At 41.7% G+C, this 144,179-nt stretch overlaps 3 protein-coding genes and 1 pseudogene across 5 annotated transcripts; all 4 read left to right on the forward strand.

The window, feature by feature from the left end:
* The first annotated feature begins 9,584 nt into the window (after nt 1-9,584).
* On the forward strand, nt 9,585-10,936 carry LOC103877223 (annotated as a pseudogene).
* A 9,522-nt stretch (nt 10,937-20,458) lies between these two features.
* MTLN (mitoregulin) lies at nt 20,459-27,686 on the forward strand. The gene is given in 4 exon segments (XM_031655374.1): nt 20,459-21,505; nt 26,344-26,593; nt 26,596-27,029; nt 27,587-27,686. Coding segments are annotated over 2 exon segments (441 nt in total). The 5' UTR covers nt 20,459-21,505; nt 26,344-26,446; the 3' UTR covers nt 26,890-27,029; nt 27,587-27,686.
* Nucleotides 27,687-34,477: 6,791 nt separating this feature from the next.
* Nucleotides 34,478-103,523, forward strand: NPHP1 (nephrocystin 1). 3 transcript variants are annotated; one of them, XM_003909113.5, is made up of 20 exons: nt 34,478-34,639; nt 38,033-38,109; nt 50,817-50,877; nt 51,957-52,081; nt 60,602-60,794; nt 62,031-62,132; nt 65,408-65,514; nt 65,836-65,878; nt 67,430-67,517; nt 68,872-68,966; nt 70,301-70,429; nt 80,393-80,467; nt 82,620-82,730; nt 83,823-83,905; nt 86,054-86,130; nt 86,981-87,080; nt 95,086-95,198; nt 97,617-97,690; nt 101,185-101,229; nt 102,796-103,523. In XM_003909113.5, exons 1-20 carry the CDS (start codon nt 34,571-34,573, stop codon nt 103,066-103,068), a joined length of 2,040 nt encoding a protein of 679 aa, XP_003909162.3. In that variant the 5' UTR covers nt 34,478-34,570; the 3' UTR covers nt 103,069-103,523. The 3 variants fall into 3 exon arrangements, with proteins under 3 accessions (XP_003909162.3, XP_009183202.3, XP_031511235.1); XM_009184938.4 differs by having other exon boundaries at nt 67,433-67,517; nt 102,796-103,384; XM_031655375.1 differs by lacking the exon at nt 102,796-103,523 and adding an exon at nt 101,559-101,672.
* Nucleotides 103,524-110,136: 6,613 nt separating this feature from the next.
* MALL (mal, T cell differentiation protein like) lies at nt 110,137-143,693 on the forward strand. The gene is made up of 4 exons (XM_017947847.3): nt 110,137-111,013; nt 135,764-135,931; nt 139,820-139,942; nt 141,812-143,693. The coding sequence occupies exons 1-4, from the start codon at nt 110,909-110,911 to the stop codon at nt 141,872-141,874; spliced, it is 459 nt and encodes a 152-aa protein (XP_017803336.1). The 5' UTR covers nt 110,137-110,908; the 3' UTR covers nt 141,875-143,693.
* The last annotated feature ends 486 nt before the right edge of the window (nt 143,694-144,179 follow it).

Here is a 144,179-nt window from a genome sequence, read left to right on the forward strand (position 1 = left end):
CTAGAGCTGGAGCACTAGCTACTCTGTGCAGTACTAGCTACTCTGTGCAGTACCACTTAATAACTTTACTCCTATGCATGAGGTAAATCCGTAACAAGAAGACATTAGAAAAAACCATGAGGTTTTTCTCCTAAGTAATTTCCAAATGGGTGGAGAATTGGCATTTTGCAAGCAAGGTGGCAATTACTGTTGGGAAAAACTGAGTGTTGGGAGAAGCTGAGGCAGGGCTTGCATGTCTGACATAATGTAAGAGTCTTGGAACATGTCTGGGGTCCACAGTCTAAAACCCCTTGTGGCCTTTGGAACACCAAGCTCTGTGCTAAAGTGTGGAAGGCTATCCTGATGTACCATAATCTAAGCCCAGGTTATAAAATCCCTCATGGCTTGGATAGAATCCATGACTCGAGGCTCTGGAATGTGTCTAGACTTACTGGCTTCTTGCTCCTTGCTCTCCCAGGATCGATTGTAACTTGAGTTAAAAGAACCTGCTCTCCATTATCTCAAGTAGCAGAGCAGATGCTAAACCATCACAGCTGTAAATCATGTGCTTAATGCAATGTGCCCTTTTGACCTCCACATTCTCACCACCTGTTTCTTTGTTGGATTACCAATAAATAGTGTGGGCTCTCAGAGCTCAGAGCCTTCAAATCCTCCACAATCGCAATGGCCCCCTGGTCCCACTTTCTCAAACTGTCTTTTCTCAATCCTTTGACTCCACAGGACTTTGTCACCCCCACGACATGGTGTTGGGTCTGATCACCCCAACATTCGTGACTGCTCAATGTGGGGTGACAAAGACCCTGGTAAAGGAACGCTAGAGCGTGTGAAAGTGGAGGACGCATTGTCAAAGGACACCCAAGGACATCTAAAAGAAGCTCAGTGAGAAAGCTGAGTGCTCAGAAGAACCAGGGTAACAATGGGACAAAGTGAAATCAGACATTCTGCTTATTAAAATTTCTTAATGCATGTATTACAAAGAAGAGGCATGAAACTTAGTACTCAGAATTTGTTATCACTCTTTAGTGCAGTAAAGCAGTTTTTCCCTTGATTCCTGGAACAAGGGACTATGGAGTTGGATGAATGGGAGAGAATTGGCAGAGATTTTTAAAAAGCACATAAAGATGAAGCAAAAATTCCAGTCTTGGTTTGGTCAGTGTGGGCTCTAATAAAAGCAGCTCTTGAGCCATTTCAAACAGATGATGAGGCAGATTCAGATGAGGAAGAGGAGGATGAGTGTAAAATACTAACTTCAGATTCTGAATGTGAGGAACAGAAACCAGAGGAAATGAAAGAAAAGAGAGGGAAACTGAAAAACCTGTTTTACTAATCTGTTGGCTCCACCTGCTGAATTAAGTGCATGGCCACCTCCTCGCTCTCCCCTTTATGGGCGAGAAAACGAATTAGCTACAAAACTCACCGCTCCTGTAGTTGCAACATTAAAATCTGGAGCAATTGGTAGTAGTAAGACCCAGTGGAATTTGAGGCTTATTTATTCAGAGAGCACCTCAATAAACCAAGGCATATCCGGCACAGCCAGTGCCTTTACAAACAGCAACAACTGTCTCCTGCCACAGCAGGCAGTGTTGCCATAGACCTCTGCAGCACAATTCCTATCTCCTTACTTTCTGGGGAGCCACCAAAGAAGGTCCCCATGAGAGTTAGGGGCCCTTGCCCTCAGGAACCGTCGGTCTATTACTTGAAAGATCTAGAGGTGTCACTGTGCATACGGGAATGATTGGTTCTGATTATACTGGAGAAATTCAATTTGTTATTAGTTCCTTAACTCCGTGGTCTGCTTCCCTAGGAGAGAGAATCGCTCAGTTGTTGACATAAAGCTGGGAAGCAGCACAGTGAAAAGAACCAGGAGGCTTTGGTAGTACTAATCCAACAGGAAAGGCTGTATATTGGGTTAATCAAGTGTCTGACAAAAGACCTGTTTGTACAGTAGACCTGCTGTTGGATGCTTACAAATTGACACACAGGCCTGGTGGGCAGTAGTCTCTGGAAAAAATAAATCACGGGCTGCTTTGCATAGGGCAAGTAAAGTCATCCTGAAGCTTCAGTTTCATGGTTAACCTGCCTCTGCTAGAGAAAAACAGATTTAAAGAGCACACAGGCATGATATGGGCTGAATGTGTTCATTGTGGTGTTTGTGGCCTTTACGATGGGAATGTTCAACCACTACTCCCACTACATTGGTGCAAAACAAAATGAAGCCTTCACAACAGAGTTTTAAGACAGTGTTCTGGGCTATATTTGGACTTTGTGAAGTGAAATCAGTAGTCATCAACTATAACCACAAATTCATTGAAAACATTGGTTATATTCTTTATGGAGTCTATAATGTTACAATGGTCATTGTTTTGCTAAATATGTTAATTGCCATGATCAACAATTCATTCCAGGAAATTGAGGATGATGCTGATGTGGAGTGGAAATTTCCAAGGGCCAAACTGGTTTTCCTGCTTTGGGGAGAGGAGAGCACTTCCTGTTCCCTTCAATCTGGTGCCAGGTCCAGGGTCCCTCTTTTGTCTCTTGCTGAGGCTGAAAGGGTGGATTTCTGAGCTCTACCCAGGGTCACAAAAAAGATTTCCAGGAAAGATGTAGAGATAAGTAAGTAAGCAGAGATAAGCAGAGACAAGTAAGTGAAGAAGAGACAAGTAAGTAGAGACGAGTAAGCAGAGATAAGTGGGTAGAGATAAGGGAAATAAATATACAGATAGAGATAGAGACAAACATATATACAGAAATAGAGATAGAGAGAGATAGAGAGAGATAAATAGAGATAGAGATAAATAGAGACTTGCAGGAACTCACAGGTACTAACAGGTACCACAGGGACAGATAGGGATAGGTGAAGACTAGTAATATAAGGTCAATGCCCTAAAGAGGTACTGATCAGTGCCCTAAAGAGGTACAAAAGTCAAGACTAGCAAAGACAAGCAGAGATTTGCAGGGAGAAGAACATTCTGAATTATGGAAATTAGCTAGAGCTCAAAGGGCAAATATAAAAGGAATAGAGGGGAGGCAGGTAAGGATAAAAATGCTCTTTCTCATCGTTCATTTATTCAGAAGATAAATTATTTCCTCAGGATGCTTCACGTTGGTTGCTGGTCTAGCCTAGGCCTTTCCCTTGGGCCTTATATCTCTAGAATGAAAAGAGAGGGGAGTTATTCTCTATTAGGTCAATTTTATATATTTTTAGACTTACATTGCCATAATGAAAAGATTAAAATTCTCTTATGTCTTAAGAAAATGCTCTTTCTTTTCTCTCCAACAGGACCTTTTGGTCCTTTAAACAAAGAGCAGATGCATTGGTGTCTGCAGTTTTTGCTGATGCACAAGCATTCCATTCTTTAACTCATCTTAATGCTGCAGGCCTTAGAAAAAGATATGGTCACATACAAAGAGCTGGGAAAAAGGAAAGATAATTATATGGGGAAGAGGATTTGCTTGTGTCTCTCCTGATAGGTGACTATCAGGTGCCTGTGTGGGTGCCCACCAAACATCTGAAGATCTATCATGAGCCAACACATCTAGTGGATCCACCTGTACAGTGCAAATTGAAGGTCTGAAAAGCCTCGATTTGCTTTCCCTGTGCCTTCTGTTACAAGGGGCCTGTTTCTCATTATCAGTGGCCTCCCAGCTACAGCCACAAAAGTTTTTGCTTCTGTTTCAGTAGATTTACTAACATGGGGGTGAGGGTATGCTTGTGTTTTTGCAGGAGATGAACGAACCGTGTGCATGCCCTCAAGATGTGTACAACCATGGAACAGGAGACTGGAGGGACCCATGGATCCTAACCATGGACCGGCTCCCCCAGTACGAGCCATGAGCCAGTTGAATCTGAATGCAAAGATGGAACGAAGATCAACCGGAGTCACGATACTTAACAGACCGAGGCTTTCTGACTCAGCTCCTCTCTACTCCGAATACAAGAGACTCTAATAGGCAGGAATATCATCGTCCCTATTCAGCATGAAGAAGTTACAGAAGATGGACTTTCATCCTTCTGCAACCCCTACGATTAACGGTCCTGTTGTAAAAGGGAAAGGGAAGATATGTGGGAAACATTCAAACCAGAGTGACTTCAGTTCGAATAAGGGCTAAGAAAAATGAAGCTAGACCACCAACCAGCAGTTAAGGGCTACACAGTCTGCAACCACCTTGCTCAATTAAAAGAGGCCACCTTTTATACTAGTAATAATGACAGCTAGTAATAATGGTAGTAATAACGATACTTTCTCTTTTACAAAAAAAGAGAAGGGGAGCATGTTGGGAAAAAGCTGAGTGTTGGGGGAAGCTGAGGCAGGGCTTGCACGTCTGACAATGTAAAAGAGTCTTGGAACATGTCCAGGGTCCAGGGTCTAAAACCCCTTGTGGCCTTTGGAACACCAAAGTCTGTGCTAAAGTGTGGAAGGCTACCCTGACGCACCATAATCTAAGCCCAGGGCATAAAACCCCTCGTGGCTTGGATAGCGTCCAGGGCTTGTGGCTCTGGAATGTGTCTAGACCTGCTGGCTCCTTGCTCCTTGCTCTCCCAGGATCGATTGTAACTTGAGTTACAAGAACCTGCTCTCCATTATCTCAAGTAGCAGAGCAAATGCTAAACCATCACAGCTGTAAATCATGTGCTTAATGCAGTGTGCCCTTTTGACCTCCACATTCTCACCACCTGTTTCTTTGTTGGATTACCGATCAATAGCACTGGGCTCCCAGAGCTCGGGGCCTTCGCAGCCTCCATGATCACGATGGCCCCTTGGTCACACTTCTCTCTCTCAGTCTTTTCTCAATCCTTTGACTACGCCAGACTTGGTCACCCCCACGACCTGGTGTTGGGTCTGATGACCCCAACAATTACTGATGTTTACATTTATTTCCTGTTTGATGTAGCCAAAAAACTATATCAATGCTTAGGAGAACCAGCCAAGATTCCTTTACAAAGATGGCTTATGTCTTTAAATTCAAGACTCAAAGATCCCAGAGTAGAAAGTGGGCTCCGATATTAAGAATTGTATCTTAAGAGGTGTCTTCTGTTCCTTTCCATTTTGAAAGAATTCATTTAAATTTAGTGTTAAGTAGAGAGGATAGGCTATTAGTGGTGTAAAAGTTTATCTTTCTCAAAACCTTTACAGTGAATAGGACTAAACAGAAAATCACTCTTTGTCCTCTCTCAGCCCTACTAGAGTCAGGAGACAGCTGCTTTGAATAGCGTGAATTCTGTTACGGTAAAAGATGTTCATGAACATGGATGGAGGATGCGCGGACATGATGTCAGGGCTGTTGGCTGTAGTGACCAGCACGTAGAGCTCAAATGATATCTCCAGAAGGTTTTCAAAGTAAGGTGATCCCTCTGCTGTTTTCAGACCCCTACAGAGGAACCAAAAACACAAAGTGAAAACCACACACGTAAATTAATACACTGACACACTTTTCCCCTTTCAAGAGCACTCCTGCAGTGTTTGAACACGGAAGATTGTGTTTGGTGACAGATTGTGCCACCAACAGGCTCAACCTAAATACGGGAGAATTTCCAGGCAGAAACTTCCAGAGAAATGTGCTGATTCCCAAAAAGCTTCAAGGCCATCAGGGAAAACATCAGCACTCTGAACATGAACAATGGAAGACGAGAGGATATTGGGCAGGGTGCTCTGGAGGCTTCGGAAAGGCCTTCGGATCTATGGAGACAAAATGTTATTTTATTTACAAGAAACCAGCTAACTTTCTGCAAAAACAAACCATCACGTATCCTAAATCATATGCTTACCTGACGACTTTTAGGGAAGTTAATTAGGAAGACCGGCCTTAAGGCCCTTGACCAGCTGATGCTGTGGATGTTAATAGCTTCCAGGAACCCATAGATAATCAGATGGATCAAGGTCAGCTGTGAGAGACACAGGACAGAGATGTCAATACTACACTGTCCAAGGACAGTGAATGGGGGTTCACTAACCCAGGAGAGGCACAATGTTATGTGAAAAAGCAAGTTTCATAGACAGCATAGTACCACTTTTGTAGTATGATATTAACAATAGCTAATGTTTGACGTTTTACTGTGTTCCATGTACTATAACAAGCACCTCTTGCAGATTATTTTAGACTCATCACACCAATTAGGTGGGCACTATTCCTGTAGGAGGAGCTTGAGGCACAGCGAGGGTAACCATGTAGCCCGTGATCACACAGCTAGTTGAGGGCAGAGCTGGGACTGGAACCCTGACAGTCTGAGGGCTGAGCCCTTCCTATTAATCACACTGTGACATCCTTCCACACTACACCCTATTGACCTCCTCTTCAATTTAACGTGTAAAAAAAAGGAGGTGTAGCCTAGAAACAGAGATGAGAATATCTAGAATACAGAAAACCCTTATTAATCTTTATTAATGTCAGGTTTATGGGCAAGAGATTAAAGTGAAGATGGCCGAAAGAAGAACCTCGTGTATTTTAGAAAAATATAAGTAAAAAGAACAATCTACCATCATCAAAACATGAATTTAGCCCCTTTGGTGGTAAGGCACAGAGGATCTAGTGAGCTCCTTCCCCTCAAAGGGCACTCTGCATGGGGCAGGTGTAGGGTCTAGCCCTACAGGGTCTGTGGATTTTTCTCATGTGTGGAGATGAGAGATCGTAGAAATAAAGACACAAGACAAAGAGAAGAAAAGACAGCTGGGCCCGGGAGACCACTACCACCTAGACGTGGAGACTGGTAGTGGCCCCAAATGCCTGGCTGCACTGGTATTTATTGGATACAAGGCAAAAGGGGCAGGGAAAGGAGTGTGAGTCATCTCAAATGATTGATAAGGTCACGTAAGTCACGTGTCCACCAGACAGGAGACCTTCCCTGTTAGGCAGCCGAGGCAGAGAGAGAGGAGAGCTTATGCCATTACTTCTTCTATGCATTTCAAAGACTTTTAGTACTTTCACTAATTCTGCTACTGCTATCTAGAAGGCAGAGCCATATGTAGAGGGTGGAACATGAAAGTGGACCAGGAGTGTGACCGCTGAAGCACAGCATCACAGGGAGATGTTTAGGCCTCCGGATGGCTGTGGGTGGGGCTGACTGATGTCAGGTCTTCCACAAGAGGTGGTGGAGCAGAGTCTTCTCTAATTCCCCCGGGGAAGGGGAGACTCCCTTTCCCAGTCTGCTAACTAACAGGTGCCTTCCCTAGATACTGACGCTACCGCTAGACCAAGGTCCGCTAGGTAAGGGGTGTCTTCCCAGGTGTTGGCGTTACCACTAGACCGGGGAGCCCTCTAGTGGCCCTTTCCAGGCATAACAGAAGGCTCACACTCTTGTCTTCTAGTCACTTCTCACCATGTCCCTTCAGCTCCTATCACTGCATGGCCTGATTTTTCCTAGGTTATAATTGTAGAACAAAGATTATTATAATATTGGAACAGAATAATGTTACAAACTAGTGATGAATGATATTCATATATAATCACATCTATAATCTATTTCTAGTATAACTATTCTTATTCTACATATTTTCTTTATTATACTGGAACAGCTTGTGCCCTCGGTTCTTGCCTTGACACCTGGGTGGCTTGCCGCCCACAGGCAGGGGAGACAGCTAAGAAATGAGGCTGGTTCACAACTGCTGCACTGAGCAGTTGTGAGGTAGGCAGATCGCTTGAGCTCAGGAGTTCGAGACCAGGCTGGGCAACATGGTGGAATCCCATCTCTACAAAAAATGCAAAAATTAGCCCGCCATGGTGTTGTGCACCTGTAGTCCCAGCTACTTGGGGGACTGAGGCAGGAGGATTGCTTGAATCTGGGAGGTCGAGGCTGCAGTGAACTGAGATTGCACCACTGCCCTCCAGCTTAGGTGACAAAGTGAGACTCTGTCTCCAATAAAAAGAAAATACTAAAAGTAAATAAACATATAATTAATAAGCTAATAGATAAAAAAGAATAATAAAAATACTTATTTCAAAAAAAAGAATAAAAAGAAACAGGAACATAGAAGAGATGGAGTGAATGAAAAACAAATAGTAAGATGATAGATGTAAAGCCAAATGTATCAATAGTTACAATAAAAATAGAGAGGCAAAATACCTCAATTATGTTGTCAGACTGGACTAACAGACAACTACAATTATTTGCTGCTTACAAGAGAAACATCACAAATATAAGGATACAAAAAGGTTGAAAGTAAAAGGATGGAAAAATATCCTGTGTAAATGAAAACCAAAAGAAAGACATTTTAGTTTTATTAATATAAAATAATATAGTTTAAAATAAGAACCACCAGAACTAGAGGGATATTTTATAATGATAGACTTAATCAACCAGGAAGAGATAATAATTCTAAATTAGCGTGAGTCTAACAATATACTTTCAAATGCATAAAGCAAAAAAATCTGGAAAATTTTCAAATATTTGAAATTAAATCACACAGTTATAAATAACCCACGTTTTAAAGAGAAATCTACAAGGAAAATCAGAAAATATTTCTAATTGAATGAAAATAAAAACATAAGATATCAAAATGTGTGGAATGTAGTTAAATTAGCCATTAGAGGAAATGCGTAGCATTAAATATAAAACAGGGCTTGAATTAATAATCTAAGCTTCCACCTTAGGAAACTAGGGGAAAAAAGAGCAAATTAAACTTAAAACAGGCAGAAAGAAGAAAATACAAGAGATAAAAGCAGAAATCAGCTGAATGTTTTAGCACACGCCTATAGTCCCAGCTACTCAGGAGGCTAAGGCAGGAGGATCACTTGAACCCAGGAGGCAGAAATTGCAGTGAGCAGAGATCACTCCAGCCAGGGCAACAGAGCAAGACTGTCTTAAAAAACAAAAAAACAAAAAGCAGAAATCAATAAAATTGAGCACAGATAACAGTAATAAAGGAAACAACAAAGGACATGACAAAGTGCAATTTATCCCAAGAATTTAAGGCTGATTCAACATTTGAAATTGAATCAGTGTCATTCATGATATCTGTAGACTAAAGGAGAAAAATCATATGATCATCTGAATAGATGCTAAAAGCATGTGCCAGATGTAACCTCTTTTCAGGGTAAAGACTCCCAGAAAACTAAGGATAAAAGGAAACCTCTTTAACCTGCATTTTTAAATTTATTTATTTTGAGACAGAGTCTCACTCTGTCACCCAGGCTGGAGTGCAGTGGCATGATCTTGGCTCACTGCAACCTCTGCCTCCCGGGTTCACACCATTCTCCTGCCTTAGCCTCCTGAGTAGCTGGGACTACAGGCGCCCGCCACCACGCCCAGCTAATTTTTTGTATTTTTAGTAGAGACAGGGTTTCACCGTGTTAGCCGGGATGGTCTCAATCTCCTGACGTTGTGATCCGCCCGCCTCAGACTCCCAAAGTGCTGGGATTACAGGCGTGAACCAGTGCGCCCGGCCTTTTTTTTTTTTTTTTTTTTAATTTGTGTTTTAACTTTTATTTTAAGTTCAGGGGTACCTGTGCAGGATGTGCAGGTTTGTTACATAAGTAACTGTGTGTCATGGGGGTTTGTTGTACAGATTATTTCATCACCCAGTTATTGAGCCTAGTATCCATTAGTTGTTTTTCCTGATATTCTCCCTCCTCCCACTCTCCACCCTCCAATAGGCCCCAGTGTGTGTTGTTCCCCTCTATATGTCCATGTGTTCTCATCATTTAGCTCCCACTTACAAGTGAGAACATGTGGTGTTTGTTAAACTCCATCTGTAAAACTCCCAGACCTAAAATCATTCTTAATATTGAAAAATTGAGGCTCTGCGCTGCCCAGGGTAGGCTGTGGATGGTCCAATAGACTGGGCTTGTGCTGTGTGGGGAAGGTGCGGGCATCACAGCCTTCCTTTTCCTGGGGCCCTCTGCACTGGGGACAGAATGTAACCCATGGGACCCTCAGGACCTCCAGCTGCCCAGTCCCAGATTGAAGGGACGGGCATCAGTGGAGAGGGTCTTAAATCGAGATGATTTGCCTTTATAGATTGAGAGACACAAGGCATGGATGGATAGAAACCTTTGCATGTATCAGTTCACATATCAATATATCTGCCTGCATGCTCCAGTTATGTAACAGTCGTGCCTGCTACATTCAGTATGAATCTGCCTATGACCTCTTGGTTTGATATTTTACGACTTTCGCTAGATTCACGGAAGGGTGAACCTGGAATTAAACAGGCAGCAGAAAATGTAAAAGCGTTGATAAATCAAGAGGTGAAGAATGGCATTTCTTCTACAGAATTGTTTTGGGAGGATTTTCTCAAGGAGGAGCTCTTGTCTTTATGTACATCTTTTACCACAAAGCAGAAACCAGCACGTGTCACTGCACTCAATTGCTGACTTTGGGCAACTGAGTTGCCCACTTTGGGATCCATTTCTACAGGGTCCCATTGTGGCACAAATAGAGATATTTCTATTATCCAGTGCCTTGGAAATTGTGATCCTTTAGTTTCACTAATGTTTGGTTTTCTTACTGTTGAAAATCTGAAAGCATGGGTATATCCAGCCAACGTAAACTTCAAAACCTTCATAGGCGTGATGCACAGCTTGTCGCCAGGAAATGATGGCTATCAAGCAATTTGTTGATAAACTCCTACCTCCTGTTGATAGATTTCACTAAAAAGGCCTTCTGCAGAAATACACCAGCATCGCTGTAGTAGAGTATAAACCTTTCCCCCAGCCAGATCTTTAAACTTCTAATGTTTGCAGTGTGAAAATGTTTTGCAAATACACGCCAATGGCATGAACTAACTTATGGCTCCTCATGGGCAATTATGATCTTTTAAGTTTCTGTACATTTCTATACACAGATATATGGTAGAATACATCAGTATTACAATAAATGAAGCTTTTTCACTTATTTTAATAATTATGTTTGAGAAAAAGAAGCTAGCTTGGTGAAATCCCATCTCTACAAAAAGTACAAAAATTAGCCAGCGATGGTGGTGCACGCCTATAATCTCAGCTACTCGGGAGACTGAGGCAGGAGAATTGCTTGAACCTTGGAGGCAGAGGTTGCAGTGAGCTGAGATGGAGCCACTGCACTCCAGCCTGGGCTAAAGAGCTCAAAAAAAAAAAAAAAAAAAAAAAAAAATTAGTAGTATGCTTAATGAACATTTGTTCAGGTTTAAATGAACAGTTAAGGCCAGGCATGGTGGCTCAAGCCTGTAATCTCAGTGCTTTGAGAGGTCAAAGGGGGAGGATCACTTGAGGCCAGGAGTTTAAGACCAGCCTGAGCAACACAGTGTGACCCTGTCTCTACAAAAAATTAAAAATTTAGCAGGATGTGGTGGTGCACAACTGTAGTCTCAACTACCCAAGAGGCTGAGACAGAAGGATCACTTGAGCCTGGGAGTCCAAGGCTATAGTGAGTTATGATTGCCACTGCCTTTTAACGTGGGCAACAGAGGAAGACCCTGTCTCTAAAAAAAGTAAAATAAAATAAAATAATTGAACGAGCCATTAAGATATAAATGATTTATGCATGCTGTGATTTAGTCTATGGATTTATTCTAAAATTGCTAAAATGTCACCATGTATTGACCATGAAAAACCCTTAAAAAAATCAATGAATCCAGGAGTTGTTTTTTTGAAAAAATTAACAAAATAGTCTGCTAGCTAGACTAATACGGAAGAAAAGAGAGATGAATCAAATAGACACAATAAAAAAGAATAAAGGCGATATCACCATTGATCTCACAGAAATACAAACTACTATCAGAGAATACTATAAACACCTCTATGCAAATAAACTAGAAAACCTAGAAGAAATGAATAAATTCCTGGAAACAAACACCCTCCCAAGACTAAAGCAGGAAGAAGCTGAATCCCTGAATAGACCAATAACAAGTTCTGAAATTGAGGCAGTAATTAATAGCCTACCAACCAAAAAAAAGCCTAGGATCAGACAGATTCACAGCCAAATTCTACCAGAGGTACAAAGAGGAGCTGGCACCATTTATTCTGTAACTATTCCAAACAATTAAAAATGAGGGACTCCTCCCTAACTCGTTTTATGAGGCCAGCATCATCCTGATACCCAAACCTGGCAGAGACACAACAAAAAAAGAAAACTTCAGGCCAATAACCCTGATGAACATTGATGTGAAAATCCTTGATAAAATACTGGCAAACTGAATTCAGCGGCACATTAAAAAGCTTATCAACTATGATCAAATTGGCTTCATCCCTGGGATGCAAGGTTGGTTCAACATACATAAATCAGCAAACACAATCCATCACATAGACAGAATCAATGACAAAAACCACATGATTATCTCTATAGATGTAGAAAAGGCCTTTGACAAAATTCAACATCGCTTCATATTAAAAACTCTCAATAAACCAGGTATTGATGAAACAATCTCAAAATAATAAGAGCTATTTATGACAAACCCATAGCCAATATTATACTGAATGGGCAAAAGCTGGAAGCATTCCCTTTGAAAACCGCTGCAAGACACGGATGCCCTCTCTCGATGCTCCTATTCAACACAGTATTGGAAGTTCTGGCCAGGCAATCAAGCAAGAGAAAGAAATAAAGCGTATTCAAATAGAAAGAGAAGAAGTCAGATTGCCTCTGTTTGCAGATGACATGATTGTATGTATAGAAAATGCCATCGTCTCAGCCCAAAAACTCCTTAAGCTGATAAGCAAGTTCAGCAAAGTCTGATAGTACAATATCAATGTCCAAAAATCACAAGCATTCCTATACACCAACAATAGACAAGCAGAGAGCCGAATCATGAATGAACTCCCACTAACAACTGCTACGAAGAGAATAAAATACCTAGGAATACAGCTTACAAGGGACATGAAGGACCTCTTCGAGGAGAAATATAAACCACTGCTCAAGGAAATAAGAGAGGACACAAACAAATGGGAAAACATTCCATGCTCATGGATAGGAAGAATCAATATTGTGAAAATGGCCATAGTGCCCAAAGTAATTTATAGATTCAGTGCTATTCCCATCAAGCTATTGTTGACTTTCTTCACAGAATTAGAAAAACACTACTTTAAATTTCCTATGGAACCCCAAAAGAGCCCTTATAGCCAAGAAAATCCTAAGAAAAAAGAACAAAGCTAGAGGCATCATGCTACCTGACTTCAAACTATACTACAAGGCTACAATAACCAAAGCAGCATAATACTGGTACCAAAACAGGCATGTCGACCAATGGAACAGAACAGAGGCCTCAGAAATAGCACCATACATCCACAACCATCTGATCTTCGACAAACCTGACAAAAACAATCAATGAGGAAAAGATTCCCTATTTAATAAATGGTGCTGGGAAAACTGGCTAGCCATATGCAGAAAACTGAAACTGGATCCCTTCCTTAAACCTTATACAAAAATTAACTCAAGATGGATTAAAGACTTAAATGTAAAATGCAAAACCATAAAAACCCTAGAAGAAAACCTAGGCAATACCCTTCAGGACATAGGCATGGGCAAAGACTTCATGATGAAAACACCAAAAGCAGTGCAACAAAAGCCAAAAGTGACAAATGGGATCTAATTAAACTAAAGAGCTTCTGCACAGCAAAAGAAACTAGCATCAGAGTGAACAAGCAACCTACAGAATGGGAGAAAAATTTTGCAATCTACCCAACTGACAAAGGTCTAATATCCAGAATCTACAAGGATTCTTAAACAAATATACAAGAAATAAACAAACAACCCCATCAGAAAGTTGGCAAAGGATCTGAACACTTCTCAGAAGAAGACATTTATGCGGCCGGCAAACATATGAAAAAAAAATCTCATCATCACTGATCATTAAAGAAATGCAAATCAAAACCACAATGAGATACCATCTCATGCCAGTCAGAATGGCAACTATTAAAAAGTCAAGAAATAATAGATGCTGGCGAGTCTGTGGAGAAATAAGAATGCTTTTACACTGTTGGTGGACATGTAAATTAGTTCAACCATTGTGGAAGACATTGTGGTGATTTCTCAAGGATCTAGAACCAGAAATGCCATTTGACCCAGAAATCCCATTACTGGGTATACACCCAAAGGAATATAAATCATTCTGCTATAAAGACACATGCACATGTATGTTTATTATAGCACTATTCACGATAGCAAAGACATGGAACCAAACCAAATGCCCATCAATGATAGACCGGATAAAGAAAATATGGCACATATACACCATGGAATACTATGCAGCCATAAAAAGAATGAAATCATGTCCTTTTCAGGGATATGGATGAAACTGGAAGCCATCATCCTCAGCAAACTAACACAGGAACAGAAAATCAAACACCACATGTTCTCACTCACACACACACACACACACACAATCACACATTATATATATACTATACTATATATACACACTATATATATACTATACTATATGTAGTTTGTGTATAAATAAATATACATAAATATATATGTTGAATTGTGTAAATATATATACACACTCAGCACAAATATACATGATTGTAATATGTAATAAGAATAAGGTAGTATTACATTATTCCTAATAACAGAGATAATGCTTTTAAGTGCTCTCTTCAATTAATGGCCCTTTTATTTTGAGGACCAGGCTTTTCTTTTCCCTGATGTTTCTATTTAATATTCTTTTTTTCTCTCAAGAAATATTCTTTCTTCCTTTACTATCCCTAACAGACCAAATACTATCTCCCTGCCATAGACATGTATTCTCAATGCATGCTATAATTTGACATCCTGAATTACAAACACATGGTGTTTAAAGTGTATGTATACTTTATAAAGAGAGTAAATATTACTCAAAATTTCCTACATATTTAAAAAACTGTACGTTAGCCCAAATCTAGACCTATTTAGTAATTAGAATTGTTAATCCAGTTAACATAAATAATTCTGTGGTTTTATTTTTCTGTAATCAACTGAAAGAATGAATAGGTCATATTCTAGTATGTTCTGAAATATTTAAGACTGAACTCAAAACTAATTTCTAAGATGATTCTCCTTGTTACTAAATAAGTAAATGTTTACATTTACTTATTGTGTATATATTTTTGAAGCCAACTACTGTAGAAAATGAGCAATCTATTAGAAAATTTGCATTATTTTATTTGCTAATGAACTTACTTGAAAATTTCACTTTTCTGAATAACTTTTAATTTTTATTTTTAACTTTTTAAAATATCAGAATTGACATTCTGAATGCATTTTTAAAATTTGTCTTTTCTAAAATATTAGCATAAATGGCTTAAAAATTAGTATTTTGTGCAAACATAAAAACTACAGTCATTTGCTTTTAAATAGTCAAATTTTTCAGATTAGTAAAAATTATTTGAAAACAAATTTGTGGGTAATAAAGATTAGCTAGAACTGTATATGTATGGTGTAGTTACCACATAGTTTAATATGCAGCAAAAATGTAAGCCTGAGATTTCTGAGCTTTAATTTTTCTGCTGTTTTCCAACTGACCAAAACAATGTTAGGAATGCATCTTTGTAAATGGGTGCTAATTGAGAGTGGGAATAATTTTGTAATGGACTATAAAGGATGTTAATAATGAAGCCATATGTTTATGTCTGGATTTAAAACTTTTAAACCATTATTTGCTAAGTCATTTTGCTTTACCTTGAAGAACATAAACTGTTGTTTCAGTTATTCAAACTAACAAGATCTTATTATGGCAAGAAATATTTCATTCATTAAGATGTTGTGCTGCAATATGGGAAAATGTAAATCCTTTTCACGGTTTCTTTCAATGTGAAATAAAATTTAATTCTGACAAAAAAGGGAAAAAGTGGAATGCTTTCCCCCTACGATTGAGAACAAGGCAAGGATTTCCACTCACTCCACATTGTACTGGAGCCCTAGCAAGTGCAATAAGGTGAGAGAGGAAAACATTTTACAGATTAGAAAGGAAGAAACAAAACTGTCTTTATTCATAGACAACATGATTGTCTACATAGAATATTCCAAAGAATCTTGAGAAACAATACCAGAAGTTTAGTCATATCAGAGTATATAAAAGCAATATACAAAATTAAATGTATTTCTATATGCTACCAATAAACACTTGTAAATTACAAATTACAATGTAAAAAACACTACCATTTATGGTGGCATCAAAATTCATTACGTATTTAGAGAAAATCTAAGTGAAAGATTGTTATGAAGAAAACTACAGAATATTAATAAGGAAAAATAAGAAGTAAATAAATAAATATAGAGAGATACTTTGTTTATGGATCAGAACACTTAGTATCATTACGATATCAATTCTCCCCCAATTTATCTGTAAATTCAATGCAATTATAATAAAAATCTCAGCAGGCTTTTTGAAATAGAAATTGATGATTTAATAAATAATTCTAAAGCTTTTACACAAAAGCAAAGGATCTAGAGTAGCTAAAACAATTTTGAAAAAGAAGACTGAAGTTGAGGAATCATGGTATCCAATTTCAACGTACTGCAAAACTGCTGCAATCAGGGCAGCATGTTATTGGTGTAAAGACAGACATAATGGTCAACTTACTCTTGACAAGACTGCCAAAACCATCCAATGGTGAAAGGATAATCTTTTCAACAATGGTGCTGGGACAACTAAGAGAAAAGGCAACCTGTCTACCTGAGGTGTTGGGAAGTTGTTGACTCAACAAATCTGAGACTTGTCTTCAAGCCTGGAAAACATATTGGGTGATTGGTTTCTAAGTGCCTACTAGTCCCATCTTATTAGTAGTTATTTTTGTCTCTCTCATAGCTCAGTGTTTGTTATCTAGTGTTACAAATGTTCATTGATCAAAGACAAAACAAGATGAATATGTTGATTGATAGGTAACAGGAAATCAGACCACTGAAAATGAAAACATATGTTTAAGAAGAATCAGGAACAGTGGTAAGGCTCTGGAGAATTCATAGAGTATTTTCTGCAACTCTGATGGATGATTAAAAAGGGGGATTGAGAAAAAAAACTCTATCCTCCTAGAAAGGAATTATTATTATCTGACCATGGCAACAAATAATGACCGAAGCCAGTTTTAAACCCATCCTAATCAATCATGACAACTTCACATCAGTAAATACACTCCCTAAAATCAGCCAATTAGCAACAGTTGTTCACTCTATTCAGCGAACAAGCTTCTGAAAGTTAACCAGCCATCAATGGTGTTACTTGCTTTCACAGTTAAACATTAAAAAACATTTAAAAGTAAATAAATAAAATAAAAATAAAACAATAAAACAATAACAACAAAAAAGCACCCTAAACACTCCTGGGTTTTTTGTTTTTTGTTTTGAGACAGTGTCTCGCTCTGTCACCCAGGCTGGAGTGCAGTGGCAGGATCTCAACTTGCTGTAACTTCTGCAAGTTGGTTCAAGCGATTCGCATGCCTCAGCCTCCCAAGTAGCTGGCGTTACAGGCGCCCACCACCATGCCCCTCTAATTTTTATAATTTTTTTGTAGAGATAGGGTTTCACCATGTTAACCAGGCTGGTCATGGATTCCTGGCGTCAAGTGATCTGCCTACCTTGGCCTCCCAAAGTGCTGGGATTACAGGCATGAGCCGCCGCACTCAGCCAACATCCTATTTTTGAAAATCTCCAATCTCTGAACTCTGTCTTACAAAACCAACTCTGCATTGCTGAGAGAGGCTGTGCTTTACAGGCACAGCTCTAACTTGCTTACAAAGTGATAAATTCAGCTTTTTTATTTCTGATATTAAGAAGTAGCCTCTTCGTTAAACATAATTGCAATTTTCTATCATTCATCTGGACTTTGTATTATTGATGTATTTGTTAATTTTTTTAAAAAAATATGATTTTTGTGATTCCTCATTCTAAATAAATATTTTTTATCTAAAAATAATTGTCTTATTCCAGAAGTATTTATTAAGCACATACTATGAGGAAACATGTTAAACAGAAACAAAAATGGTCCCTGCTCTCATGAAATTTACAGTCTAGTGGAGAAGGGCAGACATTAATCAAATAAACATACCAAAATATATAAAACGTTTAACTGTGTCCACCCATGAAAGATTATAAGCTATAGGAACTACCTGCCCACCATAAATAACTATTTAAGAATGCACAAAATTAATCGAACAACCAATTTCAGACATGGTACAACAGGTAGCACAGAACTATGATCCCCAAAGGAAAGAAAACAAACAAATTCAATACTATGATGGCTCCAGTTTACTGCCTGGAGAGAGTTTTCAGGCCACAGTGCAGGGAAGGCAAAAGCAAACAGAGCCCCCCTGAATTGAGGGGATGGAGATTGGCACCCTGGGAGGCACAGGTGACTAGAATTTACAGGCAAAGTATAGGAAATAAAGTTGCTGAACAGAGAGAGAATAATGCCTCAGTGACCTGTGGGATATCAGTCTAAGATGCATGTAATGGAAGTCATAGAAAAAAGGGAGACATAAAATATTTGAAGGAAGGATGGCCAGAAGTTTTCTAAATTTGGTAAAAACTAGAAGCCCACAGATCCAGGAGATTCAACAAACCTGGAACAGAATAAACTTTGTAAAAACATACCAAAATATATCATGACCAATTGCTCATACATCCTTATAAAGTCTTAAAAACAGCTATTGGGAAAAAGATACATTATATACAGATAAGAATTACAACTGACTGGCCAGGTATGGTGGCTCACGCCTGTAATCCCAGCACTTTGGGAGGCCAAGGCAGGCGGATCATGAAGTCAGGAGATCGAGACCATTCTGGCTAACATGGTGAAATCCCATCTCTACTAAAAATACAAAAAATTAGCCAGGTGTGGTGGTGGGCACCTGTAGTCCCAGCTACTCGGGAGGCTGAGGCAGGAGAATGGTGTGAACCTGGGAGGCTGAGCTTGCAGTGAGCTGAGATCGAACCACTGCACTCCAGCCTGGGTGACAGAGCGAGACTCTGTCTCAGAAAAAGAAAAAAAAAAAAAAAGAATTACAGCAGACTTCTTTTCCAAAACTACATAAGCCAGAACAATGGAACATCTTTACAGTGCTAAAAGAAAAAAGCTGTCAACCCTAAATGTTCTGTGATGAGCAAGTCTATGCAAACTTAACCCCAAAGCCCAGGAAGCTGAGAGGTGAAAGAAGAAGGCTGACATGTCTGGCTTCTCAGAAAGAAACATTTACGAGGGACTTACAAACAGAAGTGATAGATAGACTTCGGCAGCCATGAGAAGGTATAGTGGATCCCTGAGTCCTTATCCCCCAGGCCCAAAGATTATACACCACAGGGAAGGAATGTGTAACAACTGAAATCAACCTCTCAGAGAGAGGCAAGAAAGAACAGTAGAAAAAGTAGAAATCTCAGAGGCATTTCCAGAACAGGGGTTAATCAGAAGTCAATATGGTAGACTAGCAAGATGGAGTTGCTTTATCATCTGCACCTGTGGAGGAAAAGTTAAATTTTAAATTTGAACTCAATTGAACATGGACACAAATAATGGTCACCAAGTCCCAGAACAGGTTGTGTGAGCCCCTTTGAGGCATTCATCCAGCGCTGTTTCGGAGAAATCTCTATTTCAATCTATTCCTATATGTTAGTTATTGAAAAACAATAGACAATCACAAAAACAAGTTGACCTTTTTGTGTTCCTTGAGCCCAGTCACAAGGGGCCCTAATGACTTGTTACAAAAAGAGCTAGGGTCTCAGACCATGCTGAAGCTTCAGGAGACCTCTCCTCATCTGTGCATGAATGAGTGGCCGACTTTGGAGGCCAGGCTGTTGCTTCCTGGTCTGGTGGTGAATCCTCCATAGTCTGATGAGTGTAGTGTCCAACTCTGGAGCCCAGGCTGTTGCTTCTCGGTCTGGCAATGAATCCTCCATAGTCTGGTGAGTGTATATATACATAGAGAGATATATATATATCTTTACCCTTCTTCGCTTCCCATTGCAATTTGCTTATTATATCAATTTGCTTATTATATCATTTGCTTATTATATCTGCATTGCCATTTACATGGGATAAAGATTGTTTACCCTTAAAGGTATTGTGTGTGTGTCTTTTCTTCTCCCCCACATGTGTTTTTGTTTTCTGCACAGAACTACACCAAATCTACCAAACATCGTCCATCACAGGCTACAATACTATTGTCTTTTATGTGAACTACTGGAATAGTGTCCCAACTGGCCTCCCTGCTTCCATCCTTGGTGACTTCCAATCCATTCTCCATCTGAAATCAGATTAATGTTATTACTATGTGAACAGGATTATGCAATTCCCCTGCTTTAGAAAAAAAGAAAAAAAAAAAAAAAAGGCTGCTCATTTCACTGTGAATAAAATCCAAAGTCATTGACATGGCCTGCAAGGCTCTGTCTTCTTGTTCTACCTTTCTTCCACTCCTATTCCTCTAACTCTTGCTGATTCAGCATTTTAAAAATAATTTTGCTTGAGACAGGGTTTTACTCTGCCACCCAGGCTGGAATGCAGTGATGAGATCATGGCTCACTGCAAACTCAAGCAATCCTCCCACCTCAGCCTCTCACGTAGCTAGGAATACAGACACGCACCACCACACCCGGCTAAATTTTTTTATTTTTTGTAGAGACAGGGTCTCGCTATGTTGTCCAGCCTGGCTTCAAACTCCTGGAGGCAAGTGGTTTTCCCGCCCTGGCGACTCAAAGTGCTGAGATTACCAGTGTAAGCCACTGCACCCAGCCTGATTCAGCTTTTTGCAGCCCCAGAATGTTTACAAATGCATTCTCTCAGCCCACAAAATCCCTTCCCTCTCATTTCTACTCCTGTTTCTCACTTAAGGTCTTAGGTATAGGAGGCCTCCTCTGACCATTTCCACCCTCCCAGTCTCAGTTAGGTTCCTCTGTGCACCCCCATGTTACACAGAGATGGCACACAGTACTTTTCTATCAGAGCACTCATCAGTGTTTGTACCGCTGTGTTTATTTGTGTGAGTATTTGATTGTTGTCAATCTCTCTCCTAGAGAGTAAGATCCTTGAGACTGGCTCAGCATGGAATATCTGGCACGCAGTATGCATTGAGGAAATACTTGTTGGAATAATCGTGAATTATAGATGAAAACTTAACCTTGGAAATCATTATGAGACTGGCTGGTGTGTTACTCAGAAGGATTTTCCTGTTCCTCCTGAAAGGGTTATAGAAGGCTGTTGTACAGTGTGTCTTCAGAATTACAGAATGGAGAGGCAGACTTGAAGTGCCTGTTCCTGTGAAAAAGAAGGATCAAAGCTCGAGGCTCAGCCTTGCCTTATGGAACTCCTTGTGTTCTTGCCCTGCACTGGGAGAAAATGATCCACATTTGGAATCACACACCCAGCCCGTCTACTTGGTATTCCTGCCTACCTCCTCTAAGTCTCAGCCTCGTGGGGTGTGTGTCTGCTGGTACTGGTCAGGGCAGGTGAAGAACTTGAGCACATCACCCAACCCTACAGGGGTTTCCCTTCCCATTCCCAACAGCTCGGAGGAAGAGAATGGGAGACAAAGGACCTGGTGATTTGACTCCCAGGACACTGGGTTGTCTGCTTGTGTCTCGGGTGGAACAGGCCCAGCAAGAGTCTTTAGGGCCAGAGCTCAAAGATTTATTGAGGTGAGTGTTCCATTTTAGTCATGGCAAGGCTATACCTTTTATGGGGCTAAATTTAAGGTATAAAGTAATCATTTTGTTGTTTAGGGTCTAGGAAACTGATTTCTTTTATATACTTTAAATGAACTTATTTACAAGCAATAAAGATCTAACACTATAAATGGTGAAGTCTTTCCCCTTGGCAAGCCCTTCAAACAGCAAACTCAACAGTAGCAGCTAATGCATCTTTCAAAAGGCACTCTTGCAATCAATTAACTTACTATGCTTAACTATTCAGCCTGTTAATCCAAATTTAAGCATTACCTCAAAGCTGCTTTACCATTGTGAAGTTCACTAAAATGCTCCATTGAAACAATTCACTCAGGGGTAAAACACAAAGTGGTAAGCTGGGGACACAGTGGCTCTTTAAGAGGGATTTTAAAGTTTATGTCCCTGCCTTCTCCCCAGCAGCTGTATTCTCCCCAGTGGCCAGAGTTTCCTTCTGCTTCAACAAAAATATATCTATATTCTCTTCCAGTTCTATGTGTCTAAGGCTTTCCCATATTCCAGACTCTGGTGTACATGATCTAGCCTATTTTTAGTCTAAAGACATCTTAGGGATGAGACCAGAATTCCAAGTGAGGTTCAAATTTGCAGTAACACCAGTGGCCCAAGTATGCAACTTCAGGCTGCCAAAAGTGGCCCTTTAAAATGTCTTAGAGCTGTTGAGTAACACTAAACTCCTTATTTTACAAATGAGTCAAGTGAGACACAGAGAAATTTAGTCTCTTCTCAGTTTGTGAGGTATCTTTCAAGATACAGTTTAGCCATCCACTCAGAAGCCATCCCTGACCACTCTCCACTGTCATCAACACCAAATATTTACTGAGTGTCTGTTATATGCCAGTCCTTGTTCTAGGCACTTGGGATTCACCAGTACACAATGGAGACAAAAATCCCTGCCCTGGAGCAGCTTACATTCTAGCACAGGAAACAGACAGTAAACAGTTGAGTATGATAAATGTTGAAGACAGCAAGTTCTGGAGGGGAACGGAACAGGGTCATGGGGATCAGGAGTGCCTGAGTGGGAGATGGTTGAGCCTGTGATTTTTAAATAGTTGAGTAGGTGACAGTTGGCACAAACTTAAAGGAGTTGAGGAAGTTACCCACTCAAGGATCTGGGGAACAGTATGCCACGTAGGGGGACCACATATGCAAATGCTATTATGTAGAACCTTGCCTGGTAAGCCCAAGACACAGTGAGCAAGCCAGTGACAGCTTCAGGGGTCGAAGGGAAACGGGCTTGCAGAACACTTGGGACCACCATAGGGGCTTTGGCCACTGCAGAGTTCTAGCAGAAGAGTGTGTCAAAGTCAAAACATGGAGACAAATCTCTGAAATTTGGAAATTTTATTTGGAAAGACAGAATTGCAACTTGGGACATACATACAGTCTGGGTGGTCTTTGGTATGTCTGCAGAACAAAGAGAAGCTTGGAGGTTTCATTGTAAAAAGAGAAATGTTATGTTTTGCTTTCAGAAAGTTCTTTGGTCCTAGTAAGGTTTTGAGGAACTGACAAGTTTTGATTGGTAAGTGACAGCAATGGGTTAAACTATTCTCAGAGCTCCAGGAGATTGTTTCAGTAGCTATAGATAAGACTGGTTTCAGGTTACAGCAGGTACTTTCAGCAGCCAGGCTTGCAGAGAATTACATTCTTGGAGCAATGTTTTGTGTCCTGAGTGCCTTTCCCTCTGCCTTCTCAAATCTATTTTAATTGAGTATGACAAGAATGACCCAAATGGTATGATCAACTTTCACAAGTGGCATGATTCAACTTTTTCTGATTTCAAAGGCCCATTCTGGCTGCTGTATTAAGAAGAGAATGTGGTGGACAGATATAGAAGCATGGAAATCTGATAGGGCTATTGCAATCAGAAAAGAGGTGATGGCAGCTTGGATCTGTTGGTAGCAGTAGAGTGGTAAGAAGCAATTTCATTCTGGCTATGTTTTAAAAATAGAACCAACAGGATTGGCTGAGAGATTGGATGGATTTTAAGAGAAAGAATGTCTCTGAGGGTTTTGTTCTGTTTTGCTTTCCCAAACTACAATGATGAGGATTTTTTCTTCTTTTTATAAGTCTAAGCAACATACTTACACACATATTCCAACTCATCACACTGTGTCATAATTTTTTTTTCTACTTATTCTACTTTGTGCTAAGCTAAGGGCCGACCTTGTGTTGTATTCGCCTTTACATTCCCAATGCCCACTGCAGCATTCAATAAATATTTGTTGAGTAAATGAACATTAAGTGTGGCAGATGTGAATTCACATTGGACCCAACACTGTCCTTATCATCTCCCTCCTAAGATACCTTTTGCCTCAAGTGTGAAAGTCCATTTGCTGATCTCTACAGAGAGGCTGAGTTCAGGTTCCACTTGCTGACCTTCCTTTCAGGGCTTTATTCATTTTATATTACTGTCTGTGATATTGTGAATATATATATGTGTGTGTGTATATATACGTATATATGTGTATATATACGTATATATACACATATATATCTACACACATATATATACACACACACACACACACACACATATATATGGTCTTCATTCCTGATTCCTGGCATACCAGCTCCTAAAATCCTTGGAATCTCAAGTGATTGATAAGAATGCCTTTTGTATGCTATTGAGATGACTGGAGGTCCCTAGGACAGGGACTGGCCACTGGAAAGACTAGGGCATGATTAGACTTTCAGCCCTACTCCCCAGTTTCCAGGGAGCAGAAAGGGCCTGAAGGTTAATTTGATCGCCAATGGCCAATGATGTAATCAGTCATGCCTATGTAATGAAGCTTCCTTAAAACCCCAAAAGGATTGGGTTTGATTGAGCTTTTGGATAGCTAAACATGTGGAAGTTCCTGGAGGATGGTGGTCCTAAACAGGGTATGGAAGCTCCATGCCCTTTCCTATACGCCTTACGCTATCCATCTCTTCCACCTGGCTGTTTAAATATATCCTTTGTAATATCCTTTATTATAAGTGGGTAAAAGTAAGTAAACTGTTTTTCTGAGTTCTGTAAGCCTCTTTAGAAAATTAATCAAACCTAAGGAGGGGGTTGCTGGAATTCCTGATTTATAGCCAGTTCTTCAGAGGCATAGGTGACAACCTATTCTTTGTGACTGGCATTGGAAGTAGGAAGAAGTCTTGTGGGACTGAGCCCTCAACCTATGGGACCTGATGCTGTATCCAGGTAGGTAAGTGTCAAAATTAAATTGAATTAGAGGACACCCAGCTGTTGTCTGCTGCAGAATTCATTGGCGTATAGGAAAAAAGTCTTCTTCACCCCAACTCTGGTGTCAGAGTATTGAATGTATTGTTTAGTGACCAGAGGTGGTCTGTATTGAGAATTAAAGCGGGAAAAACACTCTGTTTTTTCCCATATATTACACTGTGTAACAGATTACCACAAATGTAGTCACTTAAAACAATATGTATTTATTATCTCACATTTTCCATGGATCAGGAATCCAAGCACAATTAAGCTAGGTCCTCTGTTATAATCTCACAAGACTGCAATGAATGTGTAAGGCTGTGTTTTCATCTGGAGGCTCAAATGGGGAAGAATCTGCTTCCAAGCTCATTCAGGTTGTGGGCAAAGTTCATTTCCTTGTGGTTTTAGGACTGAGGGTTCCAGCTTTTTGCTGGCTGTTGGCTGGAGGTTTTTCCTAGAGGCCACTGCAGCTCTTTGTTCTGTGAGCTTCTTCAGCATGTCCACTTCATCAAGCCACAGGAGAGTCTTTAACTAGCTAAAAAATTTTATATACACAGTGATATGGTTTGGCTGTGTCCCCACCCAAATCTTGAATTGTAGCTCCCATAATTCCCACATGTCATGAGAGAGACCCAGTGGGAGGTAACTGAATCATGAGGGGGGGTCTTTCCCATGCTGTTCTCGTGACAGTGAATATGTCTCAGGAGATCTGATGGTTTTATAAAGGGAAGTTCCCCTGCACAGGCTCTCCTGCCTGCTGCCGTGTGAGATGTGTCTTTGCTCCTCCTTTGCCTTCTGCTGTGATTGTGAGGCCTCCCTAGCCATGTGGAACTGTGAGTCAATTAAACTTCTTTCCTTTATAAATTACTCAGTCTCATGTATGTCTTTATTAGCATTGTGAGAACAGATTAATATATGTGGTAATCACAGGAGTGACATCCTCATCCCCTTTGCTTTATTATATTAGTTAAAAGCAAGTCACAGGTCACACCCACACTCAAGGGGAGGGGATTACACAAAGGCCTGAATACCAGGAGGTGGAAGTCATGGTGGGGAGGTGTTAAAATGACTTTCATCATTAGAAATGCGTTTGTTTCCTATTCCAACAATTTTGACCCCATGTTAGTTCTGGTACAGCATGGCCCCCAGACGTGGGTTGTCCAATATGGTAGCCACTGTTTCCATATATAGTGAGTGTGACTGAAGAACTGAGTTTCTAATTTTTAAAACATTTTAATGAATTTAAATTTAATCTAAAAATTGGTACTCCATTCGGTTATTGGAAAAATGTTTGTGTTTTTAGAACAGCTCGGGTATATGAATCTACTTTTTCAACTGTACATTTTGTGAAATCTAGACACTGATAAGTATCTCCATTGAAAATTCAGTGTTCAAATTGAGATGCGCTATTCCCTGTAAAATACAGGCCAGTTTTCAAAGACTTGGTAGGAAAAAAACAAAGCAGCTCCTTAATAATTTAAAGACGAGTTACACGTTGAAATGATAACATCCTGTATACGTTGGGATACGTAAATACATTATTAAAAACAATTCCATGTTTTTGTTTTTATTTGTTAAAAAACAGGTTACCAGAAAATTTAAAGTTAACACAAGTCACTCCCATTCTATTGCTGAGAGAAAACAGAGCGGTGAAGAGCTTACAGTCGGGTTAGCAAGATACCCCCCCAATGTTAACTAATGTTGTAAGGCCTCAACAAGAAATGTTGTGAGGGTTCAGGAAAAGGGAAGGTGGGGTCGTCCAAAGGCTGGGAAAGTCTTCAGTTGAAGGCGAGGCAGAGGGGACTATTAGTGAGTTTTAAGAAGACCAACGCCTTGCCGTCTGCGCGGGGCGTGCCCCGCCGCCTTGGCCTCATTTTTGCGCTGCGCGCCACACTTGAACGCGCGGCGCCGTTTGACCCCGCCGCCGAGCCGTAGACCGCGCAGCACGCCGGCGATCGCCATGGCGGAGGTGTCGGAGAGGACGCTGCAGTTGTCAGTGCTAGTAGCCTTCGCCTCTGGAGTACTCTTGGGCTGGCAGGCGAACCGACTGCGGAGGCGCTACTTGGACTGGAGGAAACGGAGGCTGCAGGACAAGCTGGCGGCGACGCAGAAGAAGCTGGACCTGGCCTGAGACTCCGCGCCTTCCGCCCTATTCGATCCACCGCATGGCCACCTTACCCTGTCCGCACCGGAGCTCCGGTCCGGCGGTGGCCAGAGCCAGGCTTGTCACACAGTCCCCGCCTGCCATGGCCGGCTCGTCCTGGAGTGTTGGTGAGCAGTACACATAGTGACATTACAAAGGGAGACTTTGGGGTCGGGCGAATAGCTTAGGATCAACTCTGGCTAGGTCGCAGAAGATAGGACTTACTCCCACAGACACCAGAAGGTGGAAGTTTTGTGTTCCCTAGTAACTTGCTCTTTGGTGTCTTAGTTTAGTTCACTGACTGTTTAATGAGAATGTCTTACCGGTGCTATGTCGCTCATCCTGACAACATTGTAGAAAATACTGGAAAGAACAAAAGAAAAAAGGAACCGGGGAGGTGATTTTAACATCCTTGGTAGCACATCTTCGCCTTGGCGATTGTAAACTCCAAACTGAATTCTTAGGTTTTTGGCAGCCTGCTAAAGTGGAAAGAGCAGTGGCCTGGAAGTCAGGAACCTTGCATCCAGCCTTAGCATTTTCAGAAGAGCTGTGTATCATAAATTTTCAGGACCTCAGTTTTCTAGTCATAACACCAGATCTTATGGTTCATGGTTTAATACCACAGTACAGTTTGAAGTTACAGATTGTGTATTTCTAATTCTTTTTTCTTTTCTGTTTCTAACAGCTTGTTGAAGATGCATATAGACTACTGGAAAGAAACGACTTCTTGCACTTTATGAATCAATTTTATTTTTAAAATAAAATAAACATCTTTGAACCTTTTATTTTTCTCATAAGGGGAAGTATCATGTTTTTTATGCAATTTACTGCATCAAGAGATCTGCATTTTCAAAACTGACTTACTAGTGTTTTTGAGAAGATGTATTATGTAACTTGTGCCCCTTCTTTGGTACACCACAAAGCAGACTTGGCTGTGGGACCATTATGGGTTCTTTTACTGAACTTGTTGGAAAGCAAGGGGCTGTGTAAACATAACTGAGGTAAGGGTGCTGTATGTAAGACCTTTGAACTTCCAAGAGTAACATTGTATTCCTTGGCCCTGCTCATGCCTATAATCCCAGCACTTTAGGAGGTTGAGGTGGGAGGACCACTTGAGCCCAGGAGTTGGAGACCCACCAGGGCAACATAGGGAGACCCAGTCTTTACAGATAACTCACAAAGTAGTTGGCCGTGGTGGCACATACCTGTGAGCCCAGCTAATTTGTAAACCAGAGGCTGAGGCAGGAGGATCACCTGAGCCCAGGAGGTTAAGATTGCAGTGAGCCGTGATCTCACCACTGCACTCCAGCCTGGATGACAGAGCGAGACCCTGTCTCAACCCAAAACAAAACAGTGTGTTCCAAGTACAGAGTATAAGTTTTTTCTTTTCTTTTTTTTTTTTGAGACCGAATTTCACTCTTGTTGCCCAGGCTGGAGTGTAATGGCACAATCTCGGCTCACTGCAACCTCCACCTCCTTGGTTCAGGCAATTCTCCTGCCTCAGTCTGCCAAGTAGCTGGGACTACAGGCATGTGCCACCATGCCTGGCTAACTTTTGTATTTTTAGTAGAGATGGGATTTCACCATGTTGGTCAGGCTGGTCTCGAACTCCTGACCTCAGGTGATCCACTGGCCTCGGCCTCCGAAAGTGCTGGGAGTACAGGCGTGAACCACTGTGCCCAGCCAGTGTATAAGTTTTTATTGGCAAAAACATCTTTTATGTGTCATTATGGAATACACACGTGAAGGAGAAACCCTCCTGAACAGAGCTTAGTGATAAATCCTGCCTGTATCTAAAAATCAGGAGTGAGTACCTGGTTCCTTTGATTTGCAAGGAGTGTTTCTAGAATACCACCCTTGCTCATTCCTACAAAGATTAATTTCATGTCTCAACTCCATGTTAATATAGGAAAGTTGTTTCCACATGAAGCACCCCCACCCTCCCCCCCATTTTAGTGGGGCTATTATGCCTATTACTTCCAACTTTGTTTTCATTCTGTGAATGTAGTAGTCAAGGACTGAAATGGTTCTTGGAGCTCAGTCCCATCTGGGCTGCAGTTTGCTGAAGCTTCCTAGTGTCCGCCCCTAATTGAGGCTCCAAGAGTTGAGACTCTTTGAGGCAAGGTAGGTTTCTTGAGGGACATACTACCCCCAACCTGTTGGAATGTACCTGGTTAAGCATCTGGATTGTGACTGGCCTAGTTCTGCCTGTTTGAACCTATTCTTGTGCCATGTTCCTGGTGGACCTGGCCCTTCCAGTGTTGATTCTTTCTCATTACTTATGTACAGCACCCTGACACAGTCATGCCCTTCTTCTGTCTCTGCTCTAGGCATCCCTGCCTCTGGGCATGTGCTACTTCCGAGTCTTGTCCATATCCTTATGGGATCTTTAGCTACTCGGTGCCACTCCTGATTTTCTAGTTTTCTGCTTACTACGTCTTTACACTGTGTACTCCCCATTTCTGTAGTGGGCAATTACCGCTGATGTTACCTCTGTCACTTTTTCTACCTTTGCCCTACTTAAATGTGGTAGTTTTTTCACCCCGAAAATACTGTGTAGATAGTACTTTTCCTACGTTAGTCAAAACTGGAAATGGAAAGTTGGGAGCCGGAAGTCAGTGCCAGTCATAACTTGGAAATGACACACTGTTGACTCTTTGAATCTGTATTTCCCCCACCTCCATTTTTCACTGCCATTTAGTCATGACATTTACCTGTCTTGGCCCACTTGTACTACCCTACCCTGCCTCCTTTTCTCCCCCAGTATGGGCTTCCCAGACCACCTGCTCCATCCCACATTGCTTCAGCCATACTCTGGACCTTGTCATCAACAGGCTTGGACTTTGTTACATTGTACTTGGTCTGTTTAGTCTCGAGGTAACCCCACCTCATTAGGACAGCTTAACATCCTCTACATCTCCTATAGAACTGCCCACTCTGGAGACTATTAGTTGTCTCACCCAGTTAACCTCATAAGTCATCCTGGGCTCCCTGGTCAGATGAGACTCCATCTCTGCTTGTACATTTACCTTCACCACTGCTTTTGCTCTTTTGAGCCACTGAACTTTAAAGAAAGACTTCACCTTTCTCACTTGGCTCACGACTAATGGGTTCTATGGTGACTGCATCTGTCTTGTTTCTTAGCACCTGAGTTTCTTCAACTCCCAGTTTACTTGATGCCTTCCATTCCTAGTAGATCAACCATATGAGAAGATAAAGGCCGTTAGCTGAGAATTCCTTCGTCTTTCTCCATGGTTTTGTCTAGAGCAGTAGTTTTCAACAGGGCTACACATTATAATCATCTGGGGAGCTTTAAAAATACTAATTCTTGCATGCCACTGTCCAGACATTTTGATTCATGTCATTTGGAATATGGCCTGGGTATTAGGATTTTTGAAGTTCTTCAGGTGATTATGATGGTCAGCTGAGGTTGAAAACTACTGGTTTTGAAGCTCTGTCTCATTAGGTTTCCTTTACCAGGAGAGAAGAGACACAGGCCCTTTCCAAGGCTGTCTCCTCTTCGGCCTCTGCAGAATTCTACACCTCCCTCAGGACCTTCCTTCTTCTCCAGTACATCACCTCTTTCTTGCATCTGCAGTCTCTCCCTGCTTTCTATTTACAAATGCACATTTTCTTTTCGGGTTTTTTTTTTTTTTTTTTTTGAGTCTGTCCCCCAGGCTGGAGTGCAGTGGTGTGATGTTGGCTCACTGCCACCTCTGCCTCCCAGGCTTAAGCAATTCTTGTGCCTCAGCCTCCCCGAGTAGCTGGGATTACAGGTGCCTGCCACCACGCCCGGCTAAGAAATGCATGGATTTTGACTTAAAATTTGTTTTAATTGATGCTATCATTTGCCAATTAGAAGTGGTTCACTGTCTCTTTCCAAATATTTTGCCCATTGACCTGCTGTGATCTGCCCTCTGCACCTTCCAGAAACATTAATATCTATGGCTCTTTCTGAATGCTCACATTGTACTTGAGGATATTTGATGAGGCCACTTTCTCCCTTGAAATTCTCCTTCCCTTGCTTCTCTAATACAAAAGCTTATCAAGTTTCCAAACTGCTACTATTGCTGCCTTTCTCAAGTTCCTCAAACTTTTGCCCTTGGTTCTCTGCTCTGTCCTCTCCTGTGATTACCCTAGCCATTGTCGTGGCTTAACTAGCATATCCGAGCAGACCTCCCTCCCTCTGAGCCTTTTCTTTAATTCCAGCTTCACTCTTTCTTTTTTTTTTTTTTTTTTTTTTGAGACAGAGTCTAGCTCTGTCGCCCAGGCTGGAGCACAGTGGCCAGATCTCAGCTCACTGCAAGGTCCGCCTCCTGGGTTCACGCCATTCTCCTGCCTCAGCCTCCCGAGTAGCTGGGACTACAGGCACCCGCCACCTCGCCCGGCTAGTTTTTTGTATTTTTTTAGTAGAGACGGGGTTTCACCGTGTTAGCCAGGATGGTCTCGATCTCCTGACCTCGTGATCCACCCGTCTCGGCCTCCCAAAGTGCTGGGATTACAGGCTTGAGCCACCGCGCCCGGCCAGCTTCACTCTTTCAGCTGTCTAGTAGACATATTCAATGCAAGACCTTACTGTAGAACTCAGTGTATTTAATCATAAGCTGTTCATTTGGCAGGGAATTCTGTACACCAGGTAGTACTTCTGTGGTAAGTGGTTGGTACGGTTTTTGTGTTTCTAGTCTATTACTGTAGCTTGGAAGCTCTTTGAGATCAGTGTTAAACATCTTGTACCACAGGCCCAAACAGTGCCTTGCACCGAGGTGCTCATATATATTTGCCATTTTTATTTGAGGTGGATTGTCTTGTCTTGTCTTTTACTTTTTTTTTTTTTGGACACAGTCTCACTCTGTTGCCCAGGTTGGAGTGCACTGGCATGATCTCAGCTCACTGTAATCTCCACCTCCCAGGTTCAAGCGATTCTCCTGCCTCAGCCCCCTGAGTAGTTGGAATTACAGGCATGTGCCACCCACACCTGGCTAATTTTTGTATTTTCAGTACAGACAGGATTTCGCCATGTTGGCCAGGCTGGTCTCGAACTCCTGCTCCTGACCTCAGGTGGTCCGCCCACCTTGGCTCCCCAAAGTTTTGGAATTACAGGCGTGAGCCACCGTGCCTGGCCTGAATTTTCTTTTAAGACCCTGAAACTGCACACTTTCTCTATTCTCTTTGTTATAATCTTTTTGTTGATTCCAAGTCGTCTTGTTCCACTGGTTCTGTCTACATTATGAGTCTCTTGGAAACCATTAAATTCTTTTTCAGTATCGCCTGTGAGGAAGCAATCCAAAATTGTTACTCATTTTAACACACTGATAGAAAGAAATCATGATGAGTTTTATGAAGTAGCTTCCTTTCAGGAGAAACATTGGCCATGGTTGCTTTAGTTTCTTTTGGCTACCTCACTGCAGATCTCTCTTGTTTTAGATTAATTGTTTCTTATAATGGCATCAAGGTATAACTACAGAGGAGCAATGACTACTATTAATGTGACCATCCTGAATATTACAGTCATTAGTGAAAAATCATCAGCTGAGTAATCACATCCTTTATAGCACACTGAATACCTCAGTGGTACTTCTCAAACTTGAATGTGCACATGAAACACTGGGGTATTGTTAAAATACAGATTCTGATTCTCCTAGGGCTGTGGTAGGGCCTGAAAATGTGCATTTCTAACAAGCTCCTAGGTGATGTTGATGCTGATCCAGGAATCGCAAATAATAAATACCTGTAACTGAAACAATATGGTGCAAAAATGTATACAGTCAAACATCTTTACACCTGACATGAATAGAGTAATATACTTTTTTTGTACCTTTCCTCATTGTTGTTCGTTTATTCACACATATTTAGGGGGGTTTATTAGTTTATTTTTACCAACAGAATCAAACTGTATCCATGATGCTATAACTTTTCTATTTAAAATATGGAAATCCCTATAAGTAAGTAGATATAGATAATTTTTCTAATTTATAGACTCAGTGAATGAGAATTTCATAAGTAATAGCTTTTTTAGAGCATTTTTTTGTTTTGCTTATCTCATCACCTGTAATTATTTAATAATCCACTTAGAAATATTTCATAGCATTTTCTCATTTGTTATAAACATTTTTAATGGAAATCCTATGTTTGGTTATTTAAGTGAACATTAGTTATGAGCCACCGTAGAGAAATTAATTCAAAATATGACATGAATTACAACAAAAGATGATACCAAATCTTGCCAAGGACATAAAGAACAAAAACTCAATACGCTGCTGATAGGGTATAAATTAGTACAACCATTTTGGGAAACCAGGTAGTAGTATCTACTAAAGCTGACATATAACATGCCCTGTGACTCAGCAGTGGTATACATGTGTTTGCCAGAAGACTTGCACCAGGATGTTCTTAGCGGCACTATTATATACTAGCTCTAAGCTGGAAACTGCCCACTTACCACACAGCAACAGTAGAATCAATGAGTATGTTAGGGTATATCATATGCGAAATACCAGCAATGGGAACGAACAGACTACAGCCACACACAGTATAGATGCATCTCACAAATGTGATATATAAAGGACAGGAGAAGCTACCACACGGTGCATAATTTCATTGTATAGTACAAAAAAGGCCACACAAGTTTGTGCTCTTAGAAATTAGGATATTGTTTACCTTTGGTGTGTGGTGGAGAAGTGAGAGGGATGGGAGATTGGGGGATGGGGGTAGGCAGGGACTAGACAGACAGGAAGACTGTTAGTGGGCAGATAATACTTTGTTTCATAATGTGGCTGCTGTTATGGGGTGGAGGGTTTTCAGAGCTGCACACTTAAAGTCTGTACACTTTTCTCTGTATATATTATACTGGAAGCAAAAAGTACATAAATAATGGTTCAGCCTGGCCTGTGGTTGTACTGAAGAACATTCATTTATATCAATGAGGTCCATCATTTGGAAGGTGAGCTCCAATCATCATCATTCTTATTCAAGTCCAGTTTGGGTGTAGTGGAGTTTTGGAATTGGATTCATGGGATGCAGTCCCATATGGGGGAAACACGACAACCTTCCTGAGAGTTGATGTAAACTGGGAATCAGAATAAGAACTAATAATTTGCTCATAGATTTGCTGTAGATTTGCTCATAGATTACCATCCTTACAGAATTCAGAACGGATAACGTGCAATATTAGAATGAAATGAAACTTCAGTAGCCTAAATAGCAAAGAATTAAAAACCGCCTTTTGAAGTGAGAGTATAGAACAGAACCATATATCCCATAGGAAAGCTATTCTTGCAGTTAATGAAAGAGTTTAAGATGCTAAAATTGTATCTTAAGATTAGCTTACAAAATTGGTACCAAAAAGCAAATATCATAAAACAGGTATCCCAGCAAGAAGGTGGTGTTATTACTGATGTTATTACTGATGTATTGTGGGGAATGTAGTTTCAGACGCCGGGGGACATTCCCCTATCCTTAGGAATTGGCGAGGAAAGCTGACTCCCCCGGCCGCGACCTGCCTGGCGACGTGGGATGACCACCGCAAGAGATCATTTTGACCCTTCCCGGGACTGGCCCGGGTGGGGCGGGACGGGCGTGGGAGGCGGGCGCACGTCGATGGCGTCACCTTCCGGCGCCGCCGCTTGGTTTCCCTGGCAACTGGAGCAATCAGGGCGCCGCAGCGAGGGAGATGCTGGCGAGGCGGCAGCGCGATCCTCTCCAGGCCCTGCGGCGCCGCAATCAGGAGCTGAAGCAACAGGTATGGTCAGGCTGTGCAGAGGGCCCTGGGGCGGGTGAGAGGCGGACGCAGCTGTGCGCGCTGCGCCTTCCCACCGTGACCCCACCTAATCCTGGGAGCTTGTCCCCAACCTATTTACCTTCCCAGATTGTAACGCTCCCTTACGCCTTAACATTCGAGCACCCAACCCCGATTCAAACCCCTCTTGATCCCAACTCAATCCCCAGGCAAAGGCGAAACCTCCCACAATTCGTGACCATCAACTAAGCGCCCCCTCCTCCGACCCTCACTCCCAGCTAACATCTCAACCTCCTACCCTAACAACTCACTAACCCACCTCATCTCCCAATCTAAATTTAGTGGTAACCATTTCCAACCCAACTCTGAGCCTAGCTCCTCTCTCCACTTTCCAAGCCCGTTTCCTTTGAGCCTTCCTCTAATGGAGATTATTATTGCCTCCATGAACTGAAGCGAAATAGGTGTCAAGGAATAGTCTTAATATGCAAGAACATTAAGATCTGATAAATGAGCAGAGGAGGTGAACAAGCAACTCATAAACATACGAGGAATGTTAACTTCAAAGATATTCAAGTAATTGCAAAGGACATAAGGTATCCCAAGCATTTTAAAAATCACAACATTCAGTCTTAAGGAAGGTGTGATGAAGCAGACACATTCACTGCTCCTATGTATAAGGTGCTTGTACAGCATTTCAGGAAAGCAGCTTGACAAGGTGTAGCATGTGTGTATGCACCTAGGCTCAAAAATTACATTTCCAGGGATCTGCTATATGTAATAATTAGAATGTAGGACTGAGATTGATGTATAAAAGTATTCATCACATTTTTACTTATATACACAGAATAGCATAGAAGGGAACATGCTAATGTGGTATTTCTGTGTGACAGGATGCCGATGATTATTATGATTTTGTTTATTCTTTTTTATCTTTATAAAAATATTTAGGCCAGGTGTGGTGGCTCATGCTAGTAGTACCAGCTACTTGGGAGGCTGAGACAGGAGGATCACCTGAGCCCAGGAGTTCGAGACTGACCTGGGCAACATAGCAAGACTTAGTCTCAAAAAAAAAAAAAAAAAAAAAAAAAACTTTTTAAAAATACACTAAGTTCTTATTAAAAATAAGAAAAAAGTAAATAGCAACCAGTGGGTTTATTTTTTGACATTTTTATTTTACTTTATTTTAATTTATTTTCATGTGATGTATTACTAAGTATTTTTCCACTGAGTAAAATTATTTTATAATCTTAGGCCAGTAAGAGATTCACTGATACTCTTATTTTATCCATTTTTGTTCTCTTGTTTAAAGTAAAAAGGATTTGGGAGGTAAATATTTAGGTGACTGTGTATTGGAATCAGAACGGTGCAACAAAAGCTAAATACTCTTCTGGTAGAAATAAAAAATGAACTTGATGGGGCATTGACTTATGCTGAACTTTGCTGGACTCTTAATATGGTTCTGTGTCTTATTTTTAAATTTCAACTTTTAGATTCGGGGGTACATGTGCAGGTCTGTCACATGGAAACACTGTGTTATGCTGAGGTTTGGGGTACAGATGATCCTATCACTCAAGCAGTGAGCATAGTACCCAATAGGCAGTCTTCAGCCTTCATTCCTCTTCCTTCCTCTGCACTCCAGCAGTCCCCAGTGTCCATTGCTGCCATCGTTATGTTTGTGTTTACTCAACAAGTGAGAACATGTGGTATTTGGTTTTCTGTTCCTATGTTAATTCACTTAGGACAATGGCCTCCAGTTCCATCCATGTTGCTGCAAAGGACATGATTTCATTCTTTTTTATGGCTGCATATTATTTCATGGTGTATATGTACCACATTTTCTTTATCCAGTCCACCTTTGGTGGGCATCTAGGTTGATTCTATGTCTTTGCTATTGTGAATAAGGCTGAAGGGAACATACACATTCATGTGACATTTTGGTAGAATCATTTATTTTTTTTGAGGGGGGTATATACACAGAAATGGGATTGCTGGGTCAAATGGTAGTTCTGTTTTAAGTTGTTTGGGAAATCTCCAAACTGCTTTCCACAGTGGCTGAACTAATTGTCATTCCCTCCAACAATGTGCAGGTGTCCTCTTCTTGTCAGCCTCACCAGAATCTGTCATTTCTTGATTTTTTAATAATAGTCATTTTGACCAGTGTGAGATGGTACCTCATTGTAGTTTTAATTTGCATTTCTCTGATGATTACTCATGATGAACTAATTTTAAATTTAGTGGGACATTAGGAGAACCAGGAAAAGTTTTAGAAGGAAACTATAAAAATGATTATTAAAACAAACTATTACAAAGATTATTCTCCTGGGAGAAATATTGGCTCTGGAGCCTTTGGTACCTTGACTATCTGGAAAGTGTATTTTGATAGTATTAGCTAATTCCTCCTTGTCTTCACAGAGGACACCTGAAGCCGAAAATGGAACAGATTTTCTATTCGGTGTCCATAGGACAAGTAATCAACAGCCCCTCTGGGTCAGGCCTGCGATGATTGGCTCTATCACTAGGTGTGTGAATTTTGTAAATAACACTCAGATGGATGCCACATTGCAAGAGTAGAGAAGAAACTAGTGGAATTTTCTCTTTTTTTCATCTACTTTATCTTCTCTACATAATCTATAGAAAACAGACCAAAGAAGTATGTACCTTTTTGGAGAGTATATTGACAAAGTTACATATAGTGTTAGTAAACTTAAACTACTAAGTCAAGATAAAGTCATGATACATTCAATACAATGGATACCACTCAGTAATAAGAAGGAATGAACTAATGGTACACACAACAATATGGAAGTATCTCAAAAACATGCTTCATGGAAAGGTTACACAAGAGTGCTTACTGTATGAGTCTATTTATATAAAATTTCAAGAGCAGGCAAAACTAATTTATGTTGGAAAAATATCAAAACAGGTTTGTCTATGGAGGATTAAGGAGAGGATTTACTGGCAAGGGCATGAAGGAACTTACTAGGGTGATGGTAGTTTTCTACATCTTGATAAGAATTTTGGTTACACAGATGGATGCATTTGTCAAAACTCAGCAAATGTATGCCTCATATTTGTGCATTTCACTGTATACATATATTGCATCAACTATTGAACTTTAGTTAGTGACATCCATAGTCCATTATTTAGGGAGAAATGTATTGATAACTGTAACTTACTTTGAAAGGCCTAAGGTGGATTGATGGATAGATCAAATACGTATAGTAAAATGTTAATGTTTTTTCTAGGTAGTGGGTATATGGGTTTTCACTGTAAAATTTTTAAAACTTTGTTGTATGTTTAAAAGTGTTCATTATAAAATACTGGATAAAAAGAGAAGTTTTCTTTCCTAAGGTGATATGGTATTTAACAGTGTGATATTTTAAATGTTCTCCGTAGGTTGATAGTTTGCTTTCTGAGAGCCAACCGAAAGAAGAAGCCCTAGAACCCAATAAAAGACAAGATATTTATCAAAGGTAAAGTATGCTAAATTATATAAGCTTCCCAGGAACTGCACTTACATTTCAATGCATAGTATTTAAGGCATAGAGATTGGTCCTTTGGAATCAAATGGAAGAATCACATAGTGTTGTAAGTTGAATGTAGAAGAAACCAACCTAAACCTGATGGTTGTGGACTTGCTGTTATGACAGCAACTATAAAAACTGCTTAATGTAAACGTAGGTGACTTGGGCAGGATTACCCTAAATCCTTGGCCTATGTAGCCCAGATCCTGTGACCTGGTCATAAACCTCTGTCTATAAGCAGTTAGTCCTTCATTGGGATATTAACTTTAACTCCCATGAGAAGACAACACTGTTTTCTAGGTGGGTGTTTTTTGTTTTGTATTTGTTTTTACTTAAAAATAAAATCCTTGGGAGAGTTTAAAGTTAAATAGATATGATGAACTAAATCAAATTTAGACTATTAATTCATAACATTTGTATTAAGTTTAGGACATCATTAAGATAATCTTTGTTTTTGAGATATTTAAAGATTTTGTTACATTCCAAAGAACATGAGATTCATTCTGTTAATTTAAGTGAATTGTAATTGTTTGGAAAAGTTTTACTTAAGTCAGGCATTCAGAGTGCTTAAAGGAAAAACAAATGAATTTTGAAATGTCAAGTGAATTTCATTTATAATAGTAGGATTGATTGTTTAAGGAATTTAGTTCAAGTTTAATTAACAGTAATGAAAGAAAAGCAAAGGTTATTGTTTTTGCTTTACTAGATTTAAAAATAGAATAAGATTTATAGACGGAATTTGAAGTCCAAGGGAAAACTAGGTTTTTAAATTTTATGTTAGTAAACTAAAAATAATAATAATAATCATTGTCTTTTTTGAGACTGAATCTTGCTTTGTCGCCCAGGCTGGAGTGCAGTGGCACAATCTTGGCACACTACAACCTCCACCTCCCAGGTTCAAGTGATTCTTCTGCCTCTCTTGAGTAGCTGGGATTACAGTCGTGCCCCACCACACCTGGCTAAATTTTGTATTTTGAGTAGAGACGGGTTTCATCATGTTGGCTAGGCTGGTTTCAAACTCCTGACCTCAAGGGATCCCCTGGCCTTGGTCTCCCGAAGTGCTGAGATTACAGGTGTGAGCCACCTCGCCCAGCCTAATAATTGTTATGTTTTATTTTTTTTGAGACAGAGTCTCTCTCTCTCGCCCAGGCTGGAGTGCAGTGGCGTGATCTCAGCTCACTGCAACCTCCGCCTCCCAGGTTCAAGTGATTCTCCTGCCTCAGCCTCCTGAGTAGCTGGGATTACAGGTGCATGCCACCACACCTGGCTAATTTTTTGTATTTTTAGTAGAGATGGAGTTTCACTGTGCTAGCCAGAATGGTCTTGATCTCCTGACCTCATGATCCGCCCGCCTCGGCCTCCTACAGTGCTGGGATTACAGGCATGAGCCACTGCTCCTGGCCCCTAATAATTATTTTTAAGCCCAATTAACCATAGTCTTCTCTGTGCATGAAAAGAAGATCATTACTGTCATTTAAAAACTCACTTTGACATTTGCATGTCTGAAAATGTCATGTAGGTGTCATTTTTATCTGCTCAATGCTCTGAGTCTCAGTTTGAAAACTCATGTCTCATGAGCTCTGGGAGATTTTATTTTACAAAAAGATTATTTCGTTAATTCCATTTGTCTGTTTCTTCCTGAAATACCTTTGAGTCAGGTATTGAATATCCTGGACTGATTCTCTAGATCCCATAACTTCCTGTTAATAGTTTCTGTTTCTTTGTCTGTTTGTATGGGAGGTGTTTTTTACGGGGGAGTGGGGGGTCTCACTCTGTTGTCCAGGCTGTAATGCAGTGGCACAATCACGGCTCACTGCAACTTCTCACTTCTAGGCCTAAGGGATGCCCCTCTCCCTCACTGTGAGCTACCATGCTGGCAATTCTCTTGACTTTAACACTTTTCTTTATTATCTATTTCAACAGCCATATTGTTTTATTTCAGCAGTTTTATTGGTTTTTTGTTTTTTTAAGACAGAGTCTCATTGTGTCTCACAATCTTGGCTCACTGCAACCTCTGCCTCCTGGGTTCAGGCGATTCTCCTGCCTCAGCCTCCCAAGTAGCTGGGATTACAGGCTCACACCATCACAATCGGCTAATTTTTTGTATTTTTAGTAGAGAAGGATTTCACCACGTTGGCCAGGCTGGTCTCAAACTTCTGACTTCAGGTGATCTGCCCATGATGGCCTCCCAAAGTACTGGGATTACAGGCATGAGCCACCATGCCTGGACATCAGTCATGTTGTTAATTTACAAGTGTTTTCTCTTGTTCTTGAATTGTTCTTTTTTCATTGCATCATGTTCCTGTTTTCATATTGATTGCCTTGTTACTACTTCCATGACTAGGAAGCTTTTTTTTTCTTTCCTTAAGTTCTCTTCTGTTCTCTGAATTGTCTTTGCCTTCTCTGGGCTCAGATTCTTTTTAATTAGTTAATTAATTAATTTATATTTGGTTATTCTTAAATTTTATCTTTCATGTTGCCGGTTTTCTTTATTAGGTCTGGCTTATCTATTTTTTACTGAGGAATGAGGGACTAGCCCAGAGAGCTTTCATGGGCTTTTCTACTGTTAGATAGAGAGGGGTCTTTCCTGCTAGTACCATCCCCTGAATAAGAATGAAATTCTGTATGTTGATAGGGCTTATCAGAGGCTGGGAAGTAGCTTTTAGTCTGAGAAGCTCCCAGTGCCGGAATAGGGCAGGCTCTAACCCTGGTGTGTGAAAGCTTCCTTAGCAGTCATGATTCTCTTTTGGTCATTTGTTAATTGTTTTTGTTTGTTTTTTTTGTTTTTTAGGGAAGAATTCCCTGGTAAGGAGGGAAAGCAGAGAGGGGAAAAGGGAGCTAACTGGCTCAGGTTTTCTATAAATAGACTTTTAAAAGTCACAAGACTTATTACAAAAGAGCTCCAACTAAATCTAAACTTAATCAGTATCATTACTCTTCCCTTGAATAATATAAAGACCTTAGATTGCTTTAACATTGATTTCCCTCTTCAAAGCTTAGATGTATGCATATGATTTAATTTACACAATATAATACAATAATATTAGATAATGTATAAAGTAAACACCAGTCACTGTGCATGTCTTTTCATCTGCAGGGTTTCATAATGTGTTCCTCTATGATTTAGTTTACTTAACCTTTGGTCCTTTATGTCTGCTGACTCAAGTCCTGGAGTTTTCGGCCTGGCAGATTATCTCCCTCTTATGCTTGTGTCGCGTCTTCCACCCTTTACAGGAGAACATGCTTCCAGGCTTTTTCCATGGAGCAGAAATTTGTTGAAATCTCTTGCTGGCTACTTGTCCCTCTTTCCTTCTTTGCAGTGTTCAGGGTTTGCTACCTTTTCAAACGTTTTAATCATTTTTTGTGGGGTTTCAGAAGGCAGTGAAGATGAATATGTGCTTAGTTTTTATCCTGAACCAGGAGTCTTAAAATATCAACTGTTTGAGGATTTTAATAATTACATAGTTATAAAGGAGGTAATTGTAATAAATAATTTATTTTCTTGGTACATTATATTAAAATAGTTTTCCACTCTGGCCTTTTAGTGAAATTTCTGAGTCTAAGTTTCAGTAAAGATTTTTTTGGTCAAGTAACATGACACCTGCCAAGATAAGCAGCTTTACTATTAGTCTCATTTGACAAAAGCCTGCAGCTAGCTTCTCTCGGGGTGGATTCATGGCTTGTGATATCCCCAAAGACCAGCCTTTGCTATCAATCCACTCTGCCATCTTTTGCTTGTTGGTGATGTCTCTCTTCATAGTTACAGAGTCCATACCCTCAGTGTCTAAGAGCAGATGTAGGAGGGATTCTTTTCATGCCTGGTAAGGGAGGATAAAATGGGAGGCAATCCCAATATACGTGTTTTCTGTTACACTGGGAGCCCTGGGCCCCCTGCCCACCCTGCCTGCAGTGGAGGCTGAGAACATAGGTGCCAGTGGGAAGCTGACTGCTAGCAAAGAGGAAGGGTGGGAGAGGGACTTTTGGGGAGGTTGCTAGTGGGGTCATCCCCAGTTTGATGTTTCCCCTTCTCTTTTTCTACCCTTTTGACAAAGGACTTTTGTTCACTTTTTAAAAATTTTATTTATTATGGTTTTTTATTTTTTTTCTTTAACTTTTAAGTTCAGGGATACATGTATAGCATTGTGCAGATTTGTTACATAGGTAAATATGTGCCATGCTGGTTTGCTGGACAGATCATCCCATCACGAAAGTATTAAGCCCAGTATCCATTAACTATTCTTCCTGATGCTCTTTCTCCTCCATTTCCTCCTTCCTACAGGCCCCAGTGTATGTTGTTACCCTCCATGTGTCCATGTGTTCTCATCATTCAGCTCCCACTTATAAGTGAGAACATGCAGAGTTTGGTTTTCTGTTCCTGTGTTAGTTTGCTGAGGATAATGGCTTCCAACTCTATCCATGTCCCTCCAAAAGACATGATCTGGTTCCTTTTTATGGCTGCATAGTATTCCATGGTGTATATGTACCACATTTTCTTTATCCAGTGTATCACTGATGGGCATTTAGGTTGATTCCATGTATTTGCTATTGTGAGTATGCTACAGTGAACATGCGTGTGCATGTATCTTTTTGATAGAACAATTTCTATTCCTTTGGATATACACTCAGTAATGGAATTGTTGGGTCATATAGTATTTCTGCCTCTAGGTCTTTGAGGAATCACCACACTGTCTTCCACAATGATTGGAGTAATTTACACTCCCAAAAACAGTGTATAAGTGTTCCTTTTTCTCTGCAATCTTGCCAACCTCTGTTTTTTGACTTTTTAATAATCGCCATTCTGACTGGTGTGAGATGGTACTTCATTGTGATTTTGATTTGCATTTCTCTAATCAGTGATGTTGAGCTTTTTTTCATGTTTGTTGGCTGAATGTGTGTCTTTTGAGAAGTGTTAGTTCATGTCCTTTGCTCACTTTTTAATGGGGTTGTTTTTTTCTTATAAATTTGCTTATTTGTAGACTCTGGATATTAGATCTTCATCAGATGGATAGATTACAAACCTTTTCTCCCATTCTGTAGGCTGTCTGTTCACTCTGATAATAGTTTCTTTTGCTGTGCAAAAGTTCTTTAGTTTGATGAGATCCTATTTGTCAACTTTTGCTTTTGTTGCAATGGCTTTAGGCTTTTTGTTGTCATGAAATATTTGCCTGTGCCTATGTCCTGAATGCTATTGCTTGGATTTTCTTCTAGAGTTTTTATAGTTTTGGGTTTTACATTTAAGTCTTTAATCCATCTTGAATTAATTTTTGTGTGTGGTGTATGGAAGGGGGTCTAATTTCAATTTTCTGCATATAGCTAGCTAGCTCTTCCAGCATCATTTATTAAATAGGGAGCCCTTTCCCCATTGCTTCTTTTTGTCAGGTTTGTCAAAGATCAGATGATTGTAGGTGTGCAAGTCTTATTTCTGAGTTCTCTGTTCTGTTCTATTGGCCTATGTGTCTGTTCTTGTACCAGTACCATGCTGTTTTAGTTACTGTAGCCTTGTAATACAGTTTGAAGTCAGGTAGCGTGATGCCTCCAGCTTTGTTCTTTTTGCTTAGGATTGTATTGGCTATTTGGGCTCTTCTTTTGTTCCATATAAATTTTAAAATAGTTTTTCTAATTCTGTGAAGAATGTCAATGGAAGTTTAATGGGAATAGCATTGAATCTATACTTTATTTGGGGCAGTATGTCCATTTTCACGATATGATTCTTCCTATCCACAAGCATGGAGTGTTTCTCCATTTTTTTGTGTCATCTCTGATTTCTGGAGCAGTGGTTTGTAGTTATCCTTGAGAAGGTCCCTCTCACTCTCTTTGTTAGCTGTACTCCTAGGTATTTTATTCTTTTTGTAGCAGTTGTGAATGTGAGTTCAGGATTTAGCTCTCTGCTTGCCTGTTGTTGGTATATATGAATGCTAGCAAATTTTGCACATTGATTTTGTATCCTGAGACTTCGCTGAGGTTGCTTATCAGCTTAAGAAGTTTTTGGGCCAAGACAATGGGGTGTTCTAGATATAGAATCATGTTATCTGCAAACAGGGATAATTTGAGTTCCTCTCTTCCTATTTGAATACTCTTTATTTCTTTCTCTTGCCTGACTTCCCAGGCCAGAACTTCCAACACTGCATTGAATAGGAGTGATGAGGGAGGGATCCTTGTCTTGTTGCCTGTTTTCAAAGGGAATGCTTCAAGCTTTTGCCCATTCAGTATGATATTGGCTGTTGGTTTATCATATATGGCTCTGATTATTTTGAGGTATGTTCCTTCAATATCTAGTTTATTGAAAGTTTTTAATGTGAAAAGATGTTGAATTTTATTGAAAGCCTTTTCTGCATTTATTGAGATAGTCATTTTTTTTTTGTCTTAAGTTCTGTTTATGTGATGAATCACATTTATTGATTTGCATATGTTTAACCAAACTTTCATTCTGGGGATGAAGCCAACTTGATCCTGGTAGAAAAGCTTTTTGATGTGCTGCTGGATTCAGTTTGCCAGTATTTTGTTGTGGATTTTTGTATCTATGTTCATGAAGGATATTGGCCTGAAGTTTTCCGTTTTTGCTGTATCTCTGCCAGGTTTTGGTATGGGGAGGATACCGGCCTCATACATTTAGTTAGGGAGGAGTCTCTGTGTTTCAGTTGTTTGGAATAATTTCAGTTGAAATGGTTCCCACTCTTCTTTATACCTCTGGTAGAATTCAGCTGTGAATTTATCTGGTCCTGGGAGTTTTTTGGTTGGTAAGCTATTTATTACTGCCTCAATTTCAGAACTCATTATTGGTCTGTTCAGGGATTCAATTTCTTCCCAGTTCAGTCTTGGGAGGGTGTATGTGTCCAATAACTCATCCAATTCTTTTAGATTTTCTAGTTCATGTACATAGAGGTGTTTATAGTATTCTCTGTGATTGTTTGTATTTCTCTGGGGTCAGTGGTGATATGCCCCTTATAATTTCTGATTGTGTTTATTCTCTCTTTATTAGTCTAGGTAGTGGTGTATCCATTTTATTAATTTTTTTTCAAAAAACTACCTCCTGAATTTGTTCTTTTTAGGGTTTTTCATGTCTCTGTCTCCTTCAGTTCAGCCCTGATCTTGGTTATTTCCTGTCTTCTGCTAGCTTTAGGGTTTGTTTACTCTTGGTTCTCTAGTTCTTTTAGTTGAGATGTTAGTTCTTTTAGTTGAGATCTTTCTAGCTTTTTGATGTGGGCATTTAGTGATATAAATTTTCCTTTTAACACTGCTTTAGCTACATTTCAGAGATTCTGATACATTGTCTCTTTGTTCTCATTAGTTTCAAATGAGATTACATGGAGATGAAAATAGCAGGCACATTGAAGCTCTCGAATAAATCGAAGAAATCATTGGCAGCTCATTCCCGGTTTCTTTGTGAGTTTAAAGGCGCCTCAGTGAGGAGCACAGGATGCTCCTCTGAGAAAGTCTGCAGCTGGTCCTTAGAATAGACATATTGCCAGATGTGTTCCATGTCGTTCCAGTCCTCAACAATGCCATGCTCCATGAGATAGCAGATCGAGAGCAGGCCTTGGTGCTCCTTGGCTTTGGAGCCAATTAAGATTTCGCCTTCAAGGGCTCCTGCCATGGCACGAATGTGGGTGGGTCGGCCCACATAGTTTGGAAAGCAGTATTTGGGGATCTGATCACTAGCAAAACCAGCTTTAATCACACCAGATCCATTGTGGATCATGACAGGCTGGTTGGTGATCACATTGTAGGACTCCACGGCAGAGGAATCTCTCCTTCTGGGGAAGGAACTACCAGTCAGGTTTGCCACTAGTGTCATTTGTGATTTTCTTAATCTTGAGTTATAATTTGATTGCATTTTGGTCTGTTTGTTATAATTTCAGTTCTTTTTCATTAGCTGAGGAATATTTTATTTCCGATTATGTGGTCAATTTTAGAGTAAGTGTCATGTGGTGATGAGTAGAATGCATATTTTGTTGTTTTTGGGTGGAGAGTTCTGTAGATATCTATCAGGTCCACTTAATCCAGAGCTGAGTTCAGGTCCTGAATATCTTTGTCAATTTTCTGTGTTGATGACCTGCCTAATGTTGTCAGTGGGGTGTTAAAGTCTCCCACTACTATTGTATGGGAGTCCAAGTCACTTTGAAAATCTTAAGAACTTGATGTATGAATCTGGGTTGCCGAGACTAGCTCGGTCATGGAGACCCTAACCCAGCAGCCAGAGGAATCTGGGAAGACACACACACACAGAAATAGAGGCGCCAGGCTGCGGCTCAGTTTTTCCTGTAATCCCAGCACTTTGGGAGGCTGGAGACGGCTGATCACGAGGTCAGGAGATCGAGACTATCCTGGCTAACGTGGTGAAACCGCCTCTACTAAAAATACAAAAACTAGCTGGACGAGGTGGCGCCTGTAGTCCCAGCTACTTCTGGGAGGCTGAGGCAGGAGAATGGCATGAACCTGGGAGGCGGAGCTTGCAGTGAGCTGAGATCCGCCACTGCACTCCAGCCTGGCGACAGAGGAGACTCCGCCTCAAAAAAAAAAAAAAAGGCCGGGCGCCGGTGGCTCAAGCCTGTAATCCCAGCATCTCTTTGGGGAGGCTGCCTGGCGATCACGAGGTCAGAGATCGAGACCATCCTGGCTTGGCCACGTGAAACCCCTCGCCTCTACTAAAATACAAAAAACTAGTCATGAGGTATGGGACTGTAGTCCCAGCTACTCGGGAGGCTGAGGCAGGAGAATGGCGCGGAACTGAGTAGCGGAGCTTGCAGTGAGCTGGAGATCCGGCCACTGCATTCCAGCCTGGTGACAGATGACCGGCCTCAAAAAAAAAAAAAAAAAAAAAAAAGAAATAGATATGTGGAATCAGGAGTCTCACAGTCTTCAGAGCTGAGAGCCTCGAACAGAGATACCCACGTATTTGTTGACAGCAAGCCAGTGATAAGCATTGTTTCTATAGGTTATAGGTTTACTAAAAGTATTCCTTACAGGAAATAAAGGGATGGGCTGAAATAAAGGGGTGGGTCTGGCTAGTTATCTGCAGCAGGAACATGTCCGTAAGGCGCAGATTGCTCATGCTATTGTTTGTGGTTCAGGAATGCCTTTAAGCAGTTTTCCGCCCTGGGTCGGCCAGGTGTTCCTTGCCCTCATTCCCGTAAACTCACAGCCTTCACTGTGGGCGTCATGGCCATCACGAACATGTCACAGTGCTGCAGAGATTCTGTTTATGACCAGTTTTGGGGCCAGTTTATGGCCAGATTTGGGGATCTCTTCCCAACATGGGTGATCTTTTATTGGGTGCATATATATTTAGGATAGTTAGCTCTTCTTGTTGAATTGAACACTTTACCATTGTGTAATACCTTTCTTTGTCTTTTTTTTATCTTTGTTGGTTTAAAGTCTGTTTTGTCAGAAGCTAGAATTGCAGCTCCTGCTTTTTTCTGTTTTCCATTAGCTTGGTAAATTTTCCTCCATCCCTTTATTTTGAACCTATGTGTGTCTTTGCACATGGGATGAGTCTCTTGAAGACAGCATACCAGTGGATCTTGGCTCTTTATCCAGCTTGCCATTCTGTGTCTTTTTAATTGGGGAATTTAACCCACTTACCTTTAAGGTTAGTATTGTTTTGTGTGAATTTGATCCTATCATCATTATGTTAGCTGGTTATTTTACAGATTTGTTTATGTGGTTGCTTCATAGTATCACTGGTTTGTGTACTTCAGTGTGTTTTTATAGTGGGTGGTATCAATTTCTCCTTTCCATATTTAGTCCTTCCTTCAGGAGCTCTTGCAAGGCAGGCCTGGTGGTGACAAATTCCCTATGCATTTGCTTGGTCTGAAAAGGATCTTATTTCTCCTTCGTGTATGAAGCTTAGTTTGGCCGGATATGAAATTCTGGGTTGGAAATTTCTTTTCTTTAAGAATGATGAATATTGGTCCCTGATCTCTGCTGGCTTGTAGGGTTTGGGTTTCCGCTGAGAGGTGTGCTATTAGTCTGATGAGCTTCCCTTTGTAGGTGACCTGGCCTTTCTCTCTGACTGTCTTTAACTTTTTTTTTTTCATTTTGACCTTGGAGAATCTGATGATTATGTGTGTTGGGGTTGATCTTCTCATGGAGTATCTTACTGGGGTTCACTGGATTTCCTGAATTTGAATGTTGGTTTGTCTTGCCAGGTTGGGAGAGTTATGTTTTTCAACTTGGTTCCATTCTTCCTGTCATTTTTAGGTACCCCAATCAGTCATAGGTTTGGTCTCTATACATAATCCCATTCATTCTTTTTTCTCTATTCTTGTCTGCCTGTCTTAATTCAGAAAGATTATCTTCAAGCTCTGAGATTCTTTCCTCTGCCTTGTCTGTTCTGCTGTTGATACTTGTGATTGCATTATAAAGTTCTTGTGTTTTTCATCTCCATGAGGTCAGTTATGTTCCTCTCTTAATTGGCTGTTCTGGCTATCAGCCCCTGTATTGTTTTATCATGATTCTTAGCTTCTTTGCAGTGGGTTTCAACATGCTCCTTTAGCTCAATGGAGTTTTTTATTACCCACTTTCTGAAGCCTCCTTCTGTAAGTTCAGCCATCTCAGGACCAACCCACTACTGTGCCCTTGCTGGAGTGGGATTGTGGTCATTTGGAGCAGAAGAGGCACTCTGGCTTTTGAGTTTTCAGCGTTTTGTGTTGATTCTTTCTCATCTTTATGGGCTTATTTGCCTTTGATCTTTGAGGTTGCTGACCTTTAAATAGGATTTTTGTTCGGTTTTTATTGTTGATGTTGTTGTTGTTTTCTGTTTGTTTGTTTGTTTGTTTTTCCTTTAACAGTCAGGACACTCTACTGTAGTGCTGCTGTGGTTTGCTATAATCCAGACCCTAATTGCCTCAGTTTTTCCCACACCTGGAAGTACCACCAGTGAAGGCTGCAAAACAGCAAATCTGGCAGCCAGCTCCTTCCTCTGGAAGCTCTGTCCCAGGAGAGTACTGACTTGTTGCCAGCCCAAACGCACTTTGTAGGAGGTGGCTGGAATCCCCTTTTGGGAGGTCTCACCCAGTCAGGTGGAATGGGATTACAGACCCACTTAAAGAAGCAGTCTGGCTCCTTTTTGGTAGAGCACATGTGATGCGTTAGGGGAGACTCTTTCTTGTCCAGACCATTTGTATTCTCCAAAGCCAGCAGGCTAGAATGGCTAAGTCTACTGAACCACAGAGATGGCACCCACCCCTGCCCCCGGTAACTCGGAACTGCCTCAGAGAGATTCCAGACTGCTTTGGTTGGCTGGCTGGAATTCGAAGCCAGTGGGTCTTAACTTGTGAGTTGCCATGGAAGTGGGGGCCATGGAAGTGGGGCCCATGGAACAATGCTGCTTGGCTCCCTAGATTCAGCTCCCTTTCTAGGGATATATACAGATGGATATCCCCCTTTGCTGGGGATCCTGGGGCCAGAATATGTAAAATTCCTGGGTCACTGTGTGTGCCTGAGCAGTGGCTCTGCCAAGATACCACACAGTTCTGTGTATTGGACCCAAGGCCCTGGTGGCATGAACTCAGGAGATCTCCTGATCTGTGGGTTGCAGAGATCCGTGGGAGAAGCATGGTTTTCTGGGCAGGGTTGCACAGTCACTCACTGCTTCCCTTGGTTGGGGATGGGGGTTCCTTTGGCACCATGCCACTCCTGGGTTGGCTGTTGTTCCCCTTCTTCCCTGGCTTTTCTGCATTCTCATGGGTCAAGTTGTTTGCCCTGTCAGTCCCAATGTGAGAACCTGGATATTTCAGTTGAAGGTGCTGAATTCACTTGCCTCTCTTCATTCCTCTCAGTGAGTGCCACAGGCCACAGCTGCTTCTAATCGGCCATCTTGGATCAACGTTGTTATTCCCTTTTTCACACTTATTTCATTTCACTCACATCTATAAGCAAAAAAAAAAAAAAAAAAAAAAAAGACTCTAACGGCATGAAAAGATGACTTTTGTAGGTTATTGTTGGGTAAAGCATTTGATTTTTAAAAAATATCATGAGCTATAGCTCATAGCTCATATTTGGTCATTTTTTGTACTTTTCATTTGGGTGTCTAAGACTTAATGCTGAATTGAAGCATCTGTAGGATAAATAAAACTCTGGACCTGTCTGGACAAGCCAAGCTCAAAGCAGGCATGTGCTGTAGTGGCCTCAAATAGGCCAACTGTGGAATCCTAAACTGCCTTCATATTGTTGCTGTACCATTGAGCAGCTATGTGGACTTGGACACTTTTTAGAACTTCACTTTCTTTAAGTGGAGTGAGGGTTGTTATGAGGCTTAAATGAGGTAATGCTTGTAAACTGCTTAACATGGTTGGCACACAATAAACTTTAGTTTTGTCTCTGAGGCTTATGGAGGTTCCTAGGTTTATGGAGTTGTAGAGTTGGAGAAGCATTTTAAAGTCCAACATTCTTCCTTATTTTAGAGAGAGGAAACTGATGCCCAGACACACTGAAGGTTTCTGAAGCTTGGTTATCATGTCTATGTGTGTTACAGTTGGCTATGAGGATCATCTGAGCTAACAGGTGGAAAAGCGTTTATATGTCAGTTTTTTTAGCATTGTTCATACAGTGGCTAATTGCCTTGCCTGCTCAATGACTGAATGATTTTATAAAGTAGCTTTCTGGTTCTGACAATAGAAAAATCAATATATTTTCTTTTTTTTTTTTTAATTTAGATGTATCCAGTTAAAGCAGGCTATAGATGAAAATAAAAATGCTCTTCAAAAATTAAGCAAAGTAAGTATTGAGGTTAATCATATTATTAAAACATCTCTTCTTATACAAGTATTTTTATTCAGTGGGAGTTAATTCAAGCTGGTAAGTTCCTGGGTTTACATTAGCAATGTAGTCTAACTGCAGCCAGTGCTGGCTTGCCAAACAGGGTTGCTAAGTCTGTGCTTGGGAGCAAAGCAAAATTCAAGACTCCAACTACCGAAAAATGTTCAGCTTTGATGAACTCACCTGCTATTAAGGATTCAGACAATCCTGGAAGGAGCTATTTTTATTTTTGCATTTTGTGAGTTCTTTGTTTTACAGTTTAGAATTGTTTCTATTTTAATTTCCTCATGGGGAAATAATGCATAGTCTGGCCCTGAGGGTAAGTGGTAAAGAAGCTTCTTGTATCAAATGGCAACTCTGATATCAATGTCTCTGCAAAAATAGGAGGAACAGGAATTTAACCTTGACAATCCCTTCAGGAATTTTTTTTTTTTTTTGCATGAGCCTTGGCTACCCCTAGATGTCCAGGTCCGGAGACTCATGGAGCCTTTAAAGTGGAAGGCACCTGAAAGGCAGCTCTCCAGCTGTATATTACTCCCCTTTATTGCATCTGAGATATGTGGTCACTGAAGAGCTCATCCAAATTTCTCTAGTGGCACAAAACTTTTCAACTTAGGCTGTTTGAAAACCTAATTATTCCTGTTTTACAGGTGAGGAAATTGAAGCTCTCAGTGGTGAAGCAGCCATGCCTCTTCTGTCAATAAGTGGCAGAACTTGGGATTGGTGCCGTCTTATTGACCCTAAAGCCAATCTTCTGTCAGAACATATCTCTTACTGACTATGGAAGGTCTATAGTACTTAGCAAGAAAATGAAACAAAAACCTAAAACAAGTGGTATAATTTTATTTTTTCATTTGGTTTGCATTCCAACGCAATCGCCTGTTTCTTTTAAATCTAATTTATTTCTCTAAGATAGGTGTAATGTCACACTGATATTTACTTGTTTTTATAGCACTTATTGGAATTTTTTGTTGTTCTTTTGAAATTAGGAAATTGCAGTTAATTTTTCAGTAAAACTGACCTATATTCTCTCATAGGCTGATGAATCTGCACCTGTTGCAAACTATAACCAGAGAAAAGAAGAGGAGCATACTCTTTTGGACAAGCTTACCCAACAACTGCAGGGCCTTGCTGTGACAATAAGTAGAAAAAATATAACTGAGTATGCTTCCTTTCTATCTTTCTTTTTTCTTTTTTTAAGAAATGTCACCAATAGCTTTAATGTTTAACTCAAAGACATATAACAGTAGAGATGTAAACAAATGACACTAACAATAGAATGTCAATATTTATTTATTGTCTATAATAGAAGGTGTTAGATCCCATGAGAGATAGAAAGAAGTGTAAGTCATAGTCTCTGCCCTCAGGCAATTTATAATTTAGTTGAGGAAACAAAACAGAGATCTGAAAAACTCAATGAACAAATGTTAGAAAATAAAGATGATATATTTAATGTCAATGTTGATGTGTAAAAGGGAAATGATTTGGACAGTCTACTTGCATCGTTCTCCCTTTCATAAACATTCTTTAAAAATTTGAAGCAAAGACTGAGTGTGGTGGCTCATACCTGTAATCCCAGCATTTTGGAAGGCTGAGGCAGGAGGATCACTTGAGGCCAGAACTTCAAGACCAGCCTGGACAATATAGTGGACCCCATCTCTACAAAAAACCCCAAATTAGTCATGCTTGGTGTCACGTACCTATAGTCCCAGCTACTTGGAAGGCTGAGGCAAGGAGGATTGCTTGAGCCCAGAAGTTCCAGGCTGCAGTGAGCTATGATCACTTCAGTGCACTCCAGCCTGGGCAACGGAGTAAGACACTGTCTCTATTTAAAAAAAAAAAAAATTGAAGCAGGGACATGCATTGTTTTTCTGCCAGAGTGTATGTTAATAATAGCTTCTAAAAGTTGTAAAGAAGACTTACATATACAAGTTGAGTATTCCTTAATCTGAAATGCTTGGGATCAGAAGTATCTTTAATTTTGGATTGTTTTGGATTTTGGAATACTTGCATTGTACTTATTGGTTGAGCATCCCTAATCTGGTAATCTACATTTTGAAAGGCTCCAATCAGCATTTCCTTTGAGTGTTATTTTGACGGTCCAAAAGTTTCAGATTTGGGAGTCTTTTGGATTTTGGATTTTCGGATTAGGGATACCAACCTGTATGAACAAACCCAATTTGTGGGAAGCAAAAGAAAAAAACCAGTTATTCAGACTCTTTCAGTGTTGTTCTCCAACCTTTATACTGTACCTGGAGAAGAAATGCTGAAGGTGGTAGATGCAAGGATCTAGAATTTCCACCGATTCTTAGTACTGAGAATGGCAGAGTAGTTGGTATTGGACTTACCTTCCCACCATAAATGACTACAAAGTCTGGACAAAATATACAAAGTATTCGTTTGAAGTCATTGAGCATCTACCAAACAGGGTTGATATTCTTGATATACGGAGACACGTGAAGCAAATCCTACGTTCACCTAGACTTTTTCCCTGGGAATAATTTATGGGCTGTTGTGGAGGAAGGTAGATTCCAAGCAGGGAATAGTAGTCTTACTCAACTGAGGAGACAGAGATCACACTTTGGAGCTGCCCAGTTCACTGGGAGTTGTGGAGCAAGGTGCCATAGAGAGGAGGGAACTGCAAAGAAGCAACTCCAGCAGTCTGAAAGGTCTCCTGGGCTGTCTAGGGGCATGATGCCTGTGAGGCCTGGCGGAAAGTACCTGCTGGGAGACTGAGAGTTTAATGGATTCTGGAGATCATATGGTCCTGGAAAAATATTGGAGTTTGTACCTAGCTCTAGTAAAGAGACTTGGGAAATGCTTCAGGCATTTGATAGAGATCACAGAAGACCCAGGCCTTAGGAGTAAAGAAAACACCCTGAGAGTAACAACCATGATCTAGGAATAAAGACAAAGCTGAAGTAGGTCTTCTGTAAAGGAGCCTAAAAGCAGACCTTATCAGAAACAAGATACTTTAACTGTGTAACATTAAATGATTTAAAATTTCTTAGAGGAATCTAACGTAATCCAAAGTCTGTAAGTGTGTCTTGTAATGTGTCCATCACAGTAACCAGTAATAAAAAAAATTAGAAATGCAAAAAAGCAGGGGAAAATACATGATCAATAAGTGACAAGTGATAAGATGGTCAATCAAAACAGACCCAGATATGATCCAGATACAGAGTTAGTTGACAAGGACTTCTAAATAATATGATTAATGTAGTAAAGAAAATAGAAGAAAAGATGAATGATATGGGAAGTGGGTGTATTTTAAGAGAATTCAAGTATAGAAAAATCAAATGAACATTCTATAACTAAAAAATACAATCGATAAACTAATGGCTGAGAACTTCCAAAATCTGACTCAATGTATAGACTCAAAAATCTGGGAAATGTATTAAAATCGAGAGAATAAATAATCAGTAGCTCAGAGATGTGAGAATTAGCAAATAAGAACCATAAAACAATTTTTAATATGTTAAATAATTTATAGGAAAAGATAGATAAGAGGAATAGAGTGGAATCTTAAGCAGATAAATGGAAACTTATCAAGACCAAAATGAAAATTCTGGAGCTAAAAAAATACAATATATGAAATAAATTTGCTGGGTGGTTTAACAGAAGATTGGATACAATAGAAGAAGGAAGGGATCAGTGAACCCGAAGACAGCTTAAAACTTTTTCAAACTGATACACAAAAATAAAAAAATGCAAAGGACAAAACAGAATGTAAGCGAGAGGTGGGACACTGTTAAAAGTTATAACAGATTTGTAATTGAAGTCTCAGAAGAAGAGAGAGAATGAAGCACAAGAGATATTTAAAGAGATAGTGACTGAAAACATTTTAAAATTATGATCTAAGGGCGATATCAATCCACTGATCCAAGAATCTCAGGGAACCCCAAACAGAATCAATATAAAGAAACCCACGCACAGGTACCTCATAGCCAGACTACTGAAAAACCAAAGATAAATAGAAAATCTTAAAACCTGCCAAGGGAAAAAAGGAAACATTTAGAGAAAAATGACAGAATCAGAGTTGACATCTTATGAGAAAAAATACAGGTCAGAAAACAATGCAGTAACATCTTGAAAACATTGAAAGAAGAAACTATCAACTCAGAATTCTGTATCCAGCAAAAGTATAAAAAATTAAAGTGAAATAAAGACATTTTCAGGCAAACAAAAGCTGAGAAAATTTGTCAACTGATCTGAAGTATAAGAAATATTAAAGGAAGTTCTTCCAGCTAGCAGACAATGATCCCATATGGAAATTTGGATCTTCAAAAAGGATTGAAGAAGATGGGTATGTAGGTACATATAAAAGCCTGTTTTTTTCTTTTCTACATGCCTTTAAAAGACACTCAATTATGTAAAGCAAAAGATATATTTGGGGATTTAAAGTATCCAGTCGATTCTCATTATTTGCAATAGCTATGTTGTGTAAAGTTGCCATGAACACTTGATTAGTAAATACTAAACCATTACTCCTGGGGAAATACAGACAAGACTCCTGTGAGCCTCTGGTCACAATGTTTTTGTCAACTGAGTAACATACAACCTTGTGTTACTGTTTAAAGACATCTTATTTCATATATTTTATTGATTCATTGACATTGAATTTACACCAACGGCACTGTCACTCATGCATGAACAAGTCTTATCTAACACACTTATTTTCTCCAGAAGGTACATTATAGCCTTCTTGTGCTTAGGAATACTACACGGGTCTTCAGCGCTATGTTTCGGAGCCATTTTAAACAACAAAATCACACACAAGAAAGAAAGAAACAAACAAACAAACAAAACCACCACAAAAGTGCAAAATGTGTGGCACTACGTAGACTGCAAAAAAGGACACTTTCCTGTATGAGAGCTGAAAAAAAAAAGGCAGGTGTCACCATGTTTGACTTCAGTTGGGAATGTGTACGCCAGACAACTCAGTTTTTTTGCTGCTTTGTGTATGTCCACAAATGACCACAGAAGCACTGCGAGTGTTAATTGGGAGTTTACAAATAAAGTTTAGTGAGCCAATGAATTCACAAATACAGAATCTGCATGTTACAAGGACTGACTATATGTAGAAGGAAAATGTGACAGTAGCACAGCATAGCACAAAGGCTGTCAGGTCAATGGAATTATATTATTTATCTTAAAGGTGTTTTGTCTTTGGTGAAATGTGATATTTCAATTAAACTGATAAGTTAGGGATGCATATTGTAATACCTAAAACAATCAGTAACAAAATAATACAAAGAAGAGTGTAGTTAGTAAAACAACACAATAAAATGGAATACTAAAAGTGATTTGATTAACCCAAAAAAGGCAAGAAAGGAGAAATAAAAAAAACAGATGAGACAAATAGAAACCAAATACTAACGTGGTTTCAATGCAGCTATTTGGATAGTTACAGTAAATATAAACGGAGTAACACTCCAGTTACAACAAAGATTGTCAGACTGAATTTTTTTTAACCTAAATATATAGTATTTAGAAGAGATACACTTTAGTATACCATTATAGAGAGATTGAAAATAAAGAACGGGAGATATTCCATGTTCTATAACAAAGATATTCTTTGTTCTATAACCAAAACAAAGGTGATATGGTTACAGTAATATCAGGTATTTAAGGCTAAAAGGAATTTGCTATTTAAGAAAGGACATTTCATAATGATAAAAGAAAGGGTCGATTCAGTAGGAAAAAAAATCTCCCTAAATGTGTATGCATTTAGTAACATGGGTTCAAATGTATAAAGCAAAAGTTGCCAGAACTAAACAGAGCTAGATAATTCACAATCCTTAACCACCTTGATCTTACATGCATAGTGAAGCCTTTCCTAATGATAGGGATATGTTCTGAGAAATGAGTCATTAAGTGATTTCATCATTGTACAGACACCATAGAATGTACTTGCACAAACCTAGAAGGTATAGGTTACCATCCACTTGGGTTATATAGTATAGCCTGTTGCTCCTAGGCTGCAAACCTGTACAGCATGTTACTGTGCTGAATACTGGAGGCAATTAAATTGTAACACAATGCTGTAAGTATTTGTGTATCTAAACATATCCAAATATAGGAAATGTACAGTAAAAATATGGTATTAGATTTATGGGACCATCATTGTATATGTGGCCCATTGTTGACTGAAACATTGTTGTGCAGTGCATGATTATATATGTGTAGAACACAGCACCCAAGTAGGTATTATGTAAATACATACTTTTTTCAGTGCATCTGTAACATTAACCAAAATGAACCATATTGGACCATAAAGTAATTGTCACCGAATTTCAAAAGTTTGAAATTATGTAGTGTGTGTATGTGTGTGTGTGTGTGTGTGTGTGTGTGTGTATATATATATATATTTTTTCCTTTGATGACTTGGAATGACATTAAAACCCAGTGACAGAAAAATAATTCAAAATGACTACATGTGGCTGGGCGCAGTGGCTCATGCCTGTAATCCCAGCACTTCGGGAGGCCAAGGCAGGCGGATCATGAGGTCAACAGATAGAGACCATCTGGCCAACATGGTGAAACCCCGTCTCTTCTAAAAGTACAAAAATGAGCTGGACGTGGTGGTGCACACCTGTAGTCCCAGCTATTCGGGAGGCTGAGGCAGGAGAATTGCTTGAACCTGGGAGGCAGAGATTGCAGTGAGCAGAGATCGCAGCACTGCACTCCAGCCTGGCGACAGAACGAGACGCTATCTCAAAAAAAAAAACAGAAAAATTACTACATGTTTGCAGATTGTCACACACTTCCATATAAACTGTGATTCGAAGAAAATATAACAGTGGCAATTAGAAAATATTTGGAATGATAATAAAATCACTGTGGGTTGCAAGCAGTGTAGTGCTTAGAGGGAAAAATTCTATCTTTTGTTTGTTTTGGAGACAGGGTCTCTGTTACCCAGACTGGAGTATAGTGGTGCAATCTCGGCTCACTGCAACATCCACATCCCAGGCTCTAGTGATCCTCTCCACCTCCGCCTCCCCAAGTAGCTGAGACTACAGGTGTGTGCCACCATGCTAGGCTAATTTTTTAAATTTTTTGTAGAGGCAAGGTCTCACTATATTGCTCAGGCTGGTCTTGAACTCATGGGCTTGTGCAATCCTCCCACCTCAGCCTCCCAAAGTTCTGGGATTACAGGTGTGAGCCACCGCACCTGGCCAGAAATTTATATCTTTAAATGTATAGTTTGAAGAAAAAGTTGAAAATCAGTTACTAAAACATGCAACTTTAGAAGCCAGAAAAAGGACAACAAACCCAAGGAAAGCAGAAGGATGGAAATAATAAAAATAAAAGCAGAAAACAGTGAACAATAAACAGACCTACAGTAGGCAATATCAACAAAGCCAAACTGGTTCTTGGAAAATTAATTAAATAGATAAACTGCTGGCATTACTGATCAAGAAAAGAGAAAGAGAAAAAAAACAGAAATTAATACAGATTCTACAAGCATTAAAAAGGTACTATGAAGATACTATGAACAACTTATGTGAATAAGTTTTAAATTTAGATGAAATCAGTTTCTTTAAAAAGAAAATGTACTAAAATTGACACAAGATGAATAGACAATCTTAACAGTTCTACTAAAATATCTACTAAAGAAGTTGAATCTGTAATTAAAAGCCTTTCCACAGATTAAACTCTCAGGTAGCTTTACTGGTGAATTTATCGTAAACATTTAAGAAAGAAATAGTGCCAATATTACAAAATCGTTCTAGAGAACAGATAAAGAAGAAACACTTTCAAATCATTTTATAAACTCTCAATAACACAGATATCAAAACCTGACAAGAACACTAGAAGAAAATTACAAGGCCCTCATGAACAGATGCACAAACTCAGTATAAAGTATTAGCAAGTAAAATCTAGAGGCATTTCAAAAGGGAAATACATCATGACCAAGTGGAACTTGTTCCAGAATGTAAGGTTGACTTAATATTAAAAAATCAATCATTGAAATGCACTACATTAATGAAGGAGAAAAAACGTATCAAGTTCACATTATTTTTGGCAACATTTTAGAATAATTGACCCATATAAAATATGTACAAAATAACTCCTAAAGAAGGAAAAGACACATTGAAAAGCAATATGACATTTTATGGATTTTTTTATTCTTGTGGTATAAAAATGGTTGTTACATCCCTGTTTATGTTTTAGATCGCTGTGGTATAAGAGTGTCCTACCATTATTTTAAACAAAGTTAAGCTAATATTTCTTTTTATTCCAGAGCAAATCTTATATTTGACTAGTTTTATGGTTAATGATGTTCATTTGCATTAGTCTAAGTATTGTTTTCCCATTTTAAAGACAAACTTCTCTGATGTAAGCTTTAGGAGGGTAAAGATCTTGGTTTTGTTCATTGTTATAGCCCAAGCTCGTAGTGTCTGTCACACAGTAGGTACCCCCCAAAATTTAAACTTTGCTGAACGTTGAGTGAATAAATAAAAGAAAGATTTAGTGACATGCCCAAGCTAACGTTATTTTGGCATTTCTCTCTTCCTCACCCTCCTATTCACCTCCTTTCTCTTCATCCCTATGCTGTTTTCTTAGTTAATAGTGTTGTCACTTCTCACTTTCAACAACCACCCTCACCTTTAGCCCTTCTTCTAATCTGTTCCCCACATTGTAGCTTTGTCTCCTTTCTAAAGTGGGAATCATGTCCTTCCCCTACTCATTTTTAGGGATGACTTTAAAGGTAAAGCTCACCTGGGCTACATTCTGCATACTTCTTTTCAGCCTCAACTCTCACTCATTTTCCTCAAGGCTTGCCCTACCATTCATGAGCTACTTGACGTTTCCTAATCTCAAATCTCCTTTCTGCTCTCCCTGCCCTTCCTTTCTACTCCCATTTTACCTGATTAATTCTGTATCATCTCTCAAGACCTGATTAAAGCCTTTTCTGATTCCCATTCATGCAGCCTGGGTTAGGTGTCCCTCTTGTGTGATTGATTTCTTAGTATCCTGTGTATACCTCTACTCTAGTACCTATTGCACTATTTTATAATTCTCCATTTTCTAGATTGTCTCATTGCAAGCTCCTTGAGGATAGAGAATCATGTCTGGTTTACCTTTGTGTCCACTGTGTGTCTCTCTGACACAGAAATTGACCTACAGCACCAGTGTCGTCATCATAACTGACTTTTATGGAAAGCTTGCTATGGGCAAGCACTGTTCTAAACACTTTGCAAGTAGTAACTCATCTTAATCCTCATGACAACCTTAGGAGGCAGGTTCTATTATTATCTCCACTTTACCAATGAGAAATGAAGAGCTTAAAAGAAGCCTACTCAAGGTCATCCAGCAAAGAAGGAATAGAGCCAGAATTTAAATTTAGCAGAGCCTGTGCTCTAAGTACTTCCTAATAATGCTTGAACAGCATTTGCTTAATGGACGAATCCAAGACTTGAATTCGAGTCTCCTGGCCTCAAGTCCAGTAATGCCCTGCCATCTCACATACCTGACTCAGCTCCCTCTCTGCCTCAGTCTCTCCAGGCACACCTTCTTAGCTAGTTGGTAGAAACTGTTCATTGTATTTTCCCTTATTTCTTTTATTTGCCAGCTCCAAATATGGGATATTCATGTACATTTAGAATTAATGCTCATAGCTTGTCTGTTCTTATATATTATTTCAAGTAGTCCTACCCAGAAACACTTTTTGTAGAGTTGGGGCATCTACTGAACAAGAGGAAGAAAGTGAAAGTGAAGAAAGTGAAGACAGTGGTGGGGAGGAAGAAGATACAGAGGAGGAAGAGGAAGAGAAAGAGGAAAATGAATATCACAAACCATTAACCAGTGAAGAATACATCGCTGTTGGAGATTTCACTGCTCAGCAAGCTGGAGATCTTACATTTAAGGTAGGTAGAATAAGACTGAAACCTAACCTAAGGATCAATGTCCATACCGAACAGAATAAGAAAACTCTGCCTGTACACCTGTATTACAGATTCTTAAAGTGAAGTTTTTTAATGTTCTATTTAAATAAGTAATAATTATGATTTACAAGCAGTAGTAATATGAGATTGTGTTACTAAAGTTACCTCCTCTAAATAGGTTTTTGAAAGTGGCTTTAATGTTGAGAATTCCTAACTTAGGGGTAAAATTTTATAATTTGTTGTTGAATGTCACATGTGTAAATTCATTCAAGTGAGTTAGGCAATGTCCATAGGTGGAGGTAGAAGGGAGCACTTCCTGCCGTTTTGTAGCAGTCTTTCCTGTTAGCTTAGATATGAGAGGGGCTTGTGTCCATACTTGCTTGGCCTGGGCATAAATAAGTGGCAGGTGGGACAGAACAATAAAGTTGTGATTTTTGAAGTTGTGATTTTGAGCCTGTGTTTTTTGCTAGAGAAATGAGTCAAAGAAATTTAAGTGAATATATGAATTTTGGTTCTTATATTAAACTTCAAAGTTTAGTAACTGATTAATAATAAAATACATAAGAATATTATGCAAATAATTATATGGTTTAATTTATTGATTTTTTTTCAAATTCTTCTGGAAAATGGCCTCAATATTAGACAATAATGTATATTTTAAGAAAGTGTTTGCTTTTGTAGTGTCCTCAGGGGTGGAAATGCTTTTGTCTTCAAAGATATTTTATTTTTATAAATGAGCGAGTGTTATTCAAAACATATCTGGTAAATTAAGTGGGTAATTGCATTCAGTAAATACTATTTTTGCTCAAATATAGGGTTTAACTTTAATGGAATTGATTTTCTTTGGGAGTGTATATGCTGCTTCTGAAAGACACTTTTCCAGAGATATTACAACATTAAAAAATATTTTACACAGTAATCGAACTTTTGGAGTAACTTTGGCACCTTAAAAATGATTGTGAAAAATGGTTCCCATTTGCATAAATGGTTGAAGTGTATGATAGGTAACCAAAAGGAATGATCCATTAAATGATGTCACATTTATGGTTTTAGGTGAGTTAGGCAGAATACATAGGGGTTGGGTGATAGGGAAGCTTTTGATAAATATTGGATTAAAAAAATTTTGCCTTTTTTTTTCAGCACTTATTTTGAATCATTGGTAATGATATAGACTCATGATTATTGAATTTTATTTAAAATGTTTTGTTTTGCTTTAAGAAAGGGGAAATTCTCCTTGTAATTGAAAAAAAACCTGATGGTTGGTGGATAGCTAAGGATGCCAAAGGAAATGAAGGTCTCGTTCCCAGAACCTACCTAGAGGTTAGTCTTGGTTTATGCTTTCCTTTTCTAAGACTTTTTTTTTCACTTTTAATAAAACATTTAGCTGTGTTCTTTTGTCAGTTGACTAGTGAATGACTTGAGATATAGAATTTGCTTTAATTTTGGAGGGACAGGACCTGGGGAAAACATCGTGTATTAATGGTCCTGGGGACCTGTGAAGTGCTCTTAGGCATTTGAGCCCTGGAGCGTGATCTCACAGTGAGGGGATGCTTTGTGGATTAATGCTGATCATAACAAATACTAGGTCTCTATTGTTTATTGTGAAACATAACCGCAGTTAACTTTGTGTTAACTTCCACAGATACATGATCCCCTTACTAAAATGTGAACATACTATACACGTGTGTTCCTAGCTTATATTTTCTTGTTTCATAAAATAACACAGTCATTTTCTGTGCCAAGATACGTAGATTTCTGTCTGGATCAGCACCGTCCAATAAAACTATGATGCAAACCACACATGTAATTTAAATTTTTCAGTAGCCACATTGAGATATCTTTTTGCTGACACCACTTCTTAAACCAAGTATGTGGTTTTTCTCTGACACCATATGTGTTACTACATCAGTTCTTCTACACCAACCAGTGTCAGCAATTCAATTCCATTCTGATGCTAATGCTTGGAGCTAGCACAGACCCCCACAGGTTAAAGGCTCAGTCTCACAAGACTGCTGCCCACTTCCGTTGCCAGTCACAAGTCCCAGGAACCACCCATAGTTCTGACTGACTGGCTATACATTCACCAGTTCCAACACCCTCACCTCAGGGGTTCAGTAATTTACTAGAATAATTCACAGAACTCAGGAAAACGCTTTCCTTGCATTTACCAGTTTATTATAAAAGGATACAACTCAGGAACAGCCATAGAGTGAGGTATTGGTGGGGGGTGGCCGGCATGCCCTCTCTGGGCCTTCCACCTTCCCAGCACCTCGCTGTGTTCACCATCCTGGAAGCTCCTGGAAACCCATCATTTAGGGGTTTTTCTGGAGGTTTCATTAGTCGTATTAGCTAAATAATTAGCAATTGGTGATTAACTCAGTCTCCAACTCCTGTCCCCTCTTCGAAGGTTGGAGGGTGGGGCTGAAAGTTCTACTCTAATACCTGGGTTGGTTTTTCTGGTAACCTGTCCCCTTCCTGAAGCTGTTCAGGCGCCCACCTGGAGTTAACCTCATTAGCATAAACTCAGGAGTGACTGAAAGGGACTCCTGATGAATAAGAAAACATACTTCTATCATTCAGGAAATTCCAAAGATTTTTGGGAGCTCTGTGCTGGGAAGCAGTGACAAAGAACAAACATATTTTTCATTACACACATTTTTAAAAAGTAAAAAGAAACAGGTAGAATTATTTTTAATAATATATTTTATATTATCCAGTATATCAAAAATACTATTTTGACATATAATCAATATTTTAAAATATTGAGTCATTTTGCTTTTTTAACATTAAGTTCAAAATCCAGTGTGTGTTTTACATTTACAGCACTTCTCAGTTTGGACTAATTTCAAGAGCTCACTAGCTACACGTGGCCAAAGGGCTATTGTATTACATAGGGCAGGTCTAGATCATCTTTTTCAACGGCAGCAAGTCTTCTAATCTCATTTAGATGGTCATTTAAGTTGTTTCCAACCTGTAATCACTATCGATTATGTTGCAAAGAACATGAGATTAGCATCTGCTGCCAGTTACAGAAAGATCCCCCAAAAAAGTAGCTTAAATAAGGTAGAAGCGTATTTCTCTCAAGCATAGAAGTGTGGAGAAAGGCAATCAAGAATTGGTTAAGATCCTATCCAATATTTCATCCTGTTTCTGATGTGAGTCTACTTTTCCTAGAGTTCTCTCTTTAGTTTTAAGTCAGCTGCTGGATCTTTTAAGGATTCCAAGGAGCAAAAGAGGAAAGAAGTCAAAGGCATAAGCTGCTGCCTTTTTAAAAAGGTTTCTTGGAAGTTACACAGAAAACTTTCAATTGTTGCTCATTGACCAGCATTTAGTTCTGTGGCAACACTTAGCTGCAAGGAAGTCTTGGAAAATGTAGTCTTTTAACTGGATCATTGTTAAATCAGGGATTTTGTTTGAAAGAGGAGGTGGGGAATAGGTGGTAGCCACCCGGCAACTTGTGCTGTCGTCAAGTCTGCGTGCATTTTTGCACACTTGCCCGATTATCCCCTTAGATAAATTCCTAGATGTTCATCACTGGTTCAAAGGGTTTACACCTTTATATTTTGATTTCTTTTTCCAATTTGCCTTTTAGAAAAGTTATGCCAATTTGTACTCCCACCTCTAACAATCAGAGAGTGCTGTTTCCTCACACATTTGCCAGTGATGGCTGTTACCAGTCTTTAAAATTTTTGCCAATATGACCAACAAAAAAAGTGTCATTAGTGGTTTTATGTGCATTTACTGTACTCCTAATGAGGTTAAGTATCATCTCATATGCTTTATGACCATTTGTATATCTTCTTTGCGAATGGCCCTTTCGGTTTTCTTTATTGACACGTAGTATTTTTGTATTTGTGTGAGTACTTTTTACTTGTATGGACTGGGTAATGATCAAGTCAGGGTATTTGAGATTTCCATCAACTTGAGTGCTTATCATTTTTATGTGTTGGTACCTTTTCAGTTCTTTTGGATATTTTTTCTAAGGGATTTAAAAAACTCTTTCATTGATTTCTAAGAGCTTTTATAATATTTTAATAATAAGGATATTAATCCTTAGATATTTGTGTGAGCTATTTTCTTTTTTCCCCCTCAGGATATGCTTAAGTTATGTGTTACATATTTTCTTTGTTGACTTTAGCTCATGTTTATTTCTTACATAGCTAAATCTGTCAGTGTTTCCACTTATGATTCTTGATTTTGGTATCACGATTGGAAAGGGCTTCCCCATCTCTAGATTGTTTTCTTCTAATGCTTTTATATTTCTTTTATTTTTATCTTCTTTTCTTTTTTATTTGAGTAAATTCCATCTGGAATTTATTTTGATTAAACTCGCTGTCTATCTCAGTTGTTATTTTTTGAAATAGCGAAGTTATTAACCATGTGTTGAAAATTTATTTCCCACTGAGTTTTATCATATATACTAAATTCCCATCTATGCGCGAGGTTTTCTAAAAGTACTAATGCTTTTGTTTTTTCTTTTTAAACAGAAAAACTTGTTTTTGTTTTTACTGGAGGTTTAGGTGGCAGTACTGGTATTTTTATTGGTTGTTTTTTGCATTAGTTAAAAAGCACTTCACATTTCAATGTCTTTTTAGCCTTATAGTGAAGAAGAAGAAGAAGGCCAAGAATCAATTGAAGAGGGCAGTGAAGAAGATGTAGAGGTGGTGGATGAAACAGCAGATGGAGCAGAAGTTAAGCAAAGGTACAAAAGTGGGAAAGGATATCAAAGTAGGTTTAGGAAACATTTTATTTGTTTATTTTTACTGTTATAAATAATTCAATACTTTCTTGAAATGGAGACAACTTGTACCTGGAGAACGTTTCATACTATTGTCTGCTTAAAGATCATTACTATTTTAATTTTATAATTATTTTGAATACATTTAGTTCTACCTTGTTTTCATCTGGAAACTGTTAGGTTTTCAAAACATACTGATGATTATAAACTGTGATTAAAGAGGTTCCCCAATTGAGTGAATAGACATAACCTGACCTGACTCACTTTGCTATTTTGTCTCCCCAGAACTGATTCCCACTGGAGTGCTGTTCAAAAAGTGATCTCAGAGGTGGGTATCTTCTGTCTTAGTAATGGTGTCTTGTTTTGTTACCTAATAGCTCTGAGGCGAAACAGGTTGGAGACTGTGGAAGATAGCAATGGATCTGAAACAGGGTTCAGGACATGGAATGTACAGAGCAGAGGATGTATATTTTTTTCTGGTTTCTAAGCCTGTGCTCCAAATAACATTTCTCATTAGTTTTTTTTTGTACAAAAAGAATAGATAATCTTATTCATGGTGTCACTTGAGAGCTTGGAAACATTCTCATTGATCCTGCTTTCCTATCATTTGAGTGGAAACAGATGTTAAATTTTAATTACGATTTGAAAAATCCTGAAAGGCTTTAATAAAAAGTAAGAAATTGGCCAGGCATGGTGACTCACACCGGTAATCCTAACATTTTGGGAAGGTGAAGCCAGAGGATCACTTGAGGCCAAGAATTCAAGACCAGCTTGAGCAACATAATGAGACCCTATCCTACAAAAAATAAGAAAAATTAGCCGGTTGTGGTGGCTCGTGCCTGTAGTCTCAGCTACTCGGGAGGCTGAGGTGGGAGGATCGCATGAGCTTGGGAAGTCAAGGCTATAGTGAGCTGTGATTGTGCCACTGCACTCCAGAGCATGAGTGACAGAGCAAGACCCTGTCTAAAAAAAAAAAAAAAGTAATTAATTAAATTTTTTTAAAGGAAGAAATGATCTATAATTCTTTCATTAAAAAAAAAATTACAGGCTGGGCACAGAGGCTCACGCCTGTAATCCCAGCACTTTGGGAGGCCAAGGCAGGTGGATCACCTGGGGTCAAGAGTTCAAGACCAACCTGGTCAACACGGGAAACCTCGCCTCGACTAAAAATACAAAAATTAGCTGGGCATGGTAGCACATGCCTGTAGTCCCAGCTCCTGGAGAGGCTGAGGCAGAATTGCTTGAACCTGGGAGACGGAGGTTGCAGTGAGCCGAGAATACGCCACTATACTCCAGCCTGGGCGACAGAGCGAGACTCCATCTCAGGAAAAAAAAAAAAAAAAAAATTACATAGCCAAATGAAAATTCTCCTCCTCAAACTCATAAGTAGTCACCATTAACAATTTAGTAAGTATCCTTCCTGACCTTTTTCTTTACTTGTTACGTATAAGTACATGCTTGTATGTGTGAGGGTGTGTGTCTATGAGTTGTATATTTTGTATGTATGAAAAGAATCCATTAATTCTTCAGCGCGTATGATTTGCCAATAGACATTAACTTACCTGTGAAATGGAAGCGCAGGGTGGAGCAGGACAGGAGCAGGGACGTTTTGACAAGGGTGTACTTGAAGTAGCCGCTCTGGAACACAGAGCTCTGCGTGCTGGGCACCATATGGGGCTTAGGTCCTTAGGAGAGGCCAGGGTGCTGTGATGGCATCCTCTCAGGAATCTGGAGCCAAGTCATATTATTCTTCCACTAAAGTCTGTATGTTTATATTTTTCTTTTTTAAGTTATAGTTACTCTAGTGATAAAGAGAAAGTATTATAGAGATGTGGAAACATGACTGAAAACAAATCCATTTTGATGTTACTATCTTCAGCAGATAAACACTGTTGATGTGTTAACCATGATGGGAGCTATTCCTGCAGGGTTCAGGCCTTCCACACTCTCGCAGCTTCTGGAGGAAGGTAACGTGTGCCTATCAGCCACTGCACTCTTTCAGCAAAGCAGTCAAGATCCACATCTAATTTTTCTATCACAGGCAAAACACATTGTTGAAGAAGATGTTGAGTCTCACATCTCTTTGGCGCTCATCTTTTCCTCATCCTTCCCATGACAGTGAGGAAAGATCCCTGATCCTATCAGAGGCCAGCATATTTACCAGTGCTCTGGGTTCCAGCTGCTTTCTTTTTTTAAAAAATGTGACTCCTTTAATTTTCAGTCCTTTCCTATATCTTTAGCTGACCCACCTTCCCCTCACTGGTTCATTCCCTTGTCTGTGATATCAGCACACCTAATTCCTCCCACCTTTAAGGATCAGCCCCTTGAATTCTATCCAATTCTAGCCAAAACCTCCTTTTCTCTGATCTTCTTCCAAGCAAGACTTTTCCAAAGAATTATCTCCATTTGGAATTTTCATTTTCCTTACTCATTCTTGGCTTTCCCTGTACTTGGCAACTTCTGTCTATAAGCTCATTTTAAAGAGGAATCATGCTGGGGGACAAGGAGTGTCCTGTATACCCTGAGTTGTTGAGCTGTCATGGAAGGGCTGCTTTGAAGTTGCCTCTGCTGGGAAGGTTCTTCACAGCACTCCCTAAATTCCCATCTTTTCATCCTTCAGGTCTCAGGGTAAATTCTGCCTTCCCAGAGATGCCTTCCTTGAGTAATGTGGGTTTCCCCTACTCTCATTCATGTGAACACCTTTATAGCTCTAAGTCCTCTAATAATTATTTTATTTATTTGCTTGTCTACTTATTTTCTAAAAAAAAAAATTTTCTCCCATTCAACTGTAAACTATGGAGGGCAGGGGACATATCTCTGATTTATCTTTGTGTATCTAGAACCTGGTGTAGTATCTGGCAAGAGTAGAAACTAAAAAATTATTTCTTGAATGGATAAATGATGTTATTTTAAGTATTATTCATGACTAAAGCATGGAAGAAGAGCATAAAATGCTTTTGTGTTAAGAAGTAAAACTAATGACTATGTATTTTTTCTGAAGTCTCCAAAAAGTGCTTACAGATTTCTGCATTTTACAGAAATATTTGAATAAATCATTGTCATCATGGGGCATATTATTGGCCTAAAAGTCTTTCTTAAAGGTACTTTAAGATGATCTTTTATGTGTTTGTATCTGTAAGTTTCGTACTGTTGTTTTTATGCATAAATCTATATTGGTGGTCCTATTTTGGAAAGCAAGTTCTTAGTAAGCAGCGTGGCATTTTGGAAGTGCCTGTACTCTAGTTCATAGCATAACATTATGGATTTTTGATTTTGAGTTTCTTTCTTTGTAAGAAAATTAAGAAACAATGATTTTTTCAGGAAATCAATTTCGAGCAAGTTACTTCCTACAACCAGAGCTCATGCCTTCACAACTGGCCTTCAGAGATCTGATGTGGGATGCTACAGAAGGCACTGTAAGTATAGTTACTCTCAGTAAAACTGTAACTCTTCCAGATTTTGTCATGGTTGCAAGTAGACAACATGTTAATTGACTAATGCATTATGAAAAACAAAAAAAATTGATTCTCTATGATAATTTTGAAATAGTGATATTTTTATAACTAAGGTAGAATTTGGACTTGCTACCTTGACTTTATTTTGTTTCTCTTTTCCATTGCATTCTTCTCTCATTGTTAGAAAGGAAATAATACTAGGTTTCTATCTTAATCACTCTTTGCCTCAATTTCTTCATCTGTAAAAATGGAGTAATAGTAATGCTTCCAACATAGAGTTATTTTGAAAATTGTGTGTGTGAAGGTTTTGAATAATGCCTGGCATATGAAAAGAACTCAGTAGATGTTAGCCAGTATTATCATTTATAGTAGTAGCAGCAGTAGTAGTATTTTTGAGACAGGTCTCCCTCTGTCACCCAGGCTGGAGTGCAGTGGTGTGATCATGGCTCACTGTAACCTCAAACTCCTGAGCTCAAGCGACCCTCCCACTTCAGCCTCCTGAGTAGCTGGGGCCACCGGCCTACACCACCATGCCCAGGTAATTTTTGTATTTTTGGTAAAGATGGGTTTTGCCTCGTTGCCAGGCTGGTCTCAAACTCCTGAGCTCAAGCAATCTGCCCTCTTCTCCCTCCCAAAGTGCTAGGATTACAAGTGTGAGCCACTAGTCCCAATCTAAGTTATGTAAATGAAAAGGCTTATGACTATAAAGCAGAATGTAAAGTTTAATTGAAGCTGTTCTTTAAAAAATCAGAATACCAATTTATTTACTCATAATCTGAATTATACCTATGAAGTAGATCTGAATAAATGTATCAAATAGTGCATTCTCTCTGTTAAGACACCTATTAAGAAACTAAGGAACAATGTAGATAATTGCTTGGAATAAAAAATAGTGGGATAATCTTAATACCAGGTGGCATTGGTTTTATGCTGTGTTAGCCTTCTGCACTTACCCACATTCTGTGGGAGTGAACCTGGGGACTGGAATACAGTGATTCTATAGTCAGATCATATACATTTTACCTGCTAATATTTATTGTTCCTTTCATCACAGTTTTTAAGTATTTAAGAAAAATGCAAATATTTCAAATGTAACTCTATGAAAAATTTACCTAAAATGACTGATTTTAATTTTCAATGAACTTTTAATTTTATTGAAACTTTTATTGTATATGTGTAAATTTTTTTTCTTTTTTAAAAATTCTGTATACATTTTCGTAAGCTGAATTTACAAAAGACAGATTTGTGTTAGAAATCATAAAAATAAACTTTTTTATAACTAATTTTTCTTTTAGATTAGGTCAAGACCAAGTCGTATTTCATTGATTCTGACATTATGGAGCTGTAAAATGATTCCTCTTCCAGGAATGAGCATACAGGTTCTCAGCAGACATGTCCGCCTCTGTCTATTTGATGGTAATAAGGTAAGCTTACTGAGAAGTAAATCAATTCATACTAGGATTATGGAGAAACAGTTCCTTAGATTCTTTTCCATTCAACTCCTCCCCAATTCCTAAGAGAGTATTTTTTACCTAGTACCAAAGAAAAGTTTGAATGACTCTTTAAAAAATTAATTTTTTAAATGAGATACAGGTTAAACAGTACTTAGATGGAAATTTATAGTTTTAATTGCATATATTAGAAAAAAAGATAAAAGATTTAAAGTCAGTGATCTAAACTAGCAAATCAAGAGGCTAGAAAAAGAAGAGTGAGTTAAACCTGAAGAAAGTAGAAAGTAGGAAATAATACAGATAAGAGTAGAAATTAATGAAATAGAAAACAGATGAACCAAAGAGAAAATTTAAAAAAAGAGAAAAGTTGATTCTTTGAAAACATTAATAAAACTGAAAGATGCATAGTGAGACTATCAAGACATTTTTTGAAAAGTAAAAGAAAACAAACTATTAACATCTGATATGGAAATAGAGACATTATCACAGATCCTTCAGACATTAAGAGGCCAGTAAGGAGATACTATAAACAACTTTATACCAGTAAATTTGATAACATTGATGAAATAAATAAATTCCTGGAGAACCATAATTTACTGAAACTGGCATAAGAAGAAATAGAAAATGTGAATAACCTCAGTTAAAGAAATTAAACCTATAATTTAAAAAAAATCTTCCCACAAAGAAAACTTCAGGCCTAGGTGGCTTCACTTGTGAACCTCTTCAAACATTTAAAGGAGAAATAATACCAGTCTGATACAAATTCTTCCAAGGAACAGATGAAGGAGAAATGCTTCCCAACTTATTTCATAAGGCCAGAAAAAACAGGACCCCAAAATATGACAAGACATTACAAGAAAGGAAAATTACCAGATAGTATCCTTCATAAATATAGAAAGTAAAATTCTAAACAAAATATTATTAAATTGAATCTAGCAATATATAAAAAGGACATTATATCATGATCAGTTGGGATTTATTTCAGAAATTCAAATGTACTTGCCTGGGTAGTCACATGTAACATTTGAAAATCAATCATTATAATTTGCCATAAGAAAAATCATATGATCATCTTAAGAGATAAGGAAAAAGCATTTGACACATTTCAACACCCATGTATGATTTTTGAAAAATTCTCTACAAACTAGGAATAGAAGGGAGATTTCTCAAATTGATAAAATGCAACAAGAAAAACCCTAAAACTAGCATTATCGTACTTAACAGTGAAATACTGAACACTTGTTTCCTAAGACCAGGAACAAGTGAAAGATATCCAAAAAATAAAAAGATAACTCAGTTTTCTAAAGGGACAAAAGACTTGAATAGCCTCTTCAAAAAAGAAGTATCAAAAACCACTAGAAGTAAAAAAAGATACTCAACATGTAAGAAGCCATCAGGGAAATGCAAATGAAAACCACAGTGAGAGAGACCGACCTATAAGTTAGATATAAGAAGCCCACCTTAAATATTATGCTATAGGTGGCTTAAGAGAAAAGGATGGGAAAAGATATACCATTCAAAAGATATTAATATCAGACAAAGTAGACTCCAGGCACTACATGGTGATAAAAGAGATGGTTCACCAAGAAGACATAGTAATCCTAAGTTGGTACATACCTAACATCCGAAATTTAACGTACATGAAATAAAAATGGTTAGAACTGAAAAGAGAAATCGGCAAAGTCACAGTTATAGTTGGGGCCTCCATTATAGTTGGATAATTTAACACTTCTCTCTTGGTAATATAGGACAAGCAAACAGAAAATTAGTAAGGATGTAAGAGAACTGTATAACATATCAACAAACTGGATTAGATTGATATTTACATAACACTTCACCTCAAAATAGTAAAGTACACATTCTCTTAAGTACATATGGAATAATCACCAAGATAGACAGTCCTGGGTCAGAAAACAAACCTAGACAAATTTAAAAGAGTTGGAATCATATAATATACGGTCCCTGATCACATGGAATTAAATTTGAAATCAGTAACAGAAAAATAAATGGAAAAATACTTAAATACTTGGAAATTTAAATTCTTCTAAATAATCAAAGGGTTAAAAGCAAATTTCATGGGAAATTAGAAAATATTTTGAAATGAACAAAAAATGAAAATGCAACATATCATAATTTGTGGGATGTTAGCTAAAGCATTGCTTAGAGGGACATTTATAGCACTAGATGCTTACATTAGAAAAGAATTCTCAAATCTATAGTCAAAGCCCTTTCCTGAGAAGACAGTGCTGCTTGAGCTGATAACGGTCAATGTGAGATTGAATGAGTTAATGTAAGGGAAGTTATCAGAATGATGTAATACATAGAAAGAACATAGTAGGTGCTTTCAAAGAGTGTCTGGATGAGAGGTGGTGATGTTAACTTAGAGAGGTAGAGGTGTAGATGAGAGATATGGATAAAGATATTTGGGTGTAAAAATCAACAAAACTTGGTGATGGATTGGATATGCAGGAAAGAGGGGGAGTGAGATACAGGCCTGATACCTTGTCTGTGACTTCTGCATCTGGATGGATGGTGGCAACATTCAATGAGATGGGGAACACTGGAAGAGGACCAGGTTTGGAGGAGTTGACATGAGCTTGGTTTTGCTCAGGCTGAGTATACTGCAAACCCCCAGCATGAAGAAAGTGCCTTTATTTCATCTGAACTTGGGGTAAATAAATGAACTTCTGTTATGATGGTGATCTTCCCTCACTTCTATAATACTTTCTGCACAAAATCACTGCCACAAAGGAGCCAGTAGGTGTCCTCAGTGACCAAGAGCTGAATTGCTTTCTGTTTCATACATCTGGTTTGATACTTTTTCCTGTACCTCTCCATGTTCTCTTATATAAGAACATAAAAAGGAATGGAATTTTATTTTGAATAATATATCAAAATAATGAAATTTACTTCATGAAAGAAATTTATGTGAGATTTCCAAATTGAGAGTTATGGAACATATTTAATAGCTGCACAGATACTCGTGCTGCTTATGTAGGAGTGCTTCTAAATCTAAACCTAGTTATAAATAAAAAGCATTGGGCTGGGCGCGGTGGCTCATGCCTATAATCCCAGCACTTTGGGAGGCTGAGGTGGGCGGAGCACAAGGTCAAGAGATTGAGACCATCCTGGCCAACATTATGGAACCCCGTCGCTACTGAAAATACAAAAATTAGCTGGACGTGGTGGTGTGTACCTGTAGTCCCGGCTACTTGGGAGGCTGAGGCAGGAGAATCACTTGCACCCAGGAGGCAGAGGTTACAGTGAGCCAAGATTGCACCACTGCACTCCAGCCTGGCGATAGAGTGAGACTCTGTGTCAAAAAAAACCCCCCAAAAACCAAAACATGCACACACACACACACACACACAAAACCAAAGGCATTATTGCTAAAACTAACTAATGAGACACAACTTCCAGTAATGTTTGAGTCAGCTCCTCTTAGACCACCCCACCCAGAGATAGTAACTGTAAACTCTGGGCAAAATAAAAAGCAACTACCTGAAGGCACTGCAGAGCATTCAGAAGCAGGCAGACACTGGAGAGGAGCCTCAAGCCTTTAGTCTACTGATTTATTTTTTTCTCTTTGTTTTCTGTCTTTTTTGTTTGTCTCTTTTCTTTTTCCTATCTTTCTGTATTAGTTTGTTCTCACACTGCTGATAAAGACGTACCCAAGACAGGGCAATTTACAAAAGAAAGGTTTATTGGACTTACAGTTCCACATGGCTGAGGAGGTCTCACAATCATGGCAGAAGGTGAAAGGCACATCTCACATGGCGGCAGACAAGAGAAGAGAGCTTGTGCAGGGAAAGCTCCCATTTTTAAAACCATCAGATCTCATGAGAGTCATTCATCATCTTGAGAACAGTGCAAGAAAGACCTGCCCCCATGGTGGCATGTGCCTATAATCCCAGCTACTCAGGAGGCTGAGGCAGGAGAATTGCTTGAACCGGGACCCAGGAGGTGGAGGTTGCAGTGAGCCAAGATCACGTCACTACACTCCAGCCTGGGCTACAGGGCTACAGACCAAGACTCTGTCTCAAAAAAAAAAAAAAAAAAAAAAAAAGAAAAGAAAAGAAAAGAAAGAAAGAAAGACCTGCCCCCATAATTCAGTCACCTCCTACTGGTTTCCTCCCATGACATGTGAGAATTGAGGGAGTTACAAGTCAAGATGAGATTTGAGTGGGGACACAGCCAAACCATATCATTTCTCCCCTGGTCCCTCCCAAATCTCATGTCCTCACATTTCAAAACCTATCATGCCTTCTCAACAGTCCCCCAAAGTCTTAACTCATTTCAGTATTAACTCAAAGTTCACAGTCCCAACATCTCATCTAAGACAAGGCAAGTGCGTTCTGCTTATGAGCCTGTAAAATCAAAAGCAAGCTAATTACTTCCCAGATACAATGGAGGTACAGGCATTGGGTAAATGCAGCCATTCCAAATGGGATAAACTGGCCAAAACAAAGGGGCAGCAGGCCCCATGCAAGTCCGAAATCCAGCCAGACAGTCAAATCTTAAAGCTCCAAAATGATCTCCTTTCACTCTATGTCTCACATCCAGGTCACACTGATGTAAGAGGTGGGTTCACATGGTCTTGGGCAGCTCAGCCCCTGTTGTTTTGCAGGGTATAGCCCCACTCCTGGCTGCTTTCATGGACTGGCGCTGAGTGTCTACGGCTTTTGCAGCAGCACGGTGCAAGCTGTCAGTGGCGCTACTGTTCTGGGGTCTGGAGGACAGTGGCCCTCTTCTCACAGCTCCACTAGGTGGTGCCCCAGTAGGGACTCTGTGTGAGGGGGCTCCAACACCACCTTTTCCTTTTTCACTGCCCTAGCAGAGGTTCTCCATGAGAGCCCCACCCCTGCAGCAAACTTATGCCTTGACATTCAGACATATCATACATCCTCTTGAAATCAAGGCGGAGGTTCCCAAACCTCAATTCTTAACTTCTGGGCACCTGAAGGCTCAACACCATGTGGAAGCTGCCAAGGGTTGGGGTTTGCACCCTCTGAAGCCACAGCCTGAGCTGTATCTTGGCCGCTTTTAGTCACAGCTGGAGTGGCTGGGACGTAGGGCACCAAGTCCCTAGACTACACACAGCATGGGGACCCTGGGCCTGGCCCATGAAACCCTTTTTGCCTCCTAGGCCTCCTGACCTGTGATGGGAGGGGGTGCCGTGAAGACCTCTGACATCTTCTGGAGACATTTTTCACATTGTGTTGGGGAGTAACATTTGGCTCCTCGTTACCTATGCAAATTTCTGCCAGCCGGCTTGAATTTCTCCTCAGAACACGTGATTTTCTTTTCTATCGCATTGTCAGGCTGCAAACTTTCCAAACCTTTGTACGCTCCACCTGTCTTGTGAAACTGAATGCCTTTAACAGCACCCAAGTCATCTCTTGAGTGCTTTGCTGCTTAGAAATTTCTTCCAACAGATACCCTAAATCATCTCTCTCAAGTTCAAAGTTCTACAGATCTCTAGGGCAGGGGCAAAATGCCACCGGTCTCTTCACTAAAACATAACAAGAGTCACCTTTTCTCCAGTGCCCAACAAGTTCCTCATCTCCGTTGGAGACTACCTCAGCCTGGACCTTATTGTTCATATCACTATTAGCATTTTTGTCAAAAAGCCATTCAACAAGTTTCTAGGAGATTCCAAACTTTCCCACATTTTCCTGTCTTCTTCTGAGCCCTCCAAACTGTTCCAGCCTCTGCCTGTTACCCAGTTCCAAAGTTGCTTCCACATTTTTGAATATCTTTTCATCAACACCCTACTCCTGGTACCAATTTACTGTATTAGTTCGTTCTCATACTGCTGATAAAGACATACCTGAGACTGGGCAATTTACAAAAGAAAGAGGTTTATTGGACTTACAGTTCCACGTGTCTGAGGAGGCCTCACAATCATGGTGGAAGGTGAATGGCACATCTCATATGGTGGCAGACAAGAGAAGAGAGCTTGTGCAGGGAAAACTCCCAGTTTTAAAATCATCATATCTTGTGAGAGTCATTCACTATCACGAGAACAGTGCAGGAAAGACCCATCCCCATAATTCAGTCACCCCCCACTGAGTTCTCCCATGACATGTGAGAATTGTGGGAGTTACAATTCAAGATGAGATTTGGGTGGGGATACAGCCAAACCTATCACTTGCTGAGTGTTACTTGAGCATTTTTTTTTTTTTTTTTGAGACGGAGTTTTGCTTTTGTCACCCAGGCTGGAGTGCAATGGCGCAATCTCAGTTCACAGCAACCTCTGCCTCCTGGGTTTAAGCACTTCTCCTGCCTCACCCTCTCTAGTCGCTGAGATTACAGGCACTTGCTACCATACGCAGCTAATTTTTTGTATTGTTAGTAGAGATGAGGTTTCACCGTGTTGGCCAGGCTAGTCTTGAACTACTGACGTCAGGTAATCCACCTGCCTCGGCCTCCCAAAGTGCTGAGATTACAATTGTGAGCCACCACACCTGCCCGACTTGAACATTTTTTCGAACTCCATTCTGAATTATCTGTAGTGTTGATGAGTGTATCTTTTTGGCTAGATTCCTTAGTGGTTGCTCTAGGTATTAATTTTATACATGCGTAACTTACCGCAGTCTACTAGTGTTAACATTCCAGTTGGAGTGATGTATAAACCTTACCTTCCTTTAGTTCTTTATCTTCCCTAGCTTGTAATATAGTTATCTTAAATATTTCCTCTACATACATTGAGAATCTTATCACATAACACCAAACATAATTTGGAAAACCTGAAAGAAGATCCTTAATATTTACCTATATTTTTACTATTTCCATTGTTTATTCTTTCTTCCTGATGTTCTAAGAGTCTTCTTTTTATCATGTCCTATTTAGAGAATCTCTTTTAACCATTCTTTTAGGGTAGGTCTGCTGGTGACAGATTTTTAGACTTTATCTGAGGTTGTCCCTGTTTCCTCTTCATTCCAAAAGGATATTTTAATTAGATAGAGAATTCGGAGTTGACAGTTATTTTTGTTTGACACTTGAAAACTATTGTGTCATTTCTTTCTGTTCTCCGTGGCTTCTAATGAGAAATTCATTATCATTCAAATTGTTTTTTTTTCCTGTTGGCTAACCTAAATGTTGTTTCTTACTGTTTTCAAGGTATTTTCATTATGTTCAGTTTTCAGAAGTTTATGGTGTATCTGGCGTGAATTTCTTTGGTTTACCCTGCTTGGGGTTTGCTCAGCTTCTTCATTCTATAGGTTTATGTCTTTTAACACATTTGGGGATTTTTTTTTCAGCCATTATTTTCTCAAATACCTTTGCAACTCCAATTATTTCTTCCGGTGCCTTTTCCCTCTATCTAGTAGTGTTGTGGTTTTTATTAACAGTACCTCACTCTCCTCTCCCAACCCCAGTTCAGAACCAGATCTTGAAGTAGAGTTTAGAGTTCTTAATCTAAGATGATGTCAGATATGTCACTGATCCATTAAAAGGCCCACTTGTTGACATGGTTCTGATCTTGGTGTCATGGCTATGTCTTTGTCCTCCTGCTTGCTTAGGCTCACTACTTTTTATGAGAAGGAGGGGCAACTTTTTTTTTAAAACCCTACTGGCTTCCAGCAGCAGTAAAGCAATATCTATTTCTCTATTATGGAGTGAGTACCTTCAGCCTATATAACATACAAATCCAGCCCCTTGCTACCACCTGCTTCTTCTGGACTCAGAGCCCAGGAAACCTCTGGTTTTAGTCTCACCTTACTCTTCTATCTTCTATTTGTGGTCCATTGACATATTCATCTTACTTTTGGGTATTACTCTGTCTTTTTAACTATCACTGCTTCATTGCTTCATATATGGAGCAGAATGGCTATGTTGAAGCATAAACTGGTTGAGAAATTCTTGTACATTCTTTAAAAAAAAAATAGAGACAAGATTTCACTATGCTGCCCAAGCTGGTCCCAAACTCCTGAGCTCAAGCAATCTCCCTGCCATAGCCTCCCAAGTAGTTAGACTACAGGCACAAGCCACTGCACCTAGCCCCTCTTGTGTTTTTAATGCAGTTTCCTGAACAAAATATCTCTAAATTATTTTGACTCTTCATTTCTTCATTATTTGGGTCTGGTTTTATACAGAAAGCAGTGTGATTCTAAGCCAGTCATTCACCCTCTGTGGCTGCAGTTTTCTGAAATGCATAATGAGATGGTTGGACTAAGTCCTTTTTAGTTCTTAGAGTCAATATGTCAAGAAAGATATAAAATTATCAAACAGAAGAAGTTACTTTTGATTCTGAACTTCAAAATTAGGATTCTCCCAACTGAAAAGATAAAAGCAGAGATAGTATAGGATTTCAATTTTGATTATAGCAAAGGACTTCTTGGCCATTAGAAGTAGAAAACATTTCTTGAAAAACAAAGAAGAACCTTAGAATAAATAATATTCTGTCTTACAGTAATCACAAGGTAGTAATTACAAGGAGTTTGTATTCCGAGAGTCTGGGTGGTAAATATACATAATTTCAGGAAAAGTTTAAACAAATATATATTAGTAATTGAAGGAAGTGGGATTTTATTAATGTGGAAGACAATCCAGCTGCCCATAAAATACTCCTATATTCCTACTACTGGGGATGTGGAATACAGTGAGTTGAATTTGACCTAATTTAACACATTTGGGATTATTTTAAATTATTATTTTAAAGCTTTGTTTTGGAAGTGTTATACTAGAATATTTTCATCTAAAATAAAAATTACCTATTATCCATTCCTTTGGAAGATGTCAATTTTGGCCATAGCATTTTAGCATTTGAATTCTTCATTCCATAAAGTTTTTGCTCCCATTGTGTTTCATTGTTTTATGTAAATTTTATGGTGACCTTCTTGCACAGAGCATTTTATAAGAGATTGAATTTCAAGAAAAATATAATTTATGGGCCTAGAGATCTTGAAGAAAAACATATAACTGTATCTGAACTCTTAGGATTGTCTGTCTTAGTGACAGAGTAAATGAACTGCCTATGAAATGCTTGTATGGGTCACATCTTTTTTTTTTTTTCTTGAGACTGAATCTCACTCTGTTGCCCAGGTGGAGTGCAGTGGTGTGGTACCAGCTCACTGCAACCTCTGTCTCCCAGATTCCAGTGATTCTCATGCCTCAGCCTCCTGAGTAGCTGGAATTACAGGTGCACACCACCACGCCCAGCTGATTTTTGTATTTTTAGTAGAGACAGGGTTTCATCATGTTGGCCAGGCTGGTCTCAAACTCCCAAATTCATGTAATCCACCTGCCTCAACCTCCCAAAGTGCTGGGATTACAGTCGTGAGCTACTGTGCTCAACCAGGTCACATCTTTTCTTTTAAAAGACCATTTTTTTTTTGCTGGGTGCGATGGCTAATGCCTATAATCCCAGCACTTTGGGAGGCCGAGGCAGGCAAATCACCGCAGGTCAGGAGTTTGAGACCATCCTGGCCAACATGGTGAAACCCTGTCTCTACTAAAGCTACAAAAATTAGCCGGGCGTGGTGGCAGGGACCTGTAATCTCAGCTACTTGGGAGGCTGAGGCAGGAGAATGGCTTGTACCTGGGAGGCGGAGGTTGCAGTGAGCCAAGATCATGCCACTGCATTCTAGCCTGGGTGACAGAGCGAGACTCCCTCTCTAAACAAGTAAATAAATAAGATAAAGAAAAGGCCATTTTTACCTAAAATTTCAATTACTTTTCTGGTAAACCTATCTTAGATATTAAGGAATTCACTTAATATAATTTATTACTAGCATAGGAGTCCAACTCTGAATTCATTTGTCATACTTGATATAAAAAGAAAAGCATTACAGAATTGCATGAAGTAAAAAGTGAAAGTTCTCCCCTTGCCATCTTCCTTACTCAGTGTAGCCACTGTTAACTCTTTGGGACATGGAAGTGGTGATGTTTCAAAGAGCTTTTTGCATGATTTCAAAAGGGAAAATCTCATTTCAGGTTCTGAGCAACATTCATACAGTCAGAGCCACATGGCAGTCTAAAAAGCCCAAAACATGGACCTTTTCTCCCCAGGTAAGTAATCTGCTGAATGAGCGGAGTGAGAGCATTTCAAAGTAGAACATATTCATATTTCTATAAATAGCACAGAATATGTGGGGACAGATAAAAATCTTTATATTCTTTGGTGTTCTTTGAGGACATTGATAAAAATTACTCATGTTTCTGACTCACCGATGTTATAATTCCTATGAATCATCCCATTCAATCAGTTTCAGGTTCATTTTTAGAAAATTCTCATTTGATGAAAAATGAAAACATAAAGATAACATTTAGGAAGTGGGGTGTTTTTCAAAGATGAAATCTTCCAACTGTGCTAATAAAAGCTGTGCTTTCTTCAGATAAAGTCAGGGATGACGCCTAAGGGACTGCTACATTACACCCACATACTGTCAAGACTGGAATGGCGATAGGTGGGTTTAAACCACTAAGTCAGCATTGCATAGATGTAGGGAGGACAAAGATGTCTTCATGTTGGTTTTATAATATCAATTGTCTATATTTTATTTTACATACTTTCGTCTACCTCCAAGGTCTCATTAATTCAGTATTTACTTCCTTCCCACAGCTAACTCCCTTGTGTAACTGCATCCTAAAAACCCTTAGTTACCTTCCCTCTTATTGCATCAAAAGATCTTAAGGCAAGATGGAGGTCCAGTGAGAGGACTCAGGGTGTGGATGAGGCCAGCTACCTCAATTGTGTGCTATGCCTGTCCACACTTGTTGAGAGCACACCTCCTAAAATTCCATCTTGATCTTCTTAGCACCCTTCCTCCGGTGAGAAGCACAGCTTCTCTTTTGGCACAGTACTTCACAATTCTGTTATTGCATCTCTGTGTATGTGAAGTATTTAGAGTAGAATTTTTAAATATTTTTCCTGGGGTAGAAAGAAGAACTGTTGAGAGTATGTGTTATTCTGTTGAATGAAATTAAATATCTATTACGTGCAAGCATTTTTTCCTAGGCATGTGGAAACATTTTCATGCCAGTGGAGTTCTTATTCCAGCAAAATTAGTAGGGGAAAATACATACATGAAGAAAAACAATACCGTCTATTTTTGGAACCCTAACTGTGTGCTAAGCCCTGTGCCAGGCTCTTATGTACATTACCTTATTTAATCAGAGTAGCTATGTGGGGTGAGTACTGTTGGTAACTACCACTCAGGCAGATTGTAATGGTTTTGGAGCTCCAGGTGCTTTGGAAGCACACAGGAGGGTAAAGTTAATTCTAGTCCTTTGGCTCAGGGAAAGTTTTCTAGAAGAGAAACTAGATCTTGAAGGATGGATAGATTTTACAGGCAAGAAGGGAGGGATACGGTTGTCTGGGGAACGGGAATTGAATGAGCAAAAGGGAAGAGAAATGAAAATTCAGAAGGCACACATCAGGAAAGTTGAGCAAATATGTGTATTAAGTCTTGAATTTTTGTTCCGTTTACAAAGAACAGTGGTTGATATAAATGTCTTATAATGTCTATAAACTATTATCTGTAACACCTCTGGAGACCTAGGCATAGTACTATTAGCCTCTACTCTAAGCAAAGGATAAGCGAAGGTAAAGGTATTTTCCCTTTAAAAGAGAAGTTAAATTTTTAAAATTTATAATAATTGGCGCAGATGAATTCAGTCTATCTGCTTTTTGTTTTCTTAAAAGACATTTATTATAATGCAAAGGCATAAATTATTTACTAACAAATAGGGCTGAAACCCTGTGTTAAGCCGTTCTTGCATTGCTATAAAGAAATGCCTCAGGCTGGTTAATTTATAAAGAAAAGACGTTTAATTGGCTCATGGTTCTGCAGACTGTACAGGAAGCATGGCGCAGGCATCTGCTCAGCTTCTAGGGAGGCCTCAGGAAGCTTCCAATCATGGCAGAAGGTGAAGGGGGAGCAGGCATCTCACATGACAGTGCAGGAGCAAGAAGGAGGAAGGAGGTGCCACACACTTAAAAAGACTGATCTCCTGAGAACAAACTCACTATGGTGAGGACAGTACCAAACCATGAGGGATCTGCCCCCGTGACCCAAACACCTCCCACCAGACCTCACCTTCAACATTGTGATTACAATTCAACATGAAATTTGGTGGGGACATTTATTCAAACCATGTCAAACCCCCTTCCTCCCATTTTTTATTTTTATCAATAACTGTAATTTCTTTATCATTTCAGGTTAGTCGCATCTTGCCATGTTTGCTTGATGGTGATTGCTTTATCAGGTCCAATTCTGCATCTCCAGATGTTGGAATATTATTTGAACTTGGAATTTCTTATATTCGCAATGTATGTCTGTTGAAAGATAAGGCTTTCTAATGTATCAGTTAAAAGGGAAGGTTAAAAAATGTGCCTATTGACAAGGAAATCCTTGGGGTCTTTATGTGTAATAGAATTTTAATCCCTTGAGGAATGAGAATGCTAGTGATTCTAATTTTATGCGTGCTGATTTGTTTTCATAGCATTTAAAATAAAAGAGTATTTATTGACATTTATAGATTGAGTGAACTCCAGTGCTTTTAAAGAATAAAAATTCAAAAAGGATGGAACTTTGCAGAAAGTGATAAAAGATGCTCACTGGCATCCCAGCCCCATGGTTCACCTCTGTCCTCCAGGAGCAGAGTATACTTAGCCTTGTAACTAAGGTTTCTAATTAAGGGACTTGGCAGAGTAGTGACTTTTATGAAGCGAACACCAGGAATTTGGGTTAACTTATGTCATATAAACTACTGAACCAGTGGGTGTGGCTCTGTGCTAGCAATTAAATGTTTCCACATACTAACAATAGCTTGATAGGTATAGTATAGGTACTTGACCTCATGGTAACCCAGAGAGCATTATAGAGATGTTACATTAATGGTATTACACTGTCCATTCATTTGTTTAAGGCAAATTCATCCATATGTGTTGTGGAGGGGGTAGGACTGGGGAAAGGAGCAGGCCCCCCAAAGGAAGCCTTGGGGGCCTCTAGCAACTGACAGTGGGGGTAAAATTCCAAGCAGAAAAGCCCTTGAATGATTACTATCCGAATTCTGTCAGTGAAACAAAGGTTCATAATCCCATGTAGTACTGATGTGATTTGAGATCACTCCACAAAATGCTTATATCAGTCAAGAGACAGTGGCAACAGTTGCCACATCATTGGTTTAAGGGATTTTTGCGAGCAATTTTGACAAAATATGATTGTTACTTGATATACTGCCTTTAATATCTGACCCGCAGGCAAAATGGGACTCTGCTATGTTTCATTTTATTTTCTTGTGAAGAACTTTTTAGTTCTAAAGGTGAATACTTATTTTGTTCCTTTAAAAGGACTTGGTATGTGCTTATAAATTTGACGAGTTCAGACCTTAAGTTTCATATACTTGTCTTATTTTCTAGTCAACTGGAGAAAGAGGAGAGTTAAGTTGTGGCTGGGTGTTTCTTAAACTTTTTGATGCCAGTGGAGTTCCTATTCCAGCAAAGTAAGTTGGCTATATATTCCTAACGAATGAATACTTCTGTAACAATTCATTTTTTAGACTCTATATGCCTCAGGTTTGTTCTGTGAGCATGCCAATAACTTTTGGGGAGAGGGCCTTTTATGTTGACTTGAGTGCTGTTTAGGCGGTGTATGGAAACAGCATGCACAATCTCATCCTAAGGAGGAGGAAATGGCTCCTAGGGAAGAGGTAGTTTAAAAGATGGTTGCACTAGCTGTCTGCTGGGAATATTCTTTCAGTAATTTCCTATGGTATTAACACATTTCACCATGCCGAAAACAGAGCCTAGTTGTCTTCAAAAAGGGGGAAAGTTAAGTCCAGAGTCCAGAGGTCCTCTGTGAGTCTCCACCCTTCCTCTGTAGGTGGGACACTGAAATCATAGTGGCAACCACGGTAAATGATTTAAACTTTAAGATCAAAAGGCAGACTGGAAGCAAATACTGCAATATGTACAGAAGAGTTAGAAGACCATTATCCCTAATATAAAAGGAACTCTCAAAAATGAATGAGAAAAAGATAATCCATATTTTAAAATGGAGGAAAAGAAAGATCTAAATCTAGGATATAAACAAGAAATTCAAGAAGGGACACAAATGGGCAGGCAGTAGGATGGTGATTAAGATCCCAAATTTGGATTATAAAATTTTGGGCTCCAGTCCCAGCTCTACCCGTGTAACTGTAGGTGGATTTCTTAACATTTCCAAGTCTGAATTTCACCCATCTTTAATCTGGAAGACTGTAATAATTCCTACTCCAAAGGCTTGTTGTGAGGATTAATTTAGATAATGCACCTTATGTGGCCTCCTTGCCATTGGGCAGAGGTAGTAGTCTTGACTCTACAAGTCCTTTGACATCATCCTGGAGGGTGCATTACCCGGGGTGCCAGGTTTCTTGTGATTGTTATTTGCTTTTTTTGTTTTTGTCTTTTAATATGCTCAGGGTTTTTAGTTGTGCTTAGTGGAAGAAATAAGGAATTGTATATCTATTCCATCTTTCTGAAAGTAAAGTCACAGCTATTTTTTTAAATGAGATAGAGCTCTGTGTATTAATATAGACACATTTTCAGTGTATTAGTATATGGAAAAAGTTGCAGAATATTTTGAATACTGCGACTCCACTTTTGTTCATTACAGTCTCAGCACTTTGGGAGGCCTTGGCGGGAGGATCACCTGAGCCTAGGAGTTAGAGACCAGCCTGGGCAACATGGTGAGACCCTGTCTCTACAAAAATAAAAAAATTAGCCAAGCATGGTGGCACACGCCTGTAATCCTAGCTACTCAGGAGGCTGAGCTGGGAGGATTACTTGAGTCCAAGAGGTCGAGACTGCAGTGAGCAGTTTTCATGCCACTGCGCTCTAGCCTGGGTGACAGAGCGAGATTCTGCCTCAAAAAAAGCAAAAACAAAACAAAGCAAAACTGTTCCCAGAATTTACTTCTGAGGAGCAGAATTGAGAAGGTGGTGCAGTACAATTAAAGGGCTCTTTTACCTTCTTCTTTCTACACTTAGTATGTGACTTCAAAAGAAAAGCATGTAGTATGTTTGTTTTGAAGCATGTGTTAGTTTTGAAGTTCACCGTGTTTATACATTTGTTTGCATTTTCATAGAAAAAGATAGGGCAGGAGATTAACCAAACTAGAGAAGAAGGCATGGGGCGGGATTTTTTCACTTTTTACTTATCATTCCTCTGCCATTCAAACTTTTTATAACAATCTACATATTACTTTTATATTTTAAAAATAATATAAGTTTATAATGGCCTCATTTCAAATGATGATTCAACACATTTGAAAAATACATTAAAAAACAATCACTTGTCATTAACATAAGTCATTAAGGTCTGAACACTTTAATGACTTGAATTAATTTTTCTCATTTTCAAGGAAAAATGTATTTTCTACAGTGCATAGTTAGGAAAGATAATTTTCTGCAGCTTATGATTAGGAAGAAAGACTGTTTATTAGCCCAGATAGTACCTCATGGAGGGATCAACAATTATTCTTTTCATTTACCAATGAGGCATAAATGAAATGTCTGTGAGTATATTAGTGCTAAAAAATATTTAACTACTGACTCCAGTGTTGTCTAAATGTCCACAGCTTCTATCTGTCATTGTATGTTATTCTTTTATAGAACTTATGAGCTTTTCTTGAATGGTGGTACTCCTTATGAAAAAGGTGTTGACGTGGACCCTTCAGTATCCAGAAGAGGTATGGCTCTCATGTGTTGTCTTCCTTTCCTTAAAGATTGAACGAATAGAAGCATCCAAGAGGTAGCTACATTCTAATAAGCATAGCATTTTTTACTTGGATTCACTCTTTTAAAAATATGTCATTTCATATAAAAATTTTAATCATTTTTAAGTACTTATTTCTTGGTAACACATATGAGACTCTAAGAAATCATGAAGAATGAAATCATGAAGAATGAGAACTAATGGATTAGTTCCTTCTCACTGACCACTGAACTGATACTTGTGACTAATACAGAGACTGCCTATTGCTAGGTCAAAGGATGCAGACATTTGAAACACTAATATGCATGCCAAATTGCCCTCTAGAAATATTGAGCATCTTTTACTATGTTCATTAACCAGGCACTGTGCTAGATAATGGGAGAATGAAGAGCAAGACTGATATGGTCATTGCCTCATGGGGCTCAGAGCCTGGCAGATTTGGAATTCCATTTCCACTCCTCAGCCACCCCTCTACTTGTTTGGTGATTCAGGACACGCCACCTCCGCTGCCCCCACAATGCTATTCCTGCCTTCTTGGAACAGAAAGGAGTTTGGGGTCTGGGATGCAGTTGGTTCTACCTGGAGTCAGATATGCTGTTTTCCTTTGTAATCTGGCAGCAGTAATGCTGTAACTCATCTGGTTTAGCAAACAATCCTGTGCCCTTAGGGAGGTCTCTCAGCTCATTTAGGGTATATGGGTGACTCCGGCCTTTCATTCAATTCAGTACTACTGGGTGGTATATTTTCATGAAATACTTGTTTTATTATACTCACTGTCTCAAGTACTTAAAGTTTCATGAGTTATTTTTGATTTTTCTTAAAAGCACATGGCAGTGTTTTCTACCAGATGATGGCAATGAGAAGGCAGCCTCAACTTCTAGTGAAACTGAGATCCTTGAACAGAAGATCGAGAAATGTATTAAGGTTAGTACCTGCTTTTACCTGTGCAGTGAATTTGGGATCATTCAGCACGTGGAGACCATCTCTGCTTTTGGCTTCTCCTCCTATTTAGCCATCTATTGTTATAATAGTTTTGTCCTCTTCAATTCTCCAAAGGTCAGAAGGGAAATGGGTTACAAAGCTGAAATTAGCTTACTCTTCTATTTACTAGTTAGCTCTTCTAACCAAATCTGTCATTTCAGCTCACTAGTAAATAGAAGACTTGACTAAATGGGGCTTACCAATGCATGATTCTACCCTCAGGGAACTTTTTTTAATGTCAGGTTTATTGAGATATAATTTACATGCAGCAAAATTTACTCTTTTTAGTTTATAGTTCTTTGTGTTTTGACAAATGTATACTGTCTTGTGATTACCACTACAGTCAAGATAGAGAACTTTCCCTCACTCTAAAAAGTTATCTCATGCCCCTTTGTAGTCAGCTCTGTAGCCCCAGCCTCAGGCAGTCACACCTGTTTTCTTTCCCAGCAGTTTTGCTTTGTCCAGAATGTCATGCAAATGGAATCATAACACTCGGGAGCCTTTTGAGTCTGGCTCCTTTCACTTAGCCTAGTGCATTTGAGACTCACCCATGCCATTGCATGTGCCAGTAGTTTGTTCCTTTTTGTTCTAAATAGTACAGACTGTCCCTGACTTACTCAAGATTTTTCAACTTTACCATGGTGCAAAAGCAAAACCCATTCAGTAGACACTATATTTCAGTACAGATTCAGTGAATTACATGAGATATTTATACTTTATTACAAAATAGGCTTTGTATTAGATGATTTTGCCCAACTGTAGGTTAATGTGTTATCAGCATGTTTAAGGTAGGCCTATCTAAGCTCTGATGTTCAATAGGCTAGTTGTAGGCTGGGCATGGTGGCTCACACCTATAATTGCAGCATTTTGGGAGGCCGAGATGGTAGAATTGCTTGAGGCCAAGAGTTCAAGACCAGCCTGGGCAACATGGCAAGACACCATCTGTACCAAAAAAAAAAAAAAAAAAAATTAGCTGGGTATGGTGATGCACACCTGTAGTCCCAGCTACTTGGGAAGTTTAGGTGGGAGGATTGCTTGAGCCCAAGAGGTTGAGGCTGCAGTGAGCTGTGATGGTCCCCCTGCACCCCAGCCTGGGCAACAGAGTGAGACCCTGACTCAAAAAAAAAAAAAAAATAGAAAAGGCTAGGTGTATTAAATGCATTTTCCACTTACGATATTATTTTCAACTTATGATATTTTCAATTTATGATGGGTTTCTGGGGACATAACCCACCATAAGTTGAGGAGCATCTGAATTCCCTTTGATAGATATACTACAATGTGTTTATTCATTCACAAGTTGATGGGCATTTGGGTTGTTTCTAGGTTTGGGCAATTATAAATAAAGCTGCTTTAAACATTTGTATACAAATTTTCTGTATGTGGATATATGTCTTCATCTGTCATGGGTATAAATGCCTAGGAGTGAGATTACTGGGACGTATGGAGTTTAACTTTATAAGAAACTACCAAACTGTTTTCAAAATGACTGTACCACTTTGCACTCTCATTAGCAATGTATGAGAGTTCCAGTTACTCCATGTTCTTGACAGCACTTGATATGATCAGTTTTTCTGTTTTGGCCATTTTAATGAATGAGAGTAGTGGTTTCTCATGGTGTTTTAAATATACATTTTTCCTCAGGGAGTTTGTAAACTAATAAAATCTCAGATCTGTCAGTTTCTCACTCAGTACCCTCCTAGACTAGTCATTTAACATCTCTGTCAGGGTCTTAATGTCTATATCTTTAAAATGGACATAATAATATCAACCCCATAAAGCTGTAATGAGGTTCAATGGAAAGAAAACATATAAAACACTTAGCCAGTATTTACAGTGTGTGGCACATAGTAACTAACACAATAGTGTTAGCTATAATTATTTACTACTATAATTGTCTTATATATAGATACATGTAAATATAAAGCCAGGTAGATGGTGCTATATCATAAAATTTGTTCAAATGAAGATGTGTAGCTGGTAAAATCAGGACATTTGAAATCACCTTTGAAGGACTGGGAAGATACAGAGGAAAGGAGCTCCACAGAGGAGACATGAGGACAACGGGGGGAAGGAAGAGCATGGCATGGGACAGAGACTGTTGCAGTTGAACTGTCCCACCATGACCTGCTCATCGCTCACAGATTATTAAGAAGTAGGGAAGTCAGTGAAGACTTGGCATGCTCCTCTGAATGGTTTTTCTCATTCCAGATCATAGTCTTAGCTTAAATATCCCTTGTTCTTACCACTACTACTGAAATTTATTTTATAATTGTAGTGTTAACAGTTCAATCTTTCAATAGCCATTAATAATGTGTTTGTGGGTAGTATTTACTCTCTTAGCTTTTTTCCCCCTTGGATGTTCATAGAGCCTGTAAATCCTCTTTTTTGGCCAGTCTTTCCTTGGAAAATTGTTATTTTTCAAGATTAGAAAGAAAGCAGCACAGTAGTAGTCTTTGTGAAAGAAAAGCCAAATCTTGTTTGGCCCCATTCTTCCCGCATCTTTGGCCTCCCCACTACTCATCTTGTTAATAAGCTTCCAAGAGTCCGGAAGCACTCCCATGCATGTCTTTCAAGTACAGCTCTTAATAGTGTTTCTTTGGCCCCAAATACTGGTTTTCAGATACTTTGTATGACCTCAAGATCAAATTGGACTGTGTGGTGCAGAAGTTAGCAAGGCAGCCGCTTCTTCTTAAGCAGTGAATGCTCTTCTGTATGCTGGGTTCTTAAAGGTCCTGTGTCCTTGTCCTCCATACCTCAGGACTGCGTCATTTGTTTCATTACAGTACAGAATAGGCACCCGAAAAATGTTTGTGAAATAATTTCAAAGCCGAGCTCTCCCTGCTAGTGTAAAAGTATACTCTTCAGGACCTCCGCACAGCCTCCACCTGTCCCTGGCCTCCCTCTGCCTCATCTTGGTGTGTGCTCTTCCACAGAGAGACTTGAGTACTGGCTTGAAATTGCCTCTCCACTTTGCATGACCCCAAAATATATACTCCTGGGAATTTCAAACGTGAGTTGGGACACACTGCTGGTGCAACTCCAGGCTGGCTTGCACAGAAACCAGCTCATGGACAGTGAAACCAGAGGCCCTGAGCCTTGGTTTCATAGTCGGGGGGCGGGGTCGGGCTGTGCTGTGGGTTCAAGGTAAGAGGCTAGGCACCAGCCTGTGCCCTTTTGGACATCACTGAGCCTGAGCACCCTGGAGGTGGAGACTGAGGCAGGACTGATCCACTTCAGCATCCTCTCTTCCCCTGACCTGAAACCTTCAGTGGATGGGAGAATAAGACAGGTAATGACACCAATAGTCCTTCTCCTCCTCTCCTTCAAAGGCCCGCCCCACCTCCACCTTCACCCTCCCTTCTTTACAAATTTCACCTTTGTATATGCAAACTTCGCTGCTCAAAGGAGAAAGGACAAGGGCTCTTTCCATGATGTCAAAGGACATAAGACAATGGAGACAAGGCCAAGGGCAGAAAGCCTAGTTAGAGTTTGCATTAGTGCCCATTTTTACCCAGTGCCCTTGCTGTTTGCCTTTACACTGCCCTCTTTGACTCAGCCAGCAGTCCTACACATGTGTATCTTTTGGATATCAGGAATCCTGTGAAAATGTGAATTATTCAGTGTAGACCAATGGCACCAGAGTCCTGCTCACGGGTCTTGGCAGTGTCTACAAAACTCTCTTGTTTTGTAGAGTCAGTTGTGATCATGGTGACCTTGTCAACATAAGAAAAAGAGAGCAAATAGATGCTTCAGTTTCACCAAGATTTGTCTTTTGGAGCTGTTTTTCGAAAGGGTTGAACTTGATGTGATTTGAACAAAGGCATGTGTATAAACCCCTGAGGAGGGAAAGCCCTGAATTTGACTTCAGATTTCCAGTGCATGAGTTCTGAATATCAAGAAACCCTGATCTGTAGAAGTAGGTTGCGTGTGTGTGTGTGTGTGTGTGTGTAAATTTGCTATAAATTCATTATCCTTTTTTTTTTTTTGACGAATTCCATCTTTTTTTCTCTTTTACTTTCCTTGTATTGTTGCTAAAAATAAATAAGGTAATAATGTTAGTTGCTTGAATGCTTGAGGCCCATTCATTGTGTTCATTGAAATTTGCCACCAGAATTTGCTGGTCTACATGTGAATTCAAGAGGAAGGATATTTTTACTTGCTTAATTCAGCTAACCTTTAGCAGCCCAGAACTTTCTAGTCATCTTAAGTTTGGGAAAATCAGATGCTTTCCCTAAAGAAAATCTAATAAAGGGCAAGCAGTGTTGCTTCATGTTGTGAGAAGGTGCCGGAAGGAAAGGAGTGCCCACACTGGGTGGACCAGTGCCTGCCAGGCAAAGCAGGCAGGTCTACCAGAAAAGGAGAGGGCCAAGCAGAAGAAAGGAAGTTCCCACCCCTTTCCCTGGCAAAACCATGGCTGTTCTTCATCATGAGCCCTGAGCTGGGCATGCAGCTGAAACACTGTGCGGTGGGACCGTGGACCAACGGGCAGAGCATGAACATGTTGTTCATGAACTAAGGTTGTTCTGCTCCCTGCTCATGAACATGTCCATGGTCCTGGAACAACCCAGAATCACAGCCTGATCCCTGAGAAAGCATGTGGTGACACTGAGGCAGCTGAAATGGTCCCCTGCCTCCAGTCTTTAAAATGTAGGTCAAATGTGTACAGGATCAGAATTTAGCCGGGTTGGAAAAAGACAGTTTCTGACTTTATGTATCAAATGCTGTATATCAGTATAACTGTGCTAAGAGAACCTGTATTATATTTTCAGATGCTTCTAGAAATTCAGGATTTAAAGAGTGGTCAAGGATACCTCTTTAATTCCATGAAACTTAATTACTTGTGGAATCCATTGCTCTTACCTCAGAACAGTGGTCACATTCATTCTGTTCTCTTCCAGCAGGCTGCAAGACTGATTATTAGCTCTGTGATGATTTTCTCTTCTAAAAATATAATCTTAGGAATTAAGATAAAGGATTAATTTACAAAAAGATCTCTTTTTAAATCTTTGGTGGTTTTTCTCAGCCCAAAGACATCTTCCTTTTTGATAGAAGATGCATTTCATTAATAAATTTGACTTAGTCATGGTGTACAAGCTTTTTAATGTGCTGTTGAATTCACTTCGCTACTATTTTGTTGAGGATTTTGCATCAATATTCGGGAATATTGGCCTGTAGTTTTTTGTTTTGTTTTTTCTTGTAGTATTGTTGGCTTTTTTACCAGTGTAATTCTGACCTCATAATGAGTTTGATAGTGTTTATTACTCTTCAGTTGTTTGGAAAAGTTTGAGGAAAATTGGTGTTAATTCTTCTTTAAAGGTTTGGTAGAATTTTCCAGTGAAGCCATCTGATGCTGGGCTTTTCTTTATCAGGAGATTTTTTTTATTACTGATTCAATCTCCTTACTTATTATTGAGATTTTCTCTTTCTTTGTGATTCAGCCTTATTAGGTTGTGTGTTTCTAGAAATTTGCCTATTTCATTTAGGTTATCCAGCTTGTTGGCATGCAACTATTTATAGTACTCTCTTACACATTTTTTATTTCTATAAAATCAATAGTAATATCCCCTCTTTCATTTCTGATTTTAGTTGAGTCTTTCTTCCTTAGTCATTCTCACTAAAGGTTTGTCAGTTTTGTTCATCTTTTCAAAGAACAGACTCTTGCGTTCATTGATTTTTCTCTATTGTTTTTCTATTCTTTATTTTGTCTGTCTCTGACCTAATCTTTATTATTTCTTTCCTTCTGCTAGTTTTATTCTTCTGGTTCCTTAGGGCATAAAGTTAGGTTGGTGACTTGCGCTCTTCCTTCTTTTTTAATGTAAGTATTTATATCTATAAATTTCCCTCTTAGGACTATTTTCACTATATCTTATGTTTTGATATGTTGTGTTTTCATTTCATTTCTCAAGAAATTTTCTAGTTTCTCTTGAGATTTCTTCTTTGAGCCATTGGTTGTTTGAGTGTGTTCAATTTCCACATATTTATGTGTTTTCCAGTTTTCCTTCTGCTTTTGATTTCTAGTTTCATTTCATTATGATTGAAAAAAGATACTTTGTATGATTTCAATCTTTTTAAATTTATTAAGACTTACTTTGTGACTCAACATATGGTCTTTCCTGGAAAATTATCTCGTGTGCACTTGAGAAAAATGTATATTCTGCTGTTGCTGGGTAGAGGGTTTTGTAAATGTCGGCTAGATCCAATTAGTCTACAGTGTAATTGATTCTCTGTTTCATTGTTCTATACCTTATCAAAAGTAGGATATTTAAATCTTATCTATTATTATAGATCTGTGTATTGCTCCCTTCAATTCTGTCAGTGTTTGCTTCATATATTTAGGAGCACTGATGTTTGGTGCATATATGTTTATAATTGTTGTATATTCTGAATTGACTCTTTTATGATTGTACAATATCTTTGTCTCTTGTAACTTTTTTGGGGGCTTGGAGTCTATTTTGTCTGATAGTAATATGGCTAAACATGTTCTCTTTTGGTTGCTATTTACATGAAATATTTTTTTTCTGTTCTTTCACTTTCTACCCATGAGTGTCCTAAGTCTAAAGTGAGTCTCTTATAGATAGCATATAATTAAATCTTGCTTTTTTAGTGCATCCTGCCAATCTATATCTTTTGATTGAGGAGTCTAATTTATTTACATTTAAAGTGATTACTAATAGAGAAGGACTTACTTTTGCCATTTTATTACTCATTTCCTTCTTATCTTATAGCTTTTTTTGTTCTTAATTTCCTCCCTCACCGATTTCCTTTGTGTTTGATTTTTCATAGTGACAAATTTTGATTCCCTTTTACTTTCCATTGGAAAATATTCTATAGCTATTTTCTTTGTGGTTACTATGGTATTACATATAACATCCTAAAGTTATAACAATCTATTTTAAACTAATACCAACTTAACTTGGTATTACATATAACATCCTAAGGTTATAGCAATCTATTTTAAACTGATACCAATTTAACTTCAATATTGAATTATTTTCTATTTTTTAGCCCTTACTATATACCAGACACTACATTAAGCACTCTGTACTTACTTCATTTGTTGTTGTTGTTGTTTTGTTTTGAGACAGAGTCTTGCTGTGTCACCCAGGCTGGAGTGCAGTGGCACGATCTCGACTCACGGCAACTTCCACCTCCCAGGTTCAAGGGATTCTTCTGCCTTAGCCTCTGAGTAGCTGGGATTACAGGTGCCCACCACCACACCTGGCTAATTTTTGTATTTTCAGCAGAGATGTGGTTTCACCATGTTGGCCAGGCTGGTCTCGAACTTCTGACCTCAAGTGATTCACCCGTCTCAGCCTCCCAAAGTGTTAGGATTACAGGTGTGAGCCACCGTGCCCAGCCCACACTTACTTCATTTTAATCCCTTTAGTAACCTTCTGAAATGCAAGTATTACTATTGGTATCCAATAAATGAGGAAACCAAAGCACAAGGAGATTAATTAATTAATTTAAAGTCACATAGCTAAGAAGTGACAAAGTCAGGACTTATTCCAGGTCTGTCACACCCTCCCATGTTCCACCCAGTACTGTGAACAGCCTGAATTTGTATTTCCTCTGCATTCGCCAAATCAGGCATGGCAGCCACATGCCCTTGTTTAAGCTTGTGACTGACTAGTCCCCTTCTTTCCAAAACATATAATTAGTGGCTTCCCTTTTTTATTTGACATTTAACATCAGTATATATGCTAACATGGAAGCACAAAAATGGCAACGCAGAGTTGAGACTTGAAAGTGTAAACAAATAAAAAAAGTTATCTGAAATATAATGTGGCCTACTTGTAGTAGAAATTTTTCTTTAAATAGTTAAAAATGTGTTCCAGTAATGAAGCAAAATTTGGGACTGTTTATTAAAGTAATAAACATCAAAACATTATAGGTTGGATTGTAGGGGATTGTCTGATGAATACATGTTTTTCTTCTTTAATAGTCTACTGCCGGAAACATTAATTGGAAGTATGTGTTCTGTTCACTTGTTGATATTTTATCGACAAATTCTTGGAGATGTGCTCCTGAAAGACAGGATGAGCTTGCAAAGTACTGGTAAGTGGGCTTTGCCGTTTCCTTTTGTGCAGTGATGCTTCATGCTCTGAGTAAATGTAACCTATACCATCTTGTATCTTCTGTTCCTGATTGTGACTTTTGGAATAAAATATTTAGAACAGCATTGATGTTAATATGTTACTTATGGGACATCCTCGGATCCAAAGCATTGAGCTTTGTGAATTCAACACATATTCAGTTCTTTCAAACATATGCATTTTCACATTTCAAATTCTAGAGGTTTGAGATCCCGAGTCAGATATAGGCATATTTTCCTTTAATGTCTCTGAGTTATCTGTTTTTTCCCATGTGTTTGGTGTGCACATCATCATTTTGAAGAGAAACCAAACTCAACCAAAATAGCTGGTCCTTAGTGCATGAAGTGTAAGTATCAAATGGATTAGTTTAAATTGGTGAATCCAGATACGGAGTATTTGGGTGTCCTATGTACTGTCTTTATTCTTGAAACTTTTTTGTACGTTTGAAATTTTTACCAAGTAAAATGTTAAAAAATAATTTTAAAAATCAATGAGTTGCCATACATGATCGAACCTACAAAGAGAAATGCATGTGTTATAATAATTGCCTCCAAAAAGAAAAATGGTTTAATTTTATTGGCTCTTCTTTCAATTAAGTAAATCAGTAACCAGATATGTACTGAGTACCTGGTATGTGCCAGATATTATGCTAGGCCCAGTGGTGAATGAGACAGGCATAGGCGTCCCAGACCTCAAACACATAATTACATGAATAATCCATTCCACCTTTTTGAAGTAAGTGCAGTGAAGGAAAATATGCAACGAGAGCATGCACTGGGAAGACTTGATTAATGTGTAGGGCAAGGAAAGGCTTCTTTGAGTGAGTAATATTTAACAAAAGATGTGAGAGAGGAATTAGACCTATGAGGGAAGTGTGTGGGGAAGGATTCTTTCTGGGTGGAGTGGCCAGCATGTCTGAAGACCCAAGGAAAGAAGACATGCATGTGTTGGAGGGCTTGAAATTGAGGCAGGCCAGTATGGATGGAGCAGAGTGAGTGAGAGGCTTAGCACTTGTGGACAAATAACATTCATAGGTAGAAGTCCTCTCCCAGGGACTTATCACCTGCACATATAGGTAGAAGTGGAACTCAAAGGCAGAGAAGCACAGAAAGTTCCCAAGGAATCATTATAACTCTAAGGGGGAGGACAGGTAAGCCTTTTAATCACCATTGCCTTTGAATTCATTTTGATGACTCTTGAGAAACTTCATGAATGATATGACTTCTTAAAGAGGATAAGGCTTGTTAGTTTTCCCAATAGGTAAGAAGTTTACTCAGAATTGTTGACTTTGTTTGAATTTAATAATTAGAATAAAATATCCTAATAATAGCTAAAGAATGAATTTTTCTCTACTGAGGACACCTGATTATAGAATACTTTGCCCTTGCCATTTCAAAAGTGTCTGCTCTGGTTTCAATGTGTCTCATCTAAGATTCATATGTTACCCATGTAATGGTATTGAAAAGTGGGGCCTTTGAGTGGTGATTAGGCCATGAGGGCTGTTGCCTTATAAATGGGATTAGAGACTCTTACAGAAGAGCTTGACAAGGGAATTTGTCTCACCGTTTTGCCTTCAGCCACATGATGATACAGTGTTCCTCCCCTCTGGAGGATGTTGTAAGATGCCCCTTACCAGACACTAAATGCCATTACCTTGATCTTGGATTTCCCAGCCTCCAGAACTTTGAGAAATAATTTTCCTTTGTTTATGTTACCCAGTCTCAGGTATTCCACTACAGCAGCGCAAACAGACTAAGACATGTCTTTCCTGGTGTGCTTTTTTTCTCAGAATTTTCATGTGCCATTATCTACTGTGAAATGTCAGTATTCTCCCCTGCTGTGTTTGGTCATATGGCCAGAATCCTCAATTCTTAAGTTTTCCAATTTCACCTACCACTGTTTGCCGGCTCCAGACACAAGTTTGTGTCCTTCCCTGAGCCCTAGTGGACTGGAATCAGACCTGAGCAGCAGTCCCTCTGCCTCCTTTCCCCCAGTGCTTCCTGGTTTCTGCTCAGTCTCCCAAGAGCAGGGCTACCTCTAAGAGGAAGATTCCTTTTACCATGCCACAGCCATAAGGAAGAAAGAGAAGTTGAAGAAAAACACAGAACAAAATTTTCTAGTCTTATTCTGTTCAGAGCCTCCTTGCCCTCACTCTAAAAGCTCCATTAATTTGGTACAGGAACTCACCGGGATATGGGTATAGGGGCAAATGATGGTTGAAGGGACAGCTTTGAGCTCTCATAGAAGTCAAAGTGTGTAGGATGTGTTATCAAGAAATCATTTGGCACAATAATTTTCATCTGAATATTTTTGTGTCTATTGCAATAAAATCCATTGAGTGAAGTTTGCATAAAATTCTTTCTGTTATTTTGCATTTCAGATTTAATTAGCCATCCCATGCTGGCCACCTTCCCCATGCTCTTGGAGCAGCCTGACGTGATGGATGCCCTCAGGGTGGGTAGCATGCATTGCAATGGAAACCTGCTAGCTTATGGAAGCAGTTACACACTCTGTGTTAATGAGTTCTGTCATCTGGTCTAGGCCCTTTTTTTGTTACTAGGATGATGTCTCCCAATCCCTGTCCATTGTCTAGTTAACTCAGTCCTCATCTTTCCCATCTTAGCATGAATTCCCAAGGGCTGCCTTCCCTGACCCAGGTAGCAGATGGAGTGCCTGCTGTGTACACTATTGTAATCTTATGCCCATTTTTTCCTTGACTGATTGTGTCCTAAGAGCAAAAATCCAAAATGGTCTGTAAGATAAATCAATTGAATTTCTGGGGGAGAATCAGGGCATGCACATCATCTTTAATTTAATTCCATGTGTGCTGTTGCTGTCTGAAATAACTGTTGGGTGTTAAACCACATGAAATCTCCAATTTTCAGCTATTTTTGGCCTCTCTAAGTGGCAGTTTCATATGGTTTAGCCTAATACATCAGGGTCAACAAGTAGAAGAGCTGTATGCATGCAAGGCAGATACACAGGTAACATCACAAGTGCTATGGGGGAGGTATAACCCAGGACCTTGAAGATTTAAAGAAGGCAGCAAAGAAGGATCCAAATTATGTTTCATTAGAGAGGTCCTGAATGAGAGAACCTAATAAAGGCCAGGGCCAAGAGGATTTTGACCTGCTGAGATGGGGGTGAAGACATTGCAGGTGGAAGGGTTAGCATGAGCAGATATTTGAGGCAGGAAGGAATAGAGCTGACAGTCCAGCTTGGCATGTCAGATGCAAGTAAGGGAGTGGTTGGTAGATGGGCAAGGTGAGCCTGAGTCTCGGTGTGGGGCTGAGGGCGGTGGTAGGTGGTGGGTAACCCTGGAAGGTTTCCTCTTTAGGCAAACTCTGCCAAGTGCAAAGAGGCAGAACATATGCAGGAGGGAGGTGAGCATATTAGGGGTGACTCCTGCTGCTAAAAAAGAGGCCATATGGGCCTGACAGCAGAAATGGAAGGAGGGCTCAGTCATCTCCAAAGATTCTTATTAGACTTTGAAACCAATTCATATGCTAGCTTGGCTGGGTTGGGGGTTGTCAATAGTAATAATGACAATTTTCAACAGAGATGTTTAAGAAAATGTTCATGGTGCATATGATCTCCTGTAATTTTAGATAGGTTCATCTAGCACTATAGCTAGATAATGCAGAATTTCTCTTTCTTCTGTAAAGTCACTAGTTTCATAATAATTATTCATTATACAGAACATATATATACACTGATTCATTCAACAAAGATTTCACAAGAGCCCACTATGTATTAATATAAGGCACTGTGCTGGCCACAGGAATATTTCCCTAGGTGTGTAACAGTCAGGAATCTGCACCTTGTTCTTAGGAAGAACCTTAGGAACCCCAATCTAGTCTAAAATCTGCATTTCCCTAATGAGCAGACAGCTCAGAGACGTGCAGTGACCTGGCCAGCCATGGAGCTCAGCAGTGAACCAGTCAGCGCTGTCCCTGCAGGTCAGCTCTGGGTGCACCCGGAATGTGCCACAGGCTGCTTGAAGGCACGTGGGTAAAGTTGTGCACATGTTATTTAGTGAAAAGACCCCATTTGAGCCATAATAAGTATAAATATATATATATTTATATACCTGCCTGTGAAAAGATTTGAAAGAATATATTCCAGAGAGGTATCAGTGAATACCTCTGGATCTTGGATTATTTTATCTACATTTTCTTAATTTTTTCACATTGAGTTATTTGTATAATGATAATTTTGAAAAAGAAAGTGGTGGTTTCTACACTCATGAGCCGCCTTCTCTCCATGGCATAGTGTGTTACTTAGGAGAAGCTCGACTGTGCTGTGGTGGTTAGCACAGTTTTATTTCCCACCCATGGTATGTATCCAGCATGGATCAGTGGAAGACGCTGCTCCACAGTCACCCAAGGGTACAGGCTGGTGGAGCCTGCGCTGTCTCACAGCACCATCTGGAACAAGTAGCTACCTCTGTTGCCAGTTTTCCTTCAGAAGAGGAAGAATGGAGAGTTGTTCTTGGGCTTTTACTGCCTTTGCTCCAAAGGGGCCTGGGCCACTTCTGCTCAGATTGCTTGGCCAAAACCAGTCATACAGTCCATTTAACTTCAAAGGAGGTATAGTCTTCTTTTTCCAGAAGAAAGGAAGTGGATCTTGGTGAGGTAATAGTGTCCCGTAACATGTTTACTATTCCCAGATGAGTAACTCTAAGTGAAACATCCTACTGTTTGCTGGTGGCTTCATGAAAAATAAGGTAGGACATTGACATGTAACTAACAAAAACAGACAAATTTTACCAAACACTAAGTCCAAATTTGCTAAGTGATATTCACGTTAAGCCATATTATTAGGTTGGTGCAAAAGAACTGCGGTTTTTGCCATAAAAGTAGTAGCAAAAACCACAATTACTTTTGCACCAACCTAATAAAATTTAAAATGTACAGCATGTGAGCCTCCTAGTGTTTACTTACCTAGCACAGTTCAGTTTGTGGATGACATTTTAATAATAATAAGAATGACACTTGGCCTGTTTAGTAAAACACTCCGGTTCTGTAAGGGTCCTCTTCAAACTCTAAGGACCCATAGGCACAGCGATTAATAGGGTGGAGGACCATAGTCCCCTCACGTGGTAATAGGTATGAACATTCCAAAATGTTCTCATGAGTGGCATAGTCTGTTATCTCCTGCCGAGAAACGCTCTGTCAATGCATCATTTATTTTATGGAGAATCTCCTTATTGGTGCCATATGTTATATTCATCCCAGGGCCTCCCTGCCGAGAAAGGTCTGATGCTTTCAGGTTACCTATGATATCAGGTGCCAACAGGAGGATATCTACCGACATGCACAGAACCCAGACCCTGGAACAGGCAGTCGTGAGACTGGTCATGTTCCACCCACGCGTTCAGTTTGCCAGGAACTGGCACAGCGAAAGTCTTAAATTCATGCTCTTGTGGGACTAATTTAACTCTGGGGTTTTTATTTATTTGAGGAAGTTTCTGTGAAGCCTTGTGGACAGATTAGAAATATTTACTTACAAAATTGTACTTCAATCTGTCTCATTCTGACCATTGTCATCATCATGACAGAGATAATTTTAGAAAAGTTTGGTATTTGGCAATGTTTTCTATTTTCATTACTGTCTTACTTGGAAAGCTTAATACTATTTTATTATTCAGGTGCTGTGTTTGTATAGTTTGCGTGAATGTGTTAGTGTTTCACTTATTCTATTCTCAAGTTAGTTTTGATTTATAATTATGGGTTTCTACATCATCTTTCACAGATACATCTTCCTAGTCATTCTGGTGCTGGGTCGTTTGCAATAGATGCCTGATTACAGATTCACTTCTTGCTTGTGTAGAATCTGTACAGCATTTTTAACCCTGTCCATAAGTTTATTTACAGAGTAAAGTTGCAGAAGTGTTGTGAGGACTTATTACTACTTGGACTAATATAATATCTGTGTTTGCTCTTTAGAGTTCATGGGCTGAAAAAGAAAGTATGTTAAAAAGATCAGAGAAGGTAATATGATTTTCCACACTGAACTTCATATTTGCAGCACCTGGTGTTTGCTTGCCCATTCGAATAATGTCTCTTTTTTAGCAAAAGTAGCCATAGTCACAATCCCTCTTAACCAGGGAAACTGTTTCATTATGGCTGCAAAAACACATTCCAAAAGGGTTATGCATGGTCGTTAACTAATGTGAGAAGGAGCACTTGTTCAGGACAGCCATTTCAGATTACTGAATTTTATTTAAATAAAGGGGAAGTTTCTAAGCCAAAGTCTCTCAATTGTATATGAAATTTCTTTTATTTTAAAAAACTTCTCTACCTCTCAAAGCCTGTATCAGGTAGAGAGAAGGAAAAAAAAATGGCCTGAGCTGTACCATATATTGAAAACAATGCATTGCTCCTGCTTACATTGCTATAAAATCATGGTAATTACCAATCTGAACTTGCTTTAATCCGTGAGTAGTGGTTTGACTGCTCTCATCCAGGATTTGGCAAATGGGAAGGGCCAGATGGAAAATCTTTTTGGCCTTTCAGGTCTTATAGTCTCTGTCACACTACTCAGCTCTGGTGTTGTAACACAAAAGCAGCCACAGACAATATGTAAATGACCAAATGTGAGTGTTTTCCTATAAAACTTTATTTATGAAAAGAGGTGGCAGGCCACATTTGGCCCACAGTCTATACTTTACCAATCCCAATCTAAAGTATTCATTATCTACAAGGAAAATGAAATAACAAATGAGCTGGAAACCCTAAAAACTGGGAAACAGTTTATACATTGTATCCTTATTTCAGCCTCCATTTGATCAGTACCATCTACATACATGTGACTTTGCCAAAACTGTCAGGCTTAGTGCTATTCTAGTACAGCAGCCTTGGGCCTGTAGACATTGCCCTCATGTGGACATGTGTGGTGGAATGGATGATATCTTTGTGTAGACTCTGCTGCCTGTGGACAGCTCTGCCCTCAGCTTGCTGTGCTCTCTGAGATTCCCACCATGGCCTGTGGGCATCGGGGGTTGACATGGGTACAGCTATTGTACCATTCTTCTCGGGGAAGGGTCTGACATCCTCATCACCAAAGGACCCCTCAACCTTCATCCCAGGCATTGCTGGTAATAAGCCAACAACTCTGGATCCCATGCAGAACACCGGCTACAATTCTCTTAGATAACATGACAGTTCTCTCTGATATGCTGTCAGTAAGTAGGTACAGCTGACTTGGCATTGTTTTAGTTATACTTACCTGTCACCACACTGGCGTCACCAAAATTAGACTGCAGCACCTTGACAGAATGTTGAGACACCCTCCATGGAGCTTAGGAGACACCCTGGGCTCGTGGAGCCACGTAGAGGCTCTCAGGGAGAACTGCTCCGCTGGACTCTGTGTAACTCTTGCGCGCTTCCACTTCTGAAGCGCCATGTCCTGCCCCAGCAGTTGGCTCAGAGCCCATACCTGCCAGGCACTAATGGCACCCTCCATCCTACCTCTTAGGTGGCTTTTAGTTAATAGAGTTCATAGACTTTAACAATTTAAAAATAACCATGTTATTTGTGGGGGTGGTGTTTTCCCAGAGAGACAAAGAGTTCCTGAAGTCCGCGTTTCTCCTGGTTTACCATGACTGCGTGCTCCCACTTCTCCACTCCACACGCCTACCCCCATTCAGGTGGGCAGAAGAGGAGTCTGAGACTGCACGATGGAAAGTTATCACTGACTTCCTTAAGCAAAACCAAGAAAACCAGGGTGCTCTCCAAGCTCTGCTGTCGCCAGACGGAATTCATGAACCTTTTGACCTTTCAGAGCAGACCTATGACTTCTTGGGTGAAATGAGAAAGAATGCAGTGTGATGGTGGCAGCCTCTAGCCCTCAGCTTCCCACGGAATCAGATGGATCCTCCACGATTACGTGAATAAAATGATGGAACCAAAAATCACTGTCACTTTACAACTGAGGTTTTACTCTTTTCTTTCTACGGACCATATTTTTAAATAAATGCTTATGCAATAATTTAAATATTTTTTAAAACCATAAAATAAATTTTTATAAGGAATACTGTTATATCTAAATTTAAACAATATTTTTTCAAAAACAGCTACTCAAGTTAATGGTATAGATTTCTATAAAAGCAAGATTTTGTCAAAAACTAAATTTATGATTATTCAAGAAAGTGAAAAAAACAACCCACAGAATGGGAAAAGATATTTGCAAATCATCTAACTGATAAGGGTCTAGTATCCAAAATATTTAAATTTATGAGTGTTAATAAAATGTATCTTGTTCAATGAAGAGGAAGTTAAAGTGATCCATTTGAGAAAGTTGTATCATTTAATTCAGTCTGATACTTGAATGTGATTTACCCTAATTAAGTACAAAAGCAGAATCGCTTTTGCCTTTTCAAATCAAGAAAATAAGTGCTCTGTCAGAAGAACAAAAACAGACTTTCGGGCACTGGAGACTGGAGTTGATTCACCCTTTCAGAGAAGAAGGATGAGGTACTCAGGTTTTGTTGCATTTCAGATAAACTTGTGACTGCTGGTAAAATGTCCCAAGCCTTTCCTTTTAGTGATAAATAGTAACAGCCTGCGTTAATTGAGCACCTACTGTGTGCCTGAGCATTTCTCATTAACCCGGTTAATCCTCACACCTGCTATAGGAGATGGGTACTTTTTTTTTTTTTTATTACTACTGAAGGCCAAATAGGTGAAGTAATTTGCCTAAGGTCACAGCTAATAAGTTGCATAGCTAATATTCCAAGTAAAGATACCGTGTATAATCTTCTACAGCCTAAGATGTTCTGCCTCGTCAGTGCAAACCTTTTAGAATTCCATATGAAAATAAAATAGGAGAAAGAGTTTAACCTAAATAATTAGAATCCCATTAGAGGTACTTTCTTTTGATGGCATGCTGCCTTAAAAGAGCCATTTATTTTTAGAGATCTGTCATATTATGAAACTTCTGGGCTATCCTAACTAACATCCTAAACTCTTAACCTAAATTTACCTTGAGCCCCAGTCTCAGAAATTAACATGGTATGAAAGTGTTTCCAGACCAGGCACAATGGCTCATGCCTGTAATCCCAGCACTTTGGGAGGCCGAGGTGGGTGGATCACCTGAGGTCAGGAGTTCGAGACCAGCCTGGCCAACACTGTCTCTACTAAAAACACAAAATTAGCTGGATGTGGTAGTGCGTGCCTGTAATCCCAGCTACTTGGGAGGCTGAGGCAGAAGAATTGTTTGAACCTGGGAGGCGGAGGTTGCAGTGAGCCAAGATTGCGCCATTGCACTCCAGCCTAGGCAACAAGAGCGAAACTCCGTCTCAAAGAAAAGAAAGGGTTCCCAGCCACAAATGTGACAAGTGAGAACTGGGCCTTGGAAGAGAGATTTCATTCTCCAGGAACTCATTTCAGGAGCTCTCTCCCTGTGCGTGCCCTTCTGTCCTCAACCACACAATACAAAGCTGAGTGTGGCAAACACCTTCCTTTTGCCAATCAGCTGCCTGGGCACACTTACAAAGTGGTGCTCCCACTTCTCTAGCACCGTGGCCCTCCCCAGCTCCTGCTCCCAGGGAGATAGTTTTGCCTTTCAAATGGAGGTGGTAAGTGTGGACAGAGACTTTTTCCTACTCCTATTGAGTTGCCTCCTCTTACTCTTAGTCCCCTGCAGTCCTGTTTTTGAAAGAACATGAGCCCATGTCACTCCTCACTGTGAAAGTCATTCCTCTGTAGAAATGACTTTTAATTTCTAAGCTCCACGTTTTTATTTTTTATTTTTATTTATTTATTTTTTGAGGAAGGTCTCACTCTGTCACCTACGTTGTAGTGCAGTGGTGCAATCACAGTTCACTGTAGCCTCGACTTCCCCGGGCTCAGGTGATCTCCCACCTCAGCCTCCTGAGTAGCTGAGAGCACACACACGTGCCACCATGCTTGGCTAATTTTTGTGTTTTTTATTGTAGAAACAGGGTCTCACTATGTTGCCCAGGCTGGTCTCGAACTCCTGGACTCAAGCAATTCTCCTGCCTCAGTCTCGCAAAGTGCTGGGATTTCAGAGCCACCATGCTTGGCCATCTTTTTATTTTTTTTAACCATTTGGCTTATTCTTAGTGTTAAGCCAGGGGTGGGGCATTTTGAGTGAAAGAAAATGCCAGTGCATTTCTTTGAGTGCATGTACAACATGAAGGAAGAGAAGGCTTTTCTTAGATTGCATTTTCCAAGACTGTCTTCCATGTTCATTTGAGAATGTGTCATGAGCTGACAAATGTGGACAACTTCATAGCTTCTGACACATTAGGAAAGTATAGGGACACCAGAGAAAAAGCTTAAGTGAAGCTTATGCCAGAAAGTGAGGTACATACGGAAGGGGGAGACCCGGGGGCGTGGGCATTTCTGCCATTAAGAGACTCCACCTTCTCTTCAGTCAGTGGAATCTTTTTTTTTTTTTTTCAAACAACAAAATCTCTGTGCTTTGAATGCCACTTACTGGCTTCCAAAACAGGAAAAGGTTGTCAGGGAGCCAAAAACATCCTGGAAATGAGTCCTCATGGGTCTGTGTCAAGGAGAATGACTTCACAACTCACTGAATTAATAGTAAGTTGTGGGGGGCGGGCAGCAGCAGGGTGACCAGCAGACCTTTGCCGAGTGACCACATGTGCCCACCTGTGAGGCCAAGGGGACTCACCACACCCGAACCATGGGAGGGCGGGCAGGGTGGGGTGTCTGAACTGTAAACTATGTGGCCCACTCCTCCCCACCTTCCCAACCTCTTAATTGGTTGAGTGTCATATTCTTCAGGTCTGCAGAGGTGAAAAATGTTGCAACTCGCTTGCCTGGGTGCTTGGAATGAAAGTCTAGGGTCAAAGGCAGATATTAAAGAGCAGGTAGAGTCTGTCTTCAATGTTTAGGATCTCATATGCAAGGCCAGAGCAACTCACATAAAACCAGTTGAAATACATAACCCTGTGTACAAATGGAGCAAGTTTGACTTGCCAACCCAGTAGCAGTTGGGAAACTATCAGTTTAACAGAGGAAGCCAGCAGTGTCCTCTGCCAGTTGAGGGCTTTTTCAATTTGCAGCATTATAGGATATCCTTTGCTGTGAACTGCCTCAGCTTCCTCTTGTGTGAAGCATTCTAAGTTGGGAGGCTTTCTTGGGGTGTGGAGGTGATCAAAGACAGCTGTCCTCTAGCTGCTGTGATCTGTTTCCTCAAAACAAAGAGGCAGAGAAAGAACCTTACTTAGGGCACTTTGCATCTAAGTGTTACAATTGTCCATTCCTCATGTACTTAATAAGTGTTGAGCACCTGCCATGCTCCAGGCACAGCATTGGGCTTTGAAGATATAGTGAGAACAATCCTGGCAAGATCTCTGTCCTTACAATACATGAGGTGGACAGTAATCACCCAAACACAAAAATGAATTCCAACAGTACTATGGCCAGGGCTGTTCATGGCCCTGTGGCAGGCACGAAGTCAATGGTAAGTGTACAGGTATTCCTTCCTATCCTCACTCTCCCTCTCCCAAGGCCACTTTCTGTTGTTGGGGACCAGTTAGATTTAAATACATTTTCAGATGAATCCCTCACTATTTGAACTGCCACATTTACTACCTGAAACTCAAGGACACATGGATTTGGTAACACTGTATCCCTCAACACTCAGACTTGCTCTCTGAATTCTGATATTTGAATGCAGTAACCAAGTCAATTTGGATAAAGAGGGATGGGTATAAAGATAAGTGAATGGGCCAGGCACAGTTGCTCACACCTTTGGGAGGCCAAGGCAGGCAGGGTGCTTGAGCCCTGGCATGCAAGACTAGCCTAGGCAACATGACGAGACCCCATCTCTACAAAAAATCCAAAAATTAGCCGGGTATGGTGGCGCAGGTCTGTAGTTCCAGCTACTCGGGAGACTGAGTTGGAGGATTACTTGAGCTGAGGAGGTTGAGCCTGCAGTGAGCTGTGATCATCCCACTGCACTCCAGCCTGGGCGACAGGGAAACCCTGTCTCAAAAAAATAGTAAGTGAATGGCAAGTGAAAGGCTATGGGCTATACTGTCTCATAGGCAGGAAAATGGAGGTTGAGGATGTTCTGCTCAGTGATGGCTGGTACTGAATGAGGCGTGCAGGTCTGTCTGCAGCAATATAAAAAAATCATTAATGGAGTACGGCTCACACTTGGGACTTTGATAGTGTGTCTGTCATTTAGCCCTTTTCTGATACTCTGTAAGACAGACTGGACCTTAACCTGCTCATTTGCATCTGACTTTGCCCGAAAAGATTAACTTTGCAGAACTTTGTCCTTTCGAAGAGACCATTTTGGGGACTAAAAAGGTCTCCATGCTTTCTGAGCTCTTCTCCAGGTAGGAATCTCTGGATGACCCAGACATTATCCCATTGAGTCCTTCCTTTTTCCTGGCAGCTGTTCGGTACTTGCCCAACTCCAGGGACACAAGAAACCAGACTCAGTTCTGCCTCATGGCTATGAACATTAATCACAGGGTCTTCCTGAGTCTTCTATGTACCCCATTTGAGAGTTAAAGAGACCTTGGTCTGTAGAAATAATAGTTGCAATCTAGTTGTGTCTAGCAGGCCAGAACCAGTGGACATGTGTGTTCTTGCAGCAGAAAAGGGGAGAGCTCTGCTGCTACTTCTACAGTGGGAAGTTACTGTAGTGGACATCTGGTGTTTCTGCTATCCAGCCTCCATATGCTTCTCTCTTGGTAACATCACCTCCACCTTGAGTGTCATTGTTCAAGTCACTGGATGACGTCTCACCAGAAACCATTATTACCTCTCAACTTCTCACTTCCTAAGGTAATAAGTTCCTTTCATCACTAAAGCCAGTTGGAATGGGTTTTTTAAAATATTTGTTACTGAAAGAATCCCAATGGATGCAACTGTCTATTCTTTCCGCCAAGTATCTCTGGATTTCTTCTGGCCTGTCTCTTCCTTTTCATGGAACTAGTAAATTGTTTCTGAAAAATAGTAAAGCAATTTCTTAGTGGGAAAAGAGTTTAATAAAGAGGAGTCAAAAAAAGAGATAAGCAGTTGTCTTCAAAGTCTTTATGACTGTTTTCATGACTGTTTCAATCATTCAAAAACATTTATTCAAAACCATTTATTGAGTACCTTTTGTGTACCAGACAGTATTCAAGATGGTGGATATGGTTGTGATTCACCACATGAGCAAAGTTTTGGCTGTCCTTAAGCCCACATCCTGGAGAGGGGCAGAGGAGGCAGGGAGACAAACAATAGGCAAATTAGTAAATCAGGGAAATCTTGGGTAGTGAAAAGTGCTTGAAGAGTTAAGCAGGATGTTGCAAGTTGGGCTCTGGTCAAGTAGAGAAGGATACTCCTTCTCTTCCTTTCACTAAATGCAATTAACAGCCCTGGACAGAATGCATGGAGAAGCTAACTGAGGATTCTAGAAAAAAAAAGCAGGAATATTTTGGAAGGAAACCAGAATTCAAAACACTACTAAGCTGTTGGTGAGTTTCCCATTTTCTTTCCTCTGGTACCTCTCAGCCGGGGGTCAGAGACCGCCTGAAACCCAGAACTGTACACAGGATGCTGACAAAGACGTCTCTAAAAGAATCCCTGTTTCTGGTCTGAGGAATGGGAAAGGGGGCCCCAAAGAGTCAGAGGGAGTGTAGAAAATCTCTGTGTTTTGTTTGTTTGTTTATTCTTTCCTTCCTCAGCCCCTGGGCAATCAAGTGACAGTGATGGTGGCAATGGAAGTAGCAGCCAGGCAGGTACCTGGAACTCTGAGAAAGGGGAACCTTTGTCTCTGACCAGAGGAACCATGATCCTAAAAGCATGGGGGGAATAATTGTTACCTTTGTCTCTCTCTCTCTCTTTCTCTCTCCCCAACCCCCCGCCCCAAACCCCAACACACACATTGCTTTGGTCCCGAAGATAGACACAGTCACAAGAAGTGCACAGCAGAGGAGGAAAATGAAAACCCTGGTCTTTAGCCAGAGGACCAAGGCATATCTTCATTTCTTAATATGCTAATTGCTTCAGAAGGTGGAGGTGGCTCAGGGCCTCTCAACTTGAGACTAAGGGGTTATGGGTTGTATTATTATCTCCATTTCATAGATATGAGCCTAAGAAGGTTGTTTTCCTTCTTAAGCTTTTCCTACTATGCCATGTTGTCCATGGGCAAGTCAAAGGTATCCTACAGCCCGTAAGAGTGGCACAGTGCTTATTTGCAACCTTTAAGAGAGGTGGCAAGATGTGGGATTCATGGAGAAATCCCTGCTTTGCTTGGATTAGTCCTGTAAACAAGGTGGTGTAGGTGAGACTGCGGTTGGCAGGTGGGATTAGCGTTTCCCTCACTTCCTAGTTTCCATAGCCTGGAGAAAAGGGATGCTCAGTCTGGTTTGAGATCCACTGGGGGGTTCATTGCCTTTCTTTGCAATGCCTTTGCTCTTAGCTTCATTTGTCCAAACTCCTCTCTCCCTGGGCTCTCCCCAGACCAGGCAAAGGCTGAGCTGGCTGATCTCCCCACCTGTGGCCCTGAGGGCAGGACCTGGAATTCCCCATTTCTGCTAATGAGATCAGGACATGGGCTCTTCTAATTAATCCAGCCCTCACGCACTCTTCCCCACATGCTCTCCATACCAGGGAGCAGCTGGGGGCAGGAAGAAGGGACCCCAATCCCGAGCATCCTGAGCACACTCTTTCAGGGCGGGTTGGGGAAATGAAGGTTCGCCAATTCAAAGGCGGAGGGGAAATGGTTCAGCCTTTGGGACTTGTATTTGGTGTGAAAGGAGTTGCTTGCCTCTGGGTCACAGCCCTGCAGTCAGCTCCCCTACTTGCCTGGGAGTCAGGAAAAAACTTCTTGGCCCCAAGCCCAGTTAGGGGCAAGGCACTGGCTGGAAGGAAGGTCAGGGAAGGAAGGAGATTGTCCGCCAGAGGCAGCAGCCAGCCAGCCCAGCCCAGCCCTTCTCTGGTGCCTGCTGCTGTGGTCCTCTCCCAGAGAGTGGGGGGCCTTCCTCCATCTGCCCCATGAGGAAAAGAGCAGTGGAGGACCATGGAAAGGGATCCAGAGAAAGAAGGAAACACCGAGTCCCAGGGGCATGAGCTGGAAGGGAGGGCTGCTCCTCCCAGGGGAGGCTGGCGACTGAGAGCTGCCAGCAAGAGTGGAAAAGGAGGGATGAGCTGGGCAAGACTCAGCATTGTTAGTAACCAGCTCTGTGGCCTTGAGTTGACCTCACTGATTCTCAGTCTCCTCACTTGGAAAAGGGCAAAACAGCCACGTGCAGGCCGTGGTGGGCACCCGGGCTGTCTGCAGATAGCTTGGCTCATTGCTGGTCCTCAGTACATAGCCCTCATAGCCAAGCAGCCTGAGCCTACACTCTGGGCCCAGGGGAGTGACTGTCGCTGGCATCCCCTAGAGTAACAGGCTCTAGGAGTCAAAGATTCCTTAGTTGGAAAGGTCTAGAAAGAGACTCCCGCTCTGCTCCCTCCTGCACCAGCGCTGTGCCCCCCGCCAGCCAGGCAGGGCCGTTTGATGCCGCTGGCCCGCTCACTGAGGATCTGTTGGCTTCAGCGAGTGGAAGGACCTGCTCGGCTGGAACTTTTTTTTTCCCCTCCCAGACGACGTCCGATGGGTGTGTCGCGCAGGAGGTGATATTTGACGGGCTGCGCGCGGGCGAGCTGCCGGGAGTGCCCAGCAGGGGCTGACAGCATGGCCTCGCCCGACCCGCCGGTCACCAGCTACGCCCCGTCCGACGTGCCCTCGGGGATCGCGCTGCTCGTCACCATCCCTTTCGCCTTCTTCCTGCCGGAGCTGGTGAGTGCGGCCCCGCGGCCACCTGCAGAGAGAGAGGAAGGGGGAAACCGGCCTCGGCCCCAGACCGGACCGCGCCGAGAGAAGGGAGACTGAGCGCAGGGGCTGCGGTGGCTGCGAGTCTCCCACCGGGCGCACAGCGGGGTGCAGCTGTACTCAAGAGACAGATCCCACTCTGCGCCCCGTCTGATGCCGCCAGGGGGGTTCCGCCCTCCAAAACAAAACCCACTTGGGTGTGGAGGCCTGGGGGGACATTGCTAAAATACTCAGGATTCCCAGGAAAATGTTGGAAATGAATTATAATTACATGGCTTCTTTTGTCCAACTATTTGTGCCTTTCTGATTTGACGTGGGGAGACTGTGTTTCCCTCTGGGAGCAGGTTTTCTTAATTGTCATGTCTGCTGACTTTGAACTTTGACTTTTGTGGGGTCCCCCACACAAGGTAACTATGACAGCATCTGCCATAAAACAGTCGTGTGAGGCACCCTGGTTGCAAATGAGAACCTGTCACTGTATTACTCTCTGGGGCGCCCTACGGCTGAGTCGTGGCCCTGATCCCTGGGAAGCCTGCCTGCTCCCATCTGCAGAGCTGTGCATATGCAGTGTTCGGCACTGCACAAGTCCCCTCTGAACTGGCTGGTACCACATCCTCTTCATAGAGGAGCACACTGAAGTCTGGGGTCCAATCAGGGCAAAAGAATGTGTTTTGTTTTTCCAGCACCTTCTGAAATATCTAGCTTGTGGGTGGTATTTTCTTACCTGCCCTGAATTTGGCAGTGCTGTCTCTGAGCAGGGAGGAAAAGATAGAAAGTGGATCTACTTTTAAATCGGATGTGACCGGCCCTTCTCACTCTGGTCATCTGCCTGCAAAGTTGGGCCTGATCGAGCCACTTTTAGGCAAACTGGCTAATGGGTGGCCATCGATGGCAACCAGAAAGAGAAGCAGGTAGGGTGGGCCTAGCATCTGAGTGGCTCCAGTTGAAACTCCACCTAAGAGGCAGGTTTCTGCCAAGGCTACCATCCCCAGCACAGCGTGGGCATCCTGCCAGACTGATGACATAACCGTGCTCTGATGAGTCCTATGTGCCAGGCCCTGGGTGGGCCCCTCACCTTGGAGCAGCCGCATGGGCGGCCGGGGTACTGGTTGACTCTGCCTCTTTTTATTGAGCCTGTGGTTTATGTCAGTCCTGCAAGCCCCTGGTGACAGGGCACTGCCTCCTGGTGATTTCCTGTCTGCCGGGGAGAGACTGTGAGCATCTCCCCCCCACAGTTGGATGGTAGCCTCAGCAAGGAGGGACCTTCTGATCTCTCCAGGCCAGGGAGGGATCCAGGCCTGCCACCAAGAGTTGGACCTCAAAGAACAGGCATTCATAGGCTGGGGGGGAAAGAGAGGGAAAGGCCTAGAGGCCAGGGGAGAAGTCCTGGAAGCAGGCTAGAGGCACGGTGTTTCTGGAATCAGGACAGCACCCAGGGTGAGAACTGTGAGAGGTCGTGGTGTCTCCACCCGCCCTGCTCCTGCCAGTGAAACTCCTGGGAGGGCAAAGTGCATGCTCATGTTGGGCTCTGAGGCCTTACGTGTTGTGGGGGGTGAGGGGCTCAATGACAATCAAAATTGACATTGGCCCAATTGTCTTCATTTACTTGTATTGTTAAGTAATGTAAGATTTACAGTAAAGCTGCAATAATAGTACAGAAAGTTCTGTGTACTCTTCCCTCAGCTGCCCCAATGCCTGCATCTTCCATGGTACAACTCTTGAAATCAGGAAACACTGATACTGTGCTATCAAGTACTCTATAAACCTTACTTCAGTTTTGCTAATTTCCTCACTGATGTCCTTTTTCTGGTCCAGGATCCTGGCCAGGATCCCACATGGCACTTAGTTGTCATATCTCCTTCATCTCCTTTAATCTGGGACAACCTGGGTCCTTACCTTGCCACTTCTGAAGAGTACTGATTAGTTGTTGTTGTTTTTTCTTTTTTTTTTTTTTTTTTGCTTTTGAAAAATTTATTTTTCCATAAGTTATTGGGGTACAGGTGGTATTTGGTTACATGTGTAAGTTCTTTAGTGGTGATTTGTAAGATTTTGGTGCACTCATCATCCTTGTATACACTGTACCGTATTTGTAATCATGTATATATATATATATCTCACAGTTTCTTTATCCACCCATTGATTGATGGGCATTTGGGTTGGTTCTACAATTTTGCAATTGTGAATTGTGCTGCTATAAACATGTGTGTGCAAGTATCTTTCTTGAATAATGACTTCTTTTCCTCTGGGTAGATACCTAGTAGTGGGGTTGCTAGATCAAATGGTATTCTACTTTTAGTTCTTTAAGGAAACTCCACACTGTTTTCCATAGTGGATGTACTAGTTTACATTCCCACCAGAAGGGTAGAAGTATTCCCTGTTCACCACATCCACACCAACATCTGTTGTTTTTTGATTTTTTTGATTATGGCCATTCTTGCAGGAGTGAGGTGGTATCACATTGTGGTTTTGATTTGCATTTCCCTGATCATTAGTGATGTTGAGCATTTTTTCATGTCTGTTCCCCATTTGTGTATCTTCTTTTGAGAATTGTCTGTTCATGTCCTTGGCCCACTTTTTGATGGCATTTTTTGTTTTTTTCTTACTGATTTGTTTGACTTCATTGTAGATTCTGAATATTAGTCCTTTGTCAGATGTATAGAAGATTTTCTCCCACTCTGTGGGTTATCTGTTTACTCTGCTGTCTGTTCCTTTTGCTGTGCAAAAGCTCTGTAGTTTAATTAGGTCCCAGCTATCTATCTTTGTTTGTATTGCATTTGCTCTTGGGTTCTTGGTCATGAAATCCTTGCCTAAGCCAGTATCTAGAAGGGTTTTTCCAATGTTATCTTCTAGAATTTTTGTAGTTTCAGGTCTTCAGTTTAAGTCCTTAATCCATCTTGAGTTGATTTTTGTATAAGGTGAGAGACGAGGATCCAGTTTCAATCTCCTACATGTGAGTAGCCAATTATCCCAGCACCATTTGTTGAAAAGGATGTCCTTTCCCCATATTATGTTTTTGTTTGCTTTGTCCAAGATCAGTTGGCTGTTAAGTATTTGGGTTTATTTCTGGGTTCTCTATTCTGTTCCATTGATCTATGTGCCTGTTTTTATACCAGTACCATGCTGTTTTGGTAACTATGGCCTTAGAGTATAGTTTGAAATCAGGTAGTGTCATGCCTCCAGATTTTTTTTTTTTTTTTTTTTTTTAGTCTTGCTTTGGCTATGCTGGCTCTTTTATGGTTCTATGAATTTTAGAATTGTTTTTTCTGATTCTGTGAAGAATGATGGTGGTATTCTGATGGGGATTGCATTTAATTTGTAGATTGCTTTTGGCAGTATGGTTATTTTCACAATATTGATTCTACCCATCCATGAGCATGGGATTTGTTTCCATTTGTTTGTGTCGTCTGATTTCTTTCAGCAGTGTTTTGTAGTTTTCCTTGTAGAGGTCTTTCAACTCCTTTGTTAGTTATATTCCTAAGTATATTGTTATTATTATTATTATTATTATTATTTGCAGCTATCATGAAAGGGGTTGAGCTCTTGATTTGATTCTCTGCTTGGTTGCTGTTGGTATATAGAAAAGCTAGTGATTTGTGTACATTAATCTTGTATCCAGAAACTTTTGCTGAATTCTTTATCAGTTCTAGGAGCTTTCTGGAAGAGTCTTTAGGGTTTTCAAGTTAAACAATCTTATCGTCAGCAAACAGTGACAGTTTGACTTCCTCTTTACTGATTTGCATGCCCTGTATTTCTTTCTCTTGTCTGATTTCTCTGGCTAGGGCTTCCAGTACTATGTTGAAGAGGAGTGGTGAGAGTGGGCATCCTTGTCTTGTTCCAGTTCTCAGAGGGAATGCTTTCAACTTTTCCCCATTTGGTATTATGTTGGCTGTGGGTGTGTCATAGATGGCTTTTATTACATTAAGGTATGTCCCTTGTATGCCGATTTTGCTGAGAGTTTTGACCATAAAGGGATGCTGGATTTTGTCGAATGCTTTTTCTGCATCTATTGAAATGATCATGTGATTTTTGTTTTAAATTCTGTTTATGTGGTGTATCACATTTATTGACTTGCATATGTTAAACCATCCTTGCACCTCTGGTATGAAACCCACTTGATCATGGTGGATTATCTTTTTGGTATGTTGTTGGATTCAGTTAGCTAGTATTTTGTTAAGGATTTTAGCATCTATGTTCATCAAAGATATCAGTCTGTAGTTTTCTTTTTTGGTTATGTCCTTTCGTGATTTTGATATTAGGGTGATGCTGGCTTCATAGAATGAATTAGGGAGGGTTCCTTTGTTCTCTATCATGTGGAATAATGTCAAAAGGATTGATATCAATTCTTCCTTGAATGTCTGGTAGAATTCTGCTGTGAATCCATCTGTTCTTGGACTTTTTTTGTCAGTAATTTTTAAATTACTGTTTCAATCTTGCAGCTTGTTATTGATCTGTTTAGTGTACTAATTCTTCCTGATTTAAGCTAGGAGGGTTGTATTTTTCTAGGAATTTATCCGTCTCGTCTAAGTTTTCTAGTTTTTTGTGCATAAAGGTGTTCCTAATAGCCTTGAATGATCTTTTGTATTTCAGTGGTGTCAGTTGTAATATCTCCTGTTTTGTTTCTCAGTGAAGTTATTTGGATTTTCTCTCTTCTTTCCTTGGTTAATCTTGCTAATGGTCTATTAATTTTATTTATCTTTTCAAATAACCAGCTTTTTATTTCATTTATCTTTTATGGGTTTTTTTTGTTTGTTTGTTTGTTTCAATTTCATTTAGCTCTGCTCTGATCTCGGTTATTTCCTTTCTTCTGCTGGGTTTGGGTTTGGCTTGTTCTTGTTTCTCTAGTTCCAGACCTTAGATTGTCTGTTTGTGCTCTTTCAGACTTTTTGATGTAGGTGTTTAGGGCTATGAACTTTCCTCTTAACACTGCCTTTGCTATATACCAGAGGTTTTGATAAGTCATGTCATTATTGTCATTCAGTTTGAAGAATTTTTTAATTTCCATCTTGATTTTATTTTTGACTCAATGCTTTCAGAAGCAGGCTATTTAATTTCCATGTATTTGAATGGTTTTGAAAGTTCCTTTTGGAGTTGATTTCCAGTTTTATTCTACTGTGGTCTGAGAGAGTGCTTGATATAATTTCAATTTTCTTAAATTTATCAAGTCTCGTTTTATGGTCTATCATATGGTCTATCTTGGAGAAAGTTCCGTGTGCTGTTGAATAGAATGTGTATTCTGTGGTTGTTGGATGAAATGTTCCGTCAATTGTAATATCTCCTGTTTTGTTTCTGTTAAGTCCATTTGTTCCAAGGTATAGTTTAAATCCATTGTTTCTTCATTGACTTTCTGTTACAATGGCCTATCTAGTGCTGTTGGTGGAGTATTGAAGTCCCCCACTATTATTGTGTTGCTGTCTATCTCATTTCTTAGGTCTATTAGTAATTATTTTATAAATTTGGGAGCTCCAGTGTTAGGTACATATATGTTTAGGATTGTGATATTTTTCTGTTGGACAAGGCCTTTTACCATTATATACTGTCTCTCTTTATCTCTTTTAACTGATGTTACTTTAAAGTTTGTTTGATGTAAAAATAGCTGTCCCTGCTCACTTTTGGTGTCCATTTGCATGAAATGCCTTTTCCCACCCTTTTACTTTAAGTTTATGTGAGTCCTTATGTATTAGGTGAGTCTCCTGAAGGCAGCAGATAGTTTGTTGGTGAGTTCTTATCCATTCTGTGGTTTTGTGTCTTTAAAGTGGAACATTTAGGCCATTTACATTCAATGTGAGTATTGAAATGTGAGGTACCATTGCATTCATCATGCTCTTTGTTGCCTGTCTACTTTGGTTTTGCTTTTGCTTTTTAACTTGTATTTTTGTTTTATAGGTCCTGTGTGATTTATGCTTTAAAGAGGTTCCATTTTGATGCGTTTCCAGGATTTGTTTCAAGATTTAGAGCTCCTTTTAGCAGTTGTTGTAGTGGTCGTTTGGTAATGGCAAATTCTGTCAGCATTTGTCTGAAAATGACTGTATCTTTCCTTCATATACGATACTTAGTTTCACTGGATATAAAATTCTTGGCTGATAATTGTTTTGTTTGAGGAAGCTGAAGATAGGTCCCCAGTCCCTTCTAGGTTATAGGGTTTCTGCTGAGAAATCTGCTGCTAATCTGATAGCTTTTCCTTTATAGATTACCTGGTGCTTTTGTCTCACAACTCTTAAGAGCCTTTCCTTCGTCTTAGCTTTGGATAACCTGACGACAATGTGCCTAGGCAAAGATCTTTTTGTGATGAATTTCCCAGGTGTTCTTTGTGCTTCTTGTATTTGGCTGTCTAGGTCTCTCACAAATCTGGGAAAATTTTCCTTGATTATTACTCCAGATATGTTTTCCAGGCTTTTAAAATTCTCTTCTTCCTCAGGTACACCAATTATTCTTAGGCTTGGTTGTTTAACATAATCCCAGACTTCTTCGAGGCTTTGCTCATATTTTCTCTTTTTTTTTTTCTTTGTCTTCATTGGATTGAGTTAATAATTCAAAGACCTTGTCTTTGAGCTCTGAATTTCTTTCTTCCACTTGTTAAATTCTATTGCTGAGACTTCCCAGAGCATTTCACATTTCTAAAATTGTGTCCAAAGTTTCCTGAATTTTTGACTGTTTTTTCTTTAAGCTATCTATTTCCATGAATATTTCTCCCTCCACTTGTATCATTTTTTGGACTTCCTTTGCATTGGGCTTCACCTTTTTCTGGTCCCTCCCTGTTTAGCTTAATAACTAATCTCTTGAATTCTTTTTCAGGTGAATCAGGGATTTCTTCTTGGTTTGGATCCATTATTGGTGAACTAGTGTGATTTTGGGGGGTATTGAAGAGCCTTGTTTTGTCGTATTACCAGGGCTGGTTTTCTGGTTCCTTCTCGTTTGGGTAGGCTCTGTCAGAGGGAAGGTCTAGGGCTAAAGGCTGTTGTTCAGACTCTTTTGTTCTACAAGGTGTTCCCTTGATGCAGTACTCTTCCCCCTTTCCTATGGATGTAGCTTCCTGTAAGCCGAACTGCAGTGATTGTTGTCTCTCTTCTGGATCCAGCCACCCAGCGAATTTACCTGGCTCCAGGCTGGTACTCCAGATTGTCTGCACAGAGTCCTGTGATGTGGACCATCTATGGGTCTCTCAGCCATGGATACCAGTGCCTGTTCTGGTGGAGGTGGCAGAGGATGCAGTGGACTCTGTGAGTGTCCTTAGCTTTAGTGGTTTAATGGTCTATTTTTGTGCTGGTTGGCCCCCTGCCAGGAGGTGGCACTTTCCAGAAAGCAACAGCTGTAGTAGTATGGAGATGGACCAGTGGTGGGTGGAGCCCTAGAACTCCCAAGATTATATGCCCTTTGTCTTCCACTAGAGTGGATAGGGAAGGACCATCAGATGGGGACAGGGCTAGGCATGTCTGAGCTCAGACTCTCCTTGGATGAGTTTTGCGGTGGCTGCCGTGAGGGGTGGAGGTGAGATTCCCAAGTTACCGGAGTTGTGCACCTAGGAAGATTATGGCTGCCTCTGCTGAGTCATGCAGATTGTCAGGGAAATGGGGGAAAGTTGGCAATCACAGGCCTCACCCAGCTCCCACACAAACCAAATGGCTGGTTCCACTCCCACTGTGTCCCTCGCAACAGCCCTAAGTCTGTTTCCAGGCAGAGGGCAGGATGGGTTTGAAAACTTGCCCAAGGCTATCCTCCTCCCAAAGCAAGAGAAAAGGGATTTAGTTCTTCCCCTGCCTGTAAAGTCTGCACACTCAATTTGTGACCTCTCCTGAGTTCTGGCCAGGTCTTCTGAGTTCTGGCCAGGAGGCATCTCTCCCCATTCAAATTGTTACAAAGTTCAGCTAGAGAAGTCCTTCTCCCTGTGGAGTTTTACCCCCTGCTCCTCTGGCCACCCTCCCGATGAATCCCTGTGGTGCCAGGCAGGATTGGGCTGCTTGGGGACCCAGTGAGCTCCCAGGGCCTTTCTGCTGCTTCCTCTACCCCCGTATTTTGCTCAGCTCTCCAACTTGACTCAGCTCCAGGTGAAGTTGGAAACTTCTCCTGCAAACAGACCTTTAGCTTCTCTAGTGGAGGGATGTGTTTGGAAGAGGAGGGTCTCCCTTTCCTAATTCCTCACTTGGGGCACTCACAGTATTTGGGGTGTCTCCCGGGTCCTGCAAGAGTAGTCTGCTTCCTTCAGAGGGTCTGTGGGTCCTCTCAGGATTGCTGGTCTGTTCTTGTGGTTGATCTGTAGCTAAAATTCACAATGCAAGCCTTCGCATCTGCTCTGTCTGGAGCTGCAATCCAGTCCTGCCTTCCATCTGCCATGATCCCGTCTGCCTTCTGATTAGTTATTTTTCTACGATGTCTTTTAATTTGGTCTTGTCTGATGTTTCCTCATGGTAACTTCATTTATTTTTAATTCAGGAGTAATCCTATTCATTATTGAAAATTGAGAAAGTTCAGAAATAAATATAATCCATATGTGTGCACATACTCGTATATGTGTACACACCTATTTAATGGGGTTATTCTGTACCTGCTGTTCTGTACTTGGTTTTCCCTTAAATAAGCATTCCTAGCATGAAACTAGAATCACATGGGCCTTATATCTGGGGTGAGGAATGGGGAGGTAGATGGGAGAGAGGGAGAATGTTGAGGTGGGTGGGTGATTCTGATCCCATTGAACAGAAGACGTGCTGGCTGGAGAGACGAGTGCAGAAACAGCCTAGCACAGGCCCCTCTTCTGCTTTGGTCTTCTGGGGGTGCAGCTGCTGCTGCCCACTGGGGCTGATCCCAGAGCACCAGGCCTTGGGGGCCCAGCAAATTCTGTCTCAGCGCCTAAGACCTCACGAACAGGCCTGTTTTTCTAAGGGTGTTAGTACAGAGAGTGAGTTGTAAAATCAGGCCATCAAAGGGACAAAGAACTCAAAATCAAATAATGGAATTCTGATGCTGTCCACGGTGGGGGCAGCCCAGGGAGGACCTTTCCTTCCAGCTGCTGCTGACGAGATACCCCAAGGACCTGAGAGCAGACCCGTGCTACAGACTTTCCATATGAACAAGAGGCCAGATGTGCCAGGAAAGCATAGTCAGATGCGCTCACACAAAGCCCTGGCTCCTCTCTCAACTTCCCTAGACCCTGAGCCACCCTGCTGGCCAGGCCGGGTCCCCTATTTCTTGGTGATGACAGACAGGGATGGGCCAGGCCCTGGGGAGTCTGCAGTTTCTCTTCTACCTCTGCTCTCCTGAGCTTGCTCTCATGGATAATTGCCTAAAATGTTTATTTTCAAGTCTTTGCCAGTTCACATTTTAAAACTTATTTTGTAGTAATTATAGATCCATAGGAAGTTGCAAAGATAATTCAGAGAGGCCTCCTGTCCCCGTCCGCAGCTTCCCCCAGTAGCTGCATCCTTCCTAATGGTAGTACAGTATCAGAGCCCAAAAACTGCCTTTGGTACTTTGGGGCTCCACTTTTCTCACATATGTAGATTCAGGGAATCACCACTGCATCAAGGTACAGGGCTGCCACTCACCCCAAAGAGCTCCCTCGTGCTACCCTTTCAGAGTGCACCCCCTACCCTGCCCTCCCTCAACCCCTCCTGAACAAACCCCTGAAAACCACCAATTTCATTCCTACGATGTTGTTATTTCCAGAAAGTTATATAAATAAATGGAACCACACAGTACATGGGTCTTTGAGGTTGGCGTCTTCCACTCAGCCTAATGCTCTTGAGCACCATCCAAGCTGTGGCCTATGTCAATAGCTCCTTCCTTCTTGCTCCTGAGTAGCGTTCCGTGGTCTGGCTTTGCCGTCATTTGTTTAACCATCCGCCTATTGAGAAACAGTTTGCCTGTTTCCAGTTCTTGGCTACTGTGAAAACTTGTGTGCAGGCTTTTGTGTGGGGGGCATGCTCAGTTCTCCAGGAAAATGCCCCTGTGTGATTGCTGGGTGGTGTAGTTAAGTATTAAGAAACCCCGACAAACAATTTTCCAGAGTGGCTGGAGAGTAACTTCTGCGTTTTACGTCCCCACTAGTGACTGCTGAAACTTCATCAGTAAAGTTCGTGTTTTATGTAGTTTACTGGTGAATTTAGATTTCTTAAAGACAATATTAATTTTGAAACATAATCTGCAAGTGCAAAAAAGGCTTGAATGGATGAATTTTAAGATGAGAACTCTCTCCTTCATGCAGCAAGTGTGTGTGCCTTGGGGGAGCCTGGGGTGGGTGCGGCTCACACTCCTGCCCAGCTCTGGGGCCAGCTGTCTGTGGGTGCTGGGGACTGACCATGCCATTACCTGTTTGATGGAGGTGACTCATCAGCTTTTTTATAAGCTTAAGGGTGGAAGCTGCAAGCTCACCCAGGTGACTGTGAACAAGGACATGCTTTATGAATATGACTCCAATAAATTCTTTTAACTGTCAACCTTGTCACTAGTTGACTGACGAGATTTTTGACGAGTTTAAAACAAACAGCTACGATTTCTAGAGGTTCCGAAAGTTAAAAGGGCAGACCATGCAAACTCTTTGTTTGATGTTGGATGTTTTCCTTTTAGCTGCTTAACTCACCAGCATGTCAGTCAGAGGGAAATCCTCTGAGCCCTTAGAAGTTCATCCTGAGCTCTTCCAGCTCAGCAAGTGTATTGTATGTCTCACCCAAATGGCCAGTATCACTTCCGTTCCAACCTGCTGCTGCTTCTACTCTGTTTATATGGAAGAGCCTGTTTGAAACTCATGGAAGCCAGGGGCCCCCTGGGAATCCCCTAGGGCCAACTCCGCGTGCACTGAAAGTGACTAGGTGGGGCTGGGAGAAGAAATCAGGACTCCTCTTAGGCCTGACCTTAGGGCAGGAATCTTCCTCTTCCTTCTAACTGTGCCTTAGAAGTTGAGTTTTCCAAGAGGAAAAATCATCTCCCTTGCTTTCCTCTGCTCCCCTGTCAGTTCTCTATAATTCCAGGAGCAGCAAAGTTAATTCAGTTTACCCCAGTTTATTTTATAATTCTCTTCTCACGCTTTAGCCTTTTTGTCTCTGTCCCTCCCTTCACTCCCCTCACTGCCACATGGCCTCTCCCTATCCTTGGTCCAGCTCCCACAGGGCAGCACCCTTCTCTTCTGTTCTCCTGCAGGACATGGGAGCCACCAACCACTGTGCCCACAGGACCATGGGGTCCCGTTGGAATAATGGCCAAGGGTGTCCCCTGGAAGACAAGGACGGGAGGACACGAGGAAAGGGAAGGCCTTGGGCTGGGAAAGAGCAAGGCCTCCCAGGAAAGCAGATGAGAAGGGCCATGGGGCAGGAGTTGGATGTGAACCTCCCCACACTGCCTGTGGCCACCTTGGCCTTCCTGCCCGTTGGCCAGGCCCAGGCCCTACTCTGGGAGGCCACGGTGTATCCAGGTTCAGTAAAATAGAGTCAGTCAGGATGGGGCCTAAAGTCTGGCTCTGCTTCTTCATTGCTGTGAGACCCTGGGCAGGTTACTTAATCACTCTGAGCCGCAGTTTCGTCAACAATGGAAAGAGTAACAATAAAGAGAAACAAGGATCCTGTAAGACAGCTGTGGGGTTTGAATGTGGACTTCACAGGAAGTATCAGGACATGGTGAGTGAGTGCTCCATAATGCCAGCCCATACTACTTTATCGTTGGCGGTCATCGGACCTCTTACTAGAAAGTGCATTGTAAGACAAGTCACAATTGTAAGTCAACATGTGTTTATTGAAACACTACTGCCGCTCTAGCCCCATGCTCTGCTCTTAGGGGCAGACAAAAATAAGACAGCCATTGAGGGGATAAGGTAAGGCATGAGCCTGTCTTAAAGGAGTGGTGCAACTATCACACTGAAGATGCAACGGGCACTCCAGGACAGGAGACAGGTGAAAAGCAAGGGCTGCACAGCCAGCCACAGCTGCCCAGCGGCCCTGGGAGCCAGGTGGTGTTGGGACAAGCTGACTCAAGGAGGATCTTGACATTCTTGAAGGGCTTGGATTGATGGGTGACGCATTTTCTTGTTCAGATTAGGGCTGCCTAGGACCAGGAAGTTAACAAATACATAAAGTCAGGGTACAAGGAAGACTTAAATCCCCCACTTAAATCCCAAGTATTCATTCAAGCTGAGCACCTACTCTCTGCCAAGCACTGACGATACAAAAACAAACAAGACAGACATGGCCCCTGCCTATGGAGCCTGATGCGTAATGAGGGCGATGGAGAACAGCCAAGCAAATCTGTAAAGGTGCTGTGCCTGTCACGATCCAGTGGGAAACAGAAACCATGATAGGTGCTTCACACGGAGGGTATTCAATACAGGGACTTGTTGACACAGTCTGGAAGACTGGATGAAGAGAAAGGGGCCACTGAACAATCCAGAGAATAATAAGTGCTCACAGCGCCTGCCGCCCACCCCCAGAATCGGGCACAGAAGGGCAACGAGCCTGATGCTCAAACCTGTAGATGAAGCTGTCCCTGCCTTGTCAGTGCTCAGACCAGTGTGTGGGTGCTGGGAGACAGTGGTCACCCTAAAGAAGGGCACTGGGACCCTCATTTCTAGCTGTTGCTGCTGATTCTGGAAAGACAATGGCAAGGCCTGGAAAAGGCAGCAGGAAACCCCCACTTGTCTCCTAACATCCCAGCCTCCCTCCAGATCCTCCCTTGCCAGAACCTAGCAAGGACCCAGCCACCGAGGGAGCCCACACCACACAGCAGAGAGACGCTGGGAACCACCTGGCCTGGCCCCGCATCCCTGGCCACTTTGGCCCCTGTCTGAACTTCCAGCCCTGGTCTTTCCCTGGCCGTCCAGCAGGACCATGAGCAGCTGTCCCTGAACCAGTGGCCTCTCTCCGCTCGGCCAAGACAGACAACCAAGCACACTGTCAGAAGGCCAGCCCACCCGGAGGGGTCCACAGAATTGACGGCTGCCCTGAAGGAACCACCGGCTGCTGGCATGGAGCCTAACAGAGAGGCCCGGGCAGTCTGACCCACTGGACCCAGGGCGAGCCCCAGATAAGGAGCCTTGCCAGTAGAAGTGCTGGCTCTCTCCGCCATTCCCAGGAGCTTTCTCCCTGGAGAACTTTCCCCTGGGCAGGGCAGATCTGTGGGAGTCAGGAGAGGCTCCTAGAGTGTTGTCCAGACTAATAACACTCAGGGCAAAGGGCCCTAGTGGGGAGGAGCTCGAGGACCCTGGCCTTTGCCCCCTCATCTCTTTCCAGCCCCTCCCCTGCCTCGCCCATCCTCTCCAGCCCCTACCCTGCCTCGCCCATCCCAGCCCCTAGCCTCGCGCCCTCTTGCCTCCTGAAGAGACCAGCCTGTCCCTCAGTCACTACCTAGTCAGACTCCCCCATCTCGGCCAGAATGGATGGCTGCTCAGGCCCCACACAGGCCCCACCTCATTTGGACAGGGCCAACCCTTGTACCACATTCCACAGCACTAGCTCCCCATGGCACCACTTTCTGTCCCCTGGCCACAAGCTGTCTCTAGAAGATACCAGTGGGGTCCCAGAGTACAGCCTCAGTAGGTTCCCCATCCAGAGGGGCCGAATATCATGGGTCTGAGACTCCAGAGTCTTCAGACCTCTTTCAAAGAAGGCTGGATTCTATGAGCTTTGCTTTTCTACCTCGGCACTATTCACAGATACCCCCACCAGCCTCCCCCCAGCACGGCCCATCCGGACTCTCTCTCTGCCCCAGTGATGTTGGGGGAGATGTGGAGGGGGAGGTGTATTTATGTGAGCACCGTCCTCTCTGACAGCACAATTGTTAGTGGTCTGTCCCATGTACCAGGGCGGTGGGGCATCTCAGGATGACGAGGGGTGCCGGTGGGGTCAGGGAGGAGGCAGGGTGGTGGGAAAAGCCTTCCCGGGGAATCCTGAGGGAAGGTTGCTCCCTACCCTACTGGGAGAATTTCTGGGGCCTGGGAGGTGATGGAGCAGGAAATAAGTGAGGATGAAACAAACACACGTCTGTCCCCATTTGGTTCAGGCTCCTGGCAGGAATGCCAGTCTGTGGCCGGGCCACAGTGGAAGGCCCAGAAAGCAGCAGGCGGTGCCACCTTCATGGGCATCTGTCCCAGGAAGCTGAGGCTGTGAGCAGCTGGTGAGTGGTGTGTCCAGCAGCCCCCTCCTCCTTTCTCAAGTGAGTCAGTGACATGCACCAAGCACTTGCTTTATGCCAGGCTTTGTGCTGTACCCCAGGGACAGAGACCTCAGGGCACAGTCCTGCCTCCAGGAGCTCAGAGTTCCAACAGGAGGCAGGGAAGAGACAAAGAGAGACAATGAAAGTGGAGAGTGACCCTAGGGGAGGTATGCCGGCGGTGGGGGGGGGGCTTGGTAGTCAAGGGTGGCTTCCTGGAGGAGGTGACATGGTCTGGTCCCTGCCTTTCAGGGTCTGGTCATAGATAGACTGGGGGTCAGCTGGGGAGAGCCAAGCAGGCAATCAATCAACTAGGACTAAGTGACCTGGTGCCTAATGAAGGGCAGGTACATTACTAGTCACAAAATGTCTGTGGGCTCCTAAGGAAAAAGGAGAGCATGGGGACTTCCCCTGAGCCTGAGTCCGGGGATCATCAGGCAACTTCCTGGGGGGGACATGGGCAGGAACATGAAGTTACTCAATGTACGGGACCAAACAGGGAGAGTGAGAAAGAGGACACCGGGGCGGGGTGCCAGGGAGCGTGGGGAAGCCCAGCCACGGGGCCGCGGCGGGAGCAGGATGCCTTCCCCTTGCTGCTTTACAGCGTGTCTGTGCTTTCCTAAGGTGCACACGTAGACAAAAGGGAAAATATGCCCCCCAAATGCTGTGTTTAATTTTGTCCCCTTCCTTTTCTTTAAGAGACAAGAAGGAAAAGCGCTTTAGACTTTGGATGGAAAAGAATGTTCTAATTAGTCAATTTTATATGACATTGTAAATCTGTAAATCTGTACCGTTTGGTCAATAAACAGTGAAGGCAGTCAGTCTGAATGGGCGGACGTGGTGCTGGGGGAGGAGGAAGCAGGAATGGGGATGCCTGGCCCTGACTCAGGGCCCCTCCCGGACTGCGCTTCCTGCCACTCTGGACCCATCCCAGAGAGGTCGGGCCCACTGCCAGCCCCATTCTGTGAGTGCTTATGAGTACCTAGGACCCCCTTATATGACTCGCTCAGCCAGGAGCAGCTGTGGACGCGAGTTCCCACCAGTGCTGGATGGAAGTTCCCGCCAACACTGTTCTCCAGTGGGAGATGAGACCCGGCCCTCCCTAGAGGCCTAAGGGGCCTGGGCTGGCAATTTCCTGCTAGCCTTAAAGCCAGAGAAAAAGAAATTCTCCCTCCATGAGTCAGGATGCCGTGACTCGGGGTTTGGAAGTGTGCTAGGTTAAACTGCAGAGTGTGGAACGTTTGTGCAATGCTACTCGTTTTCAGGGTCCTCTTGGGGTACAGGAGACAGGCCTGCCACACCCCTGCTGGGTAACTGAGGATGCCCCTCTGCCTTTTAGAGCCAGCATCCTCCCATATTCAAAGCACAAAGGAGATAAGGATGGCTGCTCAGAAGGCTTCATGAGGCTGCAGGGCCAGTGACACGGGGGTGGGAGCTGCCTCATGAGCTGTAAGCAGCACCCAGGTGGGCTCTGGGTCTCTGAGCCACCCACAGGGAGACTTGCAGTCAGGTGAGCCCTGCCCAGGAGCACCCAGCACAGCGTGGCTGGGTCCCTGGCCTCCAGCTGTGGCACTTGAGGTAGGAGCATGCGTGTGGAAGACCCTAGCTGGGGTACAGGGCATTGCAGGCCCACAGAGGTAGGGCACTCCGGGGCTCCTCCCACTCTTCCTGACAACGGGCCTGTCATCTCACCACATTTCCCTTCACCTTCTTCAGCGGCTCCCACTCCCACCCAGGCCCCCGCATGGCCCCTCAGGCGCTGGGATGATGCTGCAGGCGCCAGGATGGGGCCTGTGCTGGGCTGTGGCCTACCCATGGGACAGTGCTGTGAAGTGGGCCAGGGGCGGGCAGGAAGGAAGGCACGCTGGAGCAAAGGCTCCCACAAACTCATCCACAAAAAAAGAGAGGTTTCCAGCACACCCTGGTACACTACAGGCGTGTGTGTGTGTAAGTGAAACAAAAGATCCAGGAAACCGTATTTCCCTTTCCTGTACAAAATACACTCCTCTACTTTATATCCTACTCTGCTTAAGTTCTTTTTTTTTTTTTTTTTTTTTTGCGGAGGGGGCAGTGGGGGCAGAGTCTTGCTCATCACCCAGGCTGGAGTGCAGTGGTACAAGTATAGCTCACTGCAGCCTGGAACTCCTGGTCTCAAAGGGTCCTCCCCGCACTCAGCCTCCCAAGTAGCTAGGACTACAGGTGTGCTCGGTTAATTTTTTGAAATGTTTTCTAGAGACAAGATCTCATTTCGTTGCCTAGGCTGGCCTCAAATGCCTAGCCTCAAGCGATCCTCCCACCTCAGCTTCCCAAGGTGGCTGGGGTTACAGGTGTGCGCCATTATGCCCGGTCGGCTCCAGTTCTTAAGGCTGGTTGATAATCCTCTAAATGGAGTCCCAGTTCATGAATGAGTCTCACTCATAGTTTGCCAGTCCCAGGACTGGGGGATGTGGTGGAGGCTTGGGGAGCCTGGCATAAAGGCAGAGGGTGGGTGTCCCGAGTTTGGCCTGGGAGTCATGGGAGTCAATGGAGTGTTTGAAGAGAAGGTGAGGGGTATGAGTGACATGCACAGACTCGAATCCCAGGGACTCCTCGGCAGTGCTGTGAAAGGGCTGTCGCTGGCTGGGACTGGCCTTAACAGAAGGGAAATGCACTATCTCGTGTCGTGCGATCTGGGTCAGCAGCTCGGTTGTTGACTGGGATGCAGGCTCCTTTCATCTTTCTCCTCCTCCATTTTGTGGCTCCAGGTTCACCACTGCACAGTAATGGCCAGAGCAAGAAAGGGACCATTGTGCCCTGTGCCCCCTTCTTAGGCACCAGGAAGACTTTCCCTCTGTCTCATTGATCAGGACTAAGTCAAGTATGTGTCCCTAGTAGGGAATGTGATGAGCCTGATGGCGTGGGCAGCGACATCCCCTTACCGGTGAAGGCCTGTACCTCTCACCAGTAAGGCCAGTTGGGGAACTCATTCCACAGAAACAGTTTATCATGAGAGAATATATTCTGCTCTCTGCAACAAGGTATTTGCTGCAGCATCATCTGTAACAGGAAAAAGCTAAAAACCCCCATATACCCTGACTAGGGCCTAATTGAGTAAATGAGGTTTTATCAACTTGATGGAAGATAATTTTGACACTGAAAATACAGTGGACCCTCATAACTCCTGGATTCTGTATTTGCAAATTCACCCACTTTTGCTAAGATGTATTTGTAACCCCCAAATTAATACACTTGGCACTTTCACAGTCACTGACGTGCTCAGAGCAGCGAAAAACTTGAGTTGCCAGACACGCACACACATTCCCAGCTGAGGTCAAGCCAGGTGACACTCTGCCTTCCTGTTTGAGTTCTCGTGCTGTAAGGTGTCCTTTGCCAGGTCTCCTTAGTGCTGCGTGTTCAGAACCAAACTCCCAAGGGATGCTACAGTGGCAGGAACATGCGCACATCTGTTTGACAGAGCTGTGACTCTTGAGGCATTTTGCATGGCAACTGCCTGATGGGGTCTGAAGCACAGCCCCAGGATAGGCCTTGTCTTGTTTTTCCTTTTTTTTTTTTTTTTTTTTTTTTTTGTGAGACAGGGTCTCACTCTGTCACTCATGCTGAAGTGCAGTGGCACAGTCAAGGCTGTCCTGTCCACCTCCCAGGCTCAAGTGGTCTTCCCATCTCAGACCCCCAAGAAGCTCGGACTACAGGCATGTGCCACCATGTCTGGGTAATGTTTGTATTTTTTTAGAGACAAGGTTTTGCCATGTTGCCCAGGCTGCTTTTGAACCCTTGGGCTCAAGTGATGCCCACCTTGGCCTCCCAAAGTGCTGGGATTACGGGTGTGAGCCACTGCGCCCAGCTGTTTTTTCATTTGAAGGGTGTGCATCAAAGAGCTATTTTAACACCCATGTTCATGGCAGCATTATTCACAATAGCCAAAAGGTGGAAGCAAGTCAAGTGTGTATGAGCAGATGAGTGGATAAACCAGCCGTGACACACATATGCAATGGAATAGTATTCAGCCTTGAAAAAGAAGGACAGTCTGACACATGCTACAACACAGATGAACTTTGAGGACATTCTGCTAAGTGAGGAAAGGCAGTCACAAAAGGACAAACACGGCATGATTCCATTCATATCAGGTACCCAGAGTGGACAGAAAGCAGAATGGTGGTTGCCAGGGACTGTGGGGAGGGAAGAATCGGGAGTTGTTATTTAACAGGTGCAGAGTTTCAGATCTGCAAGATGGAAAGCACTCTGGCGATGGATGGTGGTGATGGTTGCGTGACAGTGTGAATGAACATGAATGCCACTGAACTGTACACTGAAAAATGGTTAAGATGGTTGATTTTGTTATATGTGTTTAACCACAATTTTGAAAAAGAGAGAGAGGTATATAGTAACAAGAGAGCCTGGACTTAAACAGCATGCACTCTGCACACCTGAATGCGAGGGGCAATCATTTCCTTCATCCTGAAACATCACAGTGGCCTTCGGGGTATCCAGGTTCCCACTGTGGGCAACGCCCGTGTGTGTCCTTTACAGAGCCCATGCCTGCCTGGCCCGTGGTGGGATCAGGAGATCCCGGCTCACTTGTCTGCTGATGACATGAGCCGCACCCATCTTGACTGGGGCCTCTTCCTCTCAGCCTGAGTTTTTGAGGCTTTATGAAGCCTGTGGTCACCTGAGTACCAGGGAAGAAAAGGAGAGGCAAAGCTGTCACGAAAGCTGGACTAACACAAACCTTTCCTGCAAAAGCTGTAAAACTTTTGATAGCAATCTGCACTAAAATAAACATTTTTCATCATGACCCAGCAAAAAAAAAAAAAAAAGAAGAGACGCAGTAAGTAAAGGAATTTGGGGCTGGCAGTACATGAAACCTGCCATGCTGAAGCAACGCCCAGCTATGCAGAAAAACCTGCCACCAGGTACCCACCCCTGGCACTCCTCCCTGCTTCTCAGCTCCTTGTCTGCCCCACCCCAAACCCGCACCTCCCAGCCACAGCCCAGAGCCCTGGCCACACAGACCTGAGACCATACATCTTTTTGACATATCCTTCACCATTCCCAGGGCGTCATTACTCAGGCAGCCTCTGTCTCAGAGCCTCTGTGTGTGATCCCGGCCCCTGCAGCAGCCCCTCTCCTGCCCATGAGGGGCTTCCAGCTGCTCTGTGTGAGTGAGCAGTTCCACTCTCCCCAAAGGCCGTCCTCCTTATCTCTTCCCATTCAGAATTCTCCAGTGAGCCTCCAGTGCCCACGCAGCTTTCTTTTCTTTTTAAATTTACTTATTTTTTGTTTTGGGTTATTTTAAATGTGAATATGGTCCTACATTCAAAACTGTCTCCAAGCCAAGAGGTTCTGCTCCCCCGAGCCCAAGGCACTGACTGGCTGATTGGGTCTCATTCTGGGAATATTCTGTTCACCTGCAACAAATGCACATATACACAGACACTCACACACTCATGCACACATTTTCTTATTTTTCTGCACAAATCATAGCACACTGGGTACACTAGTCTGTGCCTTTACAAATTCTTGGAGCTTGTTCCATTTTGGGATATAGAATTTTCTCTTTTATTTTTTATTTTTTTGAAGATTGCAGAGTGTTTCACTTTGTAGACATAATTGATTTAACTGGTTCCCTCTGAATAAAGGGGTCATTTCCTAGCTTTTCTGTAATCAACAGGCTGCAATAAACAACTTTTATCTTTGTCGTTTTGCTCATGTGCATCATTTGTAGGACAAATTCCATCAAGTGAAATTATTGAGTTGAACAGTATGTGCATTTAATGTTTTGATCAATATTGCCAAAATAATGGAGTCATTGATGGCAAAGTTATTTAACCTGGAGGTGGCAATGGACTTCAACTGGGAGGTTGCAGGCGGACATTGGGGGTCTATGAGTTCCCAGATTTGTAGGCAAAAATTGTGTGTGTGTGTGTGTGTGTGTGTGTAGGTACATTTTTCTTGGTGACCAAAGCTATAATCAACTCATAAGAAGGGTCTGTGCCCTCTAAATGTTATCTCACCCACCCAGCTGATTGGTCTCTCATCCCTCCTTTCCAAAAGGGAATTTCCCATCCTTTAGAGAGGCCCCTCTTGGACGTTTCTTCCTCTGTATCTTTCTCATGGAACGACGTCCCTTCCTGCCCTCTGTGCCATTCCAAATGGTTATGGCTACTACAGCCGACATTCACCATGTGCCAGACAGACCCACCAAACCATCACAAGGGCCGGATGATAGAGGGGCCAGCGAGACCCCCCACCTCCTCTATTTGATGGACAGGGACACAGAGGCACAGATAAGCTAAATGGCCTGCCCACCAGGCAGAGCTGGGACTCAAACCCAGGAGGAAAGGTATTGCACGGTGCATGGACTGGAGGTGAGAGTAGAAGCAGAGAGCTGGCCTCAGGCTTTCTCAGCCCTGGCCACCCCGCCTGAGGAACTCTCAACAACGCAGCCTCCCTTGCCTGTTCAAGCAGACTCCCTGGGGGAGGACCCAGACCCTGGGGCTTTCTTGAAGTCCCCAAAGGGTTCTAGGAGTAGTAGGACTTAAGAGTGCCACCTGGAGTGTAGTGTTCCGGTATGTGTGTATTTGAGAAGCTCTTTACCCCCACAACACATTTTTTGCCAGCTTCTTTTTCTTTTAAAGCAGTTTTCAAAATAATAAGCATCCTCCAAAAGTGACCAAAGAAGTTTTTATTTTAAGTATCATTTTGAATTCATGGATTTTTACCTTAGTTGATGCATTCCAATCCATTGTAGCTGTAAGAAGCCCAAGCGGTCCCAGGAGGGACCCAAGTTTGGCCAGCAGGAGCCTGCTGATTCCTTTTGGCCGGACCCGAGGAGGCTTTGGAAGTTTTCTCACTATCTGGTGTGGTAACATCCAGGCTCAACCTCCCTCTCCAAACCTGGCGTCAGCCTTTTCTTCCTGGACTCCAGTCTGGGTGTTTTTACCCCAGTTCTCATATTCTAGTTTTAACAAACTTTCTGAAACATGAAGGAGCTCTTCATGTTCTAGAGAAGAACAGGTTTTAAAAACCTATTGTTAAGCTCCATCTTTCCTTAAGACGTCCTTTCAAGTTTCCGTTCAGCCTTTTGGAAAATTTATATATGACTGTGTGTGTTTCTTATAGAAAAGGATTTTGCCAAAGTTGTGCTTGAAATCTACTTGCTCTAAATGGCTCGCTGTAATCAAATATTTCTCCACGTTGAGGGCCAGCCCCAACCATTGAAAAATATCTCCTGCTCTGAGGAAATACAAAAATAAGCATTAAAATGGGAAAGCAGTTTAGGCCACTAGGAAATTTGGAAAGCCAAATGTGAGCTTTAAGAAAAAGTAAAAACAAACACTCAAAGTTTTCACAACTATAAGGAATCCAAGCTACACTACTTGAGACAGAAATGAGATCACGAACTCCACCGGGTTTAAATCCACCTGCAGCCCTTGGCTCTGGTCCTTCCTACTGTTCAGGAGGTAGAGGGGTGTGGAAATAAGAAAGTGAGTGACTTTCTTCTGCAGAACATTGATTCTGCAACACTGAAGCCATTGCAGGAAGGTTCCCGCGATGTTTGAGTAGATTCCCAAATGCTCAGAGGTCCCCTGGCCTGTTGTGAAAGGCAGGACAGGGATCCCTAAGCCGTAGCTGGAACCCAGAGAGAGGAGGCCGCTGATGGGCTCCCTGAGACTGCAGGTATGATATCCCCATCAAGGCCCCTAATGCCCCAGGCAGAACTTGGCTGAGGCTCTAGCAGGCCACCCTCTGGCACATTCTAGGAGCCTCCACCTGGCCCTGCCTTTGGCCTTGAAATCTGGTTTTTGGGGCAAGAACCACAAGTGTCCTACACCATGTCCTAGTCCCACCACGCACTGCCTGTGTGACCTCAGGCCCCAGTCCCCTCTGGTACAGTATTACCTCATGGACTGTGGCAAAGATTAAGCATGAGAATGTAAGTAACATGCATGACTGTGTCTGGCCAAGAAAGCTTCTGATGGCAAGATGGGGACTAGGACCTCTCTGCAGGCACTGACTGGCAAGACGCGGCTGAGGTTCCCTTGCTGTCCCCATGCCTGGCACAGACGAGCCGGCAGTAAGCAGTGGAAGGTATCAAATGGTAGTTCTCTGGTCTTTCCAAGGGAGTTAGAATTGCTGTGTGGACTAAATGAGGCAGTCTGAGTGAATGCATTTAAAAAACTGTAAAGTATCTGGTGAATCACTAATAACCAGCATTGTTCATGTGCCAGCATTTTAATGCACTTCTCATAGCTTCTTGGCAAGTGCCTTAAAGCTGAGCCCTGGTACCTTTCTGAAGCATCAGCAGCCCTTGTCACTGGGATTGACACGCAACAGCACAGTTGAGGGGGAGCCAGAGGACAGCGGCTCCCATCCCTCCCGCCCCCTCCCTAGGACAAGCAGGCCTTGACTCATTCTCCGGCAGTGTCAGACCAGCCTAAGATTTCCAAAATTCACTTGGATTTTGACTGTTAAAGGGGAATTTGCTCCCAGAACTGGTGCTTTAAGAGGCACCAGGCTGTTGGAGCTGTTTTCCAGCCTGTAAAGCTGTGATTGTATTCCTTGCTGAGGAGTCTCTGCCTTGTGGTCAACTTCCTATTCTATTCTAGCTTCTCATCTCCTTTTCCCCTTTTCTCCTTGAGAGCCCAAGAATGCTCCATAAATTCAAAGACAACAGCTGACAACAGCAAGGGGAAGCCTCAGAAAGTAAAGGGTGACATATCTATGTCTATGTATTGGCCAGTTGTAATATAAGAATTGCTGGTCCCAGAAAGCTAGGGATATAGTTTGGAAAGCAGAACTCAAGTTGTATATCTTTTGGCTGAGCTATAGACAAGGGCTTGAAGACACGGCACAGTGGCTCATGCCTGTAATCTCAGCACTTTGGGAGGCCAAAGCAAGAGGATTGCTTGAGGCCAGGGGTTTATGACCAGCCTGGGCAACAAAGCAAGCCCCTGACTCTACAAAAAATAAAATAAATATTGGCCAAGTGTGGTAGTATGTACCTGTAGTCCTAGCTACTTAGGAGGCTGAGGTAGGAGGATCATTTGATCTCAGGAGTTGGAGGCTGCAGTGAGCCATGATTGCACCTCTGCACTCCAGCCTGAGTGACAGAGAGAGACTCCCTCAAGAAAAAAAAGTGAATAAAGTTGTTTGGTCTAGAAAGTTTCTGATACATCTTTCAGAACTGAGCTACCTCCACAGACATGATCTCCCAGTCAAAATTCACTAAACATAAGAGGAAACAAGTGAACAAGAATAGAAGTTAATGGAAGCCACAAACTGCAGAATCAAGCTGTTAAGGCCAAGTGAATGGAATTTTCAGATATTAAATGTAGAATGAACACTAAGCAGGAGTAATAAAAAGATATCCACCTCTCAACACATGGTATCACTGTTTCACAACTGCAGAATGCCAAAGACAGAGTGAAGACTAAATACAGCCAAATAAGGAAGACAGATTCCTACAAAGCAAGAGTTCAACTGACAGCTGACCTTTCAGCAGCAACCGTGGAAGCCAGAACACAACAGAAGCATACGGGAAATATACAACATGGCGGAAATACATCTCGGAAGTGCGGAGAGAAAATAATTGTCAGGGGAAATTGAAGGACGTTTTCTAATAAATCAAACTGACTACTACCCACTGACCTTCACTAAAGAGATTACTAAAGGGTGCACTCCAGGAAGAAGGAAAATTATCTCAGGAGGAAAATCTTGGATGCAAGAATATCTTCATGACTCAAAATAGAGAAGAATTTCTTAAACTTGATAAAAACATAGTCAATAAAGGAAAAGACTGACATATTCAACTGCCTTAAAATTACGGGCTTAGTTAATCAAAGGAAACCATAAAGTATGTGAATGCTAGCAGAATATATTTGCAATGTTTATGACAGTCCATGAAATCCACACCATTAGCAAGAATTCCTGTGAACCAATAAGAAAAAGAAAAATCTATTTTAAAATATTTAACTGATTAAAAAAATAAAAAACTTTACAGAGGAAGAAATATTAGTGGCTAACAAATACACAAAAATAAGCTCTATCTCATTAGTAATTCCACAGTGTCAGTGAGCAACAGGGAATGTCCCACAGCATGGTGTGAGGTTAATTGGGTGAGGGGATGTGGTCCACTGAGGACTCCAGGTCCTTTTAAAGAGACAGTCACAACTCATTTCAGCCTACTCTGGCCTGAGAAATGGGTACCCTGTGGCCAGAACCACAGATTTCTAAAGAAATGTCCCAAATCTGGATTTTCCATGTGAAATATCCTGTTTTAAACATTGGGAACTTATTCAGAATTGTTTAAAAGTGTGTATGCCAGTACTGCTTGAGCCAAAAGACACATTCACAGGCCAGACTTGGCTGAGTCCCTCTGTTTGTGACCTCTGCATTAACCCCTTGAATTTTCTAACAATCAGACCTGACTTTACCGTGACTCAGAGGAGCCAGGCTTCCTTCCCCATTTCCCTCTTGGTTCCCTCCTAATTTCACCTGAACTTGTAGCTAGACACAGAAAAGAGATGCCCTGCAAAGGGAAACATGCTCCATACTAGCTAATGAAGCCCCTTCTTTTATGCTTTTATCTTCCAGATATTTGGGTTCTTGGTCTGGACCCTGGTAGCTGCCACCCACGTAGTATTCCCATTGCTGCAAGGATGGGTGATGTATGTCTCACTCACCTCGTTTCTCATCTCCTTGATGTTCCTGTTGTCTTACCTGTTTGGATTTTACAAAAGATTTGAATCCTGGAGAGTTCTGGTAAGAACGAGCAGCATGGTTCCTCCTGGGTGGACGTCCTGGGTTGGGTGAGGACAATTGGCCTTTCCAGGCAGGGAGGTATCTTGGGCTAGGCTTCTATGGAACCAAGACATTTTATCTTAGTATGTTACTACCAGGCCAAAATGAAGACATTTCTCTGCAAGAGTAAATCATTCCTTGTATTCCCCTTCACTGCCTTCCCTGTTAGGAGAACACACAATGCCCTGTGATCAAGCATATTCTGATGTGTTTCCCTTAAATTTTCTTCCTGGTAAAATCCTTGGAGCAACACTGAAGAAAATGCTAGTAGGAAAAAATCAGTCCCATCTCAAGGCTCTATCACAATCCCTGTGACAGGTTATTTCTTCCATATTCCACATGAATTATATGCAAAGTATACACACACACACACACACACACACACATATTTATATAAATTATACTCTACAAATAATTTTGGATGTAGATGCTTTCATTTAATATTACGTCACTAATTTTTATGTTATCGCATAATCTCAAAAAACCATTTAAAAGTGTTTCATACCGAACAATTGAAGACATATTTAAAAGTGCAGAATATTGTATTATAGGCCCTCATGTAGCCATAACCCATATTGCAGCATTATCAAGACCTTACCACATTTGTTTCATCTAGCCTTTTTCCCCACTAAGGAATTTTAAAGCAAACCCCAAACATCATGCCATTCTATTCCACACACTTCAGTATGTTTCCAAGAAAACCCGCCAACTTTCTCACATTATCACATGTATACAAAGTAAACAATTCCTCAGCATACCTAAGACAGTATACAGTGGTCCCCCTATCTCTGGAGGACAAGTCCCAAGACCCCTAAGGGAAGCCTGAATCCTCAGATAGTACTGAACCCCGATTATGCTATGCATGCACTTCTTTTTTCTTCTTCACAATTTCACAGATAGACAATTCATTCTTACTGTAGATCTTAACAACCTCAGCATATTTTTTTATTTCCTTATTAAATTGAAAATTTATACTTTTTAACTTAAAGAAAGCACTCTATGACTTCTCTTTGGCATATCCAAATTGCCAGCATCACTACTCTTGCAATTTGGGGCCATTATGAAGTAAAATAAGGATTCTTTGAATGCAAGCACTGCAATGACACAACAGTTGATCTGATAGCCGAGATGGGTACAAAGTGACTAACATAGGTGGCATAGACAGTGTAGACATGCTGAACAAAGGTCTGATTCACATCCCAGGTGGAACAGGGTGGGACAGTGCAAGATTTCATCGTTATACTCAGAAAGGCACTCTCTTAATTGTTAATTTCTGGAATTTTTCATTTAATATTTCAGACCAAGATTGACTTGGGTAACTGAAATATACTGATCTTTATTAATCTGCCATTGCTTATGACATAGATATTACATTTAAAACACTATGTATTAGTCTATTCTCACATTGCTATAAACAACTACTTGAGACTGGGTAAATTATAAAGAAAAGAGGTTTATTTGACTCATAGTTCCTCATGGTTAGGGAGGTCTCAGGAAACTTCCAATCATGGTGGAAGGCATACCTTGCATGGCAGCAGGAGAGAGAGGGGAGGGGGAGGTGCCATACTTTTAAACCATCAGAATCCATGAGAACTCATTCACTATCATGAGAACAGCACAGGGGAAACTGCCCCCATGATCCAATCACCTCCCACCAGGTCCCTCCCTTGATACATGTGGATTACAATTGGAGATGAGATTTGGGTGGGAACAAAGAGCCAAACCATATCATTATACCCCTGCCTCTCCCAAATCTCATGTCCTTCTCACATTTAAAAATACAATCATGCCTTCCCAACAGTCCCCCAAAGTTTCAACTTATTCCAGCATTAACCCAAAAGTCTAAGTCCAAAGTCTCATCTAAGACAAGGGAAGTCTTGTCTGCCTATGAGCCCGTAAAATCAAAAAGCAAGTTAGTTACTTCCAAGACACAATAAGGGTACAAGCATTGCATAAATGCTCCCAATACAAATGGGAGAAATTGGTCAAAACAAAGGGGCTACATGGCCTATGCAAATCCTAAACCCAGCAGGGCAGCCATTAAATGTCAACACTCCAAAATCTCCTTTGACTTCATGTCTCACTTTCAAGTCACACTGTTGCAAAGAGTGGGCACCCAAGGCCTTGGGCAGTTCCATCCCTGTGGCTCTTCACAGTACAGCCCCTGCAGTTGCTTTCACAAACTGGCATTGAGTGTCTGTGGCTTTTCAAGGTACCTGATGCAAACTGTCAGTGGACCTACCACTCTGGGGTCTGAAGGATGGTGGCCCTCTTCTCACAGCTCTACTAGCCTGTGCCGCAGTGGGGACTCTGTGTAGGGGCTCCAACCCCACATTTCCCTTCTGCACTGCCCTAGTAGAGGTTCTTCATAAGGGCTCCACCCCTGCAGCAGATTCTGCCTGGACATCTATGCATTTCCATACATCCTCTGAAATCATGGCAGAGATTCCTAAACCTCAATTCTTGCCTTCTGCATGCCTGTAGGCCCAACACCATGTGTAAGCCGCCAAGGCTTTGGGCTTATCCCTCTGAAGCAATGGTCTGAGCTGTACCTTGGTGCCCACTGCTGGAGCTGGGGCAGCTGGGTTGCAGGGTGCTGTGTTCCAGGACTGCACAGAGCAACAGGACCCTGAGCCTGGCCCACAAAACCATTTTTCCCTCCTAGGTCTCTGAGCCTGTGATGGGAGGGGCTGCTGTGAAGATCTCTGAAATGCCCTAGAGATATTTTCCCCATTGTCTTGGGGACCCTCATTACTTATGAAAATTTCTGCAGCTGACAGCTTGAAATTTTCCCCAGAAAATATGTTTTTCTTTTCTACCTGGTCAGGCTGCAAATTTTCCAAACTTTTATGTCCTGCTTCCCTTTTAAACGTAAGTTCCAGTTTTGGACCATCTCTTTGTGAATGCATATGATTGTACATTTTCAGGAAAAGTCAGGTCACATCTTGAATGCTTTACTGCTTAGAAATTTCTTCTGCCAGATACCCCAAATCATCTCTTTTAAGTTCAAAGTGCCGCAGATCTCTAGGACAGGGGTAAAATGCCACCAGTCTCTTTGCTAAAGTATAGCAAGAGTGACCTTTATTCTAGTTCCCAATAAGTTCCTCATCTCCATCTGAGACCACCTCAGCCTGGATTTCATTGTCCATATCACTATCAGCATTTTGGTCAAAATCATTCAACAAGTCTCTAGGAAGTCCCAAACTTTCACACATCTTCCTGTCTGCTTCTGAGTACTCCAAACTGTTGCAACCTCTGTCCATTATCCAGTTCCAAAGTTGCTTCCACATTTTCAGGTATCTTTATAGCAGTGCCTGACTCCGGTACCAATTTTCTGTATGAGTCCGTTCTCACACTGCTATAAAGAACTACCTGAGACTGGGTAATATATAAGGAAAAGAGGTTTAATTGGCTCACAGTTCTGCATGGCTAGGGAGATCTCACAAAACTTACAATCATGGTAGAAGGCGAAGAGGAAGCAAGGCATGCCTTACACGGCAGCAGAAGAGAGTAGGAGAGGGAAAGTGTCACACTTTTACACTATCAGATCTTATGAGAATTCCCTCACTATCACGAGAACAGCATGGGGAAACTGCTCCCATGATCCAATCATCTCCCAGCAGGTCCCTTCCTCAACACGTGGGGATTACAATTCGAGATGAGATTTGGGTGGGGACACAGAGCCAAACCAAATCACACTGCAAAAAAACAAACAAACAAACAAACAAAAAGCAGGAGTCTAGGGGAGCTGGCCTGCCTCATTTGCTCATTCTTTATAGCTATGTAGTCAGAGAGGAAAATGCTCACCTGATTGACATGGCCATGCGTGGCTCTGCTTTGCATTTCCAGGACAGCCTGTACCACGGAACCACTGGCATCCTGTACATGAGTGCTGCCGTCCTACAAGTACATGCCACGATTGTTTCTGAGGGCGTGGACTCGAGAAATTACTACATTAACACGGCAGCCTCGGTGAGTGGGCTGGCCACGGACAGCAGTCTTGGCTAGAAGATGTTTAGTGCAGGAGGTCTAACTCTGCCTTGTGCTGCATAGACCCTAAGCCCTCAAGTGAAGGAGCCACGCGAGCAGGGGAGAGGGATGTGTGTCTCTGTAAACCTGTGCACCCACATTCAGGGGTCCTCTTTTACCTTCTATCATTCCCACTCCAGCTTTCCTCTCTCTTAGACTCCCAACACTGTCTGCAGAATTTTTTTTTTTCCAAAACACAAATTGGAACAGGTGTCTCTCTCCTACTGAAAATCCTTCAGTGGCACCCACTGTCTTTGGAATGGAGCCCACATCCCTCGGCATGGCTGAACTATTGGGAGAAGAAGCAGGGAAGGGGAAAGCGGAATGCCAAGGTCTCAGGGGAGGGGGCATCAAGGAAGACCCCGTCAAGAGGACAGAAGCAGGCAGGGGCCACCAGGCAGTTACCCCTGCTAAGATCCCAGCAGGCAGTTACCCCTGCCAAGGTCCCTCTGTATGCTCAAGGGCAGCCAGGAGGGTGGTGTAGCTGGGACAGCTGACCATGGGTGAACAGCAGGGTGCCATGCTGGGGACAGGCTGGGCCATGGAGGGCTGCAGGGGCCATTGCTGGACTTGCAGGTTTAGGAAGTTAAACTCACCTGATGAGGAGGGAAGGGAGGCAGACAGGCTGGAAGGCAGCTGAACTATCTAGTGGCCACCCCAGAGGGTCACAGTGCACCCCACAGTGGGTGGCGTTTACCTCCATCTAACCCATGTATGTGTTACTCGTCCGTCTTGCTGCTGTCTGCTTCTTATCTCTCACATGTAAGCTCCCTAAGGGCAGGAATTTTTGAATATTTTCTTCACTGTTATACCCACAGTTGTTCTTGAAGGAAAGCAGGTGCTTAAAAGATATTTGTTGACTGACTGACTGAATGAGGAGCGTGTGAGTGGACAGTGGGGCAGAGTGGGGCTGGGATGTTTGGAAGGGCCGGAAAGGTGAAGGTGACAGGCCCTACCCTGAGAAAAGAGCAGAGCCATCACATAGCTCCAATGTGGGGCAACATGGTCGTGTTCTCCCCATGAGTGAGAAGTGTCCTCACTTGTCCACTTCTGCCTGCCCTGCCTGAATGGTGCAGCAGATTCAAGGGTCAGGGCAGGCAGAAATGGACAAGTGAGGCCATGAGGAGTCCTGCTGAGGGATGCCGGTGGCTGAGACAAGGGAGAAATGCATGTCCCATGAGCTAGGCAGGGAAATCAGTAGCCTTTGGGGTGGCTTTGCATATAGCTGGCAAGGGAGGCAGGAGGAGTCAGGGGTCACAGGCGTCAGGCTCAGGAAGCGGGGCGAGAGGAGGACCCTGGGGCCCACTGGGCTTGTGAGGCTTGTGAGGAAATGTCAGGGGCTTAGTATGAGCCAGGAAATGCTGGAGGAGGTCTGAACAGTCACAAGGAGCTGATAAGCAGCCGCTCAGAGCAGAGTTCTGGACCAGCGAGGGGAGCTGTAGGAGTGCTCAGAACACAGGTTTGTTGGAGGTGGGTAGAGGAGAGTGGGCCTCGGGCAGGAGGTCAGTGTGGGATATGGGCCCAGGGCTACAGTGGAGGTGAACCTGCTTCACAGCCAGGTGCAGGTGAGACAGAGACTGCAGTCAGGGCAGGACACCAGGATGGCCCCAGGGATGCCATGATGGAGAGTTTCCAGGAGAGGGAGTCATTGGCCAGGGGTTGCTGCCCTCAGGCCAGGCAGGAGGCGAGGAGGCAGCGTCATGAGGAGGCAGGGTCATGGGTGGCCTCCTGGGCCGTGGGGCTGAGGGTCCCTGGCGGGTGGGCAAGAGCTGGCGCTGCTGTCTCTAACAGTCGCTCTCCACCTCCATCCAGTTCTTCGCCTTCATCACCACGCTGCTCTACATCCTCCATGCCTTCAGCATCTATTACCATTGATGCACAGGTGCCAGGCCAAGGGGGAAATGCTCCTTGAGAGCCCCAATTATTGGTCCCCAAAAGCAGCTGTCAACGTTTGCCATCTGGATGATAAACAGAAGATCCACCAAAACGTCCACAGGATTAACAGAGCGTCCTTGCAGACTGAGCGATGACACCACACTTTGTTTGGACACTTAAATTCACTCTGCTGAATAGGATGACGCTTTTCTTTCTCCTGGGAAAACAACTGTCTCTTGGAATTATCTGACCATGAACTTGCTCTTCTAGACAACTCACATCAAAGCCCTCACTCCACTGATGGGGAATCCCAGTTCCACTAATGTCAAGTCTGTTTGGGGATTTTGCCTCAGCTGTGGGTTTCTGTAGAGTAGGTCCAGGGGAATACTCAGTCTGATTCTGATTCTCTCTCTCTTTTTTTTTTTTTTTTTTTTTTGAGATGGAGTCCCGCTTTGTCACCCAAGCTGGAGTGCAGTGGCCCGATCTCCACTCACTGCAAGCCCCACCTCCCGGGTTCACGCCATTCTCTGGCCTCAGCCTCCCGAGTAGCTGGGACTAGAGGCGCCCGCCACCACGCCCAGCTAATTTTATTGTATTTTTAGTAGAGACGGGGTTTCACCGTATTAGCCAGGATGGTCTCAATCTCCTGACCTCGTGATTCACCCACCTTGGCCTCCAAAGGGCTGGGATTACAGGCTTGAGCCACCACGCCCCGTCTGATTCTCTTAAAATTGAAGAGGTGCTGCCAAGGCCTTCAGATGCACAGACCTTGTTCCTGGTGCCTTGTTGAGCCTGCGCTAGGTGGTCCCGAGTTCCCCGGGAGGCTGACAGGATCAAGCCACCCTGCCCACCAGCCTCCCACTTCCCTTCCCCTTTCCTCTCCAGCATTGGGATCCAAGGAAAATCTGCATGAAGCCAATTTTGAGGAAGATTTGTGGGGAAAATAAATCATTATATAGTTAGACCTGGGTATTGAGGGGTGAGGAGTGGGGAGGGAAGGGCATAGCCTGCTCCTCCATGAGTCTGACATCTCAGAAACTGCGCAGCTGCCGGCGCCTGGGTCAGGATTCCAGGACTCCACCTCTTAAGAACTAGACAGTGCCTGGTTCCTCAGAAAAGACCCCCAGGGAAGAAGGCAAAAACATTACATCCATGCATTCTTCTGCCACAGCCACATTGGAAGAAAAGGCTGCCACATCATCTCAGCGAGGAGTGAAGGACTCGTGTCCCAGGGAGTGTGCTCCTCCACCTGCACTCACCCCCCTCGCGTTCTCTTAAGCACCCGGTGGCCCTCTGAGGCCTGGCAGAATGGTGGTGCCCACGAGGTTGGGCCAGGGCTCACCAGGACCTAGATGGGCAAAGTTGTGCACACTGAAATATCAAATCAAGGTGCTTGGTTTTAAAGTAAATATTTTTCCAAAGAAAGCTGTACTCTTCTGCTGACCCAGACGAGTGGGGCACAGCCCTTTAACTGCACATGCCTTCTGTCATTGGGAATGAAATAAATTATTATGAGAAAGGGACTTGTCCTAACTGGTTTGAGACCTTACAGTTTTGTATCAACCTGTTTCCCCTCCTGGGGTTTGCGGGGGCAGGGACAGAACTACAGGAGTCATGGCAAAGAAAATTCTGGCTTCACTACTGCTTGCTGCTCACTTTCTGATCACTTTGATACTTTTTTTTTTTTTTGGCAACCTAATACCTTGAAAAGCCTCTATGTGTCTCTCTTTTTGTTACCTGGCAGCTGTCTAGGATGATCACTGTTTAATATTTACTAAGTAGCCACATGCAAATAAAAGTTGTTTGTATGGTAAAAAGGGAGCAGTTGGTCGACTTCATCTTGTTGGCATCTGGAACTGGCCATCAGGTTCTAGGTGCTGTCAGTAATTTCGCTGAAGCACCCCTAGGAGCATTTCACAACCTAAGTTCTCCAAGGCTGGGACCGCAGCTCCCCAGCCACCCAGCCTTGCTTCCAGAGCAAGAGCGAAGGGAGGTCACATTTGTCCCCAGGCCTTTGGGTTTATAATGTCATTTGTTCTTCAGTAAGGACAGTTTGGGTGCAAGTTCCAGAAACCAAACTCACACAGCTTAAGCAAAACTGGGAGTGCACCAGTAGGGGCTGGGAGAAGTGAAGAGGGCTCAGTAGGAGGAGAGCTGGCCCCCGCATGGCTCTCTGCTGCATGTTGGCCATCGTCTCCTGCCACCCTGCAAGGCTTGTCCAAGTCTCAACAAACACCGGCCTCCCATCTCCTGTGCAGACACTAGAGGCTCATCCTGGGCCCCCAGAGTCCACCTGGCGCTGTTG

Source organism: Papio anubis, chromosome 14, assembly GCF_008728515.1.
Source record: "Papio anubis isolate 15944 chromosome 14, Panubis1.0, whole genome shotgun sequence".
In the NCBI taxonomy this organism is placed as follows: domain Eukaryota; kingdom Metazoa; phylum Chordata; class Mammalia; order Primates; family Cercopithecidae; genus Papio; species Papio anubis.

Coding starts and splice junctions, on each gene's coding strand:
- NPHP1 (XM_003909113.5), top strand. CDS start 34,571: ATGCTGGCGAGGCGGCAGCGCGATCCTCTCCAGGCCCTGCGGCGCCGC. Junction 65,879..67,429: donor TTCAAAAAGTGATCTCAGAG/GTGGGTATCTTC, acceptor TACTATCTTCAG/CAGATAAACACTGTTGATGT. Junction 67,518..68,871: donor CTCGCAGCTTCTGGAGGAAG/GTAACGTGTGCC, acceptor TGATTTTTTCAG/GAAATCAATTTCGAGCAAGT.
- MALL (XM_017947847.3), top strand. CDS start 110,909: ATGGCCTCGCCCGACCCGCCGGTCACCAGCTACGCCCCGTCCGACGTG. Junction 111,014..135,763: donor CCTTCTTCCTGCCGGAGCTG/GTGAGTGCGGCC, acceptor TTTATCTTCCAG/ATATTTGGGTTCTTGGTCTG. Junction 135,932..139,819: donor TTGAATCCTGGAGAGTTCTG/GTAAGAACGAGC, acceptor TTGCATTTCCAG/GACAGCCTGTACCACGGAAC.